We start from the raw sequence: 144,179 nt of genomic DNA, 5'->3' as shown, positions 1-144,179 counted from the left end.
CTTTTGATTCTTTCTGAGACTTTCTGTCTCTCTGCTTGCATTACCCATCTGTTCTTGCATGTTGTCCACTTTTTCCGTGAGAGCCCTCAGTATATAAACCACAGTTATTTTAAATTTCCTGTCTGATCATTCCAAAATCTCTACCAGATCTGAGTCTGACTCTGTTGTTTGCTTTGTCTCTTCAGATTTTTTGTTGTTGTTGCCTTTTAGCGCGCCCTCTAAATTTTGTTGAAAACTAGATGTGATGCATTGGGTAATAAGAACAGAGGTAAATAGGCCTTTAGTGTCAGGGTTTATCTGGCTACAAGTTACACAGCCTCTATTGTTTACCGTAGCTATAGGTGTATGAGGTGTCAATCTCCTCTCACAGTCCTTGTTTTTGTCTCCTCTGCTGTATTTGGTTTTCCCTAGAAACTCCTTAAACAGACTGTGAGCCTTGCAGTCCTCTCAGCTGTAATCCTGTTATAACACGGGAGACCTGTTGATGTTGTGATGAGGTGTGTGGTGGGGGCAAGCACTCTGTAATCCTATGATTAGATCACAATCTTTCAGTGGGCCTGTGGCCCCGGGCTGTGACCTTCACAGGTACTTCTCAGCTTCTCCCACAGACACACTCAGATGAGACAGGAAGGTTAGCAAGAGCTGCAGTTAGGTATTTCCTTTCCCCACTTCAGTGAGACTCGTAAAGTAAATTTCTCTGAGAGCAGGCAGAGAGCAGAATGCCCTGGGCTTACTTCAAAATGGCTACATTTCCCCTGAGCATATTTCATATTGGTTGCCTCCCCCACCTTGCTGAAAGCATGAGGATATTTTTCTTCAATCCTTACTGTGAAGGAGAATCTGATGGGGCTTCATGAAAGTGTGGGGGGCTCCCCCCACTAACTTTTTGAATCTCAAACTAGCCCACACTCAGTATCCAGAAATTCATCAATTACGGTTTAATTTTTCCTAACAGTTTCTGGCTCCAGCAGCTTCTGCTCCCAGGAAGCTGTGATTCTCTATATTTGCCCATCTCTCCAGTTTTGGGAGTGCTGGTTTGCCCTGTGACCTGAATTTTCTGATGGATCTAGGAAGAATTATTGATTTTCAGTTTGTTCAGCTTTTTTCTTTTTGTAAGGATGGGAGTGACAACTCCCAAGCTCGTTACATGTTAGAGCAAAAATCAGAAGTGGGAATTGAGAAGGAGAAGTATAGTAGATGTCAATTCCCCTTTATTTGATCTGTACAAGGAATTCCATTCAAATTCCCATTTGGTTCCTTTTTAGAATTTGAAAAAAATATTTTAAATTCAAGATTATGGGCAAACTAAAAGAAGGAGGAGAAAACTGAAAGCACAATAAATTTCTTGTCTTGATGCAGAGGGGGTGGCAGCAGAAGCTGATATAAATTCTGATTAATTTGAGATCTCTAGATAGTAAGATAAATTTAAACATTTGCTTTAAAATTTAAGTGAAACAGGAAAAAGAATAGGAACAGGATATTCCACTCCCAAACCAATAGAGGAAAAGAAAAGGAATAAAGAAAATGGGATCAACATATCAAAAAACAAGGAAGAAATAAGAAATAGAAAGAGAAGAAAAGGGAAAGAAAGAAGAAAGGGAAAGGGAGAGGAGCAGGAGGAAAGTGAGAAGGAAGGCATGGCAAACGAGACTACACAGTAAGATGTCAGGAATGCATCTAAATAGTTCACTAATCACAAGAAATGCAGCTGTGTTAAATTTCTCAATCAGATTGTGGGAGAATAAAATCCAGCTATATTTCATGTAAATGTGCTACACATAAAATAATTTTTGATTTTTTCAAAATTTGAATTTTAAATTTCAACTCAAAAATCAGAAAAACTGAAAATAGAGGTAAAAAAGATGTAGCAAGTTAATGTTAACAAAGAGAAAATGGGTATAAAAATATTACTATTATACAATAGGGAATTTAAAGCAAATAGTATCAAATATGAAAAGAAGAATATTTCATACAGATAAAAAGCTTACTCCAATGAGAGGACGTGAAAGTTTGAACATTTTAATGCTTAAAAACATAGCTTTACAATATATAAAGAATCTCAGGCTTTGGTAGGCATAAAAATTTCATGGGAAACATTAAAAATGCTGATTCTCAGGGTCTATCCTCATCTCCCTACCACCATTCTAGGCCAATTTATCATTGTCGCTTACCTGAGTTACAGCAACACCCTCCTGTCAGGTCAAAATTGCAATTAACATTTTAAACCTGAGGAATTAAGTGAGATTTAGAGGAAGAGTAGTGACTGTTTAAGATTACACAGACAGATAACGGCAGATCTGGAGCTAAGATCTAAGAGTTGGAAACTTTACTTGCGAAAAACAGCATTGATTCAAATATGCTTCACTTCAAGACTGTTTTTTCTAGAGCTTAGATTTTTCTCACAACATCAGTTTCTGCACGGAGGTTCTGTCTGGGCAAAGCTGATCATTGTGGGATGGCCATGAGTCAGAGACCAGACAGACCTATTTGGGTGAGTCAGGAAATCACGGAAGGTCCCACTATGGACAAAAAAAGAAAGAATGAGACAGAGGGTAAACGTACTACAGCTGGTAAATAACACAGCCCAGACTCAGGTCCGTTATACCATGCCGGGGACTCTGGGGAAAGGTTACAGGCAGAGGTTTCAGGAGAATTTTTCATAGTCAGTCGGGTGGTCAAAGACAAGAAAATACAGCCAAGAGGAAAAGACAAAGTTACAGCAAAGAAATGGATTATAGATGAGGCCAGGAAGAAAATGGGGAGTGCGATGCTATGGAAAACCATGGAGAGTGAACTACAAGGAATGGAGTAAATGGCAAAATGTAGTCCCAGCAGCCTGGTTGCACCCAAGTCCTTTAAGGACCAGGATAATAGACAGGAAATCAAGCCAGGAATTCAGGCATGAAAAGTGAGAACGGAAACCGCCGACACCCACACAGCTTACTGACGACATTAATATGTCCTTACTATTCCACTGTCTTCATCAAAATGACACTACCATTCCAGAAAACTCTTGCTCAGGAAGATAAACAGTCGAACAACTATAATATTTAGTGAACATCAACTTGTTCGCCTCTACAATAGATAGTATCAAATGATAATTTACTTCTCAAGATTCTGTGAATCCTCTCACCTCAAAACCCTCGTCTTTCGATGTCCACCAGCCCTAAACTGTTATATCGGGATTCTTATCCAATCCTAATCAAGCTCTCATTTCAAGACCCACCTTAACCACATTCCGAACAATCATAAACATTCCGACTTTGTCTTCCCACCCTGTGAGACAATGCTAAAACTTTGTCAAGGTAGTGTTCTCCTTACTGGGTTAGGAAAAAATTCAGCTTTATCTTATTAACAAGTTGTCTTGGTGATATTTTCAGGGATCCAAAACTTGAAAATATTGGATGTCTATCAAAATCCAATCAAGATCTCATTGCCATGGCCCAAGACCCATCTTAGCCCATTTCTCCCCAAATTTGCACACCATTTTAAAATGAGAAGCTAAAGAAACACTAAAACTGATTGTAGACAGTCTAATAGAGAAAAGGCTGATCATCCCTTATCTTGGTCCTTGGAACACTCCTGTCCTCCCAGATGGAAACCCCAGTAGGCGAGGGCACAGATAAATCAGGCCCTCGGCGTCACAAATAAAATAGTCATTCAGGGCTTCCTTGTAGTACTAAACCGCAATACTATTTACATTAGGTGCCTCCTGAGACTACATATTATACAGTCATTGATCTGTGCTCTGCTTTCTTTGGTGTCCTTTTAAAATAGTCACTACTTGTCTGCCTTCTCTAAGGAAAATCAACACTGTGCCTGGACTGTTAGGCCACAGGGGTTTACTGAAGCATCTGTTACTCTTCATAAGTCCTCAACCAGGACCACACGGACCTTAAATTCTCTGTGATTCCTCTCCTTTGCAATATGCGAATGACCTTTTGTTGTGTTCTAGAACGAGGTAAACTCTAAGACTAACTCAATCTATCTACTTACCGTTTTAGCTCAGTAAAGGCATATTTCCAAAGAGAAGGCAAAATGTTATCAAAATAATTTTATTATGTAGCACAGGGATTGGCAAACTACAGCCACTAACCAAATCTAGCCTGCTGCCTACTTTTGTAAATAAAATTTTGTCGGAACACACTCACATCTATTCGTTTATATCATTGATGGTTATTTTAACACTACAAGTTGAACAGTTGTGACAGAGACTGTATGCCTCGCAAAGTCTAAGATATGTACTACCTGGTCCTTTACAGAAAAAGGAGAAGTCATGCCCTGATCTAGGATATGATTTATCCCAAGGAAGTCAGTCCCTTACTTCTAACCAGCTACAGTCCATTCGAAACTTTACTGGGCCAGAGACAATCAAGAGGATTCTTCAGTCTCACAGACCCAAGACCAATGAGTTCTCGATGTTTCTACTTGCCATTCCACTACAGGACTCAGCCAAGTTCTCCGTAACCAAACCTCTTCCCTGGGAATCTAAATACGAACACATCTAATTAATATTAGCAGTCCAACAACCTCCCACTCTGGGCCTATCTAATTATCATAAATCTTTCTACCTATTTGTACGTGATAGATTTGGACAGGCCCTTGGCATTCAGACTCAATTCAAAGGAAATTATGAGAGACCAATAGCTTACTAACCTCTCCTTCATGACCCAATGGCAAAAGCCTACCCATCTTCTCAATAATCACAGCACAGTGGAGACATCTGTCAAGACAAGAAGACATCTTGTTTTAGGGTCTCCTTTAAATCTGAAGGTCTCTCATGCTGTGCAGTCCTCGTTGCTTACAGAAAACACACAACACTTCTTAGCAAGTAGGCTTAGCTCATATGAAATGCTATTTTCTCCCTCACATATTTCCGTTCATCATCATAGTACTTTAAGTAAAAGTACCACTTTTCTTCTATTACCTGAAACAGAAAATTCGTGGCTGTTTCACCTCTGTTCATGAACTATCTATGCCCTGAATAGATTTATTGGAAACCCCTTTAGAAAATCCAGACTTAATATTGTCTGTTGGTGGGTCATATCTTAAGACTATACAGCAAAATTTCAGGTGAGAATATCACCCCTTACTAGAAGCAAAGTCTGTCCAGATGGAAGAACTCGGTGCACTCACCAGAGCCTGCCAGTTAGCTAGAAATAAAAGGAAAATTTCCACTGATAGTATGTCTGCTTTTGGGGATAGTCCATAATTTTGGAATAATTTGTAAATAAGAGTTCTTGACCCCCAACAGAAACCCCAATTCAAAAAAGTCAACAAATTAAAGAACTTTTGTGTACTCTAACACTTCCTAAGGAGATGGCTATTATAAAGGCAGGGGTTCATAAAAAGAGGGATAACAGGAGCTAAAGTAAATCCCGGCTGCTCTGTACGCCAGACAGCAGCGCTCACTAAGATCCTCGCCCTATGATAACGCGAGAGATTAAATCTTTGGAGGTGTTCAAAAAGTCGTTTATAGAATGCCAGTCATGGATCCAGAGTCAGAAAAGGATACTATGAGAAATCCAGATGTAAACTGCACAAGGATAATCTCTGGCACTCTAAGAATGGCTCCTCAGAAGTACTGGAGAGCTTCAAATGGAAACTTGCAAGATTTTTCATGAAATCACCCACCCCTGCAAGGACAAACTGGCTACTAAACCCAATGAAAATTGATAAGAAAACTTTACTAAAACTTCTGAGGGTATCTCTAGTGCGTGTCTCATCTGTTAGTAGCATGATCCTGGTAAAACTGTAAAGGTGGAAGATGGAAAAAAGCCCAATCCTCAGGGTCCCTCTCAATACTTCCAAATGGATTTCAAATGTCTACTCCTGCAATGGGTTTGGAATGTGTCCTACTTATTGTTTTCCTCTTCTTGGGATGGATGGAAGCCTTCCCTTGAGGGACAACTACAGCTCTAACAGTAGCAAATGCTGCAATTATCAACTACAGAATTCCAAGCTATTCCTCTAGGGGCACCCATTTTACTCGGAGTAGTAGATGGGATCTAAGGTGGTCCCCATGATCTCCATTTCCTGGTGTTCACACTTTGGTGTAACCCTCTCCCCTTGACTGTAGTCAGAACCTGTGACTTGCCTCTAACGAATAAAATATGACAAAGGAGAAGAGATGCACTCCTGTGATTATGTTCTGTTACATAAGACTTGTCTTACTACCAGACTAACCCTACTGACTTCATGAAGTAAGCAGCCATGTTACAGAAGTCCGTGTGAAAAGGAATAGCAGGTGGCCTCATGGACCTGCAGGCAGTTGCTAGGAGCTGGGGCAGTCTCCAGCTGACAGATAGCAAGAAGCTGAAGCTCTCAGTCCTGCAACCACAAGGACATGAATTCTTCCAACAAACTGAGTGAGGTTGGAAGCAGATTCTCCCCCAGGAGAGCCTTCACAGGAGAAGGCAGCCTGGCCACACCTGGATTTCAGCATTGTGAAACCCTAAGCAGGGGGCCCTGTCAAGTTGTGCCCAGACTCTCAACCCACAGAAACTGTGAGATCATAAATGTGTGTTGTTTTTAAGTCACTAGGTCTTCGTAACTTACTACACAACAATAGAAAATGGATTCACTGGGACTATTATTTAAGAACTGTGCAAATTTCTGCCACTTACTCAGAAAGATTTCTGTCAATATCAGCCCCAATCATCAGGAAAGGTAAGAGGGTGAATAGAATTTCTAAAACTCAAATCAGCAAATTTTTCAGATATTCTTGAAATTTCATGCCCTAACGTATTGCCGTTGGCTTTGATTATGAGATCAATTCCTTCTGGGGTTCTTCGACTCTCCTCTTATGAACTAGTGAGTGGTCAACCCATGAATTTAAGGATTATCACTTCTGATTCTAGACTCCATGATATTGCCAACAGACATAGTCAAATATTGCAGGGAACTCATGCAAAACACCCATGTAACATCAATAGGTACAAGCAACCCTTCCTTCACATCATCCTAAACTACACTTATATGACCTGAAACCTGGAACTTTTGTAACTGACCTTTCACAGCCACAGAACTTGGAAGAGAACTAGGGAAAAGACACAACATACTTGGAGGCTGAGTCACTTTCACCAATGTCACAGTAAGACACACCACTTCTCTTTTGCTCTAGAGCTACCTAATTTTCTCAATATTCCAAATTTTATTGCCTAGCACTGGACCATTCTTGATGAGTAGTGTCAAAATGTTAGAACACTGTTTTTCAACCCTGTAGAAGCATTTTGGCCAAAGGCGGTTCACAGGTGGCTCCCAGTGACTGGTATGGGACTTGCAGCATTAAAGCCTTCTGGCTGCCACCTATGAATTGGACAGTGCTTGTTACCTGAGGAAACTGACGCCTTCAGAATAGTCCCTGACAGCACCTTGGATCCATTTTGGTACCTCAGTTTACCCTCTAGGAACTGTTACCTTCTAAGAACTGTTGTTAGACAATATATTTTAAAGAGAAAACTGAATCTTGATTTGAGAACCAAAGCTGTAACTCTCAGAGGTATGTTGGATTGTTTTCTTCTCTCCTCATACTTCTTCACTTCATGCTTTACAAGAGGCTCAAAAAATAGAGAGAATCCTAAATGCTATGGTTCAGAATACAGAAGAATTAGACAATGCCACCACAGCCACAGAACTCCTTGCCTGAAAGTTTTGTGGAATCTGATAGGTGGTGGATCAGAATAGAGCCACTTTAGATATAATATCGGCCTCTTAGAGGTGTGATCTCCAGATTCTTAAGTGCTGCTGTGTAACCATTGTCAAATGATTCATCCATGTGTCTTACTTGTGATGTCCATCATATGATCCATCAAAAAAATACCTTGAAAAACCTGACAGGCATGGAAGGTGAAACAACCACCCTCAGACTGGTCAAATGCCTAGATGTCAGTGGTCTATCTTTTAGCTCAGGCTGAACAATGAGCACAAGGTGGGACACTAAGGAGCAAAACCATCGACAATCACGCTGTTTATTGTCAATATCAACATGACTTTAACTATTCTCCAATATTCACTAATATGGCTTTGCTATTCCTAGAAACTCCTGCCCAGGAAGATAGAAGTTGTAAATGACCTGTATTGTACATTCTAGGGACTTCCAAAAAGACCCATTTAAATGAACATCAAATGATTCAACTCTTCAATAGGTAGCACCAAATGATAGTTTAGCTCCAAGACTCTGAATTTCAAACTTCTTGATCTTTTTGAATCTGAACTTCAAAATCCTTGCTTTCCTGTATTGTCCAGTCCTAGACTATTATATCATGATCCTAACCCAATCCTAATGCAGCCCTGAGACTGAAAGACCTGCATTAAACTAGACTCCAAAACTTCATCAATTCCCTGACTCGCTTCTCCACTCTGAGACACTACTAAGACTCTCTCAAGGGAACGTTCTGCCTTACTGTGACGAGAGTAAACTCAGATTTGTTTTGGTATTATTTTTGAGAAGACGTGGTTTAACAGGGGTCAGTTAGTGGAACTGAGAATCTGAGGAACAGGCTTGGTTTCGGTATCCAGAAATGAAAGCAAACTCTAGAAGAACCAGCCACAAGGCAATGTGGACCATGGATTGTGGAATCCTTTTATTTGCTTTTATCAAAATCCTAACTGTTTCACACATCTGGAATGGCACTGAGCCTACACAAAGGAGCTAAGCCTTTCCAGCTATGCGGAATGGGGCAGCAGGGCTTCTGGGATAGAGAGGTAGGCAGGCGCCTTTGGAGAGGGACAAGGACAATGGAAGTTAGTTGGAATGTATACACCTTATCTCCCAGTGCACATTTATATGCTGGAAACTTGGAACCTTGTTTTGAAGCTAGGTTTAGAGCAATTCAGGAAGGAAAGGGCCCAAGAGAACTCTTACTCATATTTCATTCATAGGATAGGTTCTCCCATCTCTCTGTGTTTTTACTCTGTGCAAGGTATAAATGGTGATTACTTCCTCTAGTCTCTTCATCATTGATTCACTTGCTTCTTTGGCTTTGCTCGCCTGTCTTTTTATTTCTCTTTCTTGTTTTTTTTTTCCACTTCCCTTTCTAATTTGTCATAATTCCTTCATCTTTGTTACAGAAACATATCTGCAGGGAAACCAGTCATTAGGACCAAAGAATTGAAAATTGGGGGAAAAATTCAATATTCAAATAAGAATTTGTTGAAAGGACTAACATGAATAAGTCATTTGCTCTCTGCTTTTGTTTCAATATATGTGAAAGCCAATAAAGAGATCCACATTATCTCTAAGTGCTTCACTTCTCCGGCCAACTTCCACTTACCCAGAGGCTGATTATCTAGCTTTCTTGCTTTGATCCTTGAGGGAAAAACTGGCATAATGTAAGAGAGAGAACACTGGCCAACCTTGATAAGTCCTGGCTTTTCCACTTACTAGCTTTGTGCCCTTGGGCAAGGCACAGAAGCACAGCTTCCTTGCTACTCAAAAGAGGCTGTCTATCTTATGTCTTCTTTGGAAAAATATCTATTCAAGTCCTCTGCCCATTTTTTAATTGGTATTTTTTTTATATTAAGTTGTGTAAGTTCTTTATATATTTTGGAGATTAACCCCTTATCATATGTAAGATTTGCAATTGCTAAATGAAATGTCAGAGAAAGACAAATATCATATGATTTCACTTATATGTGGAATCTGAAAAGCAAAACAAATGAACAAACAAAACAAAACAGCAATAGACTCACCGATACAGAAAACAAACCAACCAGAGAGGGGAGGGGGCGGGGAGTGGGCAAAATAGGTGAAGGGGAGTAAGAGGTACAAACTTCCGGTTGTAAAATAAACAAGTCATGAGGATGTAATGTACAGCATTGGGAATATAGTCAATAATAACGTAATAACATCGTATGGTGACAGATGGCAAGTAGACATCACGATGATCATCTCGCAATATATATAAATATCAAATCACTATGATGGTCACTTGAAACTAATAGGATACTGTATGTCAATTATACTTCAATTAAAAAAAAAAGAGGCTATCTACTCCACTGTGTTGTTGTGAAGGCCAACAAGATAACGACCGCTGAAGTCCCTGCTGCACAAGCGGTAACGGCCGCTGTAATCACAACGTAATAAATATTTATGGATTGGTGTTGGCTTCCTCGCTGTAAAAAAATGGAGGCTGGGAAATAATAAATTTAGACTGTAAGAAGCATTGTGAAGTTTAAGAAAGTGCTTTGTAAACTGTCAAACGAATTGCAAATTTAAACGGGGTTTTGTATTCCTTCTTACGTATCTTAAGACTTTTATTGTTTATTACCAGCTTCAAAGAAAGTGAACTTCAAATCAAGCACTATTTCTCATAAGTAATGAGAGGGAGTTGAAACTATTGCTTAAAATGAGATCTGAACAGTCTGTGAACTTGGTCCCTCCCTGGCATGCGTCACCCACCATGTTCACTGAAAATGGAGATTCTTTTCCACTTCCTTTTCCTCCCAGTAAAGTGTTATGGAAACAAAGAGGCTTTGGTTCCAGGGAAACCTAAATTTAAGACCTGATTCTATCTTAAAACAGGGAAATTAATATCCACTTCATAGGGGTATAAATGGAATGTTTTGTACAGTGCCTGGTAGCCAAAAGATCAGCTTCTTTCCAGCCTGAGGACCTGCAACTGAAAACAACTGACATCGTTCCTTGATTCTTGATACAAACACCTCAAGTTTTGATCAGATCAAACAGATTTACCTTCAGATTCTGACTCTTCCACTAGATAGGAAATTATTCAGCCTCAGTTTCCTCTTCTATAAAATGGAGATAATAATAGAACCTAGCTCATAGGGGTGAGGAGAACAGATGAGAAAGTACATGTAAATGCTTAACCTCGTGTCTGGCATATAATATATTTTAGCTAACAGAACTATAATAATAGTAATAACAATAACATTTCAGATATATTCTAATTCTCACTTTAACAAACACTTAGATGGGTCAATGGCAAAGCTACTGGGATAGTTTGCCATTTTTCCCTTCTTGGGTTTCCTTGGCTGTATATCTCTCTCTCCCTTCCCAGGGCAGGTCTGTTTCAGTTCAGCTGCTGGCTGGAACATCTGGCAGGGTGCCTACCCTTGACGTTTTTTGTTTGTGGAGCCAACAGGGTGGGGAGTGGGGGGTTTGATCATCTTCACCACTGAGACATTGGAATCTGTTGAGTTAAACATTGCTCTACTGTTACCATCCCCTCCCTTGCTGTCTCCCTCCCTGTGAATGACTCTGGAAAGAATGAACCTGAAGTGTATCTTGAACAGCTATAAAACCTTTATGGTACGTGGGCTGCTCCTCGAAGAGTAGGGCATTAGCCTCCCTGTTCGTTCCTGGAGTAAACATAGTGCGTCAGCGTATTCCCTAGCCCGGGGTCAATGTCTGAGGGAGCGGTGCTCTCCGTGCCTGGCACCTGCTGGTGTGGAGAGCTCTGCTGGCAGCAATACACCGCAATCAACTTTGATGACTGCACTAAGTACAGAGCTCGCTGCTCGTAGAGTATTTATTCTGCGATAGCAACATCTCCAAGACTCTACACTTTTGCTCAACCCTCTAAACTTACAGAATTCTGTAAGAATACATTCTGTATTCTTCTGTAAGACTGTATTATATTATATAGAGATATATATGACAGAATATATTATATAGTACCTACAGATCCAACATTAAATTTGCAGTGATTTTTCTAAGTTATCTCTGAGAAAAACCAAAAGTAGAATTTGTGTCTTTCTTGGAGATGCCTGCTGATTCTGGGTTCAGGCTTTGGAGTTGCCCTGCTGTCCTGTTTGATGTTGTCCCTGAAATGCTGCCTCCCTGATGGCAATCGTCTGGACCCTCAGTCTGTGATTTATTACAGATGCCATCTTTGAAGGATCTATGGCATCATACCATAACTGTTGACTGCTCACCTGAAACTTTTCACTTTGTGATGCCAGGTCTATAATCCTTTCTGATTCTTTGAAAGAACAAACAAGAACATAGTTCATTTTACTGGAGATCACCATTATTCTTCCTTCTCTCTATCCTGTGCCAGCCAAAGAGTCATGCTTTATCCCCAGTACGTACTTTTTCTCCAGTCAATTCTCCAAAGGCCTCTCTGCCCACATAGTCCTTCAAACCTTCTCATCTCTGTGGTACATTCTTGTACTTCATTTGGGTTCTATTGTAGGATCAATTAGACCATATTCTGGACAGAAGAACTGTTCATTGCTCACAAGCATAAGGCCACCAAAAGCTGGTGACATCCAACAACCAGCTAGACATATGGTTGATACATTACAATGACATAACCTTGGGAGGTCAGTTCAAAGTGAGAGCTCCATTTTACTAACAAAGATTATGAAAATGAGAGGTTCGGTCTCTTGCTCGTGGTCACCCACTTAGGCCAGCAGTAGTGCTATACTCAGTGCTAAAATGAGGATAGGAGAGAGGACCTCAGAAAAATCTCAAAACTGTAGGAGGAACTAGAAACACAACCTTGCTTGGCAAAGGTAACAAGTACACTGGACACTTTATATCAACAAAGAAAATTTTTGAAAAATTCAATCCCTAATTATAATCCAGAGTTTGATTTATAGTAGATTTGGTTACAATGCCTCTCTGAGATGCAAGATAACTGAGCTGTGTACTAATTTAGTGGCTAAATATTTTCTGTGACTAAGCCACACCAGAACCTATGAATGTATTTGCTCAGAGGTGTGAGTTCACTGTAAATCTTAATCCAGTCTCTAGAGTCAGATTCTCTATTTTTACACTTCCAATGTGAAGAACAACTCTGAAATGGAAAAAAATAGTTCCATTTTTGTTTTGTACACATTCTACTTTATATAACTTGTTTTTTCTAAAAGCAATTATCATATAAAGTTAATATATTGGAAAATACAAAGAAGAAAATAAAAGTTACACATAGTCCTACATCCAGATGGAACTGAAAAGATTTTGCTGGCTTTTTCTACATGCAAATACACATAAGTATTTTTTTAATTTGGAGTATACTATTCATGCCTTTGGGAAACACGATTTTTTCATTTAACAATATACTAAAAACATTTCCCATTTAACGAATATTCCTCTAAAATATGATTGTAAATATTGCATGATAGTTTTATCAATATGGCTTCTTTTTACTTTCTGTTTCTCTGACACGCTGAGCTGACTATTTGTATGCCTCCAAAGGCTACAAACATCTATATTCTCAAGAGTTTGTGTAATTTACTAATCTAGTATGTTCCAAAGCTCTGAGCACAAGAGTTCCAACACTAGAATAAAATGAACTTCTACACGCTCCCACTACCAAATCCACCAGTTTATCCATATTTTCATCTACACACAATGCCTTCTTTACTGCCACAAAGGATGAACTGATCTAAGACCAACCCTTTCTCTTGTGCCCTGGATCCCATCCCCTCAAGACTTCTCGAGGACTTTACTCTTAACGGTCCTCACCTCTCTCCCCTGCATCATCAGCTTTTCTCCCTCTTACCACCATCTTCAAATATGTTGTAATATATCTCATCTTAAAAACTCTCCCTTGACCTGTCAGTCCCCATCTAGCTTCCACCGCATTTCTCTGTGCCCTTATTCACTGTTTCCAGCTCCATTCCGCCCATGCTCTCTAAACCAATAGAATCAAGCTTTGCTCCCACCGTGTCAAAATGCTCCTGTCAAGGTCACCAGTGACCTCTCCATTACTTAATCCACTGATCCCTTCTCATTCCTTATCTTAATCTCTGGGCAGCATTTTACACAGGTGACCTCTCTCTCCTTGAAACAGTTTCTTTTTTCGGCTCCAGGACCCAGCACTCTCCTTACTTCACTGTCAGCTCCTACTCAGTCTCCTTTGCTGGTTCGTCTCAACTTCCTGGTCTCTGAACACTGTGATGAAGTTTCCCCATCTACACTCACTCTGAAGGTCAGTGATTTTCAACGCTGGTTTATGTTAGAATGATGTGGAGAGCTTTTAAAAATGCTCAGTGCCTGGGGCTGACCTCAGACATGTGATCCAGTTGGTCTAGGTTGGGGCCCAGTCAGCCACATGTGTTTTAAGCTCTCACAGTGATTCTAATGTGCAGCCAAGGTTAAGAACTATTGGCCTAGGCCCTAGGTGATCTCATCCAGTCCTGTGGCTTTAAATAATATCAATACAATGATAATTCCCAAATATATATATGTATACTTGTGTGTATATATATATATATATATATATATACACATACACAGCCTGAATTTTTCTCCTGACCTCCAGGTTCAAATATCTAACTACCATCTTGACATGTCTACTTGGATGTTTATTAGGCATCTCAAACTTAGCATGCCTAAAACCAAACTCTTGATTTCCTTCTACCCAAAACTTGCTCTTTCTGTAGTCTTCTGCATCTCAGAAACTAGCAGCCCCAGTCTTCCAGTTGCCCAACACAAAAACATTGGAGTCATCCCTGACACCTTTCTCTCACACTGCATTTCAATCCATCAGTAAACCTTGTTGACACTACTTTCAAAATATACCACCATTTTGTTGGTGGTTTACCCAACCCCGTCTCATCACCTCCATCACTACCACCCTGACCCAAGTCACTATCACCTCCGGTCGGAAATGTCAGCCGAGCCTCCTAATTAGACCCACTGCTTTTGCCCTTACTCCCCTATAGTCTGTTCTCAACCCAGCAAGCGAGGGATGCTTTAAACAAGTTTATCAAATCACGTCACCCTCTCTGTTCAAAACCTCCAGTGGCATCCTGTCTCACTCAGAAAAAAGCCAGAAGTCTTTCTGTGTCTGCCCTGATCTGCCCTGACCCACGGTTCCTCCAAGCTCATCTTCTGTCACTCTTCTCCTTACTCACTCTGATCTGGCCACCGGCATCTTTGCTAACCCTTGAACAAATGAAGCATATTCCCACCTTAGGTCTGTTGCACTTGCTGTTCCTTCCACCTGGCTTGTTCTTCCCTCAGATCTCTGCAGGCCCTGCTCCCTCACTCTCTCAAGGATCCTGTCCAGATGTCACCTTATAAGAAAATTCCCCTGACCTCCCTGTATAAGAGCTCTGCCACGCCCCACCGCTACCAGTCTCTACTCATGTATAGTCCTCTATTTTTCCTTACAACATCTCTTACTACTCATGCAACAGGTATTTGTTTATATGCTCGTTGTCTAACCACAGTAGACCATCAGCTCCCTAAGAGAGGAGTTTTGTCCATTTTGTTCACTCTTGAATCCCCAGCTACTATAATAGGCCTGGCACCTAGTAGACATTTAGTAAATATCTGGTGAATGAATCAAAAAGTGAAGCTATAGTGAACCAAAGACTGGAAGACAGAATAGAGTCAATTCAATTTAATCTTTCATGGACCTTAGAGGTCATTTGCTACAATTTTATCATGTCATATTTGGGAAAATCGACTTGAGGCCTTGAGGGACCTGTTGAAAGACTCACAGCTGGTTGCTGCTAGAGACAAAATAGATGCCTTCTCCTAGTGTCCTCCACTTCCTCCTGGGTTGTTTTAATCATTCTTCTTTCATGTTAGGCTAATTCAACCATAACATAATCTTTACTTACACTATCATCACTAAGCTGAATCGTTGAACTCAACTGAAATAAAGAAACTGAGGTCTGATGAGAAGAGGAAATTCAAAGACACTCAAACCAATAACTAAGGCTAGAATGAAATAGAAAATGGGAAACACTTTTCCCACCACTCAACCCGCATCCCTACTTCCATGCCACATTAAAATCATCATTATATGTTTGCATTTTATTGTTCATATTAACAGATAAGAAAATTGAGGCAGAGACCAAGGGGAGAGAACCATCCAGAAAAACTGACATAGAAGTACAATTTTGAGGTGGCTTATGGTCCCAGAGACATTTTCTGAAGGGGAATGAGGGAGGAGGCATTTCGTATCTAATCACCTGACTTCTATCTCCAGTCGCTTCAGGTATTTAGTATGTGTAAAGGAGAAGGCTGTTGGAAAACATATCAAGCTGGCCTACAGGCACCAGATCTGAGGATTGGGGAGTTTTTTGTTTTAACCATTCAAGTTCTGTTCATTTACTATATGCAGCAAATCTGGCTCTGAGCCTGACTCCTATAGTAGAAGATTAACATGATAACCGGTTGCACTACTTCCCCTCCCCAAAGACTCATCCTTAACTTCCTGCCGCTAAATCACAAAGTGTGTTTTTCATTTGCAGTTACAATAGAGGGGGTGAGGAAAAGAGAGGAAGAAAAAAGAAGACGGAGTTTCTTATAACCATCCCTCACAATTGAAAAAACAGCACTCAGCTTAGGAAAACCAACTTAAGCAATAGTTATTTTTCAGTTTGTCTATAAAAGCGGAATAATTTATTTTTCGTTACAGAGAAAAGTTTTCATTTCTTTAAACATCACTTGAAATAGTTTCAAAGTGTTGGGAAATCAGTGCATGAATCAAAGACATATCCAAGGAATCCTGTAAATTTCAGTGAAATCCTGTTTGCCACAGATTTGGAGCATTTTTCCTCTGTCCTTTTGAACTTGTTTCTGTTCTGCTGCTCTTGCAAAATATGCTTATATATAGTTTAAAACCTCTGACAGGGCAGTTCTCTTCATAGCTTACTCACAAATCATTCAGTCACTAAGTAGAGATGTGCAAGTGGGTGGGGAAGACAGCTGGATAATCTTCATATCAGCATTGTTCCTTTCTTCCCCAGGATCCTGAAAAGACCCTTGCAGACCCAGAGATAGTGGCCTTACTTGTAAGAGGATCCAAGTCTAGCATGAGCTTCTGGAACCACTCGTGCCAAAGTACTAAATACGGATAGGCATAGGCCTTCACATTTCACTGGCCTTTAAGACAAGATGTAAATAGATCTAGTGACCATGAATGCAATGAAAATATGTAACTGGGGAACAGGAGGAGGGAACAGGACTAGAGGAAATAGATCCTGCTTCAACTTTGATTTCTGTTTTAATAGGAAAGCCATGGAGTTTTTATCACCCAATCCCAGCCTACAGCTGATGGCTAATATTCTGGCCACCCAAGAAGACATCTTAAAAACATAACAAAATATATTGTTACCAAATGGTCTCATAAGATTTGGTAGTGTGTGCACACACTTGCAGGGCTAGAAAGCTCAGTTCCGAGTATCAAGAATACCCTTAACCTATCCGGAGACTTGTCAGCACTACTTAAGGAGGTCCTCGGGGCCTCATCCCAAATTCAAGATCCTTTTCCCTCTTTGAAATCCAAAGGGGGAGCTAGTGTCATTTATCTAGAAAATACATGACTAACAGTTAAAGCTTGGCATGCTGTCAACTCAAGTATTCAGTTACTAGGCACAGAAAAAGTCGGTCGGAGAGGCAAAGGCACCTGGAAGTTCTTCTATTTGGCCTTAATTCAATCCATTAGGTGTTTATTGACTTGAACAATGCACAGTTCTAGGCTTACTGACTTTTCTCCTCAACACCATAACTTAATGTTAACAAAGGGCCTAACAAATGAAACATGTGTAGCCACCTCTGCTGCTGAAGTGAGACCCAGGGAGCTACCTGTGGCCCTCAAAGTTCCGACTCCTCCTTCCATAGTCCAGTCATCCTAAAGACTTCTGGCCTCCTGTCATTAAGTCACAGTTAACAGGCCTTTCAGCAAGGAAGGAGGATTCTCCATTTGGTGGAACCAGGGTTGTCAGAACTGTCTACGCACTAGGAATCATTTGGTCACAAATTGCCACTAGTGTAGGCAAAGGCAAAAACACAAACGACTCTCTCTTGTAGGCATCACTGAAGGATGCTAACAAGAGACTCCTTTCCCAGGGCCATGGACAACAGGGGGTTTTACTGAGCATTCAGTTTACGTGAATTCCACACGCACACACCCCTTAGGCAAAGTGTAAGCATTATTTGAGGTTTCCCGTCCCCTGACTGCCATCCTTCATTTCTCTTTATGGCTCCTCAGCGCAGATGACACCGGGGTCTTCTGAATTCATACACAGGTTGCTGTTTCCACATTCTCCAATCGTGGGTGGGCTTATAATGCCTCCCCAACTGGGAGCCTCCCACACAGACGAGGACTGTGCCTTCATGTTGACATGTTGAGTACACAGCAGGCATTCAGGCATTCCTTCTGGGTGGGTGAGTGAACGAGTGAGTGAGTGAATAAATGACCATATCTACATTCTTTCCTTTCTAACAATAGGTCTTACCTGACTCTCTCCCATGGCTTTCCTTGACTTAAGGGATTATCTCACATTTTCTTCTATTTAGGCAGAGTAAATTCTAAAACTTCTTTTCCCTCAGAGTCTTTCTCTTAACCTCACATACCCAATTTTATTTTGTAGTCAAGTCTCATGGTTTCTCGTCTCACCATTATGTCACCCCATGTGGACAGAGTGTGTACCTGTCCTGACCTGCACTCCTGGGGGCGTCCCTTTCCAGGGCTCCTCTCCTCCTGGCAGCCTCCCTCACCCCCCGTCTGATTGCACCATGAGGCCTCTCACACCTGAATTAACTTGCCCTGAATATTTGCACATATCAATACGTTAACATGACCCTCAAAACTCCTCCTGAAGCAACAAAGAGAATCTCCTTGTCACCGCTGTTCAAAAACACCTCCAAAGGGTGTGGGCTGGGTTTCAAGACATGCTAGAATTGCACACAGTAAAAAACAAAAAGAAAGCTCAAAGTCTTTGAGATGATAATAGAGATCCTGTCAGGAAAAGAAAAAAAGAAAAACGCTTATATTGTTACCTATCTTATAGGCCCTATATCATTTTTCAAATTTTTGATCATGTAATAATATAACTTCTATAATGAAAAGTAAATGTACCTAAATGCTACTCAAAATATCAACTAACCAACAAGATTCATATTCTCTAAATTCTGATCCTAACACTCATGTGCACCATGAATGATCAAATACCAGGGTTGCTAGGAGTTTATAAAGGTTTTAGAAATACCGTCAGGTCATAGATCTGCTCAATGAAGCTGAAGAAAAGAGAAAACAGAAGCTGGAGTCTTTGCCGTTTAACGCTACTCACACTATGGCAAAGACTCCACCTGCTCGTTCTTCAGTAGGTGATCTGCCTCGCTGGACACGAGCCATCTACTTTTCCTTAATAGCCGCAGCTGGTGACGAGTGTCTCTGACTGGGAAAGGCAGCGGTATTCCCAGCAGAGTAGATTCGCTGGGTGTAAGATCTGACTCTCATACTTGACTGGCGTGTAACAGAGGCAAATCATAGTGTCTGTGCTAAGAGCTTCACATGCCTCCCATCAGCTAATCTGAAGGTCACACTACTTAGGAAAGTCCTTGGGGCTCGTTCATCCCACATTCAAGATCCTTTCCCTCCTTGAAATCTCTATGGGGAGCTATTGAATTTATCTAAAAAATACTTGAGTAATCATTAAGCCTCCATTTTGCAAATAGGAAACTGGGCCCGAGATAAGTTATTTACTTATCCAAGGTCACACAGCTAGCATGCTGCAAAGCCCTGGACTAAACCAGGTCTATCTGACCCCAAGCTTTTAACCACCATCTAATTTTTTCCTATAGAATTCCTTTAACAGCTCTGAACTACTAGGAGATGTCATCAAAATTCTTTATTATTTTCCCTTTTCAGAGTGAATATGAGGAATCAAATTGGTAATGTACGTAAAGCATTTGGTAAATCATAAAGGGCTACGCAAAAGTGGCTACTTCAGTCAGCCACTTCTCTCCAGCAAGGAAAATGAGCCTATGTTATTTACAGGGTTTATTATCAAAGCATACGTATTGAATGAACAGCCTTTATTCCTGTTTATAGAAAGCCTAAGAACTACCAGGAGAGTTGCCTATTTAGATGTGAGCCATGAATTACTTTGTGTTTTGCATAATAAAGTTACACTTTTTAAAAAAAATGTAGAATTTCCTACAATTGGCAGTTACAGTGCTACATGGCCTAAAATACCCCCACGTGCCTAGAACCCCTCTCTCCATGGTCTCTCCTTGCTCCAAGCGCCGGCCGCCTTTAAACTAAACCCTAAGTCCCCACAAAACAAGAAAAAGATAATATAACTTTATCCATCACTTTTACACTTCAAAGCCTTTCTTTATCATTTGATGCTCGCGGAGATGCTGAGGTTAGCAGGGAAAGGTGCTTTGGCCTCATTTTGTAAGAAGGAAATTAAAATGCAGAAGGGATAAAACATTCATCCATAGTCTTGCAGCGAGAACGTGCTGGAGTCGAGACTTGGACTCAGGACATCTGAATGCCCCCAGTTTTGTACTTTTGGGTATTTATCCACCTTGATGTGACTCCATCTTGGTTGCTATGCTACCTCTCCCAGAAGTTCCTGTATCAATTCAATTCCATTCAGTTGAACAAAAAATTATTGAGAATTAATTCTGCGCCAGGCACTTTGCAAGTGCTGGAAATCGAATGAGAAATAGACACAGTCTCTGCACTAAAAGAACTCCCAATCTAGAAGAGGGACAGAGACACTCGGATACAAGGCAACTGACCATAGTGTAGCGAACTGGAGGACTACTTGAAAGCTTTTCTAATTATGGGGTGAAAGGCTTTATACTGGCTAAAGGAGTTTTAGACATCAGCTGGCAGCTGAGGAGTTATTGGGTGATAGGGTGTGGACACAGACCGCCTTCGGGGCAGCATGCCTTGGTTGTGTAAGGATGGCTGCCAGGAACCAGGACAGATGGACCTAATGTCCCCCTCTCAGTTTCCCCATGTTTCCTCTAGAATGACAAGCCCACCTTCTGTGATTGAGGGTGGCCTGGTTCTGGCAAGTGCTCCATCCACCTCTTTCACCCACAGCTCTGGTTCCGACGACAGGTGCTAGGCCTGCCAAGTCCCTCCCTCTAACCCAAGACTCCCAGGAGCCAAGAATCCAGCGTGCTCTCTCAACCCCTCTGCCCTTTCCTCATATAGGAAAACCATGCCCTTGTCCTCAAGATCCTCACAGGACCAGCACGTCTTGGCCTCACTTTTTCTCTGGTGACAGAAAGAAGCTGAATCCACAGCCCAGGACAATTCTGGTGGGAAAATGCTGAAGGGTGACCAAAAACATCTCCCATCTGGGAAATGGGCAAAGGGTATGGGAATAGGGGACCCCAGGAGCTGACTGAAGAATCAACACACAGCTCCTTGCTTTCTAACATGCGTAAGTGTGAATGGGGTGGCCATGAAAATGCCCCCACGGCTGTCCTGCTACTGGAGCATGGCTAGCTGACAGCCCAGCCACTGTCCTGCTGGATCCCCATCGTGTTCCAGCCTCAGCCATGCTTCCAGAGGGCTGCTCCCAGCCGGTGACCGAGCACAGCAGGGACTGGTGCGGGCCCATTCCCGTGAGAATCAGGACTCCTCTAACACGTGCCTTGAGCTCCGGGACCCCTCATCCGTCTGGCCAAATCTTTTTTAAAACCACTCTACAGTCAGGGGTTCTTCCCACCCAATCTTCTTTCCTTCCCCTTCTCCTTCACAGGTGTCAGAACTGCATCTTGGCCTAAGGGCCCTCCCACCTGCTCCTGCCCCCTCCCTTTATCCCTCGCAGGCCTTTCTCCCAGTAAATCTCTACACATCTAATCCCACCTCAGCATCTGCTTCTTGGAGGACCAGAACTTACACAGTGTATTTGATGAAATTTAAACTGCAACAAGGGTACCTTATAGGCCACTGTCTGAGCTAAGGAATTAAAAGCAAAAAAGTCATAAAAAAATACGGTTTGGTAGTATACAAGTATTAATAATTACAGGAATTTATGTGAACTGCTTACCACTTATGTCTAATTACCTTGTGGAACAATTGCAGACACGCAGATTATTAAATACAGATTGCTGTGGGTTTCTTGCGGGTTTGATTACGGCACTGAATTGCTTTCTTTGACTCTACTAAACATGACTACAAAAAGTTTTTGTAAAGATTGGAAGAAACAATGTGGACAGAGACCAATAGTCTCCAAAATCACATACCATAAAGGGACAAACTTGAATACAGCTCCCGAAAGCATTTAGCAGCAAAGATTTGTCCTTCTTGGATTATGAGATTTCAAGTATGAGGAAAGAAACTGTCTTCATTTCTTACATGTGATCCTTTCAAATTTGTCTTTCTCCCAACCAAATATGGCCTTTCTGGGATCTCTCCAACTTCTAACAAAAATGGATTCATAAAGCAGTTCATGCTCTCCAGGGCACCAGAGTTCTTAACTGGAAATGTGGGTCCCTACATTGCTAACAATGAACGCGCCAAGCAGCCTGGACCCACAAGCAGGCAACAGCATGCACTGGCTGAGTTATGGAGCCCACAGGCCTGGGACTTGATCCTCAGACCCAGGCAGCCGCAGGTGAGTGTAGGCATGACCCATCTGTGAACACATGGGCTTTTCACCCTGTTGTGAATCAGCACAGTACCGCTGGGGGCACAGGAGTGCTGTCCCTGGGTCAAAGACAGAGGAAGTGAGATAGGAAAGGTTAGAAGTCCACAAGGAAATGCCGAACCTTCACCCCAGGGAGCACATCTCTGCTCCTCTTAGCTTTTGGGTTTGGACATAATCTCTAAGCCCGCTTTTTTGTCTTGACTCACACTGAGAAGCTAGTAGGGTGGGTGTCTTCCCAAGGCTTTGAGGGCACCTAACAAAAGGTAGGAACTGCCAAGTGGACCATTTTTGTGCAATAAATTTTCAGCAGTCTGGGGAAGAGTGGGAGTTATATTTCTTGAAGATCTATCTTGAAGGTAATCATCCAGGCATTATTCTAGGCATTTTACATATCTTACCATATTTAACTCCCATAACAACCCCTTTTCCTGATGAAAAAACCTAGGGTCATGGAAGTTAAATAATTTATTTAAGGTCACACAGACAGGAAGTGACAAAGTCAGGATTTGAACAACAACCTGTTGAACTCCAACTTCTTTCTTCTTCACCATGTTACTTATCTCTCAGGAGTTTTCTCTGAAGAAAAAGGGAGCTTTGGGCCACATAGGTATGAGTTTCCTATTGCTGCTGTAACAAGCAGCCATAAACTTAGCAGCTTAAAACAACACAAGTTTATCTTCTTATAGTTCTGGGAGTCAGAAAAGTCTGAAATGGGTCTCACTGGGCTAAAAGCAAGGTGTTGGCAGGGCTGCATTCCTTCAGGAGGCTCCATGCGAGAGTCATTTCCTGCCCTTTCCCAGCTTCCAGGGGCCACCCGTATTCCCTTCCTCATGGCCCCTTCACCCACCTTCAAGCACATCACTCCAGTCTCTGCTTCTTTTTTCTGACTTTATCCTTTGCCTCCCACTTATAAGGACCTTTGTGATTACATGGGGCCCACCGGGATAATCTCCCCATCTCAGGATCCTCAATTTAATCACATTTGCAAAGTCCCTTTTTCCATGTAAGGTAACATAGTCACAGGTCTGGGCATTAGGACAAGGACATCTTTGGGGACCGTTTTCCATCTACCACACATATCTAGTGGGTCCTGTCTTTGTCCCCTCTTATGTCCTCTTACAGGATTTGTAAAAGATTCCTACCTGTTAGTCTAAATCATATAAAATCTCTTGGGGACTTCTATTGGAACCAAAAATTCCAAACTGAGCACCATTTCTTTGCATAAAATGGCGTATATCTATCATCTGAAAAGCCAAAAACAATTGTAACATTTCAACAAACTGACATATGAAAAGTTCTTATTTTTTGGTTGTTTTGCTAAGGAGGATGGTGACATTGGAACTGAAGAAGCTAGTAATTCTCCTCAATGAAAATTAATTTTATACTTGAATTTCCTTCTGCTTTGCATGTTGAAAAGTTGACATAACACTTAAATCTTCAGAGTAACCAAAGAGAGTATAAATCACGTCCTTTCACCCAAATTAATAGTTTTTTGCCCAAAAGTAAACTGTAATAAGCAGACAAAATAAATATCTTGAGTAGAGTCATTTCCTGTTGGATAAAAATTAGCACTTTACCTTGACATTGATAATATATACTTGTTTCATATCCTGTTTATGCTTTAGAACTTGTTAGTTTGTCTTTCTTTCATAGAAATCACCACAAACCAAGTATTATATGGATGTTTTGGGGTTTTTTAAAAATATTTATTTTCCTAGGTTGAAGACTTGGTAAAAAATAACACAAACCGTGTACAACCGAATTGTGCCTAAATAGATGGAAAATTTTGTTAATCCAGCCCGCTTACAAACTTGCATTGCTTTAGCAATGGCTCCACACGACTACAGGACTCGTGCCATTTTGGGTCTGACATGCCTCCACAGAAGAACTATATGGTGATAAAACTCGAAATATCTTGGAAGGGGAGTAAAGCAGTAGAGTAATTTATAATCACTACAGTTATTAACTCCACATCAGTACCAGACAGAGTCCACTGGTTTTTGATAGAAATATTACAGACTAGGTTTTATGCAACTCCAGAATGCCAGCTGCAACCATGTTCCTTTTCTCCTTATTAAGCAATAAAGTTGGAAGGAAAGTGAGAAAGAGTAAAGAATTATAAGAATAATCTTAAACCTTGACTTTAGTTTCACTTACTTTCTAAATGATTACAACTATATTTGTATAAATGTTTAATGTAAATATTGTAGAAATACTTAATAATTATAAACATTGATACTTTATTATTAGAGATAAATCACTTAATGAGAACAGGACAGTTGATGTAGAACAGAAATGGAGAGGCCTGGGCTGTCCTCCAAGACCTTTCGTTTTCTTCCTGACATTGTCTCTTTTTATGTCTGCTCTGAACAAAATTGTGAGGTAGATAAAACGTACATTTGGTGTCTCCCACATCTTATATTTGGGGTCCTCCTCCAGCTTTGGCACCCGCAGCCCTGACTCCTGATTCTCAGGGCCCCCGTGGTGCAATCCTGCAGCGTTGCCCCACACCTCACAAGAGAAGCTTCTCTTCTTTTTCCGCAACAAAATTTACCTGTTTTCTGTTTCCTACGACCCTGGTCTTTGCAATATGAATACAACCACTAAGGGGCCACTGTGTTATTGCTCCTCTGGGTACATATTGCATTTTGGCAAGTGCCTCCCAGTGCTGCTCCTAACCAAAGGAGTGCATAGGAGGGAGCAGAAATGTTTGGGTGGGGGTGGGTGCATGTTGAAATCCACTCTACAGCACTTGTTCTGTTGGTAGAGTTGGCTGTTTAGCACTTTTTCTCTTCCTTTATTATGCCTTTAATAACAGAACAGTATGGTCTAGTTCCTGAGAAAAGTTTTACTTTTTTTTTTTTTAAAGATTTTAGTTTTCCTTTTTCTCCCCAAAGTCCCCCAGCACATAGTTGTATATTCTTCGTTGTGGGTCCTTCTAGCTGTGGCATGTGGGACGCTGCCTCAGCGTGGTTTGATGAGCTGTGCCATGTCCGCGCCCAGGATTCGAATGAACGAAACACTGGGCCGCCTGCAGCAGAGTGCACGATCTTAACCACTCGGCCAAGGGGCCAGCCCAGAAAAGTTTTACTTTTAACTGAATACTCACATACACAAAATCTAGAAACCCCCACGAGATGTTTCCTCCTGACTGGAGATGCCCATTGTAATCCATACAGAGTTTCACCAGCACATGGAGTGCTTCCTCTACCTGATTCGGCTCCTTCTACCAACTCCTCAAACTTCTTTCTTAATTTCGGGGGCCAACCACTTGGTCACCATGTCCCCATCCTTCCGGGAGCTTCCCCCTTCGGCAAAATAACTCTCTTCAACCGCCACCACCATGAGCCTCTTGGTGTTTTTAAAACCTCCAATTCTGCCCCCATCCTGGGATTCCTGTCTTCTCTTTGATCTCTAGAATAGGGTTGTCAGTCATTCCCTTCCACCTGATTTTATTTTTCTAGATGGGTCTGGATAAGACTTCCACTCATGAAAACAGAGGAGGAAATGGAAAACCAATCCTATTAGGGTCAAATAGCTTCAACACAATCACACTTTCACATTGCCAAGAATGACTCAGCATAATCCCCCTGTGTTATTAAACTAAAAAAAGTCTTTGTCTCTTTCTCTAGCTGGAGTTGCTCTAATATGATATGTACATTACTTCAGAATGGGGCTAGACATAGCCCATGCTTCCTAGGAGGAGAGTAGGGGGGAAATCTGTAGTGCCACAGTCCATTCATCGATTTTGCAGACGTTATTGGTCACTTGCTCCATGCCAAGCACTAGGGGTGAGGAGTAAATAAGTCAGACGTGGTTCCCTGCCCTCCTGGAACCTCTGATCTGGATTCTTAGAGCTAGAACAAGCTTTAAGGGCTTAATTCAGTGGTTCCCAAATTATCTACCAAAGATCATCAATATTCTCTATGATATTAACTGTTGCCTCTTGGGCTGTGGTGGAGGGAGGACTTGTGTTTAATGGTTAAGTTGAATTTGAAACGCAAGTTAAACAGAGTTAAGGCAGTTTCCTCCCTCCAGGCCTCTAACGTGTGACATACATTATGACTCTTGGAGGGGTAGGGGAGAGAATGAGATACAATACAATAATTTGCTTTCCTCAAATGTATTTCAACAGAAATCCTTTTTAAGAATACCCGTTAACATCAACTGTTGACAAAACATGTTTCTGTTAATGCTTCCAAGCCCCAAGTCCAAATACTACCTCCAGTCGCCCGAGGAAACTGAGGTGCCCTAGAATGGGGAGGGCAGAGCTGAGGCAGGGACCGGGGCTCCTTCTCATCAGTCTCATGACCTTTTGACCATTCCATACTGCTTGTTTCTACTATCTTCACTCATCCCCTGACAAAACATATAAAATCAGTATTTCCTTCTTCTTTCCTTCCCTCCTTCCTCTCAGATAATGGTCGTATCTTGTCTTTTCACATGTTTGCTGGTTTTTTTCTCTGCTGTTTATAACCTTGGATCTTAAGCTCTTAAAAGGCAAGGACCCGCTTTTAGACAATAAAATAAAGGTCAATTTGTGCTCAGTAAATGTTTGTAGCCAAAAGATGATAACTTCCCTCTGCACCTCTCCCTTCTAGCCCCGTGTAGACCATCCTTCCATGGATTCCCTCCCCATCTCAGCCCAGAACTACTAAGACATCACGTCTACCATAATAATACCACCCCTGAAATGGGTTATTCTTTGTATACTGCCTTAAAAGTTGCATTAACAAGTGTTTTAATTGATTTTTTTTCCTACTTACACAAGAGATTGCTCAACTATTCATACATAGACTCAGGTATGATTAAATATTGGACAAATATAGATGAATCTATAGGATATTCATCATGTCATATGGGACAGGCTGTATATGAGAATATTTGTGAGTGTGCAAGCATTTGCACTTACGTGTGTATGAGTTTAATTAGAAAGTCTGCTTACCTACAAATTAGGTCATAGGGACGTGATTTTAGATTTTGGAAACTTAACGGGGAAGAAATATCTCCCCACTATCTCAATTTAAAAAACATCCACATCACTGACAGACACGTAGAGGCTGCTATACTGCCACCTTGTGGTAAATATGCATAAGAGCTAATTAAACAAACAGAGCTGAGCCTTTTCTTTAGAGCATTACTACAAAAGGCCCCAAAGAGAAAAATACTTCTGTTAAAGTGCTATTCAGGAAAATGAAATATTTTACCATACGGATAATAAGGTGGCTGTATCTACACCATCTGGGCCCTTAAATCAGGTTTTGCCTTAATAATCAAACCAGTAAATGGTCACCGCTGAGCGCTCACCGCACGTGTGACTCACCCACTCTGTGGAGGGATTTCCAAACTTGTGGTAGATAAAAATGGGAAACACATGTCGGTGAGCTATGAAGCAAGCTCTGGCGGGTTAGATTAGGAGGCATGGCCTCAAAGAGTGACTTTAGTTGTTAGATTTCTGTTCGTTACCTGCTGGGAGAACAATGCTTATCTGGTCCATAGGAATTCAGTAGGTTGGGGTCGGCCATCAAACCTTCTACCTGCATGTCTGATAGGCCTCGTGTGAGAGTAGAATTCCAAGGGGCTGAGATGCTCTGACACGGAGTGACAACTAAGGCCATCCCCACACTTCTTGACTATCAACTCCCTCCCCACAGGGCAAGGGAGTTCCCCAGGACCAATTCAAGATAACAGTCATTCACTGGTTCTTTCATTCAACCGATAATTATTAAGTATCTACCGTGTGCCAGGCACTTGACAATGGAGGAAATATAATGTGAGACACGGTCTAATTGTGAGACATGGTCTCTGCTCTCATGGGTTTGACAGAGCACTGATTAGACCTGGACAAGGTGAGGATCCATGGAACATGATCATTTCACATGTGCTGTCACTCATGTCTTCCAACCTGCCCCTGAGGAAACTTCCATCAAGTTCTGAGAGAGAAGAGAACAGTGACAAACCACAAGAGCCAGCCAATAACAGAGTTTTAACACTAAGGAGACAGTAAGAAACTGAAAGAAGAGAACCTCCAGGTTAGAGGCCCATTGAAAGATCATAGTTATGGGTTTAGCCCACTTAACAGGTGTTTACTGAGTCTAGCACTGTGCTGGAAAGTACAGATAACTTAAAACCCAGCCAATGCCTTCAAGTAGCTGACATCCTTGCAGAACAAGACATACATGAAAAGTTAATTAACATGAGAGATCATAAAGCAGCACAAAATAAAATCCTAAATGAGTGGTATAGGCAGTAAAGGACTAAACAGAGAACGCTCCATGACAGCGGCAGCGACTCCCTCATGAGCTGGGCCTTAAAGATGGGCAGGAATTGGCTAGGTAGAGAGGAAGGGATTGGATGAAGGGAGAACATCATAGGTGACAGAAACAGCAGAGAGCAATAGACATAAGAGGAAAGGTACACTGAAGACCGTAAAAGGAGTTTGAGACTCCTGATGCCTGCTAAGTCCATTTTTCTGAGTAAAAATAGAATTCACAGCATTCAAAGAGTTAGTTCTAGTCTTAGGATTTCTCTATATTCCCTTCTAGGCTTAATGGCAGAGCTAGCCAGCCAGGCAAACAGGAAAAGTGTCACCAAATATTATGGTCATCGGGCTGAAGCCAGAAGTGGGGAAGAAGGCAAAGTTGTTTCTATCTAGTCTCCCACACCTCTTCCCTGCCGAGGCTTCTGGTCTTGACCTCAGGGAAGAGCCTGCATTTTCTCTCCAGGAAGCAAGTTCCAGGATATTTGTCATGTCAGAAGGGAGATGACAGCTTCTGGGAGAAGTGCTCAGAGTAGAAAATGCAGGCTTACAGCTCAGCTGAAGCATAACCAAGACTCCAGTAAGGCAGAGAGCTGAGAAAAGATCCACAGGGCTCCCAGGGCACTCCACCGCAGAGGCACCTGGAAAATGAACTGATCAGCATCATCTACTTCCCTTATCTGCTGTGGGTATCTCCTGAGTTCTTGCCATCTCACTCTGAAGTAAACTGCACCTTGACTAATATTCCTGTGTTCTTTCCTTGTTATCTAAATCACGTTAGGTTAGGTTGTATTCCTTTACGCTCCATTATTTAATGTCTACATTTTGAAAATTGAAATTTACAAAAGTATTTAATAGCCTATGAATCCTTACTCTTGACATAAGGTCAACTACAGTTTTATATCATAGGACAGGGGTTTGCTAACTATGGTCCACAGGCCATATCCACCAACTGCCTACTTTTATAAATAAGGCTTTATTGGAACATGGCCATGCCCATTTGTTTCTGTATCATTTATGGATGTCGATTGATTCTTGTGTACTACAGTGGCAGAGTTGAGTAGTTGCAGAAACCATGTGGCCCACATAGCCTAAAATATTCACAACTTGAGCCCTTACAAAAGAAACTGCTAACCTCTGGCACAAAATAGATATAGCTGATGATCACAAGATGGGGATTCAGACTTATTGGCTAAGGTCTTGTAAAGTCTGAAAATTCTCAGTTTATCACCTAAAACATGGGAATGATAATGCCTGCTTTGTCTATCACATGACACTGCAGTAAGGAGCAAATGGAATAACACGTCAGTATTTATAAACCATAAACCTAGGGCTCCAGGGTCCCCAATCTTCCCATTGCAACTCTTCAGCAGCTCCAAGACCCCGTCCTACCTCCCCAGGTAGAGTGAGCCCAATCTCCCTGTTGGCTGGATTCCTTACCTTGGCTGGATTCTCATCCCCTCTCCCATTGTTGCTTCAAAAGGGCTCCCAAATATGTGTTTGGCCGGTACTAGTCTCTCCTGTCCTTTGGTATTTTTGTCACCCACGACTAATTCAAAGGGAAAGAACTCAGTCATTCATTCCATCAGCGGGTGACTAAGCTTTAGGAGGGAGAAAGCCAGATGCAGATCTCAGAAGACCACAGTGGTTAGATCCGAGAGTGAACGGAAGATATGTGCAGATGTTTAAAGTATGACGAGAAAACTCTGAAGACAGTGGCCAGAAGTTTATATTTAATTCAAAGAATGGTGGGAAGTCCCCTGAGGACTGAGTAATAAGGCTAAAGGAGCAGGTGCACAGAAGGCTGTCAGCCATGGTGGGGGGGCTCCCAAAGGGCTATCGTTCTGCCCAGGGCTTCCTCTCAGGCTCCATGTGACACTGGGTCCAGGCCTAAAGTTACCTTTCACGGCCTCCCCACCCCTCACCCTCTGGTTTCCTCGATGATTAAGAGCCTGGCTCTGGGCCTGACAGTAAGCTCTAGCCTCCAACTGAAAGGAAGCTCGGCAAGACCGACCTTGGTAAATTCGCTCTGCAGAGCACCATGGATGTCAGCAAGCATCTTTCAGAGATTTATGGCCCTGAACCTAGTCTCCTGTTACTTAGCGATTCCGCTGAAATTTCCAGTGAGCAATAAGAGCAGGATAATAGCAGAGCCGCCCAAGGTTAGCAGTCTTCTGAAGTCCACCCAGTTCCACACAACTTCTTCCTAACGGTATACAGAGGAGATTTATTGGGATGTTTTTGCAGGCCAGGAAATTGCTACACGATTTTGTCATTGACAAAGGAGCAAACGTCATTGCCCAGTTTCTGTTGGACTTTCTCCATCTCATTAGCTCTTGAACTAGAAATGATGAAAATAGGCTGATTCCTGGTTCAGTTATCAGGTGGGAGGGCAATCCAAACAATATTCCAATTTCATTGTTCTCACTTCAGGGATTATTGATGGCAACTTTAGGGTACAGCTTATATTTGGATTTCCACTTGGTTTCCTGTTCTTGTTGGATTCATTTGAATTGCTACTTTGTTGGGCGTTCAACGTTTCTCTTACTGTGTTGGTTCTAAACCAGTGAGGGAAAGTTACAGTGTCAGAAGTGATTTTATTTCCACCACCATCTTTGCAGATGTGTCAGACCTAGTGGTCAAAACGGTTTTCTGTATAGACCAGAAAGGTATAGATATAGATTCCAATTTCTGTCAAGTGTCTGTCATCTACTCTTCCTTATAGTCAGGGATTTCCCAATCCAGGCATATTTGTTCTAATACAGTTTATATCTGCCCTGGCATAAAAGCAGTCAAAAACAGTGACAGTACCATAGTACAGTCAGCGCCATATTGTTAACCATTGAACTGAATGCCCAGGACAGCATTCATACTTGCCACGTTCCCTCCGTGACATCAGTTAGGACCAGTGATATAGGGCAAAACACGGAGGGGATGTAGTCAAAGACAACTTCTTTGAACTGAGAGATTAGGAGAACAGTGGGGCTGCTATTGGCAGAAGGCTGAGAGATTAGAAAGGTGCCCCATTTTTAGTGCTTTCTGGTTTTCCCTTTGTTTAGCCACGTCTCTTAAGTGCCGTCTGAAAAATATTACCACTTTGCTATAATTGCCTTCAATATGGTGTTTTAGCACCCACTAAAGCCAAGGGTGTACGGAGGAGAGGAAGCGCTCCCAAATTTATGAAAGAGCCCTGGATCTCAGGAGGGAGGCATTCAGCCTACCGCTGCCCGGGTTCCAGCAGCAGCTCTGAGTCATTTATTCTTTGAATCATGTTTTCTATCTGCCAAAGCAAAAAAAGCATGAACAACAACATGTTACCTTGTTTAAGAATTAGAAAGGATACGGCTTTGGAAAGCCCCTTCGGAGCTCTAAAGGGTAAAGATATCCCTCATCCCTCCTCGTTCCAAAGGAAGTTAAATAGAAAGTAAAACTAGAATATTTTCCACAGAAACGTGAAACAGCTTCCTGCCTAACAGCGCTCAGTTAGTAATGGAACAGAATCACCAATACTGAGCACCAGACTCGTGCCTCCTCAGGAAGGCAGCCCTGTCTGGCCAGAGATGGCCTCCAAGCGTCCTTCCCACACCTCAGTCTCTGCACAGGCTGCCGCCTCCCCCCTCACACATGCATTCTCTGTGGTTGAGGGTTGTCTGTAAAGCTCCCCTCCCTTCCTTTCCCCAAGTCACAGTTACAGGAACTATTGCAAGATTAACTCTCTCATATTATGTTTCATTCAACAGAAAGGCAACTCAAGAGTTTTGGCTTCTGGAACAAGAATAAAAGATCTTCTACCAAATATTGAGTTCCTCGGAAAGAATCCTTTAAGACAATTTTGTGTTGGTGAAAAGTGTCACATCAGCAGCCGCAAAGTCTGAGTTTCTGTTTACTCATCTAGCAGGTAAAGATTCACCATGCTATACAAACATCCCACCTACTTAGAAGACTAGGATAGTATAAATTCTGCATAAAAAGGTAACTCCTTCCTCATTCTCATATTGTAATCTTCACATAATAATGTGGTGCTTTCTTAGCACTTCCACATGAATTATGTCATTTATTCTTGTTAATAACTAAAGTAATAGTGATAATGATGATGATATATTAACACACTACTTAACCCACTTTAGCTGAGTGTTTATATATTTTTTTAATAAATAGACTTTATTTTGATCAGTTTTAGGTTTACAGAAAATTCAGGTTGTCTTATTTTTTTTTTTTTTTGGTGAGGAAGATTGTTCCTGACCTAACATCTGTGCTAATCTTCTTCTATTTTGTATGCGGGACGCTGCCACAGCATGGCTTGATGAGTGGTGCACAGGTCCATACCCAGGATCCGAACCCACGAACCCCAGGCCGCTGAAGCAGAGTGCATGAACTTAACCAGTAGAGCTACCCAGCCACCAGGCTGGCCCCGAGTTATGTCCATTTTAGAGCAGTTTTTCTTCTTAAAAGCTAAGCTGATTTTGCTGTGATGAAAGTAACTTATTTTGCAGAGTGAAAGGCAGTGTGCAGGAGGGTGAGCATGGACCCCAGAGCCAGATCCGAACTCCACCCTTATCAGCTCTGTGATCTTTGGTGAGTGAATTCCTTATTCCCTCTGAGCCTCAGTGTTCCCATCTCTAAAATGAGAATAACAATAAACAATGTAATACAAAGGGCTGTAAGAATTAAATGTAATAAAGATGAGTATCTAGCACAGTGCAGAGCACAAAGTAGGTGCTCAAGAAATGTTTGTTTCATTTCAATTCATGTTGTACCTTAGTAGGCTGAGAAATTACTGTATCAAGGTGTTCCATATAAGCCTCATCTGGGATTCTGATCTTTCGCAAGAGTTTACTCTGCCTTAGGGCTTTTGAATTAGACTAAAAAGAAAGAAAAGGTTCTTGTGATCTGCACAGAAGCAGAGAATTGGAGACGTGGTTTTCCACCCAACCTTGTTAACTGAGCTTTTTGATCTGCTCTGAAGAAATGGGATTAGAGGGGAAAAGCCAAAAGAAAATTGCATGACAGCCTCTAGCCTAGGGCAGGGCTCTGCCTGGCAGAGAGGAATGGCGAGCGAAACAGCAGAGCACTGGATGGAGCTCAGCTGAGCATAGCAAGTGCCCGGGTAGACCACCTAGAGCCCGGAGGGGGCCGCCCCCAGCTGCACTGATGCAATCCGGTAAATACAAGACAGCCCTGGTAGCTGCCAGGAATGCACAGGGGAGCTTCGCAGGGCACTGTATGGTTCAAGTGTAAACCATTACAGGCAGCAGCAGCCCCGTGTTAATGCTATGTGACCTCATTTGTACTCACAGGCTATGGAACCTGAAGACATTCAGGTTGTGTCCTGAGCCATGTCATGGATGGGTGTCAGGCTGTGTCCCGGATGTCATGTCACGGATGGGTGGCTGCAAATCAGTCAGCCCTTTCTGAAAGCTTTTTTCTGCCCTTGGTGGAGGAAAACGAACAAGAACTTTGGAGGCGTGCATATGCGTGTGCACTGAAGGGAGGATGCTGAGCTAAGAATACAGAGAAGAAATGAAAAAAACAAAAAGAACAAAGATTTATTTGCTAACTAAGAGGGCATTCGCAAATATTTCTCCCACATCCCATCCAGAAAGATTTCAAGGCCAGGAAAATAAAAGCACCTGTCGGATATCAACTGATTAAAGCTTCAGGGAAACCAGCAAATGTCTTCATTTTCCTATTCAAGGACTCTTTTTATAATCAAACGCAAGAGGAGAAAGTTTTAAGTGGGTGCCTGAGTCATAAGATATATGAAATGTTTGACATGTTGCTTAGTTCTACAAAGAGAAACTTCCAAATAATTTATAATCCAATTTTTTTTTCAGATTTCCACTTTGGAGGAGTCTTGAAATCCTATAAACAGAAATATAAGCACCATAATTTTCTAAATGTTAAGAGGTAAAGGCTCCCCACACACTAATTAATCCAATTATGTGTCTGTGACTTCAAACTTAAAAAGGCAATGACTTCACTTCAAGGGTGAACTATTTTTGGATCCTCCAGTCTCCTTCCCGTGAATAATACTTTGGTTGAACCAACACATCTCTCTGAGAGTGACACGAGTCTTCCTGCTTAGACAAGCAGGTCAGCAGTTAACTTCCTTCTAGTGCTTTCCTGAGAAGGCAGGTCCTAACACATCCTTTCAAGATGGTAACCCCAGTACCCTAGAACTTCTCCCTAATTATTACACTCCGTGAGATAAAAGAGCTGTGTGTGGACAATTTCTCCCAAAGAAGCCAAAAGAAAGAGAAAGGTGTGGTTACAAAGTCCCTTAAAAGAAAGACCTAATGGTCTTTGGGAGTGACCATTTTCCGTGCTCCCTTTTAATATCAAGCCTTAAAGCCAACCACACTGAAAAAATTTTCAATCTATCTTGAGGTGATTTAATTCAATAGTTTGTACCAAGTGACAAAAAGGAAATAACAGACATCTCTTCAGAGAAAAAAAAAGAAGCCATACTTTTAAATATGAATTTTCCTTTTTACCCCCATTCTTTGTTAATGGACTTTAACTTGACTCAAGGCTAGGAAGGGTTTGGCAAGATCAGTTTCATCAGTGTGAACAGCTATCTTGCACTCCTAAAGTGGTTTTTTTCTGAAATTAAGCATAGAGTTAAATCATCAAAAGTTGTTAGTGTATATTTCACATCATGTTTTTCCCCATTTCTCCAAGAAGAAAAAATCCTTTGTAATTCTCCCACGTAGAATAAGTGGCAACGTATTATTTGATTTCAGTAAATTCATTAAAAGGGGAAAATTAAAGATAAAAAATACAGATCAAGTAATTAAAATATTTAGTAACACTCTGAATAAAATGAAGGCAAGTTTACATTTAAGTTTAGATTTCTTCTTACCTATACCTGTTGAAGTAAATCCTCTGAAGCAAAAAAAAAGCACATGGACTGTGCTAAGCTATATTTATTTTCTGAGTGGGTTTTAGAGAGAATTGGGAAAATTCCATTTGACTGAATCATAAATAGAGCTAACAAATTAGTCAGAAGTTTCCCAAGTTAATAAAAAATTCCGTAAAAAAATATTTAATTTAATAAAATTTTTAAGCATGTAAGACAAATCCCTGCAAGGGCACTATTGCAAAATATATGTTGAACTGAAATAATAATCATAACAAGATGATGGGATGGAAATGATCTTTCTTTCCATGATATTAGGCCAGATCCTGTCAGATGGTCAACTGATATTTTGCAGGCAAAAAGAAGGCACACTCAAGAATAGGTCCATCCTCTTGGGCTCCTGGGAGACAGTTGGGAAATTGCTGTCTCTATCATGTGACGGTCAGTAGCCTTGGTAGTTGCCACCCACTTCCCATGTCTGACCCACCCCAAGGTCATGTCACCCCATGTGTGTGAGTAAAATACTACCAGGTCTTCCCATTCTCACCAAGCAGCACCCACTCTTCCATCCCTCTGTTGTTCCCTCAAGTTTCTCTCCTTCCATCTGAAGGTAATCTCTCCACTCTGCCCGGATTTCATGCTCTCCTATCTACCTTCTCAAGAATCTCACATCATCTATCACTCCTTCTTTCCGGAATTTAAACTTCCTTCTCTTCAGTGGTACCTTCTTGTTATCAACACTTAATCATACTGAGTCTTTTTCACCTCACAAAACCCCCTCCTTCAGCTGCTTCCCTATCTTCTGCTCCCCTTCACAGCCAGTCTTGGAGATGAAGTCCTCACTCCGTCGATTTCTTTTCCTTCCTCCTCCATCATTCCCATCACCACTCTAATGAAGCTGCTTTTGCCAAGGCCATCAATGTTCCCCATGCCATTTAATCCAATGGACCCTTTTCTGTCTCTGTGTGACCTCTTGGCATGTTTCAGTCACTGTTTACTTATATCCTTGTCAGGGCTCTTCCCTCGGCTTCCTGATGCCACTATCTGCTGAGCCCCCATCACACACTCCTCCTCCTCTCGAAACTCTCTCAGGGCACCATCCCAGGACCACTGTGCCTTGCATTCTGTACACTCTCTTTGATGGTCTCATCAATCTCTATGGCTGCCATTATCACCCAACCACTGATGACCCACACATGTGTCTCTTAGCAGACCTCCTGAGATCCAGATACATGATTCAATTCTCTTTGAATAACCTGTTGGGATGGCCTGTAACTCAACATGTCCAAAGATGAACCTGGTCAGAGTGATATTTTTAAAACACACATCAGATGTCACCCCTCTGCACAACACCCTTCAGTGTCTACCCATCCTGCTCTAAGGAAATGTCTAAGGCATTATAATGGCCCACAAGACCCTACTCAATCTGTCTCCATCCTTCTACTTCTATGACCTTATCTCCTACTAGTCTCCACCTTACTCAGACCACTCTAGCCATGCTAGCCAGACATGCTCCCATCACAGAGCCTTTGCACTTGCTTTTCCTCTGTCTGTTCTCCCTCCAGATATAAGCACTTGTTTGCTCACATTTTTGAAGACTCTGTTCAACTATCGCCTCTTGGTAAGGCTATCTCTGAAAATCCTATATAAAATTGCAACCCACGCCTCGACCTAACATTCCTTATCCTCTCCTACTAATGTCTTTGTCTTTATAACACTTGTAAATATCTGACATATCATATACTTTGTTTATTTATTGTCAATTGCTCTCCACTAGATTATAGGCTACATCATGGCAGGAGTTTTGGTCCCTTTTGTTCATTGTATTCCTAAAGCCTCGAACAGGGCCTGACACATAGGATACAGTCAATAATTAACTGTGGAATAAATAAATGAATGAATATTCACCCCCTCACTCCCCCAACCTGCTATTCATCATTTCAGTAAATGGCATTCCCATCTACCCAGCTGCCCAATGCAGAAACTGAGGGCCAGCTAGGACTCAGCTCACACTGCCATTAACCCCTCACTCAGCCCTCTGGCTAGCTGCTGAAAGTTGTCTCCCTCTCCTACCTCCTGTCACATAGTTATTTCCTACTCTTCCCTCAGGTTCCAGCCTAAACATCATTTTTACAGACCATGTCTGTTATATTTCCCTTTAAATACCCAACTAGGCCTAATACATGTCTGGCCCATACTAAGTGTTCATCAAATATTTGTTGAATGAATAAATGGCATTTCTCAGAAATGCCAGATTAGGTTCCCCTGTTCTCTGTTGTTATGGCACCCTGTAAATTTCATATAACACTCATCTCACTTTACGATAATTACTTTGTTTAATGTCTTTCTTCTCTACCAGATTATAAGCTCTCTGAAAATGGAGATCTGCACGAAGGTGGGAATGAGCAAGCGAAGGTCCTAAAACCCAGAAAGGCCTGGCCTGACTGTGAAAGGGTCGTGCTGGTAACGCAGGGAGGTTGGTTAAATCAGTTGGGGGCAGGAGCTTGATTACAGAGGAGTGGATCCAGAGAAAGGGACTTCGTTCCATTTTTAGATACCAAAAGGAGGGAGGGAGTATAATAAAATAAACTGGGCAGATTTGATCTCATACTTCTATATAAATCAATTACAGCGCCAGTTAATTTTTAGTTTGGTTTGATTATTAAATCATTGAAATTTAACCAACACATTATTATTCATTTTTTAACTTGCCAATTTCAAAGACTTTTAATTTCAAGCTTGTATATTCTCTTAGATATCAGACTGCAGTCTAACTGCTCGAATAATACACTTGATTAATTTACACACAGTTTAATTGCTAATTTAGAAGAATATCTACCTATATACGTATATAGACTATGACTTAAGAAATCCATGCAGTTTTGCTATTCCACGATGCCTCCATAATATGATATAAATTCAGAGTGAAACTATTTGTATGAAGAATTATGATAAAAATTAATATAAATTAAGATTATTTTAGCCCAATACTAAGTACTTACAGTGTTTCTTGGATGTATTTAATATTAATTTGCTCCCAGGTGATGATAGAAATGTCTACCATGAGGGTCTATCAAATATTCTTTGACCTTTTGCCAGATTTAAATGGTAGAGCGATTATCTTCCACTTAAACTTACATCCTGTTCTCACCAACAATGATCCTCACTCAAGCCCAGTCAGCTTTATTTCACTCTGAATTTATTTCTACAACTTAAAGATAAACTTAAGATTAAGACTGTGCCTACTTTTCTTTGTTGTGCCCACAGCACCCTTTGGTTCCTGGTGAATGAATGAATGATGTAGGATGAGGAGAAAACAGAAACAAGCTCTTCTACCCACTTCCATTTCCAGCACGAGCTACTATAGATAACAAATCACAGCTTTGACTGTTCCTGAATTCCAGAAATACATCATCAAAGGAGTGCACATGGACATCGAGAACCCCGACTCTGCATTTTATTATAATTTTTGTGAATATTAGTCATAAATTTACCAGTCAGTTTGATTCAACCCTCAAATTGATTAAATAACTATGAAGCATACATAATCACATAAAACCAAGATCATCAATAGCTAGAATTTATCCCAATAGATGAGGAACAAATTTCTAAGAAGATTCAAAGTCTGGATGCTACGTCACTATGGTGACAAGACAGTACTGCAATCAAATGTGATAGAAGCTCTCACACTGACCAAGCTACTCGATCTTCTAAGGCAAAACCCCAGTAAATTATTATTTATAGGCATTCCCATCATAATTATTCTTTTAACTTTTAAAATTAAATTACGTTATTACCTTATAGCTTTGAAGACACATACATGTTGCCACTAGTATCTATTATGGTCATCGCTTCATTAGAAAGTGACCCAGTCAACATTTGGTTCTAACCTATTTAACTGCCTCATCTATTTAGTTGCCCCATTAGGGGCTTTTAGTCCATTACAAGAATTATTTAAACTATCACTGATTTTGGCTCAAGGAGGAACAAAATAAGAAATATAATTTATTGTTTTGATAGATTCAAAAGAGTTTTGATGTTCTAACAGGCTCAAGTTAAGACAGCAGCCATGAGCTAAAGAAATAAGCCATTCAGACATAAACAGAAGAATATGAGTAATTATCTCTGTACCTCCTATTCTCTCAGCCTCTTGCCCTTCCCCTTGGTTGGATAACTCTTCCTTACCCATCAAGACTCAGGTTAAAGGCGCTTCGTCCTGAATTAGGTCCCCTTGCTTTGTGCTCCCTCTACTCTCCCTGTCATAACACTCATCATGCTTGGTTGTAATTACATTTTTAATGTCCAATCTTGCCGCTAGATTGTAAGATCCCTGAGGACAGGGTTCATGCTTGTCTTTTTACCACTCTGTACCTAACACCCAGCACAGTGCCTGACCCACAGGAGGTGTGCAATACATGTTTGCTAAATTGAAATGAAATTGAAGTTTATTTGATCACTACCAATGATTTGTAGTTGGACCGTAGTGAAACCTGTTAGTTTTACCTCCTACTATGTGTAGGAAATTCATACCTATAGGCAAAGAATCACCTACAAAGACTTTCAGAACAGCATTATAATAGATAAGAATAGGAGAATGGATAAATAAATTATTCTAGGTATAGTCATACAAGAGGACATTTCAAAGTCTAGATAAAGTTATATTTCTGAAGTGTTTTTATTTAAATGACATGGGGAAATTCTCATTATATTGTGTTAAATAGTAATAAAATTAATATTTACGGAGTGTTTGAGTCAGCCATTCTTCTAACAGCTGTATATATATATATACATACAGAGAGAGACTAATTTCATCCTCCCAACAAATCTACAAGATCTCCAAGAATTTCACATATACATGAAAGTTTGAGAAGCACTGACCATTCCCATTCACTTTACAGAAGAGAAAAACTAAGGGCAAAAGAGCTAACATCCTTTTCCCAAGATTGCACGGCTAGGAAGCTGAGGCAGGGTGAGAACAGAAGAGTTGGATTCAAACCCAAGATGCTTGAAACTTAGACAGTGTTCTTCCTGTTATACCATGTTGTGAAGCTTTGAATTTGCTGGGTCTTTCTTTTTCTCCCATTTCTCCCACCTCCAAATGGTTCTCACCCCAGAGAGCACCTAAAGCTTGGTGATGCACAAATGCCATGGCATTCCCCGAAGAAATTTAGAGTTGGCAGAGGGAGGCTTAGAAATTAAATGCCTAAAAGCCAGTAACTGGCCCCAGAGATCTCCAAGGACTGTTGTCCAGTCCAAGATTCCATGACATCTGCACCACAGCCTTGAATAGAAACCAGAATGCCGGCATCCGATGCAGTGAGAATTTATTTCACAGTTATCAAAGCAAACCAAAGGTTATCAGTGGGTTGGACATTTAAAGATTAAGTACAGCTGATCGCACTCAACTCTTATGCAGGTAGCTTAACTTCAGTGGGTCTGGTCTCTCTCTGGAGGGAAAATGGAGGTGTTTATGATCCTGTATCATAATGGGTTCCAGGTGACGCAGGCTAGGCAGCTGAGTCAGGCCCTCTCTTCTTTGATTTACATGGCAGGATCCAGGCCATCCCTAAATTGAAAAGATATCGTAATGAGCAAATGCAGAAAAAGAAAAGAGAAAAAAAGAGCTGAGGGAAAACCTAAAGTGCTTTTCCAAGTCCAAAGTGAGCTATGGCTGCCCTCTCTGCCTCGGAAGGTATGGTCATAAATTACTAGCTAATGTTTAGCACTGGGGCTCTGGCTCATGATATATTACAGAAGACAAGATGCCTCCAAGCAGAAAACACTGTAATTGGGGAGCAATAACATCTGTGTCAGTCACGGGACTGCAGTGAAAATGAACTGAGAAGTTACAGGCGGGGCTGCACATGCAAAATAATAATATGCACATTTTTTTACCCAAAAAGATATGTCATCAAGCCATGGGCCTCTTTAAATTCCTTGGTATCATCATAGCTTGAAGAGTATCAGTAAGACCCCCAGATTTCTATTTTAACATTAGCACTATGTTAGCCAACACTTCAAGGGAATTACAGTTTAGAAGGCAAAGAAGTCTGAGGAAATCAGAGTTTGGGCTTGGTTTTTCCGGGGCATGGATTCTAGGTCGTTGCAATGCTTCGCTATGTTGAGCAGGGCACCTAATCCCTCTGAGCCTCCTAATGTGGCATGGCCAAAGAATTCACGCATGATAGAGCTGAGCCTCAAACCTAGATCTTCTGGCTATAAACCCTGCTGTCTTCCCAGTGCATCTCTGTTATGATGTTGATATTTAAGTAATTATAATACAGTGAGTATAATACAGTGAGATGCTTAGTTCTTCTGAGACTGAAATTTCTGAGAGACTTTTCTTCTAGATAGATCAAAATAAATAGAACAAGAAACTGTAACCTTCCACCGCAAAAATTCTCCAATAGCATGATAATAGCTAAAAAGGCAAACCATCCAGAAGTGCTCAGGAAGAGATTGCCAGTTGGGAATAGGCTAGAGAGATCTACATTGAGTTAAAAATTTTGCCTACATGGCCAGCCTCTAAGATCCCTTTCAACTCTGATAATTGGCGATTCTCCACTCTAAAGGCCCAAAGTCCACCTGTGACTTCAAACACCTCTTTCTTCATAGGGGAATGAGGACTGTTCCAGTTTTGCACTGAAAGTCCTGAGACTGAGTCCCAGGCAAGCTGGAATCACCCTACTTCTCTCCGCCATGCTGTGTCTCCTTGGCCCTTGTCCAAACCAGCACAGTCCTCTTAACTGCATCTACCCACCCACAGGAAAGGCTCAATGCACAATATAAAAAGTCCTTCTCACTATACTATGGCTCTTGAGCAAACCCCCAGGAGGCTCCATCTCACTTTCATTCCAACCTGCGTGCTCAGGTACCTAAGCAGGCACCTGGGTTTGTTTCTCTAGCTAGTCCTCTTAGAGCGATGCTTCAGGTGGGCTGTCTGCTTGGCTTCGCCACTAGACATTGTCTTTCAAGTCTATCAGCCCCACACTCCTCCTCCTGACAGACCCAATTTATGAGTTTATTTCTGGGCCACCACTTATCAGGGAGGGGTGCTACTGGGTTGCCCTTAAGCCACTGCTGCTGCCTAGTCCTACCTAATGTTTGGTATAACCCGATATCAAAGCTACGTTGTGGATTTCTCACTGCCAAACTACTGTATCAGCTCTGTATCTGTTGCCAGAATTCTTTGTAAAGCTGGTTGTTTGCAGATAAGAGCTTTCCAAGGGCTCAAAGACATTTTTATAAGCTTGCTTGTTTTCTTGTTTGCTAGCTAGTGTTGCCTTTGACCATATTGAATATCCTCCTCCTGTGGTACATAAAAGTTCCTTTACTTTCTAACAATAAATTAATTCTGATTATGAAAAAAATGAGAGAATATAGAGTATGGCAGATTGGAAAGTCCAATTTTTGTTTTTCATTAGATTTTGAAGTCTGTTGGCTTATTTTAAACTATTCTAAGGTCATTGTTTTTGGTGTTTTACATTTATATCTCAAGAAATGCTGTGAAGATAAAACTATATGGAATGGATCCATACTTAGCACAGAGCCTAAAACCATACGTCCAAAATATGCCGTCTTCACTCCCCAGAGTTAGAGACATTCCTAACAATCCCTAAGGTGTTTTTTATTATTATTAATTTCTATCTTACAAAAAGGATCTGAAGCAGGCTTCTAGAAAGATGGACAATGTCCTCAGGCTCTTACTTTGGAGCATCTAACATGCTTGCCTGGTAGAGAGCAGTGGAGAGGTGGAAGGGAAGATGCTAAGATGTCCCCAGTTAAGAAAGTGTTTGAAACGCTGTGAGAGTCTGATCCCCACAGGCGTCCACCTGACAAAAGCACTGGGGTAAATTCCTCTGATGGAGGCAACTTCTCCTGTTTATTTAATGTGCATCCTCTCCTTCTTCCTTACTAACAGAGCCGTAGTTTTCTTGTAGGCATTCATTCATTCTCCCTCACAGCTGAAGCTGACCAAAGAGATGAAGGTGGAAGTTTATAAAAGAGGCCCAGTCAACTGGGAGGAACAAGCCTGGACCTTCTGCCTTCCTCCTTCCTCCTTTTTCTACCTAGCATGTGTTACGTTGCCAGATTTGCAAATAAAAATACAGGAAGTCTAGTTAAATTTGAATTTCAGATAAACAACAAATAATTTTTTGGTATAAGTGTATCTTTTGAAGTTTGGGATATGCTTATATTAAAAACTTATTTGTTGTCTATCTGAAATTCAAATTTAACTGGGCATCCTGAATTTTATCTATTTTATCATGTCCCCAAGAATGTAGACATGAAGACTGAAGTAGCTACCGTGGATCATGAAGAGAACTTAGGGCCAAAAGTCACACACCAAGGATGACAGAGAGGACCTATGGAAGAGTCCAGTGATAGAAGACCAGGAAGTTCCATATTAACCCTGGGCCACCTTCCCCAGAACTTTTTCTACATAAGATAAGTAAAGTTTATCTTGTTTGAGCCACCATGATTTGGAATTTGTTACAAGTAGCCAAACTCAGCACCAACTAGTAAACTCCCATTTCCATACGCCTTTTTCTCTCCACCCTCTTTCATGCTTCCTTTTCTCTCCCTACCGCCCATTATGTGCATTTTAGGCTGATTTTACTCATTTACAAGGATGAATGGGGAAAATAAATCTCACATAATAATTTGTGCCCTTCCTACATCCTCGTAAACAGATTGAGCTAAGGGAAAAAATAGAAAAATATGACCTGAGGTCCTTTAAAAAAAAGAGTGCCTGCAGGACTCCCAGAAGACCACCACGCAGTAAAGAGATTTCCTTCAAAGGGCCACCATGAACATACCATATCTGGAGATGTTTGTTTTGGGGACAATGTGAAATTAGGCAGAGATTGGAAGCACCAATGAAATTCTAAAGAGAAGGGGATACATTGGAAAATATCCAATTCTATTTCCTATTCTATGCATATCTTCTATTCTAATATAATAGAAATTCTATTCTATTCTATTTTCTAAAATATCCAGGCTTTATGGCACTGTGCATTGCATTAATAATTATAGCTAATAATTATTAAACACTTACAATATATTGAAACTATACTAAGTATTTTATACATTCCTATACACATACACATTACTTAACCCTCATGCTGACCCTATGAGGTTGAAATTATTAGTAACTTTATTTTGCATATAAGGAAATGAAGGCTCAGAAAGAAAAAGGAACTTCTTCCAAATCAAAAAGCATGCGAGATGTGCAACCAGAGTTTGAGTCCAGGTCTTTCTGGCTCCAAAGCCTAGATTTTATGCCCTTAATCACAATATTGTACTGTTTCCACTTTATCTGATGATTTGACAAAGACATTTCAGGACTCAATTCAGTTATTTCATTCACACACACACACACACACACAGAGTACATACAGACATATACATATATATAACTCCTGAACTGAGGGGAAAAAGTATACAACTTCACAGGCAAAGGATCAAACACGTGTTAAATGAATCGGAGTCTCGCTTTCCAACATCCTGTACTTAAGCTCTGCAGATGAGAGGATGCTGTGCCTGGACTCAGCGCCTTTCTAAAAATAACTAAAAGCACAATACAAAACACCAGATTTTTATTATGTTGGTTGTTACTCAGCTCCACTTATTGAGTGGTGAAACTGATGTCCAGAAATCAGAGTATCCTGGGAAAGTGTTAGAATCGGGGAGCTAGGGGAGAGGTACGCCTGGAAAAGAATGAAAGTTTAACCTAAAGTGACCTGAGCATCACGTGTTTAAGCTTTTCTACCAACTTGCTCTCACCACGAGAACATTTCCATTTTTAAGTCTCTTAAAAACCACAGATTGATCAGGCAAACCCACAATATAGACTCACTTTGCTGTAACTTAGCTTTAGCATTTCCTGAGAATGTCCACAAAATTTGGATCGGACTTAGTTTCCTTAGATCTGCAGACACAAGCCATGGTGGTGTAACATGATGAAGAGCTCCCTCTGGAGATCGCTGAATCACAGGAAAAGCATAAACCAAGCAGGAAAAATGTGCCTTGCACTTTTCCATGGAATTCACCTACTGCAACTGGGGGTGGCTAGGTTTTCATGAATAGGGCACCCAAGGAGAATAGCTAATAACAGACTGATCCAGAATTGAGAAAGAATAGCATGGCATCTTGCCCCAGTCATGAATAGATGACATAACAAAGAAAGAGGAAAAAGAAACAAGGAACCCAGGAGTAATGGGGAGACCAGGGCTCACCAGCCAGGCGTCTGGTAAGCACAGAGTGTGGGAACTTTTCCTTGCCTCTGAGACACATATTGTTGTCCAACAATGCACGGCGGCTGACGTTGCAAAGTCTCTATTTCAGAGGAGAAAGCAGCAGAGGTGTTCTGCTCCTCCTCTCCGCTTTGGGAAATCCTGGGAAGTGCCAGCCAGTTTGCATTATTGTTAAAGATGTGAAAGAACAACACGCAGCAAGCTCTGTATTCATAAGAGTCAGGGAATGGCATTAATCGAATTCTCAGGGCCTCATGACAATGTCAGGTAGTAAAACTTAGTCTGGACTGGGACGCTGGAGGATAGCAGTGGAGTCCCCACCCAGGCACCAACTTAACAAGAGACTTTGGCAAGTAACCCCATCCCTCTGGTCCTCAATGTCCTCAAGTGTAAAGCAAGAAGGTTATATTGCTGGATTAATGCATCCCTTCATTCAACAATATTTGTCAAGCTAGAGTTACAGAAATGGATGCCTCACGGATCTTACATTCTACTGAATATGATAGACAATAAAGAAGTAAACTAATAAATGTTTTTTGGTGAAAAGAGCCATGAAGAAAAAAATCATGGTTAAAGGAAAAAGAGTAATGAGTTAAGCTGGCACTCTAAAATAAGGTTGTCAGGAAGAAGAGACACTGAGCAAAAGCTAGAACGATGAGAAGGAGCTAGCCAAGTGAAGATCTGGGGAAAGAGTGTCCCAGGCAGAAGGACAGTCATGTGTAGCCATAAAATAGGAGCGTGCTTGGCATATTTGAGGTACACCACGGGGACCAGCATGGCTCGAGTAGAGGGTACGAGGGGAAAGCTGGTTGGACACGAGCTGGGGAGATAATCAGTAAACAGATAGTGTAAGTTTAGAATCAGATTTTAAGTTTAGCGTGTGATCCAAAACCATTGAAGGGTATTTATTGAGCAGAGAGGTGCCTTGAACCTCATTAAAAGATCACTCTGGCTGATCACAGTAGAGAGATCATGTATTTGTTCAATAATAACCGACTGAGCATCAATATCCATCATGCTTTGCTGCAAGTGCAGGAGGTACATCAGTGAACAAAACAGGTCTCTGTTCTGATAGAGATTACAGTCCAGTGGAAGACCATGTGGAAAACTACTGTAGTGGTCTACTGAAAAATGATGGTGACTTGGGAAAAAGTAGTAGTAATGGAAGTAATGAAGGCTGCTCAGATTCCACATTTGTTTTGAAGGTGGAATCAAAAGGATTTGTTGATGGGTGGATGTGGGGGTAAGAAAATAAATAATAAAAAATGACTCATATATATATGACATATATATAATGACATATATAATACATATAATGACGAATATATACACACACATACATATAGATATACAATTGTGTGTGTATATATATATCCTTCTCCCTCACTCTTCTCCCTCTCTCTCTTTTCCTTTCTCTCCTTGCCTCTTTCCCTGCCTCTGTCTCCCTCTCTCTCTGTCTCTCTCCCCTTTGCTCTCCCTCCCTCTCCTTCTTTTTCTCTCTCTCTGCCTCTCACTCTTGTTTTTAACCTGAGCTTGCTCCTGAACACAGCCTTCTCATCATTCTAATGTGTTCTCAATGTCGCCTCTTCAGAGAGCCTTCCCTGACAACTTCAATCTAGATTACGATTTTTTATATTCCACGTGAAGTATGTATTACTAAATAAAACAATACGATATTTGCTGTAAAATATATGAACAAGAAAGAGTTTGGGGGAGACAGATGAAACTAGATCGGCAAAACACAGCTGGTGAACTCGGATGGTGAGTATACGGAGTTCATTACACTCTTCTCTCTACTTTTGTGTATATGTCAAAAGATTTTTAAAGTAAAAAAAGGGAAAAGATGAGGGCCAGTTACATTATGGCAGTCTGCTGCGCTCATGGTGGTCCAGCCACCTGCCAGGGTGGTGTCAGGGGAGGCTGGGTAGGAAGCCGGGACTTCCATGACCTCCTGAAGGCAGTGAGCCTGGTCTCCCCTCAGTGTCAGCAGAGGGCATGTAGCCAGCAGTAACGAGACGCCCTCTCACTTCCAGCCAGGGTGATGTCTGTCAGCAGAGGCCTAGGGAGAAGCCTGACCCCACCTCACCCCAGCAATAATGAAGCCCCCCCGAACCCTGGAGTATCACTGAAGGCTGAGTGGGAAACTGGACCTCCACCCTCACTTGGCAGTAAAAAGGCAGGACCCCCTCCCCCTACCAGTGTGGAATCAGAGGAGGCTGCTAAAACAGAAGATTTAAATAAGATCCAGGTCTCATAACGCAATACCCAAAATGTCCAAGATACAAATAAACATCACCTGTTATACCAAGAACCAGGAAAATCTCAACTTGAATGAAAAAAGACAATCAACAGAGGCCATGACCAAGATGACACAGATGTTGGAATTATAAGAATTTTAAAGCATCCATCATAAAAATGCTTCAATAAGCAATTATGAACACACTAGAAAAAAATGGAAAAAAGAGTCTCAAACAGTATGTACAAAAACAGCAGTTAGGAAGATAAGCTTGCAGATAATTACTATCTTCCACATTGTTCATATGGAGAAACTGAGCCTCCCAGAGTCAGGAGACTTGAACCAGTCTTGGTCCACAGCTGGTCTGGTGCATCACCATCCCTGGATCCCAGCTATTTAATATGTCACAGATTTCCCAAAACTCAGGCTACATTTCGGCAACTCCATGGCCTGTTGCATCACTGAAGTTTTCCCGGCCTGCTCCCTGGAAAGAAGGTTTAGGGTTTCAGCATGTCACTCCAGTGAGAATGCTGTATCCAGAGTAACGCTGACTCCCAAAGACTAAGACTTCACAGATTTCAAGATTTCTTCTGAAGTTTCATCCTGTTTCTCCCTCTCTAGGAGTTGTAAATTTGAAAACATTTATTAATACATTCCAGAAAGGTTAGAGCACACTCTGGGGAGGGAATCAGAAATGAATTGTGGTGCAACTGCTCCAACCATTTGGGGAGAGGTTTGCATGCTTCCTGTCAGTGCAACATCCATGGAAGACAGGGCGTGGAGAAACAAAGGACAGAAAGAACACAGCATAGGGATCCTCACAGCCTGGCGTTTCTGTTACTTTGCCTAGTTTTTGGCCTTGGCTCACAGTTCATGGTACCCGTGGATATGTATTTTTAAACTCAAGGTACAAATAAGCTAATTTCTAAAAGAAAGGGAAAAAGAAGTAACATTTATTCAATACCTAAATACCTACTGTATGCCAGACTCTGTATCAGTCACCTTACATGTTATCTTTTTTATTCCTCAAAGTAACTCCACAAAGTAATATTGTCACCATGTTATAAATGAGGAAACTGAAATTCAAATAATCAAATAATCTACTTAATGTTTTACATTGCAAAGCTATGGAACTGGCTTTTGAATGCAGGACTGACAGGTCTCTAGGCCATTGGGTCTCTACCATACCATGAAGCTTACCCATAGGTATCAGGTTCTCAGAAGGACACTCCAGCTGGGGGCAACTTCAGGCCTCTCTTCCCCTCTTCCACTTAGGGAAGTTTTGGGGGTTTTTTTTTGTTTTTTTTTTTTTTTTTTGAGCAAGATCAGCCCTGAGCTAACATCTGCTGCCAATCCTGTTTTTGCTGAGGAAGACTGGTCCTGAGCTAACATCCATGCCCATCTTCCTTCACTTCCTATGTGGGACACCTACCACATCACGGCTTGACAAGTGGTGCCATGTCCACACCCAGGATCCCGCCCGCAAACCCTGGGCCGTTGAAATGGAATGTGCGCACTTAACAGCTGTGCCAGCCGGCTGGCCGGGAAGTTTTTTCATTTTATTTTTTTTAAATGTCCATTCAAACCCCAATTTTAGTGATCCTATCTGGAGAGAAAATGGGTTTGACTACGTGCTCCATAGGTAGACTATTTTGGCATTGCCTAAGCCACCATGTGTAACATCATTCCTGTGATAGAGTGTGCTCGGAAGTCTAGACAACCAACTTGCATATTTGTAAATTATTAAGAGTCAACATTGGGGAGGCTGTCGGCATGGGACTGTGTTAAATGAGTCGTCTGGGCAAGGGACTGGTCTGCGACGTCTTCAGAAGAGTGCGGATTTTACCTGGGCTCTGGAAGACAGGGCTCAAATTGGCAGACGTTGGATCGCTTTGGCAGGTAGGGAGTGATATAAGCAAGCTTTCAAAATTGGGAAAGGGAAAAACCCACTTAGGGGCCCATGGAAAGAGCAGACATTTCTCACTGGAGCAAGAGGTCTGGTTTGGGTATGACATTGAAACAGTGGATGCAGTGGTTTGCTGTCTGTAACAGTGAGAGTTCCGTCAGGAAACAGAAACCACGCCAACTATTTCAATAGGGAGAATTTAATAGAAAGAGTTGTTAATTAAGTATAAAGTTGTTAACTAAGTGCCAGAAAGGGTGAAAAGAGAACTCTAGGGTATCACGGAGGTAGCAACAGCAGGAAGCAGCAATCACCCCTAGGCCTGGGGGACAAAGGGAAGAGGGATGATTAAAACGAGAAACTTAGAGGCAGGGGCCCATGTACCTGGGACCCAAATCTCTGAGATGGGGCTGGGGCTGGGGCTGGAATCTCCGGAGGGAGCTCGAGGAGGCTGGTTCTCCGGTGTGAGGAAAATGCACTCAGTGCTCTTACCGGAAGGCGCTGCAGCGGCCGGAGTAAAACACGAGACTGGAACTACAGTCGGAGGAGCCACCAGCAGAGTGGAAGCATGAGAGGAAGCCACAGTCCCTTCTCCCACTCCAGCCCCCCAGTCTCCTCCAGCGCCCCCTATTGGCAAAACCAACAGGGATCCCGCTGGCAAAGCAGAAACGTAGCCGGCAGAGTCCCCCAGCCTCACAGGGCAGAGAACAGGGAGGCGTTGAGCTGAGAGACAACAGCCTGAAAATCTCCACTGGGCCAACCTAGAGTACCTTGAATGCCGGGCTCCGAAACTTTAACTGTTCCTTGTACTAAAAGAGAGAGAAATGTAAAGTTTTTTTGTAGGAAAAGTTTAATCTGGTTGCAATCTGTAGGATGACTTGGCCTGAGGATACAGCAGGAAGACCTATCGGGACACCACTGCACTCTAGCTTACAGTCTGAACAGAGCAGGTAAATGGAAATGCAAAGGAAAGGTAAACGCAAGAATCACTACATAAGGAAAACTAACAGCAGGTGTGACTGATATTGTAAGAAAGAGGAGTGAAAATTCAAAGATAATCAAATATTCTGCCTACATTTATGTAATATGAACTTGCCACTGATTCCATGATAATTTCCTCAGAAGTCATAAGAAACTGTTCTATTTAGGTTATGGTGAAAGCAGCAGTCCAAGTCTGTGAATAAAAAAATGAATTACTAGATAATGATATTGAGAGAACTGAGTATTCATTAAAAATACAACATGAAAATGTCTCAAAGAGATGAACAGAAAGCGAGACTGTAAATGTAGTGAAAGAGTTACACACAGAGTGAGGAAAGCTTTAGGCACAAAATCTAAAACTTCAAAAGAAAACTGAAAAGTTCAACTATGTTAAAAATCTTAAACTCTATATAAAAAAACAATAAAGTAAAATGACACAGGAAAGCTTGGGAAAATGTTTACAATATAAATGAGAGACAAATAATTTCTTTAATACACAAAGAACTCTTTACAAATAAACTTTCATGACCAAGGAAGAAAAGCAACAAAGTAACAGAAAAATGAGCACAACCTATAGATGGTTTACAAATGAAATATAAATGGTTCTTACCCATGTGAAGAGAAATTAGCCTTATCCAGAATAAAAAATTTAAAATAGAATCATCCTGAAATATCATTCTTCAGCCTTCATATTGATAAAGATCAAACAGTTTGAAAAGGGAGGGAAGGTGTGGAAAAACAAGCACTACTTTTCATCATTGTCGATGGTAACATAAATTGGTACAACTTTTGTGGAGGACAACTTGTCAATACCCTACAAATCTTAAATGCACACACACTTTGACCCAGAATTTTTACTAGAAATTTATCTCACATAGATAATCCAACATGTGTGCAGAGAAATATACATAAAAATATCATGAAGAGACGTAGCAGTTTGTACAATGGGTGACCATGCTGGTTTTCCTTCAGGCAGCCTCATAGCAAGAAGGCTCAAGAAGGACTTAAAAATCTCTGGCTGAAACCAATGCCAGTGTGCAAGCTTTCCAAGCAACTGGCATCTAAGAACAAGATGTAGCTCATGACAGCAAGACTCTAACTTTGAGCGCAAAACTGAGGGTCTTCCAACGTACTGGAGTGATCCCTGACTCCTCCTAACACCTTTCCTAACATTTGAGGAGGCGGGGCATCAGGAACCTGCTCCGACAGTACAAGCTATGGTGTGCCCAGGCATACCCAGCCCCAGCTCACCCTTCCACGTGTTAGTTTTCTACAGCTGCATAACAAATGACTGAGATGTAGCAGATTAAGACAACACATATTTATTACCTCACGGTTTCTGTGACGTCTAGGCACAGTTGAGCTGGGTCCTGTGCTTAGAGTCTCACGAGGCTGTAATCAAGGGCCCAGCCAGGACTGAGTTCTCATCTGGAGGCAACGAGGGAAGAATGTGCTTCCCAGTTTATGGGTTGTCAACAACAGTCAGTTCCTTGTGGCTATAGAATTCATGGCAACTTGCTTCTTCACAATTGGCAAGAGAGAGAGAGAGTCTGCTGGCAAGACAGTCTTACTTAACATAATATAACCATGAGAGAGACATCCCATCACTATTTGCCATATTCTATTGACCCAGAAGCAAGTCACAGGTCCTGCCAATACTTAAGAGGGAGGGCATCATGCTAGAACATGAATACTCGAGATGGGGATCATGAGGGTCACACTAAAGTCTGTCCACCACACCATGTGATAGAAAGAGTCTAGGGGGACCATGTACATCCTGCTAGACATGTGCCAGGGGCTTTCTGCTTTGAGTGTGTCACGTGTTGTTTGTGCTACTGTGAGACAATATTTGTTGTAGCATTACTTGCTATAGTGGAAGACTGGAAACAATCTAGATTGATTTCAATGGGAGACTGGCTAAATAGATTATGTTATAGCCATACCATGGAATGTTTTGCAGCTGTTTTAAAAAATGAAGCAAAATCATATTCACAGATCAAAACAATCTCGAAGACACATAGTTAAGTAAAACTAAGGCAAAGTGCTTAATTGTCCATCTAACATGCTGCCGTTTGTGTAAAAACAAATAGTGGGGAATGGGAGAAAACATAACTTAAGTGGTATAAATAATTGGTAAAAGTTGGCTGAAGGAAAATGGAAGACTAAGGAATAAGAGTGGCAGAGAAACTTTACACTAGATATATTTTTGTACTTATTTTTAGCTGTGTATATTGCTTATTCAGAAATAAATTGATAACAATTTCTTAAGGAACTCGAATATTCCATCAAGAACATGTTGCCATTTTATTCTTGGAGTGTCCCAAGGTAAGTCAGTGCCCTGATTCAATCGCTGGTCCTATTTTCCTCCTCTATACTACAGCCCTGCTGTATTCTTTAGGATGTGTTCTTTAGGAGGCGATTGGTTGTCTAAAAACTGTTATCTCTCTGGAAATGTTTCTATTTTAATAGGGCAATAAGCAAAAGACAAAATCACTAATGTTAAATTTTTAGGCACCAAAATGAGCTGTTGGGAGTCGTTTGGGGGAGGGGAGCCTGCCTAGTGTCTAAATAGCTGGCAGTTGACGACCTGCCTCACGTCTTCATTAACTCAGTCCGGTCAAAACCTATCTCCTGACATAAGATTGGCATTGCTATGGTCAGGGCTCTTTGAATGCTCAAAATTTCTACCCTGGAAGACATCCCTTAGTGCTCATTCTACTAATAAAAGTACTATAGAGAATATTTTGAGTTGTTTATTCCAAAACCATATGCAAATAAGCAATGTCACTTTGGTGTATATACTTCACATCCACTAAATATGAAATTACATGGTCGTCAACTGCCACTCTTTCCAATACTTAGCTTTTCCCCTAGTTGAAATCAGAATTTGCAAATGAGCATGGTATTCTTCAACCTTAAAATGTTTCACTGCTTTTGGTGACTAGATGATGTTCAATTAGGAAAGAATAATAAAGCAAACAGGGTTACCCAGTGAATAGCCAGGTGGAATTCAGGGCTCTTGCCTCGAAGTACTTGGGATCCTACTATGTAGAAGAGCAGCCACAGACCATCCTGGAGAATTCATAATAACAATAACAATAAAAAGAAAAACATTGCCATATATTTCTATAGAGCTGTATCAGACACCTCATATGCACACATTTGTGCCTCACTTGTATGTGGGCCCTGAACTGTTTGCTCTGCCCCAACTGCTGCTGTGAGGACCAACTCTGTGTGGACTCAGATCAACTTGACGTGGGCACAGTCTGAAAATGCCTGCCACAGACTCACCCCGTCACTGTAGGGAGAGGCAGTCCATCACGGGCCTTGAGTGTCCCTGCACATTCTTGCTGAGTGTGTCAGACTGCAAGCCTTATCTATTTTCTGATACTGAGAAGCTGCAGTAACTAGTCATATGGACAAATAAGAAGGTCAAGGTGACCACAACTTGACTACCGTGTAACTGCTCACTCCCCAGGGGAAGGGGGACTGATTTGTTTCCTGCTTTCTCAGAAAATGTTGAGTCCTTGGTCCTGGGTTCCTCAGCAACACAAACCCACTGTATGCACAGACTCCATCTAGACTCATCAAGATGCCTCCACAGGCCTTAGGAGTAAGGGGAAACCAGCACCAATATGCTGATGCTCATGCTGTTTGCTGTGCTATGAGTAATAACTCTTTTGTCTCTGGCCCAGAAGTCTTGGGTCTTCTGGCAGTGTCCATGAGACAATAATAGGCTAACTTGTGAGTAGAGCAAGTAAGTTCCAAGTTTATAAACAGGGTAAAATCAAATTCCAGACCAACAGTTTTGGGGACAAGGATGGGGTGCTGACAGCAATGTAATTTTCTTTAAAGGAAAGAACAAAGATCCTGTGGACCAGATTTGGAGATAGAAGACTCCCTGTGATCCAGTAGCAAATACTCTTGCCAAGTGGCAGTGGAGTAAGGAACCCTCTACTATGCTGCCTGAGAGCCAATAGGAGTTGAGTTAATATTTAAAGGTTAAACAGTGAAAGGTGGAATTAAAACATGTCATCTACATGGTGCCTTAGTTATTGTTTATGGTCCTCCAGGTAGGCAGAGGAAAAGATGTTATGACAATGAGGCAGTAAGCCCTGTGGCCCCAGCAAAAGACAATGTGTCCTGTCCAGGACTGCTTAACTAAGGAGTCCCCAAAGCTGAAATTCCAGTGGCATGCCCCTGGAAACTGAAAGTAAATGCAAAGGCCTGCTTACTGGTTGCAGAACTGTTCTCTTGCTACAAATATACATGCTGATCCCTTAGCCCCCTTCCATGACCTTAGCTGCTTAAAGGTAAAAGATGACTAAGGATGAGACAGAAGTCTCTCTGATCCCAGGGGATTTGAAGGCCATATGCATCCATCTGAGTATGCTGGCGAACTTTGAAAAGAAAAGGATTCAATCTTTTATGGCTGTGTTGGAGACAGGTGATAAGTCACCATTCTATGTGGTTCATGCAGGAGCGGGCACCTGAATTCAACTGATACGGTTTTGGCAAGATTCACAGTGGGGAAGGGAAGCTAAGGTGACCTTGTAGGTGGAGCCCTTTGAGTGGGTTCAGTGGACTATTATTGTGCCTTTCACTACTGAATATATAAGTGTTGCTGATGTTTCACATTCTTTTACTATGAATGCTTATAAAGTCCATACAGGATTTTCCTGATAGGAAAAGCCACATATGTAGAAGTGCTAGTGAGATATGTAAATCAACCCCCAACCCTCCTCCCTGTTCCTTCCCAAGTGATCCGACAGAAACAACATAGAAATCAGGAGAAGAAAGGAAATCACAGCCTTGATTAAGGACTCGAAGGCAGTGGCGGTAGACGCAATATCTCAACACAACATTCCTGCATGACCTTTGAGAAAGGCTAATAGGAGCTGGAGGCTTACGGTGGAATGTCGCCAACTGAATTCAGTTGTTGGTTATAGAGCTGTGGCAGTTCCAGACAGTACGACTGTGATTTATTTCATTGCACAGACTGATAGCACTTAGTCTCCTGGCTTAGACAGTGCTAAAGCCTTTTTTTCTATACTATAGGCACTTGAGTACCAAGATAAATTCACATTCATGTAGCAAGGCCTCCAATATATGTTTGCAGTCCTCTCCAAGGGGTACCCAAAGTCCTCTGCAATTTGTCACCAGTGGGTAGGTCAGGACTTGGCACAGCCTTCTGCCTTCTGATGTCCAAAGCTTTCACTGTCTAGAGGGTGTTCTGTTGATCAACAAGTCAGAAGCCTCATTGTCAATGGCCTTGACTGTGTTGTTATCACACCAGCATGGGTGGCTGATAAACCTTAGCAAAATTCAGAAAACTGCTCACCAAGTAAAGTTCCTTGGGACTAGGTGGATGGACTCACAGTGTTTAATCCCTCCAGAAATCAATCTGCTGTCTTCTTGGTCCTTCCAATACCAGAAAAGGATGTCTAGACGTTACTTGGCTATTGGAGATAGCATGTGCCCCACTTGGGCATTCTCATTGGTCCTTTATATCTACCGACCTGCAAATCTGCATGGGGCTTTGAATGGGGTCACACCCCATTGCATCAGGAGCTGTCCGTCAAGCTGTAGCACACTCTGTACATTTGGGACCCCACAACCCTAATGACACCTTTAAACTACAAGTCTCTGTGACTGATGCTTTTGCCAAATACAGCATTTGGGGGAATGAAGCAGCCTCCACCCAGAGGGACTCCTTGGGACTTTGGACTCATCATCTCTCCAGTATGGCTGTCCTTTTGAAAAGCAGCTGTTAGCCTGCTACTGAGCTCTTGTCAAAACTCAATACCCGACCAATGGAGCCTTGTGATTCTCCAGCCTGACTTCCACACTTTAGGGTGGGTCAACTGGGACTTAAGGACTAATAAGATAAGAAGAGCCTAACAGGCCCTGCCAGCCAAGTGGAAATGGTATATTCAAGAGCACAGCAAGCCTAGCAGCATTTCAGCTTTAGACAAGAAAGTGTCTGCTGCCTCTTTATTCCCCACTCTGCCACTTGAAGCAAAGTTGATGGCTCAGAGAGGTTCCCCTAAATGCCCAGGACTAATTCACTGATGATTCAGCTAAGGTGAAAGTTGATGTGTCCACTGGATGGTAGCAGCTTTCCAGTCCCAATGAAACTCTGTAAGAATGACTGCAGCAAAGCCAATCAGTACAACAGGCTGAATCAATGTCATAACCCTTGCCTCAGACAATACTCCTATGGACCAGGGATGTTATATTTTTGCTGATTCTCAGATTGTTGCCAATGGCCTAGCCACCTGATTTGCCGCTTGGAAGAAAGACCACAGACCAGAGATTAAAGACACTACTGTTTAGGTCTGTGAATTGGGGAAATATATTGTGACTGCCAATCTACAGTCTGGGTCACTCCTGCAGATTCCTGTGATAAGGGCCCATTCTCTGACAAGACCAACTAAAATCAAGCCTGCACCATCCAGATGGATACCACTGCCACCTGGATCTACCATTGCACAGGACATGGCATTGCACCCACCACTATTACCTGAGTACAAAGTAAAGCTTTTGATAGAGAAGCTACCATTGCACATCAGGCTTGTGACTCATTCTAAAATCTGACCCACTTGCCTTGTGGTGATGGAGGCCACAATGTAAGAGGTATTGCCCCCATTCACTCCTGGAAAACTGATTACATTGAACTTTCAGCCCCCTCTCAGGCTACCAGTGGAGCCTCAAAGTTGTTGACACTTATTCAGTGTATGGTGTTGCTGTTTCAGTTCAATCAGCTGAATCCAGGCACATCAGTGCAGCCCTTATAACTAAACTGTGTCATATATTTTTCTTCCTAGACCATTTACGGTCTGACAATAGTGTGCTGTTTGTCACAAAGCCAACCAACAATGCGCCAATAATCAAGATGTCCAATAAAGACATTTCATACCCCTTTCCATCATTGAGAAGTGGAATGGACTTCTAAAAAGTCAGCTCAAAATGATTTCTGACCTCCTTTACCTCCTCCTTTGGTCACTGAAAATGACCGTCTCTTAAAAAGGCTTGTCTTCTTTTACATGCCTTTTAGTTAATTATCAAGAAGAGGAGGAATAGGTGTGTTATACACATATTTTTTTAATTTGGAATTCTTTCCTGGCCATTCTGTGGCATGATATTCCTTCTTTCACCTAACAGAAACCCCAGGCCAGCCTGCTTGATACACCCTCTGGGTGGCAGCCTGGCTGGAAGGGGGCATAGAGGATTCAGGCTTAATTCTGGTTCAATCTCCTGGACTCCCTCATTGGATCGACATAGTTTTAGATCAAAAAGACATAGATTGGATGTAGAATGTATCTTTGTTTAGTATACTGTTCACCAAGGCCCTCTACAGAGGCCCACACATACAAGGTAGGGATAAAATGGGTCTTTGTAAATTTCATAGAAATTCCCTTGCCCCTCTTGTACCTGACCACGCCAAATGAAAGGTCTGGTTGTGAGTAGGAGATGATTGGGCAAAAGGTGAAGTTGCTGCTACTGAAATGGGACACACAGATTTTGTGGGGGTGAAGGGAGAATAAAAACCTTGAAGGGAATACTTTAGACCCCAGGAGGAACACGGGAGGAAGGATCGTTAATGGTTTTTTGTCTCTCAGAGCACACCTGGGGACTTCCTCACAAAGGAAAACTCTCTGGTGCTGCTCTCCAAAACCATTGTAAGAGCTTTAAATTTCAATTTAACTTAAATTTAAGCTGGATCTGGTATCTTCCACCAGACAGATCCATCCATGATTTAATTGCCATTGCCCTTAATCTTATTGAGAAGTCAGTTGGAAACATTAAAGGATAGCCCCACCTCCTGCATTTCCCACACAAAACACCTATCACCACTTCTGGTTGTTTCTCCCCAGACCTATTGCCATAACCATCACTCAGTCATTCCATGAGACAGACCCACACCACCCAATTGATGGTGTGGACAAATAGGACAGGTCAGACTGATTGCCCATAGGCAACCTCTCCAAATGCAGTGATGAGATTAATTATCCAGACTGAGTTGAATATCCAATGTTTACCAGCCTGCTGAGAGGCCATGTTGAAGGCATTGTCAATCTGTGTCCCCAGGTGATATAGGTTCCACTTGGGGGAAACCCACAACTATAAACAATCCCTTCTTTCCAGAGGCATCATGTGTGTCCCCAGGACTGTCCCTATATGGATACTAGACATTAATCTGTCTGCAACATATACCCTAGGGTTAGTCATAAGCATCCTCAAGGATTCGACGAAACAGCAGCAGTAGATCACGCAGTCTTCAGACATCTGTGAGATTGCTCTGAAACACAACCACCCTTAGTTACTTTGGGGAGGTCTCCAGAGGGAAAACTGACTCATTTATCCACATACTGTGGGTGTTCATCCCTCCAGATAGGAGTCATCCAATTAGAAAAGATAAGAAATTTGTCACTGGTGTCAGCAGAAGAGATAAGTGACACCACTTTGATTCTTGAAGGCATTCAAGTCAGCCTCAACTCACTGGCCAGAGTTGTCATCGATGAGAAAATTGCCCTGGAAAATTTTGGCTGCTCATGGGCCAAGGCAGAGCCTGTACAATCCCAGATGCATCCCGTTAAACCAGGCTTAACGCCTTCGGCCAAGTGGAAAAGTCAGCACAGAAGCTTCAGGAGAAAGCCACCTGGTTTTCTGAAGCAGACCCTGATGGTTTGTAGAACTTATTCAGTTGACCAACCCTGGGGAGATGATCATGTGATTTATTTTTTTTTTTTTAAAGATTGAGCTAACAATTGTTGCCAATCTTCTGGTTTTTGGGGGGTTTTTTTTCCTGCTTTATCTTCCCAAACCCCCCGTACATGGTTGTATATCTTAGTTGCAGGTCCTTCTAGTTGTGGGATGTGGGACACCACCTCAACGTGGCCTGACGAGCAGTGCCATGTTCACACCCAGGATCCAAACCCTGGGCCGCTGCAGCAGAGCACGTGAACTTAACCACTCAGCCACAGAGCCAGCCCCTATCATGTGATTTTTATTCTTCATCTTGTTAATGTGGTGTATCACACTGATTGATTTGCAGATATTGAACCTCCTTTGCATCCCTGTGATGAATCCCACTTGATCATGGTGCATGATCCTTTTAATTTATTGTTGAATTCAGTTTGCTAGTATTTTGTTGAGGATTTTTGCGTCTATGTTCATCAAGGATATTGGCCTATAATTTTCTTTTTCTGTAGTGTTTTGTCTGGTTTTTTGCATCAGGGTAATGCTGACCTCATAGAATGAGTTTTGAAGCATTCCTTCCTCTTCTACTTTTTGGACTAATTTGAGAAGAATAAGTATTAACTCTTCTTTAAATGTTTGGTAGAATTCACATGTGAAGTCGTCTGGTCCTGGGCTTTTGTTTGTTGGGAGTTTTTTTATTACTGATTCAATTTCATTACTAGTAATCAGTCTGTTCAGATTTTTCTATTTCTTCCTGATTCAATCTTGGAAGATTGCAAGTTTCTAGGAATTTATCCATTTCTTCTAGGTTGTCCAATTTGTTGGCATAGTAATCTCTTAAGATCCTTTGTATTTCCATGGTATCAGTTGTAACTTCTCCTCTTCCATTCTGATTTAATTTCTTTGGGCCCTCTCTCTCTCTCTTTTTTTTTTTATGAGTCTAGGTAAAGACATCAATTTTTTTTATCTTTTCAAAGAAACAGCTGTTAGTTTCACTGATCTTTTCTTTCTTTCTTTCTTTCTTTCTTTTTAGTCTCTATTTCATTTGTTTCCACTCTGATATATATTATTTTCTTCTTTCTAATAACTTTGTCCTTTGTTTGTTCTTTTTTTTCTGGTTCTTTTAAGTGTAAGATTAGATTGTTTATTTGAGATTTTTCTTGTTTCCTGAGGCAGGCCTGCATTGCTATAAACTTCCCTCTTAGAACTGCTTTGCTGCATCCCATAGCTTTTGGAATGGTGTGTTTCCATTTTTATTTATCTCAAGTAATTTTTTATTTCCTCTTTGATTTCCCCAATGATCCATTGGTTGTTTAGTAGATTGTTACTTAGACTCCATGTGTTTGTGGTTTCTCCAGTTTTCTTCTTGTAGTTGATTTCTAGTCTCATACCATTGTGGTCAGAAAAGATGCTTGATATGATTTCAATCTTCTTAAATTTATTGAGACTTGTGTTGTGGTTTAACATGTGGTCTATCCTGGAGAATCTTCCATGTGCACTTGAAAAGAATGTGTAGTCTGCTATTTTGGATGGAATGTTCTGCGTATATCTATTAAGTCCAACTGGTCTTATGGCCAACGTTTCCTTATTTATTTTCTCTGTGGATGATCTATCCACTGACATAATCAGGGTGCTACTGTCAATTTCTTCTTCTATATCTGTTAATATTTGCTTTATGTATTTAGGTGCTCCTATGTTGGGTGCATATGTATATTTCCAAGTGTTATATTCTCTGTTGGATTGATCCTTTTATTATTATGTTATGCCCTTCTTTGTTCTTGTTACAGTCTTTATTTTAAAGTCTATTGTATCTATACCTATATATAAGTATTGCTACCCCAGCTTTCTTTTCATTTCCATTTGCAGGGAATATCTTTTTCCATCGCCTTTCAGTCTATGTGTGTCTTTAGGTCTGAAGTGAGTCTCTTTTTAAAAAGCAGCATATATATGGGTCTTGTTTTTTTAATCCACTCAGCCACTCTATGTCTTTTGATTGGAGCATTAAGTGTATTTACATTTAAAGTAATTATTGATAGCTATGTACTTATTGCCATTTTGTTAATTGTTTTCTGGTTGTTTTTGCAGTTCTTCTCTGTTTCTTTCTTCTTCTCTTGCTTTCTTCCCTTGAGATTTGATGACTTTCTTTAGTGTTATGTTGGCATTCCTTTCTCTTAATTTTTTGTGTATCTGTTGTTGGTTTTTGGTTTGTGGTTACCATGAGGTTCTTACATAACCACCTATGTATATAGTCGTCTGTTTGAAGTTTATGGCTGCTTAAGTGTGAGTGCATTCTAAAAGCACTACATTTTTACTGCCCCCCTCCCCTGATGTTTTATGATTTTGGCATATTTTACGTCTTTTTATTTTGTGTATCCCTTAACCACTTATTCTAGATAAAGACGATTTTACTGCTTTTGTCTTTTAACCTTCACACCAGCTATACAGGTGGTTTGTCCACTACCTTTACTATATGTTTGCCTTTACCAGTGAGATTTTTTCTTTCATGATTTTTGTATTTTTAATGATAGTCTTTTCTTGTCCATTTAAGGAAGTCCTTTTAACCTTTCTTGTAGGGTCAGTTTAATGGTGAAGAACTCTTTCAGCTTTTGCTTGTCTGGGAAACTGTCTCTCTCCTTCAATTCTGAGTGATAACCTTGCCAGATAGAGTATTCTTGGTTATAAGTTTTTTCTTTTCAGCATTTTGAATATGTCATGCCACTCCCTTCTGGCTTGTAAAGTTTCTGCTGAAAAGTCAGCTGATAGTCTTATGGGGGCTTCCTTAGACATGACTAGTTGATTTTCTCTTGCTGCTTTTAAGATTCTCTCTTTAACTTTTGACTTTTTAATTATAACGTGTCTTGGATTGGGTTCATCTTGTCTGGGACTCTCTGTGCTTCCTGAACTTGGATGTCTGTGTCCTTCACCAGGTTAAGGAAATTTTCAGCCATTATTTCTTCAAATAAGTTTTGTGTCCCTGTCGTCTCTCTTCTCCTTCTGGGACCCCTACAATGTGAATGAAGTATGTTTGATGCTGTCCCAGAGGTCCCTTAAACTACCCTCATTTTCTAAATTCTTTTTTCTTTTTGCTGTTTTGGTTGGGTGATTTCCACTACAGTCTTCCAGATTGCTGATCTGCTCTTATCAGGGCACAAGTCTTAGAAAAATTAACCCTTTTACTAAAACCTGAGGAAGGCAGACGGTAAGCGTCCTCTGCGCACTTCCCACTGCCCCACACAGCATAGCTCCAGGGAAAGAGATGTGGTTTCCTGGGAGGTTAGAAACTAAGACTGAACAAAGTATATCAGCAGAAAGCTATGATGTTAGAATATATTCCTTATATTAAATAACATTATATTCATGTCAAGTGGTGAAAACGTTCAGTGAGAAGAGTGTGAGGGCTGGATTTAGAGGCAATGAAGATATGTCCTTAGGAGAAGCAGAGCGACGATTCTGGCTGGGAGGCCGTAGATAAGGAGCAGTTCAAAATGACCAGGGAAGGCCTTCAGGCCGTAAGGATCCAGGCTCTGACGTGAAGGAAGGCTTCTCTGAGGCTTCAGGATTCGAGTGTCTCAGTGAAAGCGAGCAGTGGGAAGGCGGCACGATCCACAAGTGTCAGAGTGGAAGTCTTGGGAAAATGCTTCATGTTTCAGGGAGGCTTTGAGCAGAAGGTCGGATTCAGGTCAGACTGAAGCAGAGTAGCAAAGTGAAAAGAAAACAGGCTTTGGATAGAACTGGGTTCAAATCCCAGCTCTTCCACTTACTAGCTGTGTAACTTTAGACAAAATGTTTAACCTCTCTGAGGCTCACTTTCCTCACTTATAAAAGGGAGACAATATTGCCTACCTCAGAGAGTTATTTTGAGGGGTGAGATAATAATGTAGAACACTTAGTATAGTACTTGACTCCACACAGATCTTCGATAATCATGGCTGTTAGTGAAGAAAACAGAAACAGCAGAGCTATATAAGAAAACAGACATGAGCAGTATCAAACTTAAGTAAAAATGACTCTCCTGGGGCCAGCACTGTGGCCTAGTGGTTAAGTTCAGTGCATTCCACTTCAGCAGACCGGGTTCGGTTCCCAGGCGCAGACCTACACCACTCAGCAGCCTTGCTATGGCAGTGACCCACATACCAAATAGAGGAAGACTGGCAACAGAGTTAGCTCACAGCCAATCTTCCTCAGCAAAAATAGATAAGTAAATAAAATGACTCTGGTATTTGCTGCTTGGGTCCTCATGGAGAAGGTATATATAGAATAAGGACATAGAGGGGATAAAATTTGGACTGTTGTAGGTTGCCATATTTTCTTTGGAAATTTTTGCTCTGTTTTCAGTTTTCCCCATTGAGCATCCCCTGTGTTGGTCACTTGTGTTTGCCTGCCTCACACACAAAATTGTTGGGGACAAGAGGACATCTCCTTCAGCTGACCAAAGTGACTCACCGAGTGACAAAGGCCTCCCTGTGGAAGATGCAATCTCACGGCTCCATGGGTTGTCTAAGAAAGGCAGCAGAGGATCACTAAGGATGTCTTAACTTACACGGGGCAAATGTGTTACGACGCCGCTTGGCTTCTTCTGCGTCAGTTCTACTCCAGTGCAGGCTGCGAGAAAAAAGAAGACTTGTCCAAGGCAACACTACACAGACACTCACAGGACTAATTTCAAGTGTCTAGAAAAGTTTTTAAAATCCTTCTCAAAATACTAATGGGCTCCCACGAAAGGATAGCTCACTGATCAGTGCATTCCAAAGCACAGGCAGAGACCTGTTTTGTTTCTCTGTTTTGAAATGATTTTTAAATGATTAAAGACGTCGGTGACCTATACATAATGAATTGGTGTCTGGATGTTTCTTGGAGGAGCCTTGGGTTGAAAACCCAAAGCATGTGTTCTATGAGAGCAGAGATCTCAGAACATTTGTACACATGCTTTCGGCTACATTTAGCAGGGGGCAATGACCACAGAAAGCAAGATGAAGGCCCATGTTCCAGGCTTCTTGAGACATCATCTCAAACCAGCCCCACAAATGTGCTCTCAGTTCTGGATAAAGACCCCAGGGGATCACCTCAGGGTCCAAGAAAGGAGCCATCTCTGTCTAAGCCACAGAATGACAAAGGCGGAAGGGATTGCAGAAGTGGTCTTTGCTGACAACAAGCCCAATACAGAATTCTCATCCTCAACAGCTCAGACAGGTGACATCCAGCCCCGGTTTGATTACATCCAGGAAATGGATGCTCATTGTCGCTTATGGCAGACCATTTCCATAGTTGAACAATGAAAATTTTCTGGAAGCACTTTTGAAACTTGAGCCAAGACCAGGCTCTGAGCTACAATCCTAGCTTTCTGGGAAGAAAGGTCTCATGCACATTGAGCATGCAGGGAAACATACTATGAAATCAAGAGTGACTGACTGTTCTGGTTTACCCGGGACTGTTCTGGTTTTGGCACTGGGAGTCCTATGTCCCAGGAAAGCCTAGGTGAAATACACCAGAGGGCTAAAAATCACAGGCTTTCGAGTTGTAAAGGACCTGAGTTAGCACCCCAGCTTCACCGTTTAACCTGTTGTATAGCTTTACACAAATCGATTTATTCTAAGCCTCAGTTTCCTCATCTATAAAATGAGGATAATAATACCCATCTTATGCAGTTGATATAAGGATCAAATAAGTAATATATAGGATAGTAATATATAAGAAGAGCTTAGCAGAGTGCCCTGCAATGGTGAAGGTTTACACATGCTAGCAAGTACAGCTGCAATGAGTATTACTTTGAAATATAGTGACCAAAATTTTCCTTCCTTCCAATTTCCAATCATAATATTTCTTCCATCCTTTGAAACACTGCAGAGCCTATTCTTTGTCCAAATGAAAACCCTGCAAGTATTTGAAAGCTGCAGCATGCTCCATGGCACCACTCCCCCATGCCCCCAACCCTGTACCACTCCAGTGTCGTCTTTCCCAGACTAAACATCCCCGGTTCCTTTGACCATTGTTCATACGACATGGTTTCCAGAACTTTGACCCTCTTGTTAACCTTCTTATAGTCCTGTCTCTCTTAAAGCACAGGCCAAGAACTGAGCACAATCCCTTGATGTTGTGCTCCCAGCACGAGGACACTTGGACGATTACCTCGTTTCTTCTGGATCCTCTATTTCCATCACATGGCCTCAGATCACATTAGCTTTTTGGCAGCCTTCACCCAATTGGCTTATGTTAAGCTGACAGTCAGCTAACACCCTTGGGCCTTTCTCTTGTAAACTATTAAGCGAGGTCTCCCTTGTTCTGGTTTCAGCTGATTCTTTAAACACAAAAGCGAGAGTCTAAATTTGTCCCTATTAATTTTATCATGTTGGTTTCAGCCTGTACTTTTGGTTGTTGAGATGTTTATGGCTGCTTAGCTTGTCGGCCAACATATTAGCTGTTTTTCTCAGTTATGTGTCATCTTTAAATTTGATAAGAATGCTTCAACCCGTTGATTAAAATTACTGAACAATTTGGGGCCAAGAACAGAACCATTCAAAAGTTCCGTAAAGGTTGAGTCTGGTTAATATTAACAACTTCTACTATTTGTTCAGTAATTGCTCTGAGCCAGGGGCTGAGTTAGATGCATTATGAACATATTTCATTTCACTGCACACAATTCTTCAAGGTAAATATGATTGTCCTGTTTTTACAAATGAGAAAACTGAGGCTCAGAAGTGTCAAATGTCTTACTCAAAGTCAAACAGCTAGTAAGTATTGTAGCTGCATTTTACAACCAGGTTTGTCTGATAGCAAAGTCAAAATTCTTTCCCCAGTGCCAAACTACCTTTGGAAGTGGAGTTGTTGAGACCATGAAAAAAATCTTTAGCCAAAGTCCTATTTGGAACCCCAAGGTTAGGTAAACCCCAATCACCTCCACTCGGCCTGCCTCCCACTTCCCTGTGGCCTTCATCACAGTGACCCACAGTCACAACTTAGGGTATAAACACTTCTCCTCATGCTACTCTCCTTTCATCAGGGCCCTGTCCTCCCCTGCTCCATCTTCACCCCTGCTGCCTTCTCCTCATGCTGTCCTTTAGTATTCGAGTTAGTTTTCAAAAGCCCTCTTACATTCTCATTCTTTTCCTAGAACACTTCCCCTTTGCCTCCCCTGACATTAAACTAAAACCTAAGGGCACCACGCCCCACATTAGTTTCTCTCACAGAGATCCACTCATTCGATTGGCCATTCACTTAAGTACTTACTGAGCAAACACCCTGTGCTGGGCACTGTGCCAGGAACAAGAATAGGACAATGGAAAAAAGGCATGCACCTGCCCTCATGGAGCTTACAATCTAGAGGAGAAGCAGACATCAAACTAGCCACAAATATGATAAGTTTTGCAAAGGAAAAAGTCAGTGATCTGTGAGGATATACAACACAAGCACCTATTCTACTCTAGACAGTAAGGAAGGCTCCCTACTTTAAAAAGAATCTTTATTATATTTGTTGGGCAACTATTATGTCTCAGACAGTAGTAGCACCTAATATATATGACATAACCTACAGGTACACAATGTTAATAAAAGACATAGAAGGAAATTCACATTTACAGTACAGTGTGATGCCTGCTATGTAAAAGATAAGCACAAGAGCATTTGAGTAAGTGCTAGGAACCAGGGAAAACTTCCTGAAGAGCACTCAGCCTCAGGGTAAGATGGGTTGATGGGTAAGAATTATTGAGTCAGAAAAAAGGGACGTTCCAGTGAAAGGGAAGAGCATATGCACGGCTTTAGAGGAGGATATATCGTAACACATTTGGAGATCTGCACCGGGTTCAGTTGGTTTAACATGGCGGTTAAAGCAGAGGGCGTGTTTAGGGGTAAGGATGATTTGGACCCATCTCTATGTCACACTGACCGCCCAAGCCTCAAAAGCGAAAAACCTTCGAGGACAGATTGTGCTTCACAAATACAATGTTCAGCTACAAATAAATTATCATTACAATATTTGTGCTGAAAAAAGCTGTTTGTGACTATCTGAGAGAGATAAATGGTATGTGTGTGTGTGGTGTGTATGTGTGTGCACATGTAGCAGAAGAAGATCGGAAGTTAAAACAAACTAGACTCCAAAATTATTTTATAAACAATTTAACTAGGAATTTGTTTGCAGTCCAGGTCATAACATCATAAAACATAGCCAAAAATGTAGCTATGACACTGCATAAACAAAAGGAAAATAAACTACAATGATCCCATTACTGATTATTCATACTGGCGTGCATCTCTTTAATTAGGCTAAGTTAAAGAAGGTTTAAGTATCCATTTGATGAACAGAGTTTTTTAAAAGTTGGAATGTAGTGCAGCAATTTGTCTGTCCTGGCAGTGTTGCCTACAGACAGTCATTAATCAGAAAGGGAGTTATTACTTCCTTATGGAATTCAGCTTCAGTTATTTGCCTCTTGAACTTACCTGGAAATCTTTAACATGGAAAGTCATGCTGTATCCATTCCTAATTGGAAAATTCAACTCATCCTTCAAGTGTATCTCCTAGGCCCACTCTTTCTCTTTATTCAGTCAGAATTTACCAACTGGAATTGAGTTCCATTTCATCTTTCAAGTACATGTTTCTGTCACTGTTAAAAATTATGGAAATTACTTTTAAGGGGAGGGGTTGAAAGCCTACATATGGGGTTGTTTAAACAAAACCACATCTTTAGTCACCAATTAACTGAACCAGATGATCTAGAAACTCAACTTTGAAAAGTATAATCTATTCTGCACTAAGGTTTTTGTTTGGTTTTGGTTTAGGTTTTTAAATAAAATGATTGAGGTTTCGGGAACTGACCAGAGCCTCAAATGAAATCTTGGGCTATCTTTCCAAAAATTTTATACACCAACAGGTGTTTTTTACTTTTGCTTTAAAGTCCGCCTTTAATTTCTTACTCCTTTTCTAAATTAAGAAGCCACATGATAAGGAGTATAGGTTACTGAGACGTTATTGATCTCTCCCACCACACCAGGTTCACTATTCAAGGGCTTGCTCTACTGGTTAGAGCCATAACTCATTATTATGAGAGTGAATAGTATGATTACTTCATTATTGGACTGTGATTTCCATTTTCACTTGCCCTCTGTCCTTAGCTCTGCCCTGCTAACATCAGTAAGATGCAAATGTGGAAGGTAGATTCAACAAATTTGTAGATGATAAAAATCCAAGAAAGACAGAAAATATTGTTGATAAAAGAATCAAAATTCAGGAAGAGTAGAGAGGCTAGAACAACAGACCAAATCTAACAAATAAAATTAGACCAAAAATTATAAGATCCTACACATGGGTTCAAAAATCACCTGTACAAGTTTAGTGCAGTAAGTATGTAAGAGACTTAGGTTTTTTGATTAACAATAAACTCACTATGTTTCAACAGTGTGATATGATTCTGAAAGAAATCCAGTGGTTCTTTATGATGCTTTCATAAATAAATAATATTGAGGATGAGAAAGTGGCTAACTCAGTACTGAATTTTCTGGGTACACGTATTAGAGTATATTTGGGATATGCTTGGTAAAAGAGCCTGAATACAAATTCCAAGAAGATGTGTTCAAGGGACTAGGTTATTTAGCCTACCGACAACACTTGGGGGACAAACAGAAGCTATCTTCAAATAGTTAAAAAGGGGTTCGACTTACTATGCATAGACCCATAGGGGAAGAGCTAGAATCAATGAGCACAAGTTTTAGGGAGGGAGATTTCAGTGCAAAAGAAGCAAGAACTTTTTGTAGTCAGCCAAATAGTAAGATAAAGATGGAATGGGCTGCCCCCGAGTCCCCTGCCCTTCGCTGGTGGTACTCGAGCCCAGGCTGGACAACGCCAGCCAGGCAAATATCAGCAAACGTCGCAGTGAGAATACGAGCATTACGTGGTTTATTGGACTGGATAGTCTATGATCCAGCCTTTTTGGACAAACAGCTATCACAAAGGGGCTCTTCTGGGCCCCCACAAAGCACAAGATCTCTTCCAGCTGTCAGAAATTACAGCCTCGAGAGTGGTAAAGCTGAGAGGAAGCTAACATTTTAGCTGTTCTACATGGGATCTTAGCCAAAAGGTCAAGAAGCAATATATGTTAGCAGTATGCAGTGGCCTGAGAGAGAGAAGGACCATTACTTTACGATGTGACCCTTCTTCCAACTGAGTGAGATCATCCTTCTGTTTCCAAGAACATTGCCCAGACCTTGTGGGGGCTGTAGGGTGAAGTAATGCCATACTTGGACCTTTCAGAAAAATGATGCGCTGAGAACGGACCCAATTCAGGATCCCTCAACATAAATCTGAGGAACTTTTATCCAAAGAATACAAAGACCTGTAAACACAGAAGCCTCAGAGATTAAACTAAATAAGGAGTTTATTTACCTAAGAAGTTTTCAGACCATGTATCTTTAATGCATCGATCTCCACCTCGACACAGTCGATAAAAGAAAAAAACCCACCGCAATGTCCCACTTCACTTTCTATCATGTCCTCCAACATGGGGTGGGGTGGGGGCGTGCAGTAAAACCCAGAGTCCTCATTTCCTCAGATTGTGTTTGAGGGTATTTTTCTAAGTCTGTGAAGGTACTTTTCTCTCTATCTGAGGAATCACCGTGCCTGATACTGTGCACCATGACGACCCTCAGGACTGCAGGAGTAATAGCCAGAAGCATGAAAACTTAGCTCCCTCAAACCATAAGAGGCACAACTAGAAGAAAAGGAAAAGCAAAAGGCCTCTGCATTTGAAAAACCCAGGATCTCTTCTGCCAGAAGGTGAGAGAGAGGGTTATCACTTAGCTCAATTAAGTAAGAACTTCCCTGTAGTCAGCTGCACCCAAGAGTGAAATGGGCTGCCTCAGAGAGCTCAAACAAATATTCATCTATTCACCACGAAAAGAAGGTGGCTAAAATCAAGAGCAAAGAAGCCTAGTAGGTGTCTTGGTCCCAAAGTCCCTAGAGACATGTTTAAGAAGCCATTATAACAGCCCAGCCAATGGGTTTGCTGAGGAAGCAGGGGGTTTGTGTTCGTTTCCAGTAGAATCATCATTGCCATCAATAACTTTGCTCTTCAACGCTGAAGACATAAAGCACAGACAGGCAGAGCTGCTTTGGTTGAATTGTGTGGGAATGGCTTTAGATAAGTGAAGAGAAGGCCTGCTTTTATTTGCTTCAAATCTGTACTATTCTGAGCAAAACTTATTTTGGAGAAATATTCCTCAGCTATACTGGTGGTTTGAAATCCACCAGCGTAGTTTTTTATTCCTCACAGAATTTGTGTGATGCTGCAAGAAGGGACTTCAAGGAGTGAAAAAAGAGAAGAACTTTATCATTTTCTTCCAATGCTCATTCAAACCCACTCTGTGAGGCTGATTCTCTTCTCTTCTGCCCCTTAGATAAACCGAGAGCAGGTCTATTGACTTTTCTAGACCCTCTCGGATAACAAAAATACAAAAAAAAAGTCTTACTCTCACTTTTATCCACAAAACCAACTCATTTCAATAATTTAAGTAGTCCCATATAACAGTCAAAAATCAAACTCCAATCTTTACTTAGAGTTCATGCTTCTTTCACTTCCCCAGCGTGGACTGCTTCAGGCTGGGAGCCTGCAATGGGAAAGAAGGACCTGGTCACCTTCTCTGGGTGCCTTCCTGGGTGCTTCTCGTGCTCCCTGCCAGTTTACTCACTGTGGTTCCTGCCCTCTCCAGAAGTGGAGTATGGCCAAGGGAATGTACCACTGTTGGGAAGGGGCAGAAAAGATTGTACCTGACAGGTACCAGCATTGTCTGGCGTTGGTACTCTCTGAGTCTGCAGAGTGTTAACAACTGTATGTTTCCTTCATGGTGCACTTTTGCTGTTTCCTTGGCGACCCCTCTCCTCCATCAGAATTGCTATTAGGTTGAAGAAATCAATTTCTCTCCTCCGGCATGTTGCTAACAGCTTCTTCACCTCCTCCTTATCTGTCTGTACGCCTCTATCCTCTTTCCTGTGAGATCTCCTTGCCTGTGGCAGGAAGCCCTCCTAGGTGGGATCCCTAGGCCAGCTCTTTGTGACATATTTCACACCTGATCCATAGTACCCGCACACATACTTCTCAGTGCCTCAGTTTCCTCATCTGTAAAATGGGGATATTAATAGCAACTCTCTCCCATGGTGGTTGTGAAGATTAAATAAAACAATAACTGGCCCAAAGTAAGCGTAAAAGACAGCAATAATAGTAACAATAATTTCCCCAAGATCACATCATTAGTAAGTAGTGAAACCAGATATATCCTTCTCCAAATCCGGGGGGCTGTTTTTCCATCACACCACATTACCAGGGGGGAGACATGCTGAACCAAGGAACTACCCTATGCTACTCAGTTCACCTATTCTGCTTATTCATACGGCTGTCCATGGGCATGATGTTGGGGCAGCAACTGACTGGCCTGGCACCTCTGGCTCGACTGTCCAGCAGCACGTTGGAGGTCTGGCTGAAGATGAGAAGTCCTAGGTTATCCATCCCCTTTGCTCCAGAGCATCGCACCTGGCTGCTCTCAGGAACTGTCACAATGCTGAGAAAAGTCCCAAATGAATCGCTAGAGACAGGGCACCCTGACACTTGAAATGGACAAGAGGACAGCTTTCTTCACTTTCAAACCAACATTATGCTCTTCAAAGCCTCTTTTAGAAAACCCTGTATAAAATCACACTCCCTCAATAAGCAGCCTTCAAAAGAAGCCTCTCTTGCTAGGTCTTTGCTCCTGCTTAATTAGCTGACTATCTGCTCCCACCGCAGAGCAAAACTAGGGGAGCTTTCTGCTCTAGGGATCACAGCTTGAAGTTCAGACTTTTCCCACTCTCTTCTCTCAAAGTTTTCCCTAGAGTATTTCTTAACTAAGACATTTGAATTGAGTCATAAAGCCAGTCTCATGTAAAATATCCATTAAATCTCCTCTTCCAGTAGGCCGGAGACACATTTTCCATTCCTTAAAGGTCAGTAATCTTTTTGCAAGCCTCATGTATTTCTACCCCAAGGTGGAGATTCATCCTCATAGGTTCCTAAAAGGGACATGATCTTATTAGAGATATAGAGCATCTTTCTCTGGAAAGAACCAACTGGCTTCCATCAAAGCATTTCTGAATATTTATGTGTCATTCATACAGACTACTTGCTAACTGCTAAGAGAAAGATGCACCTTTACAATGGCAAGATCCAGCACCTTAACCAAGTACTCAAGCTAAGCCTCGCTAAGGGTGGGACAATTGGCTCTTCTATTCCTCCTGACATGGGGCAACATACAGCACAAAGCATCACTTACGACACACTCTTGCAAAACGTGTTTATCCTAAAGCCGATCAATCTTTAGACCTAATTTCCAGCTCACAGGAAATAAAAAAGATAAAGGAACAAGACTCAAAGCAAACAAACAAAAATAACACGAGGAAGCAACAAGGCAAATCCAGAAATTGGAATGTCTTATAAGACAACTGACCTAGTTTCTTCAAAAAGTCAGTGTCACAGGGAAAAAAGTTAGCGAGATTGTTCTAAAATAAGAGACTAAAGAGACATACTAACCAAAAGCAATGCATGAAACTTCATGGGGTCCTAGTTTAAAAGAAATAATAAAAGACATCTTGGGGAAAATTGAGTAAATTTCAATGTGGATTAGATATTAGTTGTTATTAGGGAGTTGTTAATTTCCTGAGGTGAGACTGTAGAAATAAAGTTACATAGTAGAATATACAACTATAGAATATGACTACGATTAATACATATTAACATATGACTGTAATTAATACTTACGTGATGAAGTATTTGTAGGTGAAGTGTCATGATGTCCAATCAATATATGTATGTGTGTGTATGTATGTATATACACACATTCAAATATATTAACAATTTGAGTGTTGATGTGCATATTCAGGTATTTACTATAATATTCTTTCACATTTTCAGTATGTTTAAAAATTTTATCCAATATGATTGAACTGTCCCTATTTTGTAGAGGACATGATTTTCTATGTAGAAAATCCCAAGGCACTTACAAAAAACAAAAACAAATCAAAAAAAAGCAAAACCTCCTGGCGAAGATGTGTAGAAATTGAAACCCTTGTTACAATGTTAGTGGGAATGCAAAACGGTGCAGCTGCTATGAAAAACAGTATGAATGTTCCTCAAAAAGTTAAAAATTGAACTACCATGTGATCCAGCAATCCCACCTCTGGGTATTTATGCAAAAGAACTGAAATCAGGATCTCAAAGAGACATTTGCACTTCCACGTTCATTGCAAAATAATTCACAATAGCCAAAAGGTGGAAATAATCTAAATGTGCATTGACAGATGAATGGATAAAGAAAATGTGGTGTATACATACAATGGAATACTACTCAGTATTAAAAAGAAGTAAAAAGAAGGAAATCTTGTCATATACTACAGTATGGATGAACATTATGCAACGTTAAATAAGCCACTCAAAGAAGGACAAATACTGCACAATTCCAGTTATATGAGGTCTCTAAAGTAGTCAAACTCAGAAACACAGAGTAGAATTGTGGTTGCCAGAGTCTGGGGAAGGGGGAAATGGGGTGTTGCCATTCAGTGGGTATGAGGTTTCAGTCTTTCAAGATGAAAAGTTCTAGAGATCTGCTGTACAACATTGTGCTAACAGTCAACAATACTGTACTGTACACTTAGAATTTTCTTAAGAGGGTAGATCTCATATTATATGTGTTTTACCACAATAGAAAATTTTTTTTAAAAACTTCCTAAAGCTAAGTTCAGCCAGTTGCAGCTTACAAGAGCAACATAAAATCAACTGCATTTCTTTATACAACAATGGACATATGGAAACCAAATTAAAAATACAATACCATTTAAAATTGCTCTAAAGAAAATGAAATGCTTAGGTATAAGTGTAACAAAAGGCGTTCATGATCTGCATGATTTAATTACAAAATATAATGAAAGAAATCAAAGACCAGGATAATTGGAGAGTTCATAGACCGGAAGACTCAACATAATAAAGATGTCAGTTCTCCCCAAAGTGATGTAGAGGCTTAACACAGTTCTCTTCAAAACCCCAGCACGGTATTTTGTAGACACAGACAAGCTTATTCTAAAATTTATATAAAAAGGCGAAGGACCCAGATCAGCCAAAACAATTTTTAAAAAGAATAATGCGGATTATTCAGAATTAGTCTTTCTGATGTTAAGACGTACTGTATAGTTACAGCAATCAGGACAGTGTGATACCTGCAGAGGGACACACGCCCAGATCAATGAAACAGAATAGAGAACCCAGAAATAGACTTACACACATTGCTCAACTAATTTCTGACAAAGGTGAAAATGCAATTCGATGGAGAAAGGACAGCCATTTCAACAAATGATGCTGGAGCAACTGGACATCCATAGGCAAAAAAAAAAAAAAGAACCTTGACCTAACCTCACACCTTATACAAAATTTAACTCAAAATGGATCAAAGATTTCCATCTCTACCCGCATTCATGACTGTCACTCAATTCATAATCAGCTTTAAGATAGGAAATGTTTTTGCCACAGAATTCCCTCCTCCTTCTACAGTCTGTCAAAAGCTCGCCCCCACCAAAAACATCTGCTGATCATCCCCTTTGTGAAAGTTAATGGAGATGCAGCACCTGAAAGGTCTGATCTAAATGGGCTAACAAAATGGGATTCAGGAGCTGGACTCAGTGTGACCCTGATCTCTCCATTAATCTTCCACATTAACCTTTCACAATATGCTTCAAACAATTTTTTTTTTTTTTTTTTTTTTTTTGCTTTTTCAATTGGGTTTGTATTACTTGCAACCCGAGTCCTTAACTAATGCAACAAGGTTAAAAACCTCATCCAAAGTCACAGCAGTTCGCAGTGGTGAGCACAGGTCTGTTCTTCCCATCACACCACATCACCCAGGAGGGAGACATTTTGAGGCAAAGAATGACTCTATAGTATTCAATTCATGATGTAGAGGAAATTACCTTCTCTACCTCCTCTTGAATCCATCCTGAACATGATGTTGGCAGCAAACTAACAGATGTGGTGTTCCTGGTCAAGTCTGCAGTGCCATCCGGGAGATATGGATAGAATTGGGAAGAATCCACAGGATCTGCCCACTTTGATCCAGATTGTCAGGCCAGGCTGCCCTCACAGGGCTGCCACAAAGCTTGACACAGTCCCAAGCTGACATCAACTGAAGCCATCAGACATTGTGGAAGTCTCTACTTGCACTATTGTCAATTTGATAATCACTTCTATGTGACTGCTTCACCTACATACATGGGATCAGGGAACTGATAGACCAACAGAACCCACCCACAAATCAATCATTGAGCCCAAGATTTTACTGCCTGGTACCATATTTTCTTTTCTCACTTAAGTTTCTACAGAACCCATAGTAAGATAGAGACTAAGAAGCTCAAGTCTAATCATGAAAAATTCATAAATACTTACACTCATATTCCAGAGGCCTTCCTGTTCCTCTGACTCTGCTGCGGATCAAATACAGCCATACCCACAGAACAATGTTTCGGTCAACAACAAACTGCATATACGACGGTGGTCACATAAGATTGGTACCATATAGCCTAGGTGTGTAGTAGCCTATACCATCTAAGTTTGTGTAAGTACACTCTATGATATTTACACAATGACAAAATCGCCTAATGACGCATTTCTCAGAATGTATCCCCATCATTAAGCAATACACGATGTATGGAGTAGGTGGTTACTTGTTCCCTCATAATTCATGAAGAAATACTTTCCAGTTATCTAATCTAATCAATTAATTTAATGTTTGTGCATTTCTTTGAAATGAAAGCATTATTAATACATAAAAATCAATCTGTAGCTGCGGGATTTGTGGAAAGCCAGCATGTGCCTGCTTTCCCATCTGCAAACAATCTTGTTTAGGATGTTTTTCACTGAATCGAAGTTAAAAGCGTGGAGCCTGAACACACTGTCTGGATTTGAATCCTCATTATCCCAGTGACTGCATACTTAACCACTCATTGCCTCAGTTTCCTCATCTATAAAATGAAAATAAAAATAACAACCTCATAGAGTTGCTAAGGATTAAATGAATCAATATTTGTGAAGTGCTTAGAATAGTGCCTGGCACATCATAAGTGCTGTAAAATTGTTAATTTCTACCCATTTTGTCCCAACTGGTTTTCTCTTTATAGTCCTCCTTATCTCTTTATAGCACCTCATTCCTACTCTCAATTGTATCTTGGAAAGGATGGAATTTTTCTTCATTACGTCAAGACAAGTGTTATTGTTGGATCCATCTTTAAGTAAGGCCTCATAACTGCATTAAATTTACACTACTGTGACTTCCTGAAATGTTGAGCTGGCTGTTGTGATGACTGTGCTTAGAAACAACACATAGATAAACAGTACCAGGATTTGAACCCAACCTACCTGCCGGGGAGATAGTGAGAGCTGCAAAACCCAGCCGTAACCATGTCCCAAGTGGGAAAGAAGTTTTCTCCTCCTTCTCCCCTGGAGGAGCCCAGGGATCTGTCCCACTGACCAAGGTGCAGAAGAATGGCATATTGTAGCTGGCCGCAGGATTATTACATCTGAAAATAAAATTTAACCCCATGGCTAAAAAATGTAATTTGCACTACATTCTATACCATGCTTTCATTGCACAGGCAATGTTTAAATTACACCAATAATAATAAAAAGTTATTTATGAAGGACATAATAATGGCAGCTTTTATGTATTTTATTCTTTACCAAAATATTTCATGAATGTTATCTCACTTGTTCGTTATGAAAATCTAATAGGATAAGTATTATCCCCACTTGTAGATGAGAAGTTGAAGACCAAGGAGTCCAAATTGCCTGAAGTCACATGACTAATAGTGGAGCTGCCTTTCAACATGGGCCATCTGGCTTCAAATACAGTGTTCTGTCTACGACGACTTGGTTCTGAGCACTGTGAAGAAAGCCAAAACATGTAACAGAGAATCTCTACATTGGAGAAACTCACAGTCTAATTGGGAAACAAAATGAAAAGTTAAATAATGATACAAGAAAACAATGAAGAGTTTACAAATGTATTTCTATGTGGGGATGTCAAACTCTTAGTGAATGCTTGGCTATACCCACCACCAGAGGAGCATGGCACTGAAGCTTGCACCTTCTATTCAGTCTCCTGAAAGAGACCCATGGCCCATTTCTGGCTACTACCTGAAAACTTGGAAAAACGTGACCTGTCGCCAGGGGCTGGAATACAGTACCTTATTCATTTCCAGATAAGAGATTACTAAGCATTTACATAGTTCTCTCCATTATTGCTCAGTTATTCACCACATCATTCCACTTAAATAGAAAACATAATGTTTAATTCATTCATTTGTAAATAAGACAGAGCTCTTGCCTTCATGGAACTTACAATTTAGTGAGGAGACGAATAATCACGTAAATAAGTAAATAAATAATCACATAATGTGATAAGTACTATAAAGGAAATTGAAGAACATGCGTGCCTTCCTAGAAACAAACAATGGAGAATCATAATTTGGAAAGCCTTTGTTTTTCCTCTCACCTTTAAATGAGTTGTTTTTTTTTTTTAAAGATTGACACCTGAGCTAACATCTGTTGCCAATCTTCTTTTATTTCCTTCTTCTTCTTCTCCCCAAGGCCCCCTAGTAAGTAGTTGTGTATTCTAGTCGTAGGTCCTTCTGGTTGTGCCACCTCAGCATGGCCTGACAAGTGGTGCCATGTTTGTCCCCAGAATCCAAACTGGCGAAATCCTGGGTCACTGAAGCAGAGCGCACGAACTTAACCACTCCGCCATGGGGCCAGCCTTCCTCTCACCTTTACATAGTTGGGTTCTGCCCATCTTACAGGTGATAACTCAAACGTTACCTCCTCAAAGGGACCTATCTAAATTATGATCCCCGTTGTTATTCTCCAACAAAGCATTCTATTTATTCCTGACAACCAGAGGAAAAAGAGAGAGTGGGTCTAAAGGTCGTAAAGGGGTTAAAAGCTTGTGTTGGTGGAACACAGAGAAGGCCCTTGTGACTGGAGTATGGGAGACACAGATGAGGCCGGAGAGGCCAACAGAGGTCAGATCTTCACACACACCCTGCGGGCCATGCTCAGGAGGTTGGATTTTATTTTATGTGTAATAAATAAAATAAAAAGTCAATAAAGGTTACCAGATGAGAAAAAGGATCCAATTTATATTTTTAAAAACTACTCTAGTTTCTATATGGAAATATTTTCTACTCATAAAATGTCTTCTATAATCACAACTCACTGACAAATGGTATCTACCGCTTTTATTCTGCCAACAAACTTTAAAATCTGAAGATTTAAAATCTAAAGAAAACAGATGATGTTCTATCAAGATACAAATTCCCAAAATTGACTCAATGACAAGTAGAAAACCTAAGCAATCCAACATCTATAGAATTTTAAAATATATATACAAGGCTCTACCACTAAAAATGGCATGAGACTCAGAAGGTTTCCAGGTAAGTTATCTCTAAACTGAAAGAACAATCATTCCCATGTTGTCCTATTTTGGAGTTTGGTGGGAAAAAACAGAAGCCTTCCTAATTCCTTTAAAAATTCTATCATAATACTAATGCCAGAACTTTATAAAGATATTTCAATACAGAAAACAGGAACATTTATAATTTTAAAAAAATCAAAATCTGAAACCAGATATTAACAAATCAAATCTAGTAACGTATTAAACAGTTATATTCTATAACTAAATAAAGTTTATTCCAGAAAATCAAGATGTTCCGATTTTAAGAAATATATTAGTATAATTTATTACATTAAAAAATTAAAAGAGAAAAATATGCGATTACATAAATATATGCTAAAAAATTTTGAGATATTGGAACAGATATTCCTGAGCTTAAAAAAAGAAACCTCAAAAAAATAAGAATAGTTTCCAAACATGCTAATATATTAAAGAAATCAATAAATATTGGAAGAAGGGATAAAAATAATTATTTGCAGAGGATTTAGCATATGCCTGGAAAATACAAAAGAGTCAAATGAAAAGCTGTTGATAGTAATTAGAGAATTTAGTAAGTTGGCTACATTTAAGATAAATATATAAAATTTATTAAGTTATTTCTATATTAGCACTGATAAGTCCAAAAAGAAAATGGGGAGGGGTTAGAGTTAGAACCTATTCAAAATAATGACAAAACCAAGAAATACATTTAACAGTAAACAAATAAGACCTATTGAAAATATAGAATATTTTCAAAATGAAGAAATGCATTCGCATACTGGAATGTAAACATGGAAAGAATTAATAGCATTAAAGAGTCTATCATTCTCAGAGTGACGTCAGCATCATGGTGGAATGAGTTCTCCCCTTAGACTCTCCCCCCTAAGATACAATGAAAAGGACATTCATAAACCAACAGAAGACATTCACACAACACAAACGACATCTGAGAGACCCACGCAGCCATATATCTGATGGTGGAGGTGCTGGACCACCCAGGAGGAAGTGGAGGATCTCCTCTCCCTCCTAAGCTGTGACCCAGGGAGCAGGACAGCACACCGCCCCAAGAAAAGAGGCGGGAGGGGTGGCTCTCTGCAAGAAAGCCTTGACTCTCCAAGTTCCCTCACAGCCCATGGGAAAGCTCCACACAGAAGAGGCTAAGCTGTCGAGGGGGTGTCTTCATCAAGCCAGCACTCCAGGAGGGCAGATAGCAAGGGCAAAGAGAGAACAGCCCTGGAATCATGCACATGAAACAAAGTGCTCCTCCCCTAACCCAGCAGTCCAGCTCAGCCAGTCAACCAGAGCACCCATGCATATATTAGAAAGGCAGCAGCTGTGAACAAGCAAGCCAGCTTTCAGAGCTGGGCCCTGTCAGCATAGATTACAAAGGACAGGCACAGACACCATGGATCACGGCAGGCTCAGAATACACAGCTCCTAACTGTCCCCCTAGTGATGGCAGGTGGAATCTGTGACCAGATACTATCACTATGCAAAGGCAAAAATCCATGCTGTTGAACAGTATGAAGAAATTCATTAATACTGGAGACCAGAAGGAAAATGACAAGCACCCAGAAATCAATCCTGAAGGCAAAGAAATGTACAATCTAAATGACAGAGAATTCAAAATAGCTGGCATAAAAATACTCAATGAGTTAAAAGAAAATTCAGATAGACAATATGATGAAATCAGGAACAAAATCAATGAAAAGAGGGAATTCTTCACAAAAGAGATTGAAACTATAACAAAAAATCAGTCCAAAATGTTGGAGATGAAAGACGCAATGAATGAAATAAAGAACAATCTGGGCTCCCTGAGTAACAGAGCTGATGTTATGGAGGACAGAATTAGCAGTCTGGAGGACAGAAATATTCAAATGCTTCAGATGGAGGAGTAGAGAGAACTAAGACTAAAAAGAAAAGAAGAAATTCTCCAACAAATATTCGACTCAATTAGGAAATGGAACATAAGGAGTATAGGTATTCAAGAGGGAGAACAGAGGGAGAATGGAGCAGAAAGCTTTTTCAAAGAAACAATAGCTGAGAACTTTTCAAACCTGGGGAAGGAACTGGAAATACAAATAAAAGAAGCTAATAGAGTTCCTAATTATATCAATGTAAAAAGACCTTCTCCAAGGAATATAGTAGTAAAACTGGCAAAAGTAAAGGACAAAGAAAAAATATTAAGGGCAGCAAGGCAAAAGAAAATAACTTACATAGGAACCCTTATCAGGCTTTCTGCAGATTTCCCAGCAGAAACCTTACAGGTTAGGAGAGAGTGGAATGATACATTCAAAATTATGAAAGACAAAAACTTTCAGCCAAGAATACCCCATCCAGTGAAAATATCCTTCAGATACGATGGAGAAATAAAAACTTTCTCAGAGAAACAAAAGCTGAGGGAGTTCATTGCCACAAGACACCGCCCCCATATACGAAATGATCAAGAAGGCCCTCATACCTGAAAAAAGAAAAAAAGAAAGGTTTTACAAAGCCTTGAGCAAGGAGATAAATAGGCAGACAAAATAAAAAAAAATGCAGCTCTCTATCAGGACATGTTAGCAAACACTTAATTATAACATTAAATATAAAAGGAAGGAAAACATCTAAAATAAATATAATCCTGTCATTTTAGCTACAAACTCACAACACAAGATGGAATAAGATGTGACAACAACAACTTAGAAAAGGAAGAGGCAAGGGATGGAATTGGCTTAGACTAGGGAAATAAGAGGCTATCAGAAAATGGACTATCTCATCCATGAGATTTTTTCATACAAACCTCATAGTAAACACTAAACAAATAATCAGAACAGAGACACAAATGATAAATAAGGAAAAAACTGAGAAAACTATCATAGAAAACAACCAAACTGAATTGGTAGCCTGAAATACATGAGACAAGAAACAAGAGAAATACAGAACACCCAGAAAAAATGAGTGAAAAAATGACAAAATGTCAGCATTAAGCCCTCATATATCCATCATCCTAAATGGATGTAAATAGATTGAATTCTCCAATCAAAAGACACAGAGTGGCTGGATGGCCAACAATGTGTTGCCTCCAGGAAACAAATCTGTTCTCTAAAGATAAACACAGGCTCAGAGTGAAAGGATGGAAAATGATACTCCAAGCTAATGGCAAACAAAAGAAAGCTGGTGCTGCATACTTATATCAGACAAAGTAGACTTCTAGATAAAAAAAGCAATGAGAGACAGATGGGCAGTATATAATGATAAAAGGGACACTCTACCAAGAAGACGTAACACTTATAAATATATATGTACCCAACACAAGCACATCAAAGTACATAAAGTAACTATTCACAGACCTAAAAGGAAATATTAACAACAACACAATAATAGTAGGGGACCTTAACATCCCAGTTACATCAATGGATAGATCATCCAGACAGAAAATCAAGAAGGAAATAGGCAATTTAAATGAAAAACTAGACCAGATGGACTTAGATAGATAGATAGATAGATAGATAGATAGATAGATAGACAGATATGTATATATGTGTGTGTGTGTGTGTGTGTACACGTATAGAACACTCCATCCACAAACAGCAGAATACACATTCTTCTCAAGTGCATATGGAACACTTTCAAGAAAAGATCATACATTGGGAAACAAGGCAAGCCTCAATAAATTTAAGAAGATTGAAATCATATTAAGCATCTTTTCTGACCATAATGCTATGAAAATAGAAATCAACTACAAGAAAAAAGCTGGGAAAGTGACAAATATGTGGAGACTAAACAACATGCTACTGAACAACCAATGGATCAGTGAAGAAATTACAGGAGAAATAAAAAAATATCTGGAGACAAATTAAAATGAAAATACAGCATATCCACTCATATGGGATGCAGCAAAAGCAGTCCTAAGAGGGAAATTCATAGCAATACAGGCCCACCTTAACAAACAAGAAAAATCTCAAATAAGTAATCTTAAACTACACCTAACAGAATTAGAAAAAGAAAAACAAACAAAGCCCAAAGTCAGCAGAAGGAGGGAAACAATAACAATTTAGAGCAGAAATAAATGAAATTAAAACAAAAAAACAATAGAAAGGATCAATGAAACCAAGAGCTGTTTCTTTGAGAAGATAAACAACATTGACAAGCCCTTACCAGACTCACTAAGAAAAAAAGAGAGAAGTCTAAAATAAATAAAATTAGAAATAAAAGAGGAGAAATTACAACAGATTCCATAGAAATAAAATGATTATAAGATAATACTATGAAAAACTAAATGCCAAGAAATTGGACAATCCAGAAGAAACAGATAATTCCTTAGACTCACACAACCTTCCAAAACTGAATCAAAAAGAAATAGAGAATCTGAATAGACCTGTAAGGAGATCGAAACAGTAATCAAAAATCTCCCCCAAAATAAAAGCCCAGGACCAGATGGCTTCTCTGGAGAATTCCACCAAACATTCAAAGAAGATTTAATACCTATCCTTCTCAAACTGTTCCAAAAAATTGAAGAGGAAGAGAGGCTTCTTACCTCATTCTACAAAGCAAACACTACCATGATACCAAAACCAGACTAGGACAACACAAAAAAAGAAAATTACAGGCTTATATCACTGATGAACATTGATGCAAAAATCCTCAACAAAATACTAGAAAATCAAAGATCATACATCATGATCAAGTGGGTTTTATTCCAGGGACACAGGGACGGTTCAACATCCACAAATCAATCAACATGATACACCACGTTAACAAAATGAAGAATAAAAGTCACATGATCATCTCAATAGATGCAGAGAAAGCATTTGACAAGATACAGCATCCGTTTATGATAAAAACTCTAAATAAAATGGGTATAGAAGAAAATACCTCAACCTCATAATGGCCATATATGACAAACCCAAAGCTAATATCATTCTCAATGGAGAAAAACTGAAAGCTATCCCTCTAAGAATAGGAAGCAGACAAGGATGACAACTTTCACCACTCTTATTAAACATAGTATTGGAAGTCCTAGCCAGAGCAATCAGGCAAGAAAAGGGAAAAAAAGAGATCCAAATTGGAAAAGAAGTGAAACTGTCACTATTTGCAGATGACATGATTTTATATATAAAAAACCCTAAAGAATCCACTAAAAAACTTTTAGAAATAATAAATGAATATGGTCAAGTCTCAGGACACAAAATCAACACAAAAATCAGTTGCATTTCTATACACTAACAACAAAGTAGCAGAAAAAAATTAAGAATACAATCCCATTTACAATTGCAACAAAAAGAATAAAATACCTAGGAATAAACTTAAGCAAAAGGGTGAAAGAGCTGTACACCAAAAACTATAAAACATTGCTGAACCACGACTAGAAGAATCCACAACTAGAATATACAACTATGTATTGGAGGGATTTGAGGAGAAAAAGCAGAAAAAAAGCTTGGCAACAGCTATTAGCTCTGGTGCCAATCTTAAGGAAAAAACAAACATTGTTGAAAGAAATTGAAGAAGACACAAAGAAATGGAAAGATATTCCATGCTCTTGGATTGGAAGAATTAACATAGTTAAAATGTCCATACTTCCTAAAGCAATCCATAGGTTCAATGCAATCCCTATCAAAGTTCCAACAACATTTTTCAGAGAAATAGAACAAAGAATCCTAAAAGTTATATGGAACAACAAAACACCACCAATACCCAAATGAATCCTGAGGAAAAGGAATAAAGCTGGAGGTATCACACTCTCTGACTTCAAAAGCTACTACAAAGCTATAGTAACCAAAACTTCATGGTACTGGCAAAAAAAACAGACACAAAGATAAATGGGACAGAATCGAGAGAATGGAAATAAACCCACACATTTATGGACAGCTAATTTTCAACAGGGGAGTCAAAAGGATACGATGGAGAAAGGAGAGTCTCTTCAATAAATTGTGTTGGGAAAACTGGACAGCCATATGCAAAAGAATGAAAGTATTATCTTACACCATGCACAAAAATCAACTCAAAATGGATTAAAGACTTGAATATGGAAGCTGAAACCATGAAACTTCTAGAAGAAAGCATGGGCAGTACATTCTTTGACATTGGTCTCAGTAGTATATTTTAAGTACCATGTCTGACCAAGGAAGCAAAACAAAAGAAAAAAATGAAGAAATAGGACTACATCAAACTAAAAAGCTTCTGCACAGCAAAGGAAACCATCAACAAAACGAAAAGAAAACCCAACAATTGGGAGAAGATATTTGCAAACCATATATAGATAAGCAGTTAATATCCAAAATATACAAAGAACTCATACATCTCAACAACAAAAAAAACAACAACCCAATTAAAAATGGGCAAAAGATCTGAACAGAGATTTCTCCAAAGAAGATATACGGATGGCCAACAGGCACATGAAAAGATGCTCAACATCATTAGCTATCAGGGAAATGAAAATCAAAACTACAATGAGATATCACCTCACTCTGGTCAGAATGGCTATAATTAACAAGACAGGAAACAACAAGTGTTGGAGAGAATGTGGAGAGAAGGGAACACTTGTGCACTGCTGGTGGGAGTGCAAACTGGTGCAGTCACTATGGAAAGCAGTATGGAGTATCCTGAGAAATTTAAGAATAGATCTACCATATGGTCCAGCTATTCCCCTGCTGGGTATTTACCCAAAGAACATGAAAACACAAATGCATAAAGATACATGCACCCCTACGTCCATCACAGCATTATTCACAAAAGCCAAGACTTGGAAGCAACCTAGGTATCCATCAAGGGATGAATGGATAAAGAACATGTGATATATATACACAATGGAATACTACTCAGCCACAAAAATTATGAAATCTAGCCATTTGTAACAACATGGATGGACCTTGAGAGTATTATGCCAAGTGAAATAAGTCAGAGGGAGAAAGTCAAATACCATATGATCTAATTCATAAGTAGAAGATAAAGACAATGTCAAACAAACACATAGCAACAGAGATTGGACTGGTGGTTACCAGAGGGGAAGCGGGGAGAGAGGAGGGTGAAAGGATGATTACGCACAAATGTGTGGTGGTGGATTATAATTAGTCTTTGGGTGGTGAACATGATGTAACCTACACAGAATTCGAAATATATTGCAAGGTACACCTGAAAGTTATATAATGTTATAATCCAATGTTACTGCAATTAAAAAAACCATGCTAAATAAATGTGCATTAAAAAAGGCTCTTGTGAGAAAAAAAAAAAAGAAATAAAAGGAATCTAAATAGACAATGAAGAACTGAAATTCTCACTGTTTGCAGATGACATGATTTTATATATAGAAAATCCCAAAGAATCCATTGGAAAACTATTAGAAATAATCAACAACTACAGCAAAGTTTCAGGGTACAAAGTCAACTTACAAAAATCAGTTGCATTTCTATACTTTAATAATGAACTAACAGAAAGAGAACTCAAGAACACAATCCCATGTACAATCACAACAAAAATAATAAAATATCTAGGAATAAATTTAACCAAGGAAGTGAAAGACCTATACAATGAAAACTACAAGACATTATTGAAAGAAATTGATGATGACATAAAGAAATGGAAAAATATTCCATGCACATGGATTGGATGAACAAATATAGTTATAATGTCCATACTCCCTAAAGCAAACTACAGATTCAATTCAATCCCAAATAAAATCCCAATGACATTCTTCACGGAAAAAGAACAAAGAATCCTAAAATTTACATGGGGCAACAAAAAGCCCCAAATAGCTAAAGCAATCCTGATAAAAAAGGACAAAGCTAGAGGCATCACAATCCCTGACTTCAAAATATGCTACAAAGCTATAGTAATCAAAACAGCATGGTACTAGTACAAAAACAGACACACAGATCAATGGAACAGTATTAAAAGCTCAGAAATAAAACCACTCATCTACGGATAGCTAATCTTCAACAAAGGAGCCAAGAACATACAATGGAGAAAGGAAAGTCTCTTCAATAAATGGTGCTGGGAAAACCGGACAGCCACATGCATAAGAATGAAAGTAGACCATTATCTTTTGCCATACACAAAAATTAACTCAAAATGGATCAAAGACTTGAAGATAAGACCTAAAACCATAAAATTCCCAGAAGAAAATATAGGCAGTACACTCTTTGACATCGGTCTTAGAAGGATCTTTTTGAATATCATGTCTACTTGGGCAAGGGAAACAAAAGAAAAAGTAAACAAGTGGGACTTCATCACACCAAAGAGCTTCTGGAAGGTAAAGAAAACCAGGAACAAAATGAAAAGACAACCCACCAACTGGGAGAAAATATTTGCAAATCACATATCCAATAAGGGGTTAATCTCCAAAATATTTAAAGAATGCATACAACTCAACGAGAAAAAAACAAACAATCTGATCAAAAAATGGGCAAAGGATGTGAACAGACATTTTTCCAAAGAAGATATACAGGTGGCCAATAGGCTCATGAAAAGATGTTCAACATCACTAATCATCAGGGAAATGCAAATCAAAACTATACTAAGATATCATGTTACACCTGTTAGAATGGCTATAATCACCAAGACAAAAAAGGATAAATGTTGGAGAGGGTGTGGTGAAAAGAGAACCCTCATCCACTGCTGGTAGGAATGTAAACTGGTGCAGCCACTGTGGAAAACAGTATGGAGATTTCTCAAAAAATTGAAAACAGAAATAGCATACGACCCAGCTATCCCACTACTGGATATTTATGCAAAGGACTTGAAATCAACAATTCAAAGAGACTTATGCACCCTTATGTTCATTGCAGCATTATTCATGATAGCCAAGAAGTGGAAGCAACTGAAGTGCCCATTGACTGATGAATGGATAAAGAATACTACTCAGCCATAAAAAAAGGCAAAATTGTCTCATTTGCAATGACGTGGATGGACCTGGATGGTATTATGTTAAGTAAAATAAGCCAGTCAGAGAAAGACAAACACCGTATGATTTCACTCATTTGTGGAAGATAAACTAACACATGCACAAAGAGAACCGATTAGTGGTTACCGGAGGGAAGGGGAATTGGGAGATGGGCATAAGGGATAAAGGGGCACATTTATATGGTGACTGACAAATAATAACATACAACTGAAATTTCACAATGTTATAAACTATTATGACCTCAATTAAATTTTTTTAAAACCCATCATTCTTAAGCAAATGCAAAAATTTAATGTAATATCAATTAGAATCCCAAAACTTGATTTTGTTTTTGTTTTTGGTAAGTAGAGGTTGGAACTAGATAAAATATTTCTCAAATTCACCAGGAAGAATAAATGTACAAAAATTTTCTCAGAAAATTTTGAAAAAGAATAGTGATGAAGGATTAACCTGCCAGATATTAAAGCTACCATAAGGCTTGTATAAACGTAATTATGGTACTGTAACAGCTCGGGAAAGTAGATCAGTGGAACAGACTACAGAACAAATTGAAGTACATTCAGAAATTTAACATTTAATAAAAACAGCACTTCAGTTCAGTGGGAAAAGATGTATTCTTTTTTTAAAAATTGGAGTTGGGACAAGGAGCTATCCACATAGAAGAAAATAGTGTTAAATCCTAAAATAAACTTCAGGCATAAGGAAGTACAGTCATGCACCACATAAGGACATTTCCATCAATGACAAACCATATATACTGTGGTGATCTGATAAGATTACCACCATACAGCCTAGATGTGTAGGATGCTATACCATCTAGGTTTGTGTAAGTACACTCTGATGTTCGCACAACAGCAAAATTACCTAACAATGCATTTCTCAGAACGTACCCCCATCGTTAAGCAATGCACAACTGTAAATGAGAAAAAAAAATGAAAAAATATATTTTAAATAGTAAAACATTTTCATAACCTTGAGATGTAGATCTTCCTAAACAAGATAAGAAACTCAGCAGCCATAAAGAAAAAAAACAAAGTACTGGCCACATAAAAATCAGAAGTTTCTCTAAAGAAAATGAGACCATAAACAATGTAAAAACAGAATAAAAGAGAGACAAAGTGTTAATATTTTTAATATAATCAATCCATTTCTGCAGTATTAGATGAACGGAGAGGGAAACAATCATTTCTTATTTTACGTTTTTTTAAGTGTTGAAATTATGGGTAACTTTTACTTTTTGAGGTTGTTCAGTAGTTTTCAAATAAAAATAAGAATAACTGCACTGGAGGCAGAAGCTAGATTATGGTAGATGAAGGAATCAAACGGAATTGAGGAAGTGGAAGAAAGCAGTGACAGGAAAGAATGAGAGAGTGAAAGTGAAGGCAGTTATTTCTTCTTAGGTTGTGGACATTTTTACATCAAGAGGAAAAGGAGTCAGTAGACAAGAGAAACAAAAGACACAAAAGAGGAAGGGAATGAGACGCAGGATAGAGGTGGAGGAACCATGCTAAGATAAGGACATACCTCTTCCTAAGAAATAAGACAGGATCTGCTGTGGGCAATTTTTAAGGGAGACAGGAATAGAACAGAGAGAATGCCTTTCTGATGATGGTCTCTATTTTCTTTTGAAGAAGGAAAGACTTTGAACACATTGCTGGCTGAGAATGAGAAGAATGAAAAGAGAGAGAATTCCTAAAGAAAGCAGTACATTTTAAAAATAGCTGCTGTGGGGAAAAAGACAACAAGCTGACCGAGAACAAGTAGGAAGGTTTCTGAGCTCTGTGGAAGGCCTGGCTGGAGTCTGTATTAACGCCAGTCCAATTGGTCATATAGTTTTCTCTAGCTGTGTTCCTAAAACAAAGAGCAGAGCACGACAGTGGAAGAAGGTTCACCTGGAGGGACAGATTGGTTGGGTAGATGGGAGGAATGTGCAAGAAGTGGAAGGGAGTGAGGATATCGCTATGATTATCAGTGAAATCCAGTGAAAGGAAGACAAGAGGACCCATAAACAAAGACAGTGGCTCCCGAACTTTATCTTTAACAAGGGTCGCCTTCAGATGAGTCCAAGGATAGAAGAAGGGACTTGAGGTTTCAAAAAGTCAAAAACATGGTAGAAGGAGTAAGAAAGTTCTGAAGGAAAACTGAGTGTGAGTGTGGCTTAGACGTCGGTGTATTTTCAGCAGAGGATGGGAGTTAGCAGTTTGACTTTTCTTTAAATGCAGCTAGCCATGCATTAGATAGCCTTCTTTGCCTCAGTTTCTCCACTAAAAAAAAAAGATTAACATGCTATTTTTCCTTCCTTGTATTTACTTACCTAAGAGTTCAGCGTCGTACTGAGAAGTTTGAGGTTTTTTTAAGATCATGAAAAAATTTTTAAGCCACGTAAGCCTGAGACTTGGTGCAATAATAGAGGCAGGAGGCTTCCTAAACTATTAGTTTTCATCATTAGGGAGCAAGTAGGATTTTGTTTGTTTGCTGTGGTTTTGCTTTTTTGAAATATGGTTAACTAATTGGAGCCTGTAATGGTTAATTTTCTGTGTCGCATTGACTGGGCTAAGGGATGCCCAGATAGATAGGTGGTAAAACACTGCTTCTGGTGTGTCTGACAGTGTTTCCAGAAGAGATTAGTACTTGAGTGGGTAGACTGAGTAAGGAAGAAGCCCTCACCAAAGCAGGCGGGCATCACCCTGTTCATCGAGGGCCTGAATAGAGCAAAAGGTGGAGGAAGAGCAAATTTCCTCCCTGCTTGAGCTGGGACATCCATCTTTTCCTGCCCTGGGACATTAGTGCTCCTGGTTCTCAGGTCTTCAGACTCAGGCTGAATTACTATACCACTAGCTTTCCTGGTTCTCCAGCTTGCAGATGGCAGATCATGGAACTTCTCAGCCTCCAGAATCATATGAGCCAATTCCTAGAATAAATCTCCTCTTAAATATACTACATCCTATTGGTTCTGTTTCCCTGGAGAACCCTGACTAATACATTAATAATAGCTTTAATACTAAACAAAGTGTGGTAAGGAATATAAAGAAATACACGTCATGATATATCCTCAAGGAACTTAGAGTCGAGTTGGTAGGGCTAAGGAAACAGGAAGTAATGATCAGCATGTCGTTAGAGGAGTCAGGGAGAGCTACCGAATGGCGACTGATGAATCCCATTCACTGATTCAGTTCAGTGATTGACTCACTGTAAAACACTTGCTGAATTCCAAATGGCAGCAGGTGAGTATGCTGGTGAGGTATGTCCATTCTTATCAGAACCTCACTAATTATGCAGGAGCCACTTAATCCACCATTTGCATGGCAGTTTTTATTTTTTTCTATTTTTTAAAGTTTCCATTTCACAGACTTAAAGGTAGTTGTGGAATGTGGCTTTCCTTTTCAGAAAATCCAGTGCCAGCATTGTTCTCTCAGGCCAGCAATTCCCAGGCTTTGATATTTTAGTTTAGTGCTGACTGTTATATTTGTTTTCATAGTGAGAAAATCTAAGTCATTTTGGGCACTGGTTCAAGGTTATATGATGAGGCCATGGACCCCATCCCTGAACTCACTAACAAACTTGAACCATAATTCATAAGCGGTGGTTGAGCCAGGAGACGAGATGCAGCCAAAGTCATGCCATTACTGTTCAGAGAACTTGCCAAACAGGCTTCAACCTTTTAACAATGACCCCATTTCCTCATTTCCCGACCTGGAATTATATGCAGCTTATTTTTCTTTTCTTGCTTAAAGTATTACTCTATGTGATCATGGGGACTGGAATTGTCAGGGTACCCGTATCCTCTGTGGCTAAATCCCCAGGTCTGTTCCCAGTCCTCATTTTACTGGAATTATCTGAACAGTTGACATAGTTGATCAACCCCTCCTCCTTAGAGCACTTTCTTTACTTGATCTCTGGAGCACCACATTGTCTCCGTTTTCCTCCTACCTCACTGGCTGTTCCTTTCCACTGTCCTTCGCTAGCTCTTCCTTATCTTTCCAACCTCCTAACCTTGGAGGCCAAACCAAGATCATGATAGTTCCTCCACACCTGCTGCGATCCAGTCTTTCCCACCTCAAGTAATGGCAACTCTTTCTTCCAGATGTTCAGACTAAAAACTTGACTCCTCTTTCCTCTCATACTCCACACCCTGTCTGTCAGGAAATCCTGTTGGCTCTTTGAAATGTATCCAGAATGTGACACCCTCTCCCACCTCCACTGCGTCCACCCTAGCCAAGCCACCATGATTCCTTCCTGGATGATAAGCCAGAGCTTTCTCCTTGGTACCCCTAAAGTCTACCCATAACACAGCAGTGAGCCTTTAAAACAATGTCATCTCTTGTCACCTCTGTGCTAAAACTCTCCAGTGGTCCCCCATCTCACTCACAGCAAAAGACAAAATCTTCACAATGACTTACGAAGCCTTCCATGACCTGTCCTCTACAACTTTTCTGATTTCGTCTCTTTCTACTCATCCCCTTCTAACACCTCTGCAGCCACACGCCTGCTTTCTGTTTCTCCGACATTCCAGAAATGCTCCTGACTTGGGGACTTTATACTAACTATTCCCTCTGCCTGCAACGCTCTCCCTCCGTGGAGCCCCATGGCTCACACCCACACCTCCTTCAGGTCTTTGCTCAAACATCCCTAATCAGAGAAGGCCTCCTCAACCAATTTAAAATTGAAAACGCACCCCCATCCCAGCACCCTCTTCCCCTCTCCTGTTTCATTTTTCCCATGACTCATGTCATCACTCGATGTCCTGTTTATTTTTTTATCAGTGTTCTCTCTCCCATCCACAAAATGTAGCCTCCATGTGGACAGGGAATTTTTCATCTATTTTCTTTATGGCTATATGTGTAGTGCCTAAAGCAATGTGTGGCACATAGTAGGCACTTCATAAATATTTTTGAATGAATGGTCACATCTTACCCTAAAGCTCTAAGATGAACCAAATCTCAAGTAAAGCTCAAACTCAAGGCTCTCAGGAAGTTGTCTCCAAGACCATGTATCTGCTTACACCGTCCTAAAAAGACAAGAAGCTGTGTTGTTTTGCTTTATTTTATTTTGACTCTCTTATGCGTCATCCCTATGTACAACGTATAATGTATATATCATGTCCTTGAATGATATACAATGTTACATCAAGCTCTTATACAATGTATAATGTATATATCATGTCCTTGTATGATATACAATGGTACATCATGCCCTTATACAATGTATAATGTACATATCATGTCCTTGTATGATATACAATCTATCCATTCCATCCTTGTATGATGAAACAGCTGTCCCCTCCCATTTACTTTGTTCTGTTCTCCCTTGGTCATGTGGTTTCTTCAGCATAGTGTAGTCAGTTCCTTTTTAAAAAACAAAACTACTTTATTAAAATGTGAAGAAATCTTAGAGTTGGCCTGTATATCAGAGATCACTATGAAGCAATGAGACTGAAGCAAAATTTTTTTAATTGTAAAAAATAAACAATCTGAAAAGTCATGGAGCCATGTTTTTGTTTTGTTTTTCTGCTCTTGACCTTGAGCAAACTGGGCTGGCAAGTAGTGAAATTATCACCAAATCTGAGTTAATCAGAAGGGAAGAATGAAGTGTACTGAGTTAGGGTAGGAATGGAATGGGGCTCACAGATGGACTGAAGGTGTCAATTGGGCATACTAGTTGTTAATTTAGGATCATGAAATGCTTCAAACAATATTTCAATACCTGGTATGTTCTGCTGTTGGGGAAAGTTCTCAGTTCTATCCTTCTCACTCTGCACGTCCAATGTCCAAGGTGGCAAAACAGCCAGGACGGATCTGTAATGTCTAAGCTTGATGCACTCTAATGGGCCAGTTTTTACGTGTTTACGCACACACGCCAGTTTCTGTTATGTTGATGTACTGGGTTACTCATAGTTCCTTGATGTAGCTTAGCTCACTGACCATGATTTTTGCTAGTTGTAGATTCTATCTGGTTTCCTCATTCACTCTATCCCACTCCTTGTATCATCCAAGCCTTCCTTACTAGTTTCACCTACATTTCATCTCCCAGTCCAAGACTTTCCTGTTCATTTCTTTAACCCACTGAGGAAACATGAGCCAGTTAACATCACCATGGGTCACCCCAGCTGCCATGCTCTTGCTGCAGAATTCTGTTTGAGGCAATACTAGCATCTTCAGCCTTTCATCAGAGTTAAGTCTCCTGAAAGCCTTGTCCTTCTCGCTCATTTCAACACGTGTGGGCCTATCACTGCTTATAGGAGCAGACAATATAAAATAAGGCCCAAACAGTTTCACTCTACACTTAATTTTCATAGACCTCCCCCAATAGCCTTCCTGTCTCATCTAAGAGGGAAGGGAGGATAGATTAGAAACACCTGTGAAGGTCACAGCCCGTGGACACAGCCCCACTAAAAGACTGAGGGTTAGTAATAAGATTATAGAATGCTTCCTTTCCTCCACATTTACACCACCACTGCCACCAACATGGCTTCAGTCTAACGACAGTGGCCTACAGCTGAGAGAGCTGCAAGACACAGACTTTCTCTAAGGAGGAGTACTTAGGGAAGCCCTAAAGTTAACAGGGGAGACAAAACAAGGATGAAAAAGGAATTTGAAGCCTCTGGCACCTACAGCTACAGCAAACATTAAATACAACCCCACTTACACCATTGGCTCCCCTGGTTCTCAGGCTTTTGGAGTCAGACTAGGATTACACCACCAGCTTCCTGGGCCTCCAGCCTGCACATGGCAGACAGTTAACCTCTCAGCTTCCACAATTGCACGAGCTAATCCCTCATAATAAATTGCTTTCTCTATATATAGATATATCCTATTGGTTCTGCTTCTCTGGAGAACCCTGACTAATAAGGAGTTTCTTATACCTTCAAGAGATAATCATACTAAGGAAAAAATCTATAGTGCAATATAGACCAGGACACGCCAGAGGCTCTCTAAATTAGTACATGGAGATTGAAGTGTATTCATAGTCTAAATGAATTGCGAGGACCCTTGAAAGGTCTTCTAGCCTACTTCTTGATTTCTCTACCTCTTGATGCATCTACATATGCATCACTGTTAAACAAAATGTGATTAAATATCAACTCCCCACTTGCTAAGCAGAAGTTGAAATTATACCATCCTAAGGCATTATAATTAGAGAAGTGACAGCCCAACTGCCCAAGATAATAGTGTTATACTTTTGGAAAGCTAAAGACAAATACATTCTCTCCTTTCTTGAGGTGTCTCCTCTCTCCACCCTGTTTGGAGGTGATGCCTCCAAAGGCTAAGGCTTAGGGAAGCAAAACAAAGAGGGTAATTAGTGCAAAGCCTTCTCCTCCTGAGGAGAGTTGACCTGAAACAATTCTTCTCTCCAATGCCCTGGGAATGAGAAAAGTGCTGACTTTTCTTAATGGATTCTCTCCTCCATGCTCAATTTATTCACAGAAAGAATTTTCCTTCTCATGCATTTAAACAATAATACATAGATATTCCAAAATTTTGTAGGAATATAAACAAATCTAAAGTAAAAGGAAATGCCGATGCATTTTCTTCTCAGTAAACATATATTGAGTACCTCCTCTGTGTCTGGCACTACAGAGAGATGAAAAAGGACATGAGGCATTGCCCTGAAAGGAGCATAGTCAAGGAGAGATGCAACATGTAATTATGTAGCATTTCACTCAGAGCCCAGTGAGGGAAACAGAAGCAACTCCAGGTATTTCAACTGAGAAAATTTAAGATAGGGAATTGCTTACACAGGTAGCAGAAGCAGTGATAAAACAAAGAGACATGGTGAAGCAACTCAGAGATTAACCAAATTAGAAAGCCACTAGAGGTAGGAGGGCAAAAGAGGAGGTGTTAACAGAACCCTTTAAAAGCCTCAGAAAAGATGCAGGCCCCACTGGAAACTGGAAAAACACTCTCAGAAGCAGAGAAAGAAAGGGAGAGAGAAGCATGCCCAGTTCTCCATTCTTCTCCCCTCCATTCTCCTTCCAGAGCCTCCCATAACACAAACTTAGTTGAAGTGGTTAGTAAGAGAGCCATAGAAATGGAGTTTGCAGAAGAAGGGTGAGGAATGGACCTGAGAACAGATAGGAAATGATTGCTATATGAAGCAATGGTCCTTGTGGGTGAGTCTAATCTGTATTCTCACTTTGGCCTTCCAAAGCAAGCTTCCAGGAGCCCTATATTTGCAAGAGAACTCCATAGTCACATGTACCTGCTGGAGATCAGATTGCCCCCGTTCAAATTTGATTATGCCTTTTCTACAGATTCCATAGGCTCTTATATATTCAACTTGCACAGTTGACAAACCTTGACACATGTTCATCATTGATTTTTAGGATATGAATGTTTTGTCTGTCATGTATATTATAAGCCTCTCACACCACACAGTATTTCCCTCTGAGACCTGCACCCATTCCCTACACCCCCACTCTGCCTCAGATTCCTGGGATGTCTATGTAGTGTAGACAACCCATGTATTTAGAAATAGTTTACTCATGCATTTCAAGAGACTAGCCTAAGGTAATGCTTCATGAAAAAAAATTTCTATGGCCAAAATAAGTTTTGGAAAACCATACATTGTTTTCCTCTTAGAAAGTTGCAAAGTAGACTGGTTAATTTAAAGACTCAGAGAAGTCCTCCAGGGTTTCCACAGTTAACTGAACACAGCACACTTTTGTTCTTATAATGCCTATTAATACCTCATGAATACACTTTGATAAACACTGATTTGCATCATGTCACCACAATGTCAGTCCCAGCATCAGTAGCACTTATTATTCAGAGCATTGTGTAAGAGATATTGGGCATGCTCCAGGGTGTGCAGGAGATATTGGATTGTAAGATACAATCTATTCCCACAGACCTTATAATAAAGTTGAGCCAGAACATATAAATAAAGGGATAAATAATAATTTAAGGCAGCATGGCATAAGTACCAAATGTGTGGTCCAAACAAACAGAGCAGCAAGGGTGTATAGGAGGCAGGAATGCTATAAGCTAAGTGGTTTGGGAAGGTTCTAGAAGAATATGAGACTTGAGTTAATCCCTGAGAGAAAACACATACAGGGAAAAATGTGATGGTATATTTGGGAAAAATAAGTGAGTTTGGAGTTACTCAAGTAGGTAGGGTCAGTAACATGCCTTGCTTCAATTTCTATAATAAAGATCTGGATCTTTATTATACAGGTCAAGAAAGCTATTGGAGGTCTCTGCGGGAAGAGGGAGCATCTCAGGGGTGTCTTTTATAAAAAGTTGTGCTGACCTCAGGAATCAGAACAAAAGAGTTCAAAAAAGGCTTTCTGCTTGACCTCTGTCTTAACCTATACTCTCCCCAGAAGCAGAGAATGTCTGGTATACAGGTACTTTATTTTGGGTTGTGATCCCAAGGAGCCAGAGGGAGAGACTGGGAAGAATACAAGAGGGAAGAAAGGAAGCCAATCAATCAAACTCCTCACCATCGCGGGCAACTGAGGTTTGATCCCCCTGAGACCCTCGAGGAGACCCACAAAGAATTCATCTCAGAATTGTTCACGCAAGAGATGAAAGACAGGAACATTTATCTGTCAATTCCCATCCCCCATTAATCGAGGGTTATCCTCACATCTGCAAGTTTGTATATGCTTCAGAATGCCCAGGTAGGTTTCTGCAGCACCCCAGGTAGCGTAGGCAAAGAAGCCCTGGGAGAGGGTAAAAACGACACAGTGAGGTTAAGGTACGGTGTTGTCAAGTTACACCTGCACGCAGCTGGAGACCTCAACAATGGCTGGAGTAAAAAGAGGGGTCCAAGAATGGGTCTACATAAGAGATGCCTGACATAACCTCCAAAAGAAGATCACTCCAGCCCAATACCACATTTCCAGGTTCCTACCGGACTCCTTTTTCTTCAGTCTTTTGCACTGAAGTGTTTGCACCCATGACCATCTCCAGCGTTTTCAGCATTGTTCTTTTTTTCTCATTCCATTTTCTCCTATCATCCAAAAATAAAAAAGAAAACAAAAATAGCCACATTATAAAGAATAATTTTGCTTCAACCTACTTCTATAAAAAATCAATTTTCAGATTTGTTTAATAAAGAACATTTGCTGGCAAAAAAAAAAAAAAAGCCTGCCAGAAGTTCCCAGACAAGACATGCATGTTCTGTAGGTAAAAACTAATTTCCATAAGAAAGTTTTCAATAAAATCCTACAATTCTGGGACAATTCTGCATCTCCAGTCATAACAAACTAAAATCACTGTCCTGCTCATCACTCTACACCAGGTCTGCTTTGGCAGAAGCCGCACTTGGAGATGTGGTTCTTCAGAACTGCCCCAAACCAGCAATATTCATCATCCATTCATTCAAGAAATATTTCTCACGGACCTACTATGATCCAAATACTGGGGTTAAAATTTTAACTAATAGACCAAGTCTGTGCCCCTGTGAAACTAAAAATCTAGTCACGGGGGAAATATACAGATAAATACGTAATATGTTGGATGGTGACAGAAGCATCGGAAAAAAACAAAACAATTTAAGAGAATAAAGGATTGCCCAATGAGGAGTGGAAGGATAAGTATGACTATTTTCTACAACATGGGTTATACGATGTGACATTCGCACAGAGTCATGAAGGAAATGAGGGAAAGAATCCTGTGGATACATAGGGAAGAAACATACCAGATGTGGGTAAAACAATTGCCGAGACCCTGAGGCAAAGTGTGCTTGGCCGTCCAGGGCAGAGTGCAGATGCCTGTGCAGCTAGAGCAGAGGGAGCAAGGCGGCGTGTGAAAGGAGAGGGGTCAGAGAGGTAGCCTTGTGGGGCACGAGCCAAGGGAGGGCCTTGGAGATCAATACAGAACTTCAGCTTTTACTCTGATTGAAACAGGAAGTCAGTGAAGGATTTTGGGCGGAGTCACATGATCTACTTTCTCGTTTTTAAGGGCTCATTCTGATTGCTGTGGGGAGTAATGTAGTGGTGCTGGGGTGAGTGAGGAGACCAGTGAGGAAGCTAGGCGAGAGAGAATGATGGTCCAGCTGAGGAGGATAGCAGTGGGGCTCCTGAGAAATGGTAGGATTTAATTATATTTTGAACATTGAGTCGACAAGATTAGCCGTTGACTCCAAAGTTTTTGACCCAAACAACTAGAGGAATAGAGTTGTCATTTAACAAAATAAGGAGGATTGCAGGCTTGGGGTTGGAGAAAATTAGAAGTTCAGTTTAGGGCATGTTAAGTATGAGATATTTATTAAACAAGTGGGGATGTCAATAGGCAGTTGAACACGGGCAGTCCTCTCCCTGTACGATTCTGAAATTATGCACAAATTTCAGTTACCACGGTTTCTTTAAATAACATGACTCCTCCAACAGTGTGGTTCAAATTCCAGTTACCACAGTATATGAACTGTGAGAAACTGCAGAAAGTACAGCTTGACTGCTTTCTCAGTGCACAGATCAACACGTATGTAACGGGTGCTTGTCATAATCAGTGACCAGTCACAACCCTTCTTTCAGAGTCAGCCTGTGATTGGTCACTGTGCATGCTTATTCAGTTCCCACACAGACAGCAAAGTGTGTTGTTGTGTTGCCTGCTCATCTCCCAGTGATAAACTCACATGACTTTCTACCAAAATGGATACTCAAAAGAGGAAATGGGCTGACAAAGCTGAAAGCATAGCAAAAGAAAAAGTGGTAAGGCTGGAGGTAAAATTTGAATCAAACACAAATGGAGCTATAGAAGGAATAGCTGACCTGGAAATGTTGACCCTAACCCTGTTCCAGACACTACACCTGTGGCCACAGGTGCCTAGTGAAGGCAAGCTGATTAGCACAAAGGAAAGAGAGGTTTTAATGAAAAGATGAAGATGTCCCAGGGGAAGTGATACGGGCAAAAAAACTTCACATTAGAGAAACTCTTGGAAATATTTCATAACATCAAAAGCACAAAGGCTAAAATGTTGGGAACTAAATCAAACTTAGAAAGGACTATGACAATCCGCCAAGGCATAGAAAAGATGCTCGCTCCATATCATGCTATACAACAAGGAGGAGGCAAGCACAGCTCACACACTCTTGATAAGTATTTTACAAAGAAATAAAACCCTAGTTCTCAATGTTTCTGTTTTAAATTAGTGTACTAAACTAAATATTAGTTTTTAAATATTAGGATTTTTCATCTCCCTATGCATTTATAACTGACAGTAAGAGTTTTTAATTTTTGACAAAATTTTAAAGGTGCCAAAACAATCATAATTTTTCCCACTGATTATTAAGAATACTTTGCACAGTTTTGGCTTGAATGGTCACTTTTACCGTATCACACTGTGTAAAGCAAGCACTGCCTGTATGTGAATTTGGAGTTTAGGAGAAGAAGTCCAGGCTGGAGACGTAAATCTGTGAATTATCACTGGATAGACAATATTCCAGGATGAGATCACCTCAGGAGTGAGTATAGATAAGGAAAAGGTCAGAGGCCCCAGCCCTGGGGAACTGCAACGATTAGAGTTAAGGGAAAGCAGAAAAAAGGCTGACAGGGAACGGCTAGTGAGCTAGAAGAACTCAGAGAAAGTGTCCCAAAGCTAACGAAGGGGTTTCAAGGAAAGAGTAATAAACTATGCTGCTGGCGAGACAAGCGAGACCAGACCTGGGAACCTACCATAGCATTTGGCAATATGACGGTCGCTGGTGCCTTGAGGAGCTGTTTCAATAGACTGATCTGATGAGAGCCTGGTTAGAGTGAGTTCAAGAGAGAATGGGAGGAGAGAAAATGGAGCAATGACTACAGAGCAGCTCTGAGGAGATTTTCTGTAGAGCGTAGCTGGAATAGGATGTGAGCCCAGGGAACTGGGTTTTCAAGTGGGCACCATCACAGAATGTTGGTGTGCTGACTAACATAATTAGCTAGACGGATAATGCAGAAGGGACAATTATTAAAACAATGTCCTTGAGAGAGGATCGTAGCTGGTACTCAAGTGGAGGGGTTGATCCTGGACGGGGCCAGGGGCCAACAAGAGGGTCGGACACTTGAATTCTTCAAGACTCAATTGCCTCAACTATAAAATGAGACTGGACTAGACCGGAGGTTACCAAAGTGATGGCCCAGAACAACAGCATCAGCGTCACCGGAGAATTTATTAAAAAGGCAAATTCTCAGGCCCCAACGAAGACCTACTGAATCAGAAACTCTGAAGGGACCCCACAATCTACTTGGACAAGTTCCCTTTAACTAGGGCATTCTGATGCACTCTCCAGTTTGGAACCACTGGGCTGGATGGTCTTTAAAGTATCTCCTGGCTCTAGGATCTGTGAATCTATGCTTCAATAATCTGTTCCTTCCTATATCTAGTCAATACATTTTCAAAATACTGAAGTACTATTTTTGAGTAAAAGTTCATGGAATCCAAGCTGTTTTCTAATTTTTGTTAGTCCCTAAAAGCCAAATGTCTGTGTTCAGCCTCCACAAACAATAATGACATTTATGCATCTTAGAATCATGTTCATGACCATTTCCAACACAACTTTTTCATGGGGAAGTATTCACTTAGCTTTGAGGGCATCAGTAAAGCTTGCACTTTTTACTGTCATTTTTTATAATATTTGTTTACTTTTTCATGAAAAATCTTTGGGAATTAAAAGCTTTCGCTCTCGAGTTATTTGGAATTCTTTTGTATTGCTTGAAGTGCTTTGTTCCCTAGGAGCAGAGCAGACAAGGAAAGACAGGTGACATTAATCCCGTCCCACACTGTTGTTTTTTGTGAACTTGGGTCTCTCCAGCCACACACACTTGGAGGAAATTCCATACAAACAGAGGAAGCCAGACTCTTTCTGGGAGAACTTAGCAGCTGACTTACTATGTTCGACATCGATGCCTGCTGAAGATAAAACCTGGGAAAAGACCTCAGGTCCTATTCTCCATTGTTGCTGCCTGGGCCCAGTGTGTACGTCTGCAGCACGCGGACATTTCCCCGGGTCCGGGGCGCCGGCAGCGTGCAGCTGCCTGTACAGGATTGCTGATGTTTACAGTAGCAAGTTAGCACTGCTTTATGCCAAGGCGTGTTGTTTCTTATTTTAAAGATGAGAACAATTCCTTCTCTTCCCCTCCTCCATTGTTATTTGGTTTACTAGACTTGCAGGAGAAGGAAGCAGTAAATTACTAAAGAAAAAAAGTGTAAGCCTCACTCGGGTGTGCTCCTTTGAATGTGGATGAAGTCCAGCATACCGATCAGACAGGAAGATATGAAAAACAGGTCCTCTCTGCTTTGTGGTGAGTTGGTCTGGGGAAGTGAAATGAAAAGTCATTAGACACTTTCCTGTGTCGGCATCCGCACCTTTCTAGAAGCTCCAAATCGAGCTAGCCATCTTAGTGCTTACTTTGATGGCTCCAGAAAGCCAGCTGGTTAGCGAGCAGAAAGGACGCTCTCCGGGCCAAGGAGAACACTCACTGCCAGCAAGCCCGCTCTCGATGTTTTCCCGAAGTCTTTCCTTATTTAATTCCACTAGTCAACATCACATTCTCTCACCAGTGTCTGTCAATAAGGACGTGTTGGGCAGGTGGGGGGGAGGAGAATAACTATTCCTCAATCACAAAAGCAAAAGAAAAGAAAGGAAGATTTACCTTAAAGTACAAATTATTTTCAAACCACATCTCTAGAAAGCCAGTACTAAAGAGAGGCCAGCAGATGCACGAGCAACCATAATCTAAATTAATGGTCTACTTCCTCCTTCTATTCAATAAACCTCTCCTGAACACTGTCAGCTTCTGCCTGGCTCAGCCACCTCCCTCTACCGCAGTGGTTCTCAATGCTGGCTGTACACTGGGGTCACCTAAAGAGCTTCAAAACTTACTGAGGCCTGGGTCCCTCCCCCAAGGATTCTGAGGACTTGCCAAAGCTGTCCTCAGGTGGGTCTAAAACGCAGTGGAAGGGGAGACTGCTCTGCTGCCCCCCTCCCTCTTACTCTCAGCTCCCCATCCGCCCTTCAAGACCAGCACCTCGGGGTGCGCCCTCCCCTGCAGAGGCTGGGATAGTAAAAGCAGACCTGGAATTTCTTAGGACACCGGTTCCCAAACTGCCTGATGTGACAACCACAATTATACACATTCCCAGGCCCCTTCCCTGCAGTCCTGGGACAAGGGCCTGGAATCTGCATTTGCCACCTGGGAGGTTCATACAAATAGCAAAGTTTAGGAAACACTATTTTAGGACTTTTCTACTCAAAGTGAGGTCTGTGGATTAGCAGCATTGGCATCACCTGGGAGAGTGTTAGAAATGCAGAATCTTAGGCCTCATCCCAGAGCCACTGAAACAGAACCTGCACTTTAACAAGATCGCAGGTGATTCGCATCGCGTTAAAATTTCCCTAGCTGGTTTCCCTAACTTTGATCTCCAAAGCTTTGATTCTTCATTTTCCATCAGGTTAATTCAGACTCATCTCTCCATTGTGATGAGCAATAATTACTCATGAGAACTAATTATAGTAAAACTGATAAAGTGTATTATCTGAATTACCATAAATGGGCCAATTACTTTAAAATATTTCCTTGAATGGTTGTTTCTGGCTTCTTAGATTCTGTTTTCAGTAACATGTGAGATGAGCCTTAGAAAGCCTCAGGATCAACTCCAGAATTGAATGTGGCACTCAGTTCAGTAGATAATAGATAATGATCTATTTAAAAGCATAAGAAACACTAATTAGAAGCTCAGGGTTGGAAAGAACTTAAGAGATGACCTAGTCCTAACATTAATCTGAATCACTGCAAATCCCCAAATCGAGCAGCCATTCAGTTTAGACATGAACACCCCCCCAGCAATGGGGAACTCACTACCACCCAAGGCAGTCCATTCCATCTCTAGTCAGCTCTGACAAAAATTTTCGTGTATTGAAAAAACTATTTCTGTGTATTTCTTTTAGTTAGAAAAGTTCTATTTTGTTTTTGGAAAATTTTGTAGAATTTCAGAGACTACACAACAATTTACAGCATGGATGCAGTTTCCCTGCATGTGTAACTTATTGTAAATACTAAAACATCCAATCAGTGGCAAGCAGTATGCCGGCACTGGGTACACACTGGTAAATGAAACACATCCCCGTCCTCCACCTACTTGCAGCCTAATGATACACAGAATAAATCAGGAGTAAATACTTTGTGATATGTGATAAACAGGGGTAAATGCAGGACCATAGGAGCTTACCAGAGGGACATCTACTCCAGTCTAGAGGATGAACATTCCTGAGAAGTCACATCTAAGCTGAGGCTGAAGCATAAATGTTGCTAAGTCAGTCTTGCCAGTTTTTGCACAGTATTGAAATGGTTATCTTTTCTCCAATGCTATACACGTATTGAATCTCTCTTAACTGACGATAACTTTCTATTTACTTGTGGTTTTCAGAGCTTAGAACGGGCCAATACAACAATGCAATCTCATCTCTGATTTAGAGGCTCGAGCACCTGCAGTGTGTTAGGACTGGGAGGAGGATGAAGGAAAGGGCCATGCGTCTCTTTATCTAACTTGTCACAGTAACGGTTTTCTCAGTGCATCTCTGGTCAATGTGGACTTCTGATGCAGGCTCTCTTATGGGGCACACGCATGTGTTGCTCAGAGGGCCCCGAAAGTCCTCCCCACTACACAGTTCCCAGACACTTCTCCTCTTCCAACCTCACCCATGGGTCCATCCCACAACTTCCAGAAACCCGTGCCCCTTGCCGACAGGTAGTCTTCCTGGCTAAGGTACAGGCAAGATGTCTTAATTCAGCTGCTTTTCACGGTGTCAGTTATCCAGTTTGCAGGATACAAGACCAACATACAAAAACTAATCACATTTCTAAATACCAGGAATGAACAATTAAAAACCAAAATTTCAGGGGCTGACCCCGTGGCCGAGTGGTTAAGTTCGCGCGCTCCGCTGCAGGCGGCCCAGTGTTTCGTTGGTTCGAATCCTGGGCGTGGACATGGCACTGCTCAGCAAACCACGCTGAGGCAGCATCCCACATAGCACAACTAGAAGGACCCACAAGGAAGAATATACAACTATGTACCGGGGGGCTTTGGGGAGAAAAAGGAAAAAATAAAATCTTTAAAAAAAAACCAAAATTTTAAAAGCAATATCATTTAGACTACCTTCAAAAAATGTAAATACTCAGGTATAAATCTAAGAAAAACGTGCAGGTTCTGTGTGCTGAAAACTACAAAATGCTAATGAAGTAAGATCTAAACAACTGGAGACATATACTGTGTTCACAAATTAGAAGATTCAACATATTTCACATATCAGTTTTCCCAAAATTGATCTATAGATTTAACACAATTCCAATAAAAATCCCAGTCAAATTTTTTGTAGATAAATACAAGCTGGCTCCATGATTTATATAAAGAGGCAAAGAAACCACAATAGCCAAAATAATTTTGAAAAAGAAGAACAAAGTTGGAGAATTCACCCTACCGATTTAAAAATTACTAATAAACACGCTAATCAAGACAGTGTATTATCAGAGAAAGGACACAGGCATAATCAATGGAAGAAAATGAAGATGCACACAAATATAATCAATTGATTTTTGAAAAAGGTACAAAGAGATTCAAAGGAGAAAGAATATTCTCTTCAACAGAAGGTGGCAGAGCACTCAGACATCCATATACAAAAAATTAACCCTGGCCTAAACCTTATGCTTTACACAAAAAATTAAATCAAGATAGATCATAGATGTAAATGTAAAACAGAAAACTATAAAACATTTAGAATAAAACACAGGAGAAAATCTTTGTAACCTAGGGTTAGGCAAAGAGTTCTTACACCTCACGCTGAACACAATTCATTTCAAAAATTACTAAGTGGAACTTCATCAAAATTAAAAACCTTTCCTCTGAGGTTCCTCAAAAGCTAAACATAGAATTATCATATGACCTAGGAGTTCCGTTCCTAACTACATAGTCAAAAGAGCTGAATATAGGCGCTCAAACAGACACTTGTACCCCCATGTTCGTTGCAGCATCATTCTCAGCGTGAATGAATATCAGACATGATGCTCAGTGAAAGTCTCAAAAGGTCACATACTGTACACTTCTGTTTACACGATGTTGTGGAAAAGGCAAAACCATGGGCACCAAAAACAGATGAGTGGCTGCAGGGTGATCAGGGGTAGAGGAGGATATGACAACAAAGGGACAAGAGAGGGAGTATTTTGGGTGATGGAACCGTTCTTAATGCTGATTGTGATGGTTGTTGCATGGATTTATATGTTAAAACTCCTAGAGCCATACAACTTCCCCCAAAAAGTCAATTTTGCTGTATGCTAACTTAAAAATTAAATTAACTTTAAAATGGCATCAGATTCTAGTCAGGGAGCTAAGTATCAGGCAAGGACATTTATTTAAACCTAATTGTACTACAGGTGAGATCACTGCTAGTTGTAAGTAGACTATAGAGGTGGTCCGTTTAAGGGAAAGAACATGGGGGGGAAGATAATAGAACCACAGTTAGCCTTACATGTCGAAAGAGCAAAATCTGTGGAGACAAATTAACAGCAGCCTGTGAATCCAGCAGCAGGAAGAAGGCTCATTGGGAAGGAAGTGAAGGGGGCATTTACCAGCCTCCAGGGCACACCAAGCGGAGTCTGAGCCTGAGGAAGAGAAGATGAATCTAACGACAGTAGAACGTGAGCAACAGTCAGACCTGAAACGGCAGAGGCGGGTGCTCAGTGTCCACTTTTGAAGGGAGCAATTTAGAGGGCCACTGACTGGGTAACTGAGCCCAGGCAATGTCTCTGAAGAGCTTGGAGCTGCCCAAGGAACAGAGTCCCAGAGGAAGCTACTGGAGCGAGTGCTCCTGGAAGGTGCCCTGCGGAGAGCTGCCAGCATGAGCACTAAAGCTCAAGCTAAGCCTCCTCTGCATTAAGGGGTGCGGCGGGGGCAGGGGGTATCTGGGGGAATCCCGCCCAGCAGTTCATTATAGATGACAAAACTTAAATCTTCCATGCTTGGATCTTCTCTGCCCAGATAGAAATAGAGATGGACAAACTGTTTACTTCTTTCATCTACTGGGGGGGGGAGGGTGGGGGGCGGGGCGGGTAGGGGGACTCTAGGCTTTTTAGTTACAAGGAGCTGTTAATTTAGACTTTGAAAGTGAGGGTGAATTCTTTGAAGTAAAACAAAAGATGAAGAGGTGAGCATGTAATTTAAGAACTTTAATTATTGTATAGAAAATAGGAATGCACAGTGGTGGTATCATCAAATATTTTTACTGTGTATACCATTTGGTCTCTGTATGTTCATTTCTGAAAGCCATCCCTTCACTCGGCAGTTGTATGTGGATTATGACAATCGTCCACCAGAGGGAGACTCAAGACTGTGTTTTCCCCGCAGGGCCCTTCAGGTTTAATAAGTACATTGGGCAAAATCTCAACCACATGTTGGTAGAGAGTGAGGCAATCCAAGATGAGGAAGAGATTTATGGTTCTGGAATGAGATAAAAGGATGAAGAAGAGACAGTGGTTATGGCCTCCTTAAACGTCCAGATCTTCTTCTGGAGTTTGAGGGACTTTCTCCTCCTGGTCCTCTGGGGTCTGCGAGGCTGAGTTACGTGTCCGCCTTGGAAAGCAAAACTCTGAGGATTCCGGGCACTGTTCGAGCTGAACAACTGTGCAGGAATATTCCCACTCCGCCCCCCGCTGCCAAAGGACCATGACACTCAGATCGAGGAGGCCTTTGCTAAATTTCAAAACATCCCTCCAGGGATGATAAAGGCCCTGACAGGGCCGAAAGCAATCCGGTCCCAAGCCACATCATCAAATTTGGCGGAAGACGGTCTTAGTCTTCTTTGGAAGGCTTCCTTTGTTAATTCACTCAACAAAGAGCAAGACTTTACCGGGAGGCAGGTACTGTACCCCGTTTTAAAAGGTGTCTCTAATAATAGGAAAGATCTAACGCTGGAATGAACCCATCATTAGAAGCATGCGAAGGCTGTTCTGGAACAGATTTCTGAACAGAACATGTTGTTAGTGTAGTTTACATTTGAGATTTTAGGAAACATTTGCATATCCCCTATTATGTGCAAAGGGAGATTCAAAACTAGAAAAGACTTCTTTACAAATAGATATTAGATAATGTGCCAGTACAACTATAGGGCACTGCTGGGATTTTTTTCTTCATCATTCTTTTAAAATAAATCAGATATATGTAGTTACCCAATTACTTTCCATTCACGATCACCTAATTTCCCACATTAAGCCCTCAAACCAGACCTTGAAAATGAAAATAAAATTAGACTTCAGCTTACCAACCACTAGGGAACAAACAAACACCTCTGCTTGGCTTGGCTGCAAATGTAAAAGAAAAGGCTTTGAATCCCACTTTATTTTAATATCTAAGACTTTGGGGCCTGAAGGGATAGGGTAAAAAAGTAGGGTCATCAGAGAGGAGTGCTTTTCCCTTACTACTGTTAAGCAGGCCAGTATGGGGAAGCAGTGACCGGGGTTAAGTGCTCAGCCTCCCAAGTCCGGAGTGGGAAAAACCCAGGGTCTGAGCATTCTTTTCCTTGGGCTCTAATAAGCTGAGGGAAGATGATTTTTTAGTGTATCCTCTCCAACCGTGGTTTCTGATGCAGAATGCTCTCCCCAGCCTGGAGGACTGCGCCTGCTCACACTGGGTGCCCTGGGACAGCCAGGGATTGCCGTGGGCCTCGGCACCCACAGCGTTCTCAGGACAGGGGTCCCACGATGTCTGCCAACAGTCATGCAAACGCGTGGGACTTCATCTTTGCTTCCAGGGAACACAAGATGACCTGCTTCAGTAAAAGAGAAACTTAAGGAAAAACGAACCAGCACAAAGTGTCAGTCTGTTTTGGTCCGAGAAGAGCAGAGGCGCTCAGAATAACAGCAGACTCTCAACACCTCACCCCTTCCTTTTGTCCATGAACAGACGCAGAATTGCAAGAACTTTTACAGCCAAAGGTTAATCACAGAAAGGGATCGGTTTCCATCTCCCGGGAACAAATCTGTGTAAGAAATCTGATGACATGTTCCTGGATTGACCGTAAAAACCATTTTCCCAAATAACATCAGCTAACTTTCTGGATTCTATCTTTGGGACTATCCCCAAATTCACTGGGGAAATCATTGTATTAGATCAGCTCAGTTTTACCAGGGTATGATACAATTTGCAAAGCTATGTCATAAAACCACATAGTTAGTGTGGCTGAAAATACTCTTAATTAGAGATAAGCATTTGTCCAAGAACTTGCTGGAATCGGATCTTGGGGGGATTCAGCTTGGTCCTTTGCCAATCAGAAATACAAAATAGATTCAGAGGAAATGGAGTCTCCTGTCTTACAGCAATAGGTTCTTGTGACTTTTTCTTGTTAAGAAAAAATTTGCTCATTTCATCACCCTCACTTCTCTTTTTTTTTTGAGGAAGATTAGCTCTGAACTAACAGCCGTGCCCATCTTCCTCTATTTTATGTGTGAGATGCCTGCCACAGCATGGCTTGATGAGCAGTGCCTATGTCCGCACCAGGAACCACCAGGGAACTCTGAACCACCAAAGCGAAGCACGGAACTTAACTGCTCTGCCACCAGGCGGCCCCCTCATCACCATCACCTGCCCTTCTTGATTAAGAAATCTGATCTTGTAGAAAATAATAAGAAATGAGCTTTAATTTTTGGTATTGTCTTTTAAAAAGACTTCTAAAAATTCCCTTTTAAAAGTAGGTTAGGCTTGGGGCTGGCCCCGTGGCCGAGCGGTTGAGTTCGCACGTTCCGCTGCAGGCGGCCCAGTGTCTCGTTGGTTCGAATCCTGGGCGCCGACACGGCACTGCTCAGCAAACCACGCTGAGGCAACATCCCACATAGCACAACTAGGAGGACCCACAACGAAGAATATACAACTATGTACCGGGGGGCTTTGGGGAGAAAAAGGAAAAAATAAAATCTTTAAAAAAAAAAAAAAAGTAGGTTAGGCTTGAGTCCAAAAATGATTATACTTAAGTCCTAAATATAAAATCTCTAATAAAGAGAATTCTTTTAGAAAGTCTTTTACAAGGTAACAAAAACGTAAAGCTCACTGTGCATTTCTTTATAAAGAATGAAAATTAGACACGATAAAATGATCTAATTTCTTCACAGTCAACTTTATAATGATTTTTTTAATGACAAAATAGATTTATGTTTTCTAATGGGAGAGTTGTAAGATAAAGTCCCACAAGAATGATTTCTAGAAAGCTCAATAAGTATAATTTTAATTTATATATGCTAACTATACAGTTGTATGTTACAGCTTTAAAAATCCTGTTACACTCTAGTGAAACTAATCTGACTTAATACAATACAGACCAAGCCTCCGAACTCAGTGCTCCTTCAGGCCGTCATGTTCCCCTCTCCCACTCTAGTTCCTCACCAACTTAGCATGTGCCCCAAGCCTTCCCCTCAGTGCTGAGCCTCTGGACCTCCATGGCCTGGCTTCCCTCATGCAGCCCCTCACATTCCACCTGGCTGCTCAGCTCACCCTTCCCTGATCATTCTTCTTTGCTCTCTGCTGATAAGGCCATGTTAACATATGCCTGACCTTTTTCTCCATCAAAAAGCCACATCCCCTCCCCTCAACCCCAGAACTAAATACTCTGCCTACCAAGGTAACAGTTAACTTGTCTAATAAATGCATCTGTTTATACACTAAGGAAAGAAGGCTAGAGAAGCTCTCTTCCCTCCTAGGTGACATATGCACTGTTTCCAGAGACAGAAAGAGATTACAACAGCATTAAGGCACCCCAGGGAGGTGCCCTCCTGTGAGTTTATACCCAGGGCCAGTTGTGACCACTAGCCATAGATAGTGCCAGTCCCAACAACCTACTGCCTTCGAGAATAAGTATTTCAGCAAAAGAGGATTCTGGCCTCTGGTTGGACCAAGATCAACATAACAATAGGGTTGGCAGTTTACAGACCAGATGGAAAATAATAATAACTTCTATACAGCAAGCACCTGCCATGGGCCAGATACTATTACTGCTTCGCTAATTAGTTAATTAATTCAATGTATATTCAGGAGTAACCAACTACCTGGTAGGTACATTTTAAGGTCTGGAGATAAGAGAGAGCATGTTGTTTTCAAGACAATTCAATAAGATCAGAACATGGAATTCCAGAAGGGGGTGGAAAGAGATGAGGCTCAGGAAGAAAATCAAAGGGCAAATGACAAAGTAGTCTTGGTGTCGTGTGAAGGATCTTTGACATTGATCTTTTAGAAAGAAAGAAAGAAAACTTCAGTCAGGTATCAGGACTGAAGATATGGATCTGGTAGTTTTTAGAGCATCAATAATCCTCATCAAAAATCTAGAAAAGTCAGGGACTGGCCCCGTGGCCGAGTGGTTAAGTTCGCGCGCTCCGCTGCAGGCAGCCCAGTGTTTCGTTGGTTCGAATCCTGGGCACGGACATGGCACTGCTCATCAAGCCACGCTGAGGCAGCATCCCACATACCACAACTAGAAGGACCCACAAGGAAGAATATACAACTATGTACGGGGGGCTTTGGGGAGAAAAAGGAAAAAATAAAATCTTAAAAAAAAAATCTAGAAAAGTCAGCATTAGTCTTCCTCCTTTACAGATTAAAAGCCCATAGTGGACATCCATTGATTTTATCCACCCAGAACCCCTTCCATCTTCATCTAGTAACAGCATCCCCCTTCTTTCAGGAAAATGCCTCTCCCCTCCCCAGTCATTTGGTTCAAGTGGAGCCAATGTAGTGCCCTGTGCCCTCCAGGGCCAGTGACTCAAGCTGGTCCATTGCAGTATCTGACACTTGGGGCCGCAGTCTTAGAGTGACAGGTCCAGAAGGAGACTCCTCCCTAGGTTCCTCCGGATTGTAACCGGTATGAAGTGCCCCTTCCTCCCATAGCAAAGTTGCCCATTTGTCAGGACCTAACTACAGGCATATAGCACAGACAGGCAGAACTGCAGTCGGAAGGAATCAAACTGGGGCCCATGAGAAGCAGAGAGAGGAGCCCCATTTACAATAAGACCTTGGTTCCCGCTGAGCTCTGTTACACCCTTGCCTTTCCAGTTAGATCATCGGTAAATCCCTCCCAGGATCTAAGCTACGTCAAGCTGAGTTTCTGTCACAAGTTACAGAAGTCCTAATACAGAAATTGAGACTTAGATGGTTAAATGACTTGACTAAGGTGAGCAGTAAGCAGAACTTGGAAAAAGACCCAGGGCATTCTGGCCTCTGCACCATGCTGCAGAGTAGAGACTTCTAAGGTGATGTCCACTTTCTGGCTAGAGGAGAATCTTAGACTATATGGTTAAGTGAACAAAAATAAAAAATGAGAGGCCAGCCCGGTGGCTGAGTGGTTAAGTTCGCACACTTCACTTCGGCAGCCCAGGGTTTTCCCAGTTTGGATCCTGGGTGAGTACATGGCACTGCTCATCAGACCATGCTGAGGCGGTCTCCCACATAGCACAGCCAGAGGCACTCACAACTAGAATGTGCAACTATGTACTGTGGGGCTTTGGGGAGAGGAAGAGGAAAGAAAAAAAATAAGATTGGCAACAGGTGTTGGCTCAGGTGCCAATCAGTTAATCTCTTTGAGCTCCATTTGTAAAATTAAATATCTACCCTGCTCACTTCATAGGTGTTTGGTTAATTAAGGGGCTAATACACGTGAGAGCATTTGAAAACAATAAAGAACCTATCCCAAGGCAGGTGTTGCCAATCGCGATCAGCGATAGAAATGTGTATTAAATCTATTCTCTCTTGTTGCTTAAACCCACAATGTTAGGGGTGGGAAACAGAAATCCAGAATGTTATCTCATCCACATTAATTTCCATCTGAATAAACAGTCACTTCTGTGTTATTGTTGTTACCGAATATCCATTGAAAGCCAGACAGGGTCTGGGTGCCCTGGAAAATACAAAATCTAGAGAAGTCTCTGGGAAAGGCAGGAAACCCAGAGCAATGGTTGGCATGGTACTTGGGAACAAGAAACCAAAGGTGTGGTTCTGAAGTCCCCTTCAGAATTAACACAGCCGTGTGCCCACATTCCTGAGCCTGTTCTGTTCCATTCCCTCTCATGGGGCATTTTGAAGACCAGTAAGACAATTCAATGCGTGTGTTTTGAGGGACAGAGCATGATGTTCCGTAATTAGGCTTGGTTCTGTTTATTGCAGACACCACTTCATTTTGAAAACAGAACCCTGTCTTTTCCGTTGGGGCATTTTTTATGATATCGTAAGGATGTCCGTGTTTCTCTTTGCTGTACAGGTGTACTGTGCTTAGACAGTAGGAGATTCTTTGTCCTGAAAATGTACATGTAAGTCACATTTCATCAAAATGAAATTATATCCAAAATGACAACAGATCCCTGTAGAAACTCATGTAGGAGATGGTGGTGTGTATAGGAAAGAGTGGAGGGTGGGAGTCAGAAAATCAAGATTCAAGCATTAGTTCAATCATTTCCTATGTGTGTGAACCTTGGCAAGTCATTTAACCTCATTGCCCGATAGTTTTCACATCTGTAAAGTGAGAATAATATGAGTTTTTGACCTACCTTATGGATTTTTGTGCGCCCAATGAAATGTTTTCAAGTTGGATAAAGAAAGACTAAATCCACATCCTCTGGGATTTCAAGCCCTATTCATAAAAATCCAATTGCAAGAATTGGGAACAACGAGGAAGGGAAGGCAATGGATGTGAAAATGAAACCATCTCAAGCAACAGGCATATTGCTGCACGTAGCCCGTGCTCAGTATTCCTTGAGTGAATAAAAAAAAGTATAACTGCCACAGCCACCATTTGCCATCCTGTGCGCTGGAAATCACAAGTAGCCTACACTGGGTGACACTAACTTATTCTTACAAGAAAAGCTACCAGCAACCTCATAAAAAAAATAATAATTCATTCTTATTCTCAGAGGCCACAGTTGCACAAATTGTTTCATGTCTCTGTCATTCATTTACCTGAGGAGTCTTTATGTTTCAAGACAGTTCTCTCAACGTGGTTCTCAAGATACCAGCATCAGAACCCACCCTAAGGTTACATTTTGAAAATATAGAATCCTGGATCCCAGCCCAGATTTGGCGAATTAGAATTTCTGGGGATGAAATTGGATAATGTGCATTTTAACAAACACGCACACACACAACTACCCCACTCCTACACTGTAATTCTAAAGGTTGAGAGCAACTTACAGGTTTCCAGGAATAAGAGAAACTATGATATCTTTGGAAAAACCTGGCTCAGTAGAAATGCCTTCAACCTCCAGGGGGTTTTTTGTGCTAAACATAATAAACACTTCCGGTGAGTCCTGGAAATACATCATGCTCTAAACAGTTAACTAAAACTGTATTAAACCTACTAAAAAAAAAAAAAAAACAGTCCCTGAAATCCCAATGTTATGCCATTACAAGTGTGCACTGTGAAGTACGATACAAATGTTACATACTGTGTGCCTAATCATCTGCTGGTTTCAGTTTTTAATATTTAGATTATTCTTAATATCTAGTTTTCTTAAAATGAGGCAAGACTGTAGTCAGAGCAAGGGCATAGTGAACTGAGATACCCTCCTTCTGGGACATGGGCAGGGCAAGCACTACATGACTGTAGGAACCAAGCATCCAGCAACTGGGTAGTCGCTTAGGGTGGTGACTGTCAAGAAACGCCAAGGGGCTGAGATTTCACCCTGCTTGCATGTTAACAGGCTGGCCGCAGTTCCACAGACGCTACCAGCAGATACAAGATTCCTGGATCAGAGAAAAGGACTTTGCTACTCAAGCCACAGCAAGCAGCATGAATTTCACACTTGCATTGTTTTCCCTTGCCCCTCAGGTCCCACATGGCAAAGTGGGGATGGCCAGGTGGTAGATGCTGTGCACACTGTGGGTTTACATCACAGCTGAGCAACTCCAGGCTTAGGAAACCCAAATCTTAGAATGGGTTGCAAGCTAACTTGCCCAACCTTTGCTCCAGCGGGAGACATTATCTTTATCATACTGAACAAAAAGTAAACCTCTGTTCTGGAGGGAGACTCTCTCTATTTTCCAAGACTGCTCACTATAAAACATCCTTGAAAACAGTCTGGAACAAAAGGCTGTCGGTGCCTCTGTTGACTAGATGTGCAAGAGATCCATGCGGAATTGTCTCCCAACAGTGACTTAACAGATTCTGGAAAAGACATGGAGTCACATCGCAACATCAGCCATTGTATCATTCGTTTGTACCAAAGAAGATTTGGTTAGAGAAGACCGCAACTCCACTCCCTGCTTCAAGAAAACGTCAGCAGAGCCCACAGCCTGTTACATGGTAGGTACTCAACGACAGTACACGGTAGATCCTCAGTAAATGCTGGTTCCCTTCCCCAGTCTCCACATAATTCCACATAATCTTGGTGCTCATTTACTCTTTTATTTGACATATCCTCTTATGTTCCCTGTTTTCAACTTTATAAAAAAATATAGAACCTTGGGGCTGGCCCCGTGGCCGAGTGGTTAAGTTCGCGCGCTCCGCTGCAGGTGGCCCAGTGTTTCGCTGGTTCGAATCCTGGGCGCGGACATGGCACTGCTCATCAGACCACGCTGAGGCAGCGTCCCACATGCCACAACTAGAAGAACCCACAACGAAGAATACACAACTATGTACCGGAGGGCTTTGGGGAGAAAAAGAAAAAAATAAAATCTTTAAAAAAAAAAAAAAAAAAAAAAAAAAAAAATATAGAACCTGAAACTACAAGTCACAAAGGAATTTGGCCCAAATGGCCCTACCTATATAACTTCCCCAAAGGTCTAAGGACTTTGGGGGTGGTTTTGTCCCAGAGTTTGACCTTGTGTTTCCATGCGTGTGGGATGCACTAGGTGGTGCTCACGGCCTGGTGTGAGCTGGGACACTTTTTCCAGCGAGGTAAAATGCTAACTAAACCTCACTTTGAATACATGTTTTTAGACATGTAAATCTAAAGGAGTAAATCTCAATTATTAATAACCGCACTTCTTGAAAATATAAAAGGAAAATTGCTTTAGGTTAAGAATGATCGTGTGCCTTTTCCTTCCCAAATTATTTACAATTAGCTACTTTACCAAGGAGAGAATTCAGCTATAATTCTGCAGAATTTGTCATGTAATATCTGTTTTCAAGAGTGAACTCTTTTAAACTAGAAAGTCACCAGGCCTGGAGGAGTGACGCTATGAAGAAGTTCTTTGTAGAGCAAGGCAGAATTTTCCTTCCAGACCCAAGCAAGTTCAGGCAGGAACATGAGACTACAGCCAGCCACAGGGGAACAACTAAATCACTAAACTAGAGGGCTCTTTACCAACCTGTCTAATATGGTCAGAAACTTAAAGAAAAAAGAAAGTCAGACCTGAGTTAACTGTTCAAAGACTAGCAGCTCACCAACCAGCATGTATCCAGTGCCGGGACGAAACATCAGGGAAGATCAGTGTGAATCACACTTCCTCTGAACTGGATTACAGGAGAAAATGCTTCTAATTTGTAAATGTTAAAGGCATCTCTCACCTTAAATAACTTGCTGATTTGTACAACTAAACACATACACCAGCTTTTACTGTCTCTGTCCTTGTGGATGCCGGTTTCAGGCAGCATCCTTGCAATACCACCCCACTGCACCCATACAAAGGAAGGTCAAAATAATAACTGTGCCAATTCATAGTCACACCTCTGCCTGGTGGAATTTCCGCACCAGGTCTTTAGATCTCCATTATACAACTCATGAAACAGTTTCCGTGAACGGCCGCACCTGGAAGTTTGGCACCTGGAGGAAATTTTTTTTTTTTTTTTTGTAAACTAGATTATATTTAAGTAAAGATATCCGCCTCACCTCACAGCTGCCAAAGGTCTCATTGTTATCAAAAGGAGAAATTAAAAAATAAGTAAACAGAAAAGAAATACACAACTATATAGATATTTTATTGGTAATATGTTAGTTCTTGAGCAGGTAGTGCATTCATTGTTCATACACTATTAAAAGTATAAACAATAAAAATAAATTAAAAAGCCATTTATGAAACAGTGACAATAGTATTTTATGAACCAAGGACTATGATGAATCCAATTCCATTCATTTAAATAAATAAATAAAACAAGTCACAGTCAGTGTAACTTACTGCACGTCAGTGTGACTCTGTGCCCTGCCAGCTCTTCTGCTCAGGCTTGGATGATACTCTGGGCAAAGATATTTCAGAATCAGGATGTCCGGTTCTTCTATCTTGATGGGAGCATGAGTAAGGGAGAGTCATTCCGATGACCTTACAAGGCTTCAGGTCAGAGCAAGAGGACAGGCGCCTCCTTCTTGAGGAATGAAGTGTGCACAGAACAGAAAAAAAATCAGAATTGTCCCAGGAGAACACCGAGTCCAAAGTCAGGAGCTTCCAAAGCAGCACATAAGCAAGAAAGCTAGGCAAAGGTCAGGGGTCCCAGTGTGGGGTCAGGACGAAAAAGGACAGACATAGGGTACCCTCCCTGCCAGAGACCATCTACAGCCAGCCCCAAGGAGAGCAACGGCAAAAACGTGGGACCAAGCTACAGGGAGACACAGCTCAGAAGATGAAAAAAAACTCTGGTTTTGCTCAAGGTCCACAAGCAAACATTCTCTATTTCAGTGTTAAAGGTCTTCTTAAAACTAAGGAGCATGCCTTAGTTCTTTTAGTAAGTGCCAAATGCTATAACGCCTTTGATTCATTATTCGGAGCAGACATCTATTTATTCAGCAAGCACCCACCTACGTTGTTCTTGGGACTTTGCTAGGCATCAGGGTCGCTGTAAGGAAAAGAGGATGGAGACACAGAAGTGGAACAGCAACAGACAGAACTGGCTTGGAATGTGACTTTCATATCCCTGGTAAGAGCCTTTCCTATTGCCATTTTCTTCACTTTCCTTAGCTTGAAGTGCATAAGATCACGTGTATCAAAAAGTTTCCTGAATTGGACATCCTGGTTAATTTAGGATTGAGTTCATTTACATTTTCTGTACTGTACTTGACCCAAATGTGAAAGCCTATAAACTCCTATCTTCATTACACTGCCCTCTTGCCAGCAGGGTACCTGATCCTCTTCCCAAGACTCTACCATGCTACAGAGGCTAATGACGATGCCTCAGAGAACACAGCAAACACATTAGCAAGCCCCTGGAAGTGCGCAACGAATGCCATAGGGACTTTCGGTCCTGCCAAGCAAATTCATCACAGACCTTAGCCCAGTCAGCTATCAGGTCCAGCGTAATTCTTTGATGAGCTTGTTCAAGGGAAACGTAAATTGGAGGCTAGTCAAAGGCAAGGACTAAAGTTCTCAACTTCTTAGTAATTCCCCACATCTCGCACAATGCTTGGTTGACAATTGTTCCTTGACTAACAATCAGCTTTTGTTGATTTATCCCTTTTATGTGCTTTTCAAACAGAGAACAGGGCAGTGTAATGGGAGTTACATGAGCAACAGGATATTCTTGACACACTTTCTTGGAACGTTAATTCACTCAAAGATCTAGAGGCATAAGACATTACATGTATAGTTTTTAAAAATAGAGTGCAAAAATCAGTATGAATTTTTAAGATAAAATATGAAAATCAAAAACAACTCACACTTGCAGCTGGGCATTTGGAGACATACTCTCAGACCCCAGGAGGTGCATGCTGACTCTCTCTCTTTAGCGGGAAAGTCTGGGCAGCACACTGCTTGATGTCTGTTTACACACACGCACACACACACACAAACACAATTTGCTTCCTTCCCCCTCCCCACAAAGCATGTAAATTTAAATCCAGAAATTCTACTTTTAGGAACTTACCTTAATAAATAATTAAATAAGTGTGGAAATATACATGAATGAGCTGTTCACCTAGAATTGTTTTTATAAAAATGAGAACTATTGAACATTTTAAACGTCTCTCTTTAGGAAACTGGTAAAACAAACGAAAGACTGGATAAACAATAAAATTTTACTTAAAATTATGGTGTGGATCTATATTTATTGACATTAAAAGATGTCCACAATATATATATATATACACACAATGGAATACTACTCAGCCATAAAAAAAGACGAAATTGGCCCATTCACAACAACGTGGATGGACCTCGAGGGCATTATGTTAAGCGAAATAAGTCAGTCAGAGAAAGACGATCTCTATATGACTCCACTCATAGGTGGAAATTAGTATATTGAGAAGGAGATCTGATCGGTGGTTACCAGGGAAAAGGGGGGGTGGGGGGAGGGTACGAAGGGGGAAGTGGTGTACCCACAACATGACTAACAAAAATGTACAACTGAAATCTCACAAGCTTGTAATCTATCATAACATTAATAAAAAATAATAATAATAAAATAAAATAAAATAAAAAAAAGAAATAGAAGTCTCAAAAGCAACTAAAAAAAAAAAAAAAGATGTCCACAATATACCAGAGAACACATTAAAAAATTGTGCAAACAATATGATCTTAATTTGTTTTAAAAAAAGTGTGTGTGTGTGTGACCATGTATGTATATTCAGGGAACAGTTCTGGAAGGATATGTAACAAAATAATAACTATTTCCAGGTGGTAGGTGATTTTGTTCTTTTATTGTGCTTTTCTATAAACTTAATTTTTAAAATGAGTAGATGTCAATTTTTTAAAGAATGCTTATTAAAGGAATTTATATAATACAAAAAGTATAAAGGAGAAAGTAAAATAATCATCCTCAAATCTTGCCATCTGAAAATAACCATTTTTTTGTTGTGACCATTATTCCAAAAATATGACATTCATCCTAGATATCTCAAAATGCATAAATACATGTAGACATATTAATTAGATAAATGACAGATAAGCAGATCGATTAAAATTTATTAAAAAAGAATCACAGTATACATGCTACATTTTCATAAAAAGCATGAAATCTTAAAAAAAGAAAAAGAAACTGAAGTGCACTAAAATAATTGCTGAACTTTAGCTAAATGTTTTTATCACTGTAAAATATGTTCTTTCCTAAAATATCTCTCTAAGGTTTATGGAAAAAAGTTATAAAATGTAAACAGTTTAAATCATTAAATAATGATTAAACTTGAATGTTTAGTATAGACATTATCAATTGACTCCTTCCTAAGCAAGATAAGAAAATCAGCAAGCTTTCACTTCCTCCCACATCCTCATTTTGGTTGGCTATTTTTACGCTTTCTTTCATTTGCTTCATAGCCTTAATTCCCATGGTTGTTAAACCTTAGATCAATAGCTAAACTGATCCAATAATCACTGCTTGTTCTTTTACCATTCCTGAGTTCTATATTTTTATTTATTCTTTGATTATCAGTATTTCATCAAATAGTCCTTTTGTTTTTCACTGAGGCTTCACATGTGCTGTATTCACTGAGTTCTTGAGTGTTTAGTAATAACTTCCATTACCGTTACACATGAATGACAATTTGTCTGGGTATTACATTCTTGGGTTATATTTTCTTCCTATCATTGTCTTCTGACTGAATCTTACTATACATTAAAAATATAGACATATTCTGTATGTATATTCTATATTTCTATATGATATTTACGAATACATTTTACATGCTATTTGTTGGGTTTTCTACTTTAAGGGTTCCAATTATTCTACTGCTATAGCAGCTTTGTCTCTGTCTAATTGTTTCAATGTATTTTTCGTGTTGATTCTATTAAGCCTTTCCTCCGTGTGAATAACTCAGTTTTAAGCCATGTCTAATCTGTTCATTACCCTACCAGATGAATTAGTTCTATATGGTGTTGGTCCTCCTTTCTTAGCTCTGTGGCCTCCTTTTTCATTTCGTTCTGCTATTTAAGAACTTACTATACGTATTTCATATTCTTATTAAATCCTTCTGTGTACAAAACGCTCATGGAGAATTTTTTTCTGTTCCTTTTAATTATATGTTTTCTGGACTAGGTTCCTCCTCAGCCTTTGTTATCCTATATCTCTTACTCACTATTATTTAGTGATCTATTTCCTACGTTACGCTTGCGTAGTTGCCACATTGTCTCTTTTCATGTTAATTAACACCACAAGTTCTGTTCAGATCTTCTGTTTGTGTTAATGTGGGTGAATTCTCTTCAGTACACAAATATCTGTTACAAACCTCTGTTTTCCTCAAACTCCCAACTTCAAACCGCTTCTCATGTTCAGTAGATGACCACTTCTCCTACTTCATGAAGAAAATAAAATCCATTAGATTGGCAATCTTCTCAACTTCCCATCACAAAACTCAAAGCTTCAGAATTCTTCCCTCCTGTTCCTCCTGTGTAAGACTAACCCTTCCTCTGTGTTCTGGATCCCACTCCCTCCAGCCTTCTTAGGAACCTCAACCTTTCACCTATCTCCCATCACTCACGTATCTTCAAACCCTTCTCCCTTTCGTATCAAGAGGAGACCATCCTTTAAAAATAACTAACTTACTTCAGTATCACATTCCTTTTTCTCCTTCAAAGCCAAACTTCTTAAAGATCTGTCTACACACAATCTCCTTTTGCTCAACTCAGACCCACTCCTTAACCACTTCAATTTGTTTCTGACCCTACCAGTCCAGCAAAACTGCTATCAGCAGGTCACTAATGGCTTCTTTATTGCTAAATATGATCAACTTCAGTCTGACTTGTACTCTCAACAGCCTTTGTGGTGGGCATGCTTTCCCTGACTTCTATTAGGACACATCCTTCTGATTTTCCTTCTACCTCTCTGGTTACTTCCTCCCAATATCTTTTGTAGAGTTCTCTTCCTTTGCCTGTCCCTTAAATTTTCTGTTCTACAAAGATCATGCTCGGGCCTTTTCTCACTCCATATACTCCAGCGTATGAATCTATCTGCTCCCATGGCTTCTATTACATCTATAAGCTTCTAAATTTTAGCTCCATTGTCAAATGTCTTTCCTGTGTATCTAATTATTTATTGAACTTCTCAGTTTGGATTTTCTAAACCAACTCAAACTCATCAGGTCCAAAAGTAAACTCAGAGTCTTCCATTCCAAACCTGCTCCTCTTCTTTAGTTCTGAGCTCCACTAAATGTCACAAACATTTTTTTAAGTCAGATACTTGTGAATTGTCTTTAACTCTGTGTATTCCTTCTATCACAGTTACTCACCAGGCCCTGCCATTGCCTATTTCAAGTTACTATTTTCTGTTTCCACTGTTACTACAATAGTCTCCAATTTTCTTTCCAAAGCGGTTTTAGTAAAATTTCAAATCTGATCACACTGCATCCTGTTCTCTCTAAATCTTTCAACAAGCAGCCATTGCCTATGGGATAACCTCCGAATACCTTAACCTGGCATAAATGATCCTTCAGGACTGTGGTCTCTCCAGACTTCTCCAAACTCACTTTGTGCTCCTCACATTATATACTCTGGTCAAGCTGAACCATTAATAGTTCACTAAAAATGGTCAGATTCCCTTTCAGCTTTGCATATGTTACTCCATCTCTTGTCCCTCCCCTTGGCCTGGCCAATTCTTAATGATCCTTCCACTCTCAATTTAGAAGTCCTTTCTTCCAAGAAACCTTCCTGAATTCCTAGTTTCAAGTTAGATGTCTTCCTCCTAAGTATTCTCACAGCACCCTGACCCTCCTTTAGTGCATTTCATGATAACAGAATCGCCTGTTTACTTCTCTAAGGCTACGCTAAATAAGGACCATAAGAGCAAGTGTGGAGTGTATCTTGTTCACAATTGTATTCTCAACTTCTAAAAAAACCTTTTTGAATGACTGAATATATTTGAATAACTAAACCAAGACCACCGGAGGAGAATTTGGCTTTACAGAGAAAAAAACCAAATAATCATACAAACTTAAAACTCCTCTTTACCTTAGAGAACAGAGGAAAGGATAAAAGAATATGAGTCCTGTTTTTGTTAGTTCTCGATAGAAAATATTTAGTTTAATCATATGGAATAGCCAATATCTAACCATTTTTTTACCTATAAAAACGATAATTTCATACAGTTCAAATTAACACATTCTAGTGGTTTAACATATGTTCACAAACTATCAATCCTGGAGAGACCAGTATCTTGATACTAAAGATCAAAAGCTGGACCCAGACCACTGATCTTCCACCTTCTTCTGTGGCCTTTAATCTGCTAATTTTGAGAAATGAATCAAGTACATATCTCCATGCATAAGATATGACTGAAACAATTGAAGCTGAACCACTTGTAGACAAGACACACATGCCCGGGTACAGCCCCACCACGTCCTTTTGTCTCATAGATCTGCCCTGTTCATACATTTATGCTACCAGTCTAGCACCTTCAAAGCATTTGAGTTTGGGACTCTCAGTTAGGAACCATACCTGTTTTTTCCTGCCCCAGAAAAAAAAGTAGAGTGAGTTGGTCTAAACTCTAAGACAAGTGTTTCTGGTTTCCCTGTGCACGGCCAGACAGTAAGCCTGACAGTTTCCTCTAACAGTGATTGACAGTGACTGATTAACATACAAAATGTTCACAAAAACCTCATATGGCAATTGGTGTTTAATAATCACTTTCAAAGATATTCACAGTGACACAAATCAAAAGATTTAGTTCCCTTATATGAATAAACAAGTTCAGATTCTGTGGCGTCTTTGTTAAAGCCTGTTATTACCCTACTATATATATTAATAAATTCAAGAAATGAAGAGAGAATTAAGATATGCTTTACTTCATATTTTGCCTGTAAGAAAATCACTAAATTGGATGAGAACTAGAATTGTCATTTACTTCCTAGCAACCAAATAAATTTTATGAAGCTAGGTATTGATCCTAAATTCTCTTCATATCACTTTTAATGTTAACATGGTTGATCCCTTTTCATACAGGTAGGCCGTGTATATTACAAAATAAACTGGAATGCTAAGAAAAAACTAGTAAAATCAGGCAGTAACCAAACTGGATCATTTATGTTCCAAGTCTTCCTTTTCATCCACCAGTGGTTTTTCCACCTAAAATCTCCAGACATAACCTTCCACATAAATGAAGACTCACGCTAAGTTGACACAATCCCAACACTGCTGGTTGGTTTGGACAATTTAGTGGAGTAAAACCCAATTATTTGGGGTTGTTTAATGAAACAACTGATTGAACTGTTCACTTTTCACCTGGCTGTGTTGGTTCAATGTAAATACAACATTGTCGTATCATCGGGTGAAACCTAGGAAGAATTCCTTCCCTGTAAGGAGTAGCTAATTTTCACCCATCGGGAGAGATGATTGTTATAAAAACCTTTCCCCCTACAGTCTACTGACAGGCAATTTGAGCCACTGTGCTAAATTAACATCTCTATATTTTTTTCCTTCTTCTCCCCAAAGCCCCCCAGTACAGAGTTGTATATTTCTGTTGTGGGTCCTTCTAGTTGTGGCACATGGGATGCCACCTCAGCATGGCTCAACGAGCAGCACTAGATCTGCACCCAGGATCTGAACCAGTGAAACCCCAGGCCATGGAAGCAGAGCTCGTGAACTCAACCACTTGGCCAAGGGGCCAGCCCCAACATCTATATTAATATGTAATATTCAGCCCAGGATGGTATCTTGTGAAACAGAGCTCTTTTCTGTCTTGTTCACTATTATTCGTATAGTGCCCAGACTATAAGCATTCAGAAAATATTTGTTGAATGAGTGAATTAATGAGAAAATGATTGTCAGTTGCCTAGCCATCCAGACAAAACATTTTGTCTATAGAAAATCTGACCAGTCCACATTCGATGTCTCAAGATCTCCCAACATAAAGACTCCTAGGTAATTATGGAACCGAAAAAGTACTGTTGGTCACAGTACTGATTTGGGTTCAAGACAGTGGTTTCAAAGTAGCATATATCAGAATTACCTGGAGGACCGATTAACTGCAGGTTGCTGGGTCCCAGCCCTAGAGTCTCTGTTCAGTAGGTCTAAGTGCGGCCTGAGAATCTGCATGTCTAATGAGTATCTAAGTGAAGCTGATGCTGCTGGTCCAGAGACCACATTCTGAGAACCATGAATTAAGAGACTCAGACTACTTAGTAAGAATAGCCTTTTATTTAGTTGACTGATATATTTCCTGCCAAAATCATGTTTATAAATGGTAGATTTCTTACACATGTCACACAATCTTATCAGTTCTCTGGAATTCACATTGTCTCTATTATGCCATATGGTACCCAGCAGAAAAGCTTTCTACTTCAGCACATGCGTGTGGTGATGGATTGTAATTAGTCTTTGGGTGGTGAACATGATGTAATCTACACAGAAATCGAAATATATAACAATGTACACCTGATATTTATATAATGTTATAAACCAATGTTACCACAATAAAAAATAAATTTTAAAAAAATTTTTAAAAAAGCTTTCTACTTCAAATAGAACCTGTCAATTAGGTGACAAGAAGAAATTCTGCAAGCACGTCATTCTTCTTGATGCTATAAGACTGTCCAAACATTCCCACTTTTAATTTGCTTTGCTAGGTAATATTTCTTAAACAGGGTTTAATTGCCCTCCACATGATAAGGTGCTATCTAGATAACTTTTGTCAGTAAAAGCATTAACAAACTACAGTTGCTCTTCATCAAACCGAGGTACGGCAGGCGCATTAATAGTAAATACCTGCAAATGGTAACAAGTCACATGGAAAAAAATTGGCACATTGGTAAAAACTACATGTATAGTAATATTGTTAAAGTTTCTAGCTTTATTCTTGGAGCCTAGCCAGTAGGACATACCTATCTTTATTAAGGATTTTGCAGATCCCTCATAAAGGCTAAATAATACTCATCTTTTCGCAAAAGCATAGCCTCTTGCAGGTTTTAGCAGCATGAACCTATGAATGCTTTTTTAACAAAAGAAATGTCAAATAGAGGTAGGATCCTTAGCTGCTCTAGTGGAAAGTGTAACAAGGAATTAAAGGATGATAGTCCAGTGGATTGACAAACCTGCACTTTTCTCTGAAAGATATCACTATCTTCAGAAGCTTTATATATCTCAACGGACAAGTAAAATAGAGCATAGAGCCTTTAATCTGGTTATTCAGCAGAACCTCCAAAATTGTTCATGGGATGGCAGAATGCCTGAAGGAAGGAAATCACTCTGTTTTTCTCCTCAAAATCTTACCCAGAAGGGCCACAGCTCTGTATCAGCTATGCCAGCACCTGCTCATGAGAGTCCTCCCTCCTACCCTGGGGAAGTGCCAAGCAAGAAATGATTTACTTCAAATGCTGCCAAAGCTGAGTTTCTAAAGACTGGTTTGAGTTGCACATCCAGCAAGGAAGCAGGTTTGGGGCAAGTGCAAGCATCTGTGGACAGCACAGGAAGGCTTTCTGACAACCCCTAGTTGGGGATTTTCTGAAAAACATTTGCAAGATGCCAAGTTAATCTTGAGGCTTCTTGCCTCACCTCCTTTTATGTCCCTCCCTGAGCGTTCTTGTATAAACTTGTCCTCAGGATGTCTTTCCGCCTCCCATAAACTCCTACCTCTGGGTAGCCTTGGCACCTCTGCCTTAGCCTGAGGCCCTTGAATTACTTGCCCATTTCCACATTTCTGTGCTTAAACACCTCCCTTGGAAGCAGGAAAGCAAGATACACCACACTCTCCTTTCAGGGTCAGGCAGAGTAAGCAGTCGTTTCCAGGCCAAGCAGCCTTTCAAGCAGGCTGTGTCCCCTTTGTCTCGGAAGACCTTCCTCTCCTCTGGAAATAAAAAAGTGAATTACCTTCACAATTATTTACCTAGCAAGGGCCAAGTGAGAGGCTCAATCTTTTGAAGAACAGTTCCCAGATCATTTTGATTCGGAGCAAAACCCTGAGCTGAATCCAGAGGGGAAAAAGTGACTAGCACGCCACACTGAACCTTGCACCTCTCGAGGAGCTACTGGCTCCCAAAATCTGCCCTAGTCTGCTGGGAATGCTGTACCAAAATACCATAGACCGGGTAGCTAAAGCAACATAAACTTATGTCTCATTTTTTGCAAAATGGATAGCTGAGAATTTTCTAAACCTTCAATTTTGATTCTGGAATTAACCATTCCTTCTTCAATTCATTTCTCTCCTCTCACATTTTACTATAAGCAGCCCCGAGGAACCAAGCCACTCTTTCAACACTTTGCTTAGAAATCTCCTCAGCTAAACATCTAGTTTCATTGCTTACAAGTCCTATCTTCCACAAAACGCTAGACCATGAACACAACTCAGCCAAGCGCCTGGTCACTTTACGACAAGGATAGCCTTTTCTCCAGTTTCCAATAACATGTCACTCATTTCCATGTGACGCATCACCAGAATGGTGTTTAATGTCCTTATTTCTACCAACATTATGTTATTCATGATTATTTATGCATTCTCTTAGAGCTTCTCTCTAGCTCTCCTCCTTGCTTTCTGAGCTCTCACCAGAATTTCCCTTAATGTCCATACTTCTCACATGCACCTCACAACTCTTCCAGTCTCTACCCATTGCCCAGTGCCAAAACTACTTCCACACGTTCAGGTATTTGGTACAGCAGCACTCCACTTCTCCCTCTAAGCACCACCTCTCACCTCCAGCACCACCTCTCCCTCCAAGCAGTCTCATCTGCCAGACTGGGATTTCACGCTTTTCTTTGCTCCTCTTTCCACCGCCCAGAATAACAAAGGTTTCTCATTTACTACATGAACTCACACCTGTCCTTTCCTTATCCAACCTAAATGCTCTTCTGCCCTTATCTTAACTCTTTAGCTTGAAATTTTCCTCATGTTGGCCTCATCGTTTCCCCCCTTTCTTTCTCTCTATTGATTCTTGATCTCCGTTTCAGGATCTTTTTTCTTGCTTGGCTCTTAAATATCTATATTCCCCAGGTGTCTTTCTTTGGCTCTTATGTGTTTTTACTCTGAAGATGAATGATTCTTCCCTTTGGGGAGTTAGGAATAAGAAAAAAGCTATGGAAGCCTCTTGAGAACACACATTTATTAAATATTTTTTAAGAGCCTATTATGTGCCAGGCACTGTTCTAGTTGCCTAGGATACAACAGAGAACAAAATAGACAAGATCCCTGTTCTCGTGTGGAAGACAGACAATAAACAAATAATTTTAAATATATATATGATTTCAAATAGTGATAATTGTCATGAAGAACAACAAAGTAGTTTAGGAGAGTCATGGAGAAGAAAGACCTCTCTGAAATGGATATTTGACCAGATGTTATTTAAAGCCATGACTCTGGGTGAGATCACCTAGGAAGGAAAGCAAATAGAGAAGAGAAAGCTGAGGACTCAGCTCTGGGGTATTTCACCCTTTCAATTTCAGTAAGAATAGAAAGACCCAGTGAAGGAGACTGAGAAGGAAGCAGCTGTGAGATAAGAAAACCAAGAAAATATGAGGTTCTGGAAGCCAACAACAGCAAAAAAGTGTTTGAAGAAAGAGGGAGTCATCAACTGTATCACAGGCTACTGAGAGGATGAGTAAGATGAAGATTAAGAACTGTTTATTGAATTTGGCAAGAAAGAGATCTTTGCCAGGCATAAGATTGGTTTTAGTGGAATCAGAGGACAAGAGCCCGACTGGAGTGTGTTCCAGAGATAACGGGAGGTGAGAGTTTGATGACAGACAACTCTTCCCAAGAGTACTGCTATGAAGGAGAGCAGAGAAACGGGGGGTGGGGGTAGTGGGATGGGAATGCGGAGTCTCGAGAGAGCTTTTTCAGATGGGACGTATTACAGCATGCAGATGGGTGTGATGAGTAAAGAGGAGAAAACCAATGAAGCAAAAGAGAAAAGGGATGATTGCAGGAGCGAAGTCCTTGAGCAGAAGGGAGGGAAGGAGATCCAGTGCATACCTGGAGTTAGACAGGAGCTTGAGCAGTTTGCCTGTTGCAACAGGAATAAAAGCAGAGCATGTGGGTACAGACACAGAGTAACTGGGAGATTGGATGGTGAGAAGGCGAAGTAGTTCTTCTGTGATTGTTCCTGTTTCCTCAGTTAATTAAGTGCAAAGTCATCAGCTGAGTGTGAGGAGTGAAGAGGGTTGTTGGAGATTTGAGAAAGAAGATTGCTGTGCTGCCACGGAAGGCTCACTTAAATGTGTGGTCATAGATTTACAGTGGGACGAATCAGCACAGCTGGACATTTTCCTCCAGCCACGCGCAGCTGAACTTCGGATTAAGAACTTCTGCTCTACACCCTTTCTCTGATGGACTTCATCCAAATCCATCACTTAGCCAACACCTATGTATCATGATTCCCAGATCTGTATCTCCCACCCAAACCATTTTCTGGAACTCCAAACTCACTAAATTTCTCAACTTAAAATCTTCCACATATCCCTTAAATTCAACATATCCAAAACTAAAATAGAATTTTAAAAACTACTCCTATAGTCCTTAGCTCTGCTAATGACCCACCAACCATCTGATACCTAAAAGAAGTGAAAGTCCTGCTACCTTTCTTCCTTGCTCATTCCACACCTTGACCTCCAAACAGAGAATCCGATAGATCCTATCTTCTTTACATCTTGCATATCTTTTCCCTCCAATTTCAGTGACACATCTAAATTCAGTCCTTTGTCACTTTTCTCTTGGGTTTCTGCAAGACTCTCCTGTCTCTTTGATGCCGGTCTACCCCCACTTTAATCCATCTTCCATACTGCTTCCAGGCTTCTCTTTGGAAAATGCAAATCTCATCACTTTACTCCATTACTGAAAATATCTCAAAAGTTCTCTTTAGCTCAAAAAGTAAAATTCACTTCAAGGTACAATGCTGACTATCCTTTAGCTTAATATCCTACCAATCTGCCTCGTGGCCTTTCCTTTCAGCCATTCCAAATTACATACAGTTTGCCAAATCTCGTGTTGTACCACACTGGCATATCTTCAAACATACCCCTCATTTGAAAAATGTTCTCCTCATCTGCTATTACTGATGGCTCCTGGACATTCCTCTAAGCTCCATCCTTACATCTACTGCAGGTAAATTTTTATGTAGTCCCAAAGGACCCCGAGCACACTATACTTATACTCACATCACACTGACCTCGTTTGACCCCACATCCCTTCTAGCCACCTCCTCATTTCTCTGCTTTCCTTTGCAGCAAAGAGCCATCAAGAAATTGTCGATACTCACTGTCACTCATTCCTCTTCTCCCTTTATCTCTGGAATACATTTAAATTGGCCTTTTCATCTTGACTATTCTAGCAAAACAACTCTTGACAAAGTCACAAATGTCTTTGACATGGCATAAAAAATGGTGAATTCTTAGTCCTCATCTTACTGGTCTATCACAGTTGCAGCATTTGATACAATTAATCATTCCTTCCTTCTTGGAAGACTTTCTTCTCTTGGCTTCTAGGCAGCACTTTTTCTTGGTTCTCCTCCTATCTCACTGGCAGCTCTTATTCCATCCCCTTTGCTGCTTCTCCTGATCAGCCTGAGGCCTAAAACCTGGAGTGCTCTTTCCTAAGCTCTGTCTATTCACTTTCTAGGTGATATCATCACTTTCATAGCTTTAAATACCACCTATAGGGATAACCATGCCCAAATATGTATCCTAGCCCAAACCTCTACCCTGTCTAGACTAGAACACCCAACTACCAACTTAACACACGCACTTGAATGTCTAATAGGCAGCTTAGCAAACTCCTTTAGCAATTTTTCCCTTTTCAATAAATGGCAATTTTATTCTTGCTAAAGCCAAAAACCTTAGAATCATCCTTGACTCTTCTCTTTCTCTCTTACTTCACAATCAATCCATCAGTGAATCTTGTGAGCTCTGCCTTCAAAATACATCCACAATCCAGCCACTTCCTCCTCATCACACTGGGTCAGCCCCATTCTCTCACACCTGGATTATGTAACAGCCCCCCAACTGGTCTCCCAGCTTCCTTCCCTGTCTCTTTTCATGCAACAGACAGAGTGATTCTTTGAAAACAAGTTGTATCATGTCTCTTCTCTGCTCAGAATCCCCAAATTACTCCCATATCAGAGGCATTACAATGGTTTAGAAGACCCTACATAATCTAGACCCCTCTATCTCCTTAAACTCATTTGCAACACTCTCCCCAACACTCTGCTCCAACTACACTGGCCAAACATGGTCCTGCTTCAGGCACCTTATACCTGATGCTTCCTCTGCCTAGAATGTTTTTCCCTGGGGATATCCACACGGTCTCTCCCTCATTTCTTTCACATCTCTGCCACCCTCTCAGAGAGGTCTTGTCTGACTATTTTCAATTGTAGTTATCACTATCTCCTAAGTTGTTTGCTTATTGGTTTATCTTCTGTCTTATTCCACCATAATGTAAGCTCTATCAGGACAAATACTTTATTTTATTCACTACTGTATCCCCAGCACTAGAATAGTGCCAAGCATTTGATAATTGTTCAAGAATAAATCAAATGAATTTAAATACTGGTTTATTTATGTGTCTCCCCCACTAAAATCCATGCTCTTTTAAAATAAGGACCAACTTTAAATCCCCTTTATCTAGCCAATGCCTAGCATGTGTTCCATCTATTCATGAATAAATGAGTGAATGAGCATACAAATTAACTGCAAGCATGAGGATATCTACCAGCCCTCAGAAAGGATGGTTAACAAAAAGTTGACACTGTCAGTGAAATGAAAAGAAAAAGTGTATTCCTGAGAGGATCTGGGCTCCAGAGGTGGCAGGAGACTCAGGCCAACTAATTGGAGCTTCACATTCCCTCGGCCACAGGAATGGTTTCAGACATGGATCTCCACCATAACCATGGCTTCCAGGACAAAGACAAATGCTCTGTCTACTAGAACGCAGCTGAGAGGATGCAAGGTCTGGAGCTGCTGCCACCATCTTGCTACCCCATGAAATTTGAGACTAAAGAAAACACCACAGAAGACGAAACCAGGAAATAGAGACCAAATCCTGAAGACATCGTTTGAGCTCTGAATTCAGTACTGTCTGAATATCTACTCCCTAGACTTTTAAATTATATAAGTCAATACATTTCTTTTTTTCTTAAACTGGTTTGAATTCAGTTTTTTGTCACTTGCTACAGAAAAATTTGTGTTTGATTCAAGATCCTTAAAAAGTTAGATTTCTGTGCCCAAATGCCAGATATTCTGATTGATTGTGTCTAGGCCATGGAATTGTATTTTAACAAGATCCCCAAAAGTATCTGTCAGGCTTTGAGTTGTAAGCAGCAAACCAAAGTTTAGCAGAACCAAAGTGAAAAGAATCTATTAAAAGGACATTAGGCAGCTTACAATATAAATGTGAAGGGTGGAAAGCCAGGCTTGGAGCTAATAGCAAGGAACAAAGCCTAAAATCATGCTGCTAAACTCATCCAGTGAGGCAGTCACTAATGCTGCCAAAGAACACTGAACACTGTGGCTTGCACAACTGTCCCCAGGAACTCAATCTTGGGGCAACCACCATCACCTCTAGCGTTGCTACCACTGCTACCCTGTAAATTCAGTCTTGTTGCAACGACTTGCAAATGGTCCACTGTCACTGCCAAGCCAGAAACTTGATTTGGCTGCTACTGCTAATGCTACTAGAAAGTCAGAAAGATTTTTCTATGATCCCCTCTCCTTTGCATCACTAGCTCCTCTGCAACCCACTGGGATTTTCAAATTCTAGAGAAGAAAACAGGTTCTCCCTTACAATAATACTCATTAAATTGGGGAAGCCTCCATCATACATTCCATTCAACTCTGGTCTAAGAATAGAATTTAGAAACAACCCACCACAAAGTAGGATCAACCAAAAGAAGTCTGTTATTCTGCCAACGAGCAAGCCAGGAAAAGGTCCATTCTTTGCTTGGAGTCCAGAGTTTAATTTATGCAATTGGCATTGTTTCTCTCTTTCTCATATCAAAAGATATTGTAAATATTTCTGCTCAGACATACCAAGTATACCATTTTGATCAAACTGTTAGAATAATTCAGGCTTACAAATCATTTTACTAATTTTTTTCACCAAGTTCCTCAGGGAATTTATAGTCCGTACAACCTACTAATCCAATGCCCACATGCTAAAGATTAGAACCACCTGAAAGAAAATTATTTTAGTCACAAGTTCCAGGAATCTGACATAATATGTGACATAAATACCAAAAAGCTGGTAAGGAGAATTTTCTGTAATCCTGCAGTAGAATTAAACATCAAAAATCTTTCTCTATAACCCTGTCTATCTTTAGCATGAGATTGGGAGATTTTCCTCTTCATTCACATGGACTTTTGTCCTCAGCTGTTCAAATTATTCCAGCCAAACACTTGGTCCCATCTCTAAGGATGCATTGCTTTGCTCTGCTATCCATCTGTGTTCCCTCATGTTCTCTGACAGAACTCTGGGAAAATGTTTGACCTCTTCATTCAACTCAATATGAAGTGTGGCTGGCACGCTCCCTACTTCTTTCAACATGCATCCTACTACCCACTATCAGATTTAAGCCAGAAACATGGTGAAAATTTTCAGGTGATGGGTCAGATCAAGAATGAAGACTTTTCTGGCCCTCTTGCCACAACAAAATCTCTTTCTCACTGTGGCACCTGGACAGCTGACAAAGTGCCAGCAGAGGAGCTGTCTTTCCCCACCCGCTTCCAGGCATGCAGACCCACTTGCTGGCTAGTAACCTGCAGGCACTTCCTTGATCGTTGACAATACCTTTGACTAAGTCTTCTGCCTCCACCTATAGCTCATTTGTGTACTGCCACAGTGCCATTTGTGGAAGCTGTTGCAATCCACCTTTCCCCTTTGATAGTTTATTTCAGTGGCTCCCACACACAGTCAAGGCTCTGAGTCATTGTCTGTCTGTTTTTCCATTGCATAACTACAGGGAAGGGCTTTGCAAGTGTTTGATGATGGGCTTTTGCCCACACCTTGGTTGGGTCCCCTCGGAACACTGCTAGAAGGTATCTCTCCTGAGGACTGAGCCTGTGCCAGCCCTTTGTCTCTCTTCCCATCTTTGCTCTGACTCCTGGGCCTTCCCCCAGTAGCCTGTTTTGTTCTGTTTAGGTTATATTACCTCATCAGCAATTGATTTGTACAGTTCTTTTCTGGTAGCAAAAGCAGAGGGTAGGTGCCTTTTATCCAAAGACCTGATCCTCCTTGAAAATCTATAGGAATCTCTGGATCATAAGCCTTGACTTTACTCTGCAATGAGCACATTTCATATTCTCCTTTAATCAAGCTGTAAGATACATTAGATTTATCAAATTTCAGAGATAGAGAAATCTAAGAGAATTGCTAGTTATTTTCCCTTGTAAGAAAACAAGAATTCAGAGAGGTAAATCATTTTTGAAAGTAAACAAACAGATCTTGGACTAGAACCCAAGTTCAGGATCCTTTCTTCTCCACTATTGTGCCTTTTGTTCTAAATTTTTTGTCCATGTGTAACCTTTCTGTTAGAGATAATCTTTGCATATAGTTGTTTACTGAATGATTTAAACAGAGGGAAGGAAGGAGGGAAACATACAACAATGCTTTATACAGTGGGGTGTAGGCTAAATAATAGTCCCCCAAAGACGTCCATATCCTAATCCATAGAACCTATGAATATGTTACCCTGCATTGTAAAGGGGACTTTACAGATGTGATTGAGTGAAGGATCTTGAGATGGTGTGATTATTCTGGATTACCTGAGTGGACCAAATATAATTACAAGAGTCCTTTTTATAGAAAATGATGGAGGCAAAAGAGTCAGAATCAGAGGAGATGTGATGACAGAAACAAGTTTGGAGTGATGTGATGTGAGAATTCAATCCACCATTGCTGGTTTGAAGATGAGAGGGGAACAGGAGTTAAGAAATGCGGGCAGCCTCTACAAGATAGAAAAGGCAAGGAAATGGGTTTGGGTTGTCCCCTAGAGCCTGCAGAGGGAATGCAATCCTATGATGAATGCAATCTTAACAACACATATATTTTAGCCCAGTGAAACCCATTTTGGACTTCTGACCTCCAGAACTGTAATATTATAAATCTGTGTTGTTTTAAGCCACTAAGTTTGTCACAACAATTTGTTACAGCAACAATGGGAAACTAGCATAAATTTTGTTACCATAACTACTCTAACAAATACCTAAAAATGTGGAAGTGGTTTTGGAACTGGGCAATGGCTAGAGGCCAGAATAATCTTGCAGCACATGATAGAAAATGTCTAGATTGCCTTGAACAGACTGTTAGTGGAAATACGGATGTTAAAGACTCTGCTAGTGAGGGCTCAAATAGAAATGATGCACATCTTATTGGAAACTGGAGGAAAGAGGATTCTTGCTATATAGCGGGAGAAAGCTTAGATGAACTTTGTCCTGCAGATATGTGGAAAGCTAAACTTATAAATTACAAACTTGAATATTTAGCTGAGGAGATTTCCAAGCAGAGTTTAGAAGGGGCAGCCTGATTTCTTCTTGCTGCTACAAATAAATTTCAGGGAACAGAGACAGATTGAGGGAAGAACTGTTAAATATAAAGGAACCAGGACTTGATGATTTGGGAAATTCTCAGTGTATCTGGATTGCAAAAGATGCTAAAATTAGGAGCTTCATTGTTGGGAAAGTCCTCTGGAGAGAAATCCCAGGGTGTGGCTGGACATCTTTTGGCTAGTGTCTTAGATGAATCAAAATATCAGAGAGTTCAGTCACATAGAGGGCACATTAAAGACACATTAAAGAGATTAGGCATGTGATTTATGAATCTCCTCAGTTGTCTTAGCAAAAGCCAGGAATAGAAATGGGGTTATCCAGAAAAAAATCTGGAGAGGAGCCTCGTGTATAATGGTGTAAATCCTATGACATATATGGGAAACCCACAACTTTCTTGAGAATGACATACCTACAGGAATGCTGCCAGCTTGGACTAAAAGGAAAGAGAGAATGTGAAATGAAAGAAGACTCTCATGCTGATAAAGTTAGCCAGCTGCAAATATGTGCTACCTTTCATGAAAAAAGAAGGATGGCTCCAAGGGCAGCAATGTCAGACCAGAGGACATAACCATGAGCCCAGAGGCAGAGTTGTGAACCACAGAGGATTATTCCTAGGCCTTAAAACCTGATATCTGCCTGACTGGACTTTGAAACTGTTTGGGACCTGTAACTCCCTTTTCCTTTCCATTTTCTCCCTTTTTTAAAGGGAATGTCTATATTCCTGAATATCAGTTATCTATGCCTGTCCCAATTTTGGAAGCAGATAAATTGTCTACTAGTTTCACACAAACACAAATGGAGAGAGATTTTTCCCCAGGATGGATCATACCCATCCATACCTGACTTAGCAGATTTAGATAATGAAATTTGGGACTTTAGAGGTGATGAGATTTTAGACTTGAGTTAAACCTATAAAGAGTTGACACCTTTAGGGACCTAGGGATTGGGTGAATGTATTTTACAAATTGGATAAACATGCGTCTTTAAAGACCACTAGTAAGACTATGGTAGGCAAAATCATGGCCCCCAAAGATGTTCACATTCTAATCCCCAGAACTATGATTATGCCATTTCCATGGCAAAAGGAACTTTGCAGATGTGATTAAGTTAAGAGTCTTGAGATGGGCAGAATATCTCGGATTATCTGTGTGGGCACAAAATAACAACAAGAGTCTTATATGTGAAGGAGGGGTGCAGGAAAGTCAGAGTCAGAGAAGGAGATGTGAAGAAAGAAATAATGTTGGGGAGATACAACATGCAGACTCAATCTCCCATTACTGGCTTTGAAGATGGAAGGCAGACATGAGGCAAGGAATGTGGGCAGACTTTGTAAACTGCAAAAGGCAAGGAAATGGATTGTCTCCTAGAGCATTCAGAAGAACACAATCCTGACCGTATCTTTATTTTAGCCCAGTGAAACCCGTTTCAGAGTTCTGACCCCCAGAACTGTAGGATAATAAATCTGTGTTGTTTTAAGCCATTAAATTTGCAGCAAATTGTCCCAGCAGCAAGAGAAAACTAATATAAATGGCTTTAGAATTAAATTTGACATAATACAACAATAATAATGTTTTGAGCATTTTATATGTGGCAATCATTGTACTAAGCTCATGATATCTATTACCAGATTAAATCTTTGGAACAATTCTGGGGTGAAGGATATTACTATTCCTATGTGACAACTGAGGAAAGTGAAGCTCAGAGTTTTCTCACTTGCCCAAAGTCACTTGCCTAGTAAGTAAGTCTGCCAGACTTCCAAGTACACACTCTTAACCATCATGCTATTACTTCTCCTTGTAAATATTATTTGACCGATCTTAGAGAGAAAAGAGTATCCAAGAGTCCAACAGTTGACTTTTACTTCAGGATATGATGAAGTAACTGAGATCAGACTTACCCTACCACAATCTAAACAAAATATATTAAATGAATGTTTTCAGTTATTAGACATCAGACAATGCAAGACTATGATCTGCAAGAAAAGGGAAACAAATAAGGACAGCCCTAAAATCATCTTGATTTCTATCTGGAAATAATTTGTGGTATGGAGAGTAAGACCCCAAGCAGAACATAGCAGTCTTTCTGAATTGAGACAGAATCAGAATTCAGGGAATCTGAGGGACAGAGTACCGGGAAGGAATCTGTGTACAGAAAGATCTGCAGAAATATGCATGGGAGGGCCCATGCGTGAGTATGTTTCTGAATACCAAGTCACATATGCCTAAAGTTTAATTCCATGAAGCAAGGCAAAGAGTAACCAGAGAACAATAAGGTAAAAAACTATCAGGACTCATAAATAGCTAGGAGAAATCTGTGTTCTGACCGTCAGATGGAAAGTCCTTGTTAAACACCTAAGGATTCAGTAGATGTGCCAGAAAGATCATGTACTGATGGCAGAACTAAACGAGGCTTAGAATAAAGCCTATTCTAAACTCACTCTAACAAAATTTATAAAAAATCCTCAAAAAGGATCCAAGTCCAAGTATGATACGCAAGTAACTTAAGGGTTGGCTGAACAAAGCCCAACAGTCTTTAAAGAACATAACAAAATACAGCACACCACAATGTAAAATTACAAGGTCCAACATCCACTCAAAAATTACTAGACCTGCCAAGAAGTAGGAAAATGTGACCCATAACCAGAAGAAAAGAAAACCAGATCAATTAAAATAGACTTAGAAATGATAGAATTAGCAGATAATGAATTTCAAATAGCTGTTGTAAATATGTGAAAATATTTAAAGGAAAGTAGAAACCTAATGAGGAGAGAAAATTAATAAATTAAAAACAAATGAAAACTTCTAAAGAATAAAAATACAGACTTTAAAATGAAAAACTCACTGGGTGAAATTTAGAGCAGAATAGACACCATAGAAGAAAAGATCAATAAGAAGAAAACTTAAAGATACAGCAATAGAAACTATCCAAACTGAAGTATAGAACAAAAAAGACTGGAAAAGATGAACAGAGCTTCATTGACCTTTGTGACAATATTGAATGATCTAACATATGTGTAATTGAAGTCCAGAAGGATAAATGTTCAAGGATATAGAAACAAATATTTAAAGAAATTATAACCAAAATTTGATTAAAACTCTAAGCTTACAGATTCAAGAGGTTCAATGAATACCAAACAAAATTAACACAAAGAAAACTACTCCAAGGCACATTGTAATCAAATTGCTAAAAATAAGTAATTTAGAGAAAATCTTAAAATCCTTCAGAGAAAAAAGAACACATTACATACAGATGAATAAAAATAAGAATGGAAGCAGATGTCTTGAAAGAAACTACGAAAATCTGAAGATAACAACATGAAATGCCACCTTTAAACTTTAAACTGACGAAAGAACAAAACTGTCAACCATACATTCTATTTCCAGCAAGAATGTCCATCAAAAATGCAAGCAAAACAAAGAGTTCTTCTGACAAACAAAAGCTGAGACAGTTTATGGTCAGAAGATCTAGACTATAAGAAACAGTAAAACTGAAGGAAAGCAATATTTGATGAAAGCTTGGATCTACACAAAATAATGAAAAATGTCAAAAATGGTAACTAAAAAAGGTATTTTCTCCTTTATTAATTTCTCTATAAGAGAACTGAACTAAAGCAAAAAGTGATAACCATGTATTTGTGGTATATAACATATGTAAAAATAAAATGTATAACAATAGCAAAATGAGATAAAACAGAATTTTTTTAAATATTCAATTAATTCAAAAGAAGGAAGGGGAAAAGAAGAACAAAGAACATATGGAACAAATAGAAAACAGATAGTAATACAGAGAAATACACAACTTCAGAAACCTTTGAGACACCATCAAGCCTGCCAACATATGCATAATGTGAGTTCGAGAAGGAAAGGAGAGTGAGAAAGGAGCAGAAAGAATATTTGAAGAAACAATGGCTGAAAACTTCCCAAATTTGATGAAAGATATGAATCTTCACATCTAAGAAGCTCAACAAACTCTAAGTATGATAAACTTCACATGTAGGATAAGATCTACATTGAGACACATAATCAAACTATTGAAAGCCAAAGACACGGAAAGAATCTTAACAGTAGCAAGAGAGAAGTAACTTCTTATATCCAAGGGATCCTTAAAAATATTAACAGCTAATTTCTCATGAGAAACCATGGAGGCCAGAAGGCATTGGGATGGCTTATTTAAAGGGCTGGGAAAAGAAAAAAAAACTGCCAACCAAGAATTCTATATCTGGCAAAACAATCTTTCAAAAATGAAGTAGAAATTAAGACATTCCCAGATAAACAAAAGCTGAAGGAGTTCATCACTAGCAGACCTGCCCTACAAAAAAAGTGCTAAAGGGACTCCTTCAGACTAAAATGAAAGCACACTAGACAGTAACTCAAAGCCATATGAAGAAATAACAAACTCCAGTAAAATTACCTACATAGGTAAATGTGAACAGCAGTATTATTTTATTTTTGGTTTGCAAATCCTCTTTTTGTTTCATATATTATTTAAAAACCAAATACATAAAAAATAATTATAATTCTACATTAATGGGTACACAATGTATAAAGATATAATTTGTGACAATAATATAAAGGAAAAGAAGCTGTATAGGAGACAGGTTTTTATACGGTATTGAAGCTAAGCTGATATCAATTCAAACTAGATTGATATAAATACAGGATAATTTATTATAATTCCCATGGTAACCACTATGAAAATAACTAAAAGTCTATACAGGAGAGGAAATGAAGAGAGAATCATATGATATGGTAGAAAAAAATCGAACACAAATGAAGGTAATATTAGAGAAATTGAGAAACAAAAAAGATATGACGTATAGAAAACAGAAAAATGGCAGAAGTAAGTTCTTTATCATTAGTCACTTTAAAGATAAATGGATTAAACTTGCCAATTAAAAGACAGAGACTGCCAGAATGGATTAAAAGAAAAGAAAAAATATATATATGCTGTATATGTATATATACAAGTATACGCTGCCTGTGAGACCATAACAGACTCACTTTAGATCCAAAGGTAAAGTTCTTGTCCTGAATCAGAAGCAAATAGTTGTCATTAATTAAAATGGGAAAGACCATACCTGGGCATGTGGAGCATGGAAAGGATAGAGATCAGGAGTTCAGTGTTGGAAACCTTAGGTATGAGATGTCTATTAGACACTCCAGCAAAGACATTGAGGAGGTTGGATATATGAAGTTTAGGGGAAAGGTCCAAGCTGGAGATAAATATTTATAGTTATTATCATAGATTTGTTATTTAAAGTTCTGAGAAGAAAGGAGATATACAGAGAGAGTGTGTGTAGATAACAGATCTAAAAATTGAGTTCTGGGTCTTTTCAACATTAATAGCTTGGGAAGAAGAGTAGGAATCAGTATAGGAAACAGAAATAGTGGTTGATGAGGCAGGAAAATTGGGAAAGCCAAGTGATGAACGTGGTTTTTTTTTTTTTTTTTTAAAGATTTTATTTTTTCCTTTTTCTTCCCAAAGCCCCCCGGTACATAGTTGTGTATTCTTCGTTGTGGGTTCTTCTAGTTGTGGCATGTGGGACGCTGCCTCAGCGTGGTCTGATGAGCAGTGCCATGTCCGCGCCCAGGATTCGAACTAACAAAACACTGCACCGCCTGCAGCAGAGCGCGCAAACTTAACCACTCGGCCACCGGGCCAGCCCGTGATGAACGTGTTTCAAAGAGAAAGCATCAACTTCGTCAAAGACTATTCTGTCTTTTCTTCCCGGGTCTCGTTGAGGACATTCTCTCACCTCATCTCATAATTGATGTTTCTCCTCAGGAAGCAGTTTATTATTAAATCCAAAGGCTTGTCCATAAGAAGCAATCACATGGGTTACACATAGTTCTAATGCTCTGTGTGTGTGTGTGTGTGTGTGTGTGTGTGTGGCATTATAGTCTAATATTAAGAAGTAGAATGGGAAAATCATGGTCTTTGGAGCCAGTCCTAGCTCCACCACTTCCATACTAATTGTGTGGCCTTGTGCAAATTACCTAACTTCTCTCAGCCCCAGTTTCCTTGTGTGTGCAATAGGCTAATAGTAGTGCACCTATGTCACAATCTACTGTAAGAATTAAATGACTTTCTGCTTGTAATGACACTGTAAGAGCTCGAGAAAGGTTCGTTCCAAAAAAGCCCCTTCATGACATATGGGAGTATGCCCATGTCTCGATGTGCCTGCAGCTGCTGAAATTGAAAATCTTCTCCTGCTGACTGGCCTTCCTTCCTCTGGGTTAGAATGGTTTCATAAAGAAAAGCTTATTCCAAATGCTGACATTTAGAAGGTAATGATTTGACTTGATCTATGAGGCCTCCTTTAGGAAAAAGAAAATTTCCTTAAACAAAGTTGCTTTGATGATAAATGGGTGGGAGGGAGAAAAGGAAAGAGAAAAAGAAAAAGTTATAAATAGGTCCATCTGGAGCGATGGAAATCAAAATAACTCTCTGAATATCAAGCTAATGTCGCTACTAAATCAAAGCTCCTTCCCCAACAGCATCACGGCTCTTACCATCTTCTCTCAACTCCTGACTGAAAGACCTCTTTCCACATCTATCAGCCCTGTGAACACCTCTTCCCTTTTACACAAAAGATCTTACAAGTGCTCTTTCCATTCCAAAAGCATGAAGCCTCCACATGGAATTTATTTGCTTTTTATGTTATTGTGATTTGTTTTCTGGTTGTATTAAATCATATTTGGGGCAGGGAAGGGAGGAGCAGAAAGGAATTGTAGGACAGACCAGTTCATAAGATGAAACCATCCAAGAGCCAGAACCCTCCAGGAGGACTAAGATGGTTAAGGCCGTCTTCTCAACTTCTTTTTCACTTGGTTTCATCAGTATGCCTCCTTGCTTATGTCATTTGGGTTGAGTAATCAAGAAAAAGCAGTAATGAAGAAAGTGCATTAAAAATGTTTTATGATACACTGTCAGATCACAGAAAAGGCAGGAAAGTCTGTTATGTCACAAAAGATAAATAAGCTTCAAAAACTTCACATAGTCTATAGCCCTATCTATTACAGTTTGAGAACTGAAACTTAACGGTGCCTGTCAGCTTACCTGCTTTTCCCAGCTGCTGACTCTAGCACATATCTTCTGTTTTGACCCTAAGATCAAATAGATGTTTATTCATTTAGACTCAAGGCACTCCTACAGTCCTGAACAGGGGTCACTGAAGTTGTAATCTCTTTCTTATCTGACTTATCTCCATTATAAATGCAAGGTATCTTTGGACATGGATAGGTACCAAGTTATCTAACCTAGCTTGGTCATACAGCATCTGGGGAATTTCCCCTGATAATACAATAAGAACAAAGGAGTCCCACGAGTACAATGGACATGTGCAAGGGTATGCTCCACCATTTTTTTTAACCCAACATTTATCACTACTCCAAAAATACCAAAGGAGAGACAACACAGAGATACCAACAGAGGGAATGAACTTGGAGAGACATTAGAAACATAATGATTTATCAAGATAACAGAGAAAAAGCACTTACTCCAGCGGTATAAGAAGTTACGTACCAGAATGCTGGCTGAAGATACCCAACATGAGCTAAATGGCAAATAACATCCTTATTATCAATGTCATTGGTAACTATCAAATTTTTTCATTAGGTCTCTGGAATCTAATAATACCACCGAGGAAGATCAAGAGAGAAAGAAAACACAGGCAAGAGAAAAAACAGGGCAAGTATCTACTTAGAGGATAAAAATACTTATATGATTCAGGAGTCAGAAGCACTCTGCCTGAAGCAATTGCTCTGCACTACAGACAAGGGGGCAGGATCTTGCCTCTGATACTCCTCTCAGTAGGTTCAAAACTCCACAGTGATATTAGTAGTGTGACCATGTGGATGAACTGAAACGTTCCGATTTACCACAGCACCACCTGTCTGCAAAACGACACCACATACATCAGGTCCAACAAGCCACAGTGCAACCAGAAAGAATGGAAGTTTTTGGTCTGAATTACCTAACGTGGGCTACGTTTGTTACTCTACTTAACTATGATGTAAACTGTTTAGCTACATTTATTTAGTGTCCCTTCTTCTTTGAAGTTAAAAATGGAAAGTGGTCATCTGAATGATGTTAAAGTAACTAGCCCAGAAGTACCTACTTAGCCTATTTCCTCTCAGCTGTTTTCGACAGTAAAACACAAATATGTCTGAACCCAGTGAAGACTAGCAATCATTGGCAGCTGGGTTGCCCTGCATCAGTCATGAAAATGCTCCTCTTAGACCTCCTGTTGTAGGAGCATAATTGACTGACAGCTCAGATCCTGACCCTCTGGATCCACCATAGCATTAGACCCAAGGCCACACTTCCCATGGACTGCTCCCAGCCAATGACAGAGCATGGGAGAGATACTAAGGGAGGCCCATTCCAGCAACATGCAGGACTCCTCGGCGACTGTGATTCCAGAACTCCCCATTAACCTGGCCAAATCTTTCTTAGCACTGCACTCAATCTGAGACCTCACCCACTCAATCCTCCATCTTTCCCTCTTCCCTTCTACACTGACATTCTGAAGATTCTTCTCACCTCCTCCTGCTCCCTCCTCCAATAAATCTTTCATGTCTAATCCCACCTTGGCATTTGCCTTGGGCGGATTCATACTAACACAGATGGTACAGAGAGCGGTCTGAGAAAACAGGCAGGAAGATCAGGATTTGGGACTGGCTTACTCCTCCAACAGTAGATTAAGAGGGTGCCATCCTGTGTGGTAGGTATGGCACAGAGAGTCCCCGACACAAGGCGGGGGTCCAAATACTAAAGATTTTACCAGCGATTACCTGGGGAAGTGTCCCAGTGGAAGGGAATATGGGTACAGGTCCAATCATTCAGTCATTTGAAAGACAACAAAGCGACTACAAAGACAACAAAGTTGACTGGGTTATTGCTCAGTTGTATCAATGCCCTGCCAGGGGTAATGAGAAACTGAGGGTTATTGACAAGCAATTAAAGGGGCCTCTTTTGTTACATTTACAAAGAGGCTCTTATCTCTTGCATTGGAAAAGAAGTGGGAGTAGCAGGC

The 144,179-nt window shown here is 40.5% G+C and overlaps 2 long non-coding RNA genes across 3 annotated transcripts; one reads left to right on the top strand and one right to left on the bottom strand.

Moving 5' to 3' along the window:
* The first annotated feature begins 32,239 nt into the window (after nt 1–32,239).
* LOC139084815 (uncharacterized) lies at nt 32,240–34,527 on the top strand. Its single transcript, XR_011542593.1, has 3 exons — nt 32,240–32,489; nt 33,085–33,166; nt 33,889–34,527. It is a non-coding gene; the product is annotated as an uncharacterized lncRNA (long non-coding RNA).
* A 6,230-nt stretch (nt 34,528–40,757) lies between these two features.
* On the bottom strand, nt 40,758–118,688 carry LOC139084813 (uncharacterized). 2 transcript variants are annotated; one of them, XR_011542591.1, is made up of 4 exons: nt 116,951–118,688; nt 97,745–97,843; nt 76,938–77,098; nt 40,758–41,016 (listed from the first exon to the last, which is right to left on the bottom strand). It is a non-coding gene; the product is annotated as an uncharacterized lncRNA (long non-coding RNA). The 2 variants fall into 2 exon arrangements; XR_011542590.1 differs by lacking the exon at nt 76,938–77,098.
* Nucleotides 118,689–144,179: the final 25,491 nt, after the last annotated feature.

The sequence above is a fragment of the Equus przewalskii genome, chromosome 7 (genome assembly GCF_037783145.1).
Source record: "Equus przewalskii isolate Varuska chromosome 7, EquPr2, whole genome shotgun sequence".
NCBI classification, from domain to species: Eukaryota; Metazoa; Chordata; class Mammalia; order Perissodactyla; family Equidae; genus Equus; species Equus przewalskii.
Note: the sequence above shows the minus strand (reverse complement) of the source record. Positions and strands in the feature narration are given on the sequence as shown.